This window comes from Somniosus microcephalus, chromosome 17, assembly GCF_052327205.1.
Source record: "Somniosus microcephalus isolate GS21.2 chromosome 17, FLI_Smic_1.0, whole genome shotgun sequence".
Classification (NCBI taxonomy): domain Eukaryota; kingdom Metazoa; phylum Chordata; class Chondrichthyes; order Squaliformes; family Somniosidae; genus Somniosus; species Somniosus microcephalus.
The window spans coordinates 23,094,094-23,236,996 of NC_141003.1; the positions used below are offsets into that span (position 1 = coordinate 23,094,094).

General features: G+C 48.2%; 5 protein-coding genes across 5 annotated transcripts in view; 3 read left to right on the forward strand and 2 right to left on the reverse strand.

The window, feature by feature from the left end:
• The window catches only part of LOC147105568 (zona pellucida sperm-binding protein 4-like), a 3,419-nt gene extending 1,768 nt beyond the window's left edge, over window positions 1–1,651 (forward strand). Inside the window, exons 5-9 of the mRNA XM_086010880.1 lie at window positions 1–49; window positions 286–433; window positions 585–657; window positions 1,281–1,391; window positions 1,464–1,651. The exon at window positions 1–49 is cut by the window's left edge and continues 141 nt beyond it. Of these exons, the coding sequence (XP_085867006.1) occupies window positions 1–49; window positions 286–433; window positions 585–657; window positions 1,281–1,391; window positions 1,464–1,615 (533 nt within the window). The 3' untranslated portion in view covers window positions 1,616–1,651. The remainder of the gene's footprint in view (window positions 50–285; window positions 434–584; window positions 658–1,280; window positions 1,392–1,463) is intronic.
• Window positions 1,652–31,036: 29,385 nt separating this feature from the next.
• LOC147105569 (uncharacterized) lies at window positions 31,037–54,236 on the forward strand. The gene is made up of 16 exons (XM_086010057.1): window positions 31,037–31,291; window positions 31,831–32,009; window positions 32,167–32,264; window positions 32,340–32,473; window positions 32,558–32,747; window positions 32,984–33,131; window positions 33,283–33,355; window positions 33,979–34,089; window positions 51,712–51,890; window positions 52,048–52,145; window positions 52,221–52,354; window positions 52,439–52,628; window positions 52,865–53,012; window positions 53,164–53,236; window positions 53,860–53,970; window positions 54,049–54,236. The coding sequence occupies exons 1-16, from the start codon at window positions 31,066–31,068 to the stop codon at window positions 54,198–54,200; spliced, it is 2,244 nt and encodes a 747-aa protein (XP_085866183.1). The 5' UTR covers window positions 31,037–31,065; the 3' UTR covers window positions 54,201–54,236.
• Window positions 54,237–80,481: 26,245 nt separating this feature from the next.
• On the forward strand, window positions 80,482–85,727 carry LOC147105570 (zona pellucida sperm-binding protein 4-like). The gene is made up of 7 exons (XM_086010922.1): window positions 80,482–80,508; window positions 83,708–83,876; window positions 84,416–84,594; window positions 84,752–84,849; window positions 84,925–85,058; window positions 85,147–85,336; window positions 85,580–85,727. The coding sequence occupies exons 1-7, from the start codon at window positions 80,482–80,484 to the stop codon at window positions 85,725–85,727; spliced, it is 945 nt and encodes a 314-aa protein (XP_085867048.1).
• A 22,848-nt stretch (window positions 85,728–108,575) lies between these two features.
• On the reverse strand, window positions 108,576–111,986 carry LOC147105571 (zona pellucida sperm-binding protein 4-like). Its single transcript, XM_086010882.1, has 9 exons — window positions 111,626–111,986; window positions 110,908–111,086; window positions 110,653–110,750; window positions 110,444–110,577; window positions 110,170–110,359; window positions 109,786–109,933; window positions 109,570–109,642; window positions 108,836–108,946; window positions 108,576–108,763 (listed from the first exon to the last, which is right to left on the reverse strand). The coding sequence occupies exons 1-9, from the start codon at window positions 111,969–111,971 to the stop codon at window positions 108,612–108,614; spliced, it is 1,431 nt and encodes a 476-aa protein (XP_085867008.1). The 5' UTR covers window positions 111,972–111,986; the 3' UTR covers window positions 108,576–108,611.
• A 25,858-nt stretch (window positions 111,987–137,844) lies between these two features.
• LOC147105572 (zona pellucida sperm-binding protein 4-like) lies at window positions 137,845–139,527 on the reverse strand. Its single transcript, XM_086010883.1, has 5 exons — window positions 139,276–139,527; window positions 138,558–138,736; window positions 138,303–138,400; window positions 138,094–138,227; window positions 137,845–138,009 (listed from the first exon to the last, which is right to left on the reverse strand). Exons 1-5 carry the CDS (start codon window positions 139,496–139,498, stop codon window positions 137,921–137,923), a joined length of 723 nt encoding a protein of 240 aa, XP_085867009.1. The 5' UTR covers window positions 139,499–139,527; the 3' UTR covers window positions 137,845–137,920.
• Window positions 139,528–142,903: the final 3,376 nt, after the last annotated feature.

Consider the following 142,903-nt stretch of genomic DNA (forward strand, 5'->3'; position numbering starts at 1 on the left):
CCACCCCCGAGCCGCATTCGGGGCTCCGATGGGACCTCCTGGTGGGCAGGTAAGGCAGCGAGTGAGGGACCTTGGGGCAGGCTGGTGATTGGGGAGGGGGGCGACATGGACTGGGTGAAGGAACGGCCAATAATCAAACCAATCTGAGCTCCAGGTTGATGACTTGAATGGACTGGTTTCTTTATCTCGTCTAATCTCGGGACTTTGCTTTGATGTGCCGCTGTAACTCTGTAGTTGGGAGTTCCAGGTGCCCTCTCCATATAACCCGCTCTTTCTCTGTTCCAGGTGCCCCTTTACTGGAGACAATTACAAAACCCGCCTCCTCCCGGTAGACGCCGCTTCCCATTCGCCGTTCCCAACTCACCAGAATCGGTTTGTAGTCAGCACTTTCGCTTTCTGGGACCGAGTTTCGGGCCGGGCTCTGAGCGGGGAGGTGAGTTTCCTTCAGTCTTGCTCTCTTGGTTGAACTTGTTCCCTGGGTCTTGCTCACAGTGAGGAGGCCCCTGTTGACCCTTTGACTGTAGAAGCATGAATCTCCTGACTGGGAGCTGTGGCACTGACCAGACCGCACTGTCTCTTTCCAGGTTCACTTCCACTGCAGTGCTGAGGTTTGCTTCCCTTCCACCCGAGAGAACTGCACGGCTCCCTGCAGCCCCAGTAAGTAGCTGGGATCGGACTAGAAACTGAAGCCTGATGGGGAAGGGTGGGTGTGGGGCATCTGGACACTGGGCTCACTCAGCAAGGGCCCAACAGTGGGCACAGGAGCAGTGTCCTCAATCTGCCCGCTCAACTCTATCCCAGTTAGTCTACAGCAGAATAGCAATCTGGCTCAGGGGCTCTGAGCACATCTTGCACTGGTTCTGAATGGAATCCACCTCTGGCCTTGAACATTGATCCAGCATCCTGCCGTCGCCAGGAGTTCCAGGGTGGAACTGAACCGATATCTGGGGGCGGGGAGACCTGGGCAATATGTGTATGTCCAGTGTAACCGCTCGTCAAACTAGTGCTTAAAACTGGTCTCTTTCCCCAGGAGACCAGCCTGGCCATCGGACCCGTCAACGACTGCAAACTTTGCTGGGTTGATGCGGGTCCTTCTGAGAATCAGGAGTGAATCTTAGCCTGACAGTGAGGGAACAGTGTTTAACTACAGTCCAATCTCTCCGGTACTCACTGCCCGAGGGTTTTTGCATTGGGCCATCGGATTGTACACCTGATTCAGCGCTTCAGACAGCTGCACATTGAATTGCCCACCTTGAACTCTTGCCTCTTGTCTCCCCCAGAGAGGCGAAGAAGCGCCGATGACCGGGCTGGGTCCTTGGTGACCGCTGATGGAGCCATCATTTTCCTGGAAGATGAGAGATTGGCTGCTGGGATCCACCAGGAAGAGAAAGGTAAAGGAGGCCCCTGCCACTGTTTAGTGATGGAGTAACTGGTGCCCATCTAACCCTCCCTTCTCCCCACAGATGCTGCTGCTGATTCCCCCTCCCGTGTTCTTCCTGGAGCAGCGGTTGGGGTAGCTCTGCTCTCCGTGGCCCTGTTGGTCGGGACTGTTGCCATGTGGAAAATGGACCATCGCCGCAGGGTGGGCTCCGAGTGCAGCTCCATGGAACTGTAGATGTCTGTTGGACAATAAAACCCTGTTATACATGAACCCTGATCTTGTGTTCATAGAATCAGAGAATGGCCTCCTTCTGTGCTGTCACCATTGAGCCCGTGCCTGCTGTTTGCAAGAGCACTTCAACTAGTCCCACTCCTCGGCCCTTTCCCTGTAGCCCTGCAATTTTTTTTTTATTTGTTGCTTATCCAATTCCCTTTTTGAAAGCCACGATTTAATCGGCCTCCACCAACCTTTCGGGCAGTGCATTCCAGTTATTAACCACTCCGAGTAAAAAAACAAAAAAAAGGATTTTCCTCATGTCTCCTTTGGATCTTTTACAACTAACGTTCAATCTGTGTCCTCTGGCCCGTTCTGCCAATGGCGACAGTTCCCCTCTATCTACTGTCTCGACGCCTCATGCTTTTGAAAACCTCTCCAATCTGCTCTCAACCTTCTCTGCTCTCTGAAACTTCTCTGCTCTAAGAACCCCAGCTTCTCTCGCCATCCATGTAACTGACATCCTCATCCCTGGAATCATTCTTCCATGCACCCTCCTCCTAGGGCCGTCACATCATTCCCAAAGAGCGGTACCCAGAATTGACACAATACTCCAGTTGAGGCCAACCGATGTTTTATAAAGGATCATCATAACTTCCTTGATTTTGTACTCCATGCCACTGCTTGTAAAGCCCAGTATCCCATATGCTTTTTAATTGCTTTGTCAACCTGCCCTGCCGCCTTCAATGATTTGTGCACACATACTCCCAGGTCTCTCTGTTCATGCAGCCACTTTAGGATTGTACCCTTTAGTTTATGTTGCCTGTCCTCGTTCTTCCCACCAAATGTTTCACTTTGCACGTTTGTGTTAAATTTCATCTGTCTGCCCATTGCACCAGCCTGGCTGTCTTGAAATCTATCACACACCTTTCCCTGCCCCTGTACTTGCTTAAACTTTGTTACATCACTAACTTTTACCCATTCCCATGAAGGGTCATCGACCTGAAACATTAGCTCTGTTTCTCTCCACAGAGGCTGCCTGACCTGCCTATTTCCTGCTTTTATTAAACCACTAGTTGGGTTGTTTTGGGCCTCGCTAGACCAGTAGTGGAAAGCTCACTCCTGGTCTTCAACAGCTGCTGTGAACAACCTTCCAGCATCGGTTTGGAATCCAGTTCCAGTATCGATCAAAACTCCAGTCAATTCAATAAAGCAGTAGGGGGAGTATCAGCACATCAATTGAGGGTGGAGACGTCATGGCCTTTCTTATCCTTACTGATCTGGAACTGTAGGAAGCGCTAATCCAGTCACCCCACTCAGTGTGGGGTGTGATGCCCACAGTGCGGAGTGGAACTCCTGCACAAGAGGCTTTCCCCAGAATCACTGGTGTCTGAAGGAGCCTTTATTGTGGGGACAACCTCTACAGGAAGTCTGGGATTGAGGGAATAAATAGGATAAGGTAGGTCACTATCAATTGTCTAGTTTCAGTTGCTGAGGAACTAGTTTAGACAATACAGGATACTTTGAGTTTGACTTTGGAGAATGTGGAGTTAACAATGATCAGTCAGCAGAGATTTCCCAAAGCCAGGTGGTGCTTGAGCTGCTGCACAGAACTCTGACAGGAGTATTGATGAAAGAAATGCTCTGCTTTTCATTGATCTCGTTTCAAATTGTGACCTGAATTATGGAAAGATGATGGTTACAGAACCAAAGCCACTGTGGCACATGGTTAGTGGTAATGGGGCAGAGGCCCCATGTTTCACCCACTGACAGGTGCCGGTAGATCCATAGTGGGGACTGTGGGGCTTCTGCGAGACCCACAGCAATGATGCAGATTGAAAAATTTCAATCCAAGCCCCCCAAACTGGGACTGTGGGTAGAGGATGTTCTGGGCCATGGATTGTCCAGGATCATGGGTCAGTGGCACATTGGGTTCAATGTAGGGAAAGGTGAAGTATTGCATCTTCAATACATGGAAGGAGTGCACTAAATGTGGTTGAGCAAGAATAATGTTGGTGTCAAATACAAAGTTAGAATGTAATTCAGCTGCCTTGGTCCTTGGTCCCTCTTCTTTGAACTCAACATGGCACTTGGAAAATAATAACAGGATTGGGCAGAGTCAACACAGATTTGAAGGAAATCATGTTTGACAAATCTGTTGGAGATTTTTGAGGTTGTAACTAGCAGAATAGTTAAGGGGGAACCAGTGGATGTGGTGTATTTGGCTTTTCAGCAGACATTTGATAAGGTGCCACAGTAGGTTATTAAACAAAATTAGAGCTCATGGGATTGGGGGTAATATACTAGCATGGATTGAGGCTTGGTTAATGGACAGAAAACAACAGCAATAAACAGGTCATTTTTGGGATGGCAGGTTGTAACTAGTGGGGTACCGCAAGGATCGGTGCTTGGGCCTCAGCTATTCACAATCTAATCAATGATTTGGATGAGGAACCAAATATAATATATCCAGGTTTGCTGATCTAAAGCTGGGTGAGAACTTGAGGAGTATGCAAGGAGGCTTCAAGGGGATTTAGACAGGCTTAGTGAGTGGGCGAGAGCATGGCAAATGGAATATAATGTAGAGAAATGTGAAGTTAACCAATGGAGCAATTGGGGATATGTTTGTTCAGAGGGACCTGGGTGTCCTATACACAAATCAGTTAACGTGCTGGAACTGCAAGCAATTAGGAAAGCAAATGGTATGTTGGCCTTTATTACAAGAGGATTTGAGTAGGAGTGAAGATGGCTTCCTGCAATTAAATAGGGCCCTGGTGAGACCACACCTGGAGTATTGTGTAGAGCTTTGGTCATCTTGCCTAAGGAAGGATGTACTTGCCATAGAGGGAGTGCAATGAACGTTCAGCAGATGGGTTCCTAGGATATGGGTTTGTCATGAGTAGACTGGGAATATATACCCTAGAGTTTAGTAGAATGAGGGGATTGACAGACTAGATGCAAGGAGGATGTTTCTTCTGGCTGGGGAGTCCAAAACCAGGGTCACAGTCTAAAGATAAGGGGTTGGCCATTTTAGGACGGAGGAGGAGAAATGTCTTCACTGAGGGTGGTGAATCTTTGGCATTCTCCACCCCAGTGGGCTGTGGAGGCTGTCGGTCAGTGTATTCAAGACTGAGATCGATGGATTTTTGACTATCAATGGAATCAAGGGATATGGGGATAGTGGAGATGAGGTAGAAGATCAGCCATGATCTTATTGAATGGCAAAGCAGGCTCAAAGGGCCAAATGGCTTGCTCCTGCTCCTATTATGTTCTGTTTTATGAAAGGGAAATAGTGTTTGACAAATGTATATGAATTCTTTGCGTATGTAACGAGCAGGGTGATTTGGATTTCCAGAAGTCATTTGCTAAGGTGCCACGTTAAAGGTTACTGCACAAAATAAGAGCTCAGTGTTGATGGTAATATTAGCATGGATAGAGGATTGGCTAACAGAAAAGAGTTGGGATAAATGGACTTTCAGGAGGCTTTTAATAAGGTCCTGCATAAGATTAGTGTATACAGTTAAGGCACATGGGATTGGGGGCAAGGTATTGACTTGGATAGCAAACTGGTTGGCAGACAGAAAGCAAAGAGTTGGAATAAACGGCTCTTTTTCTGAGTGGCAGGCAGTGACTAGTGGGGTACCGGAGGGATTGGTCCTTGGACCCCAGCTATTCACAATATATATTAATGATCTAGATATATATTAATCTAGACAAGGGAACTAGATGTAATATCTCCAAATTTGCAGATGCCACAAAGCTGGGTGTGTGCTGTGAGGAGGATGCTGAGAAATACCTGGTTGGGTGATTGGGCAAGTGCATGGCAGATGCAATATAATGTGGAAAAATGTGAGGTTATCCACTTTGGTGGCAAAAACAAAGGCAGATTATAATCTGAATGGCAATAGATGGGGAAGTGCAACAAGACCTGGGTGTCCTTGTGCACCAGTCGCTGAAGGTAAGCATGCAGGTGCAGCAGGCGGTTAAGAAGGCAAATGGTATGTTGGCCTTCGTAGCAAGAGGGTATGAGTACAGGAACAAGGACGTCTTACTGCAGTTGTACAGGGCCTTGGTGAGACCACACCTTGAGTATTGTGTGCAGCTTTGGTTGCCTTATCTGAGGAAGGATGTTCTTGCCATGCAAGGAGTTCAGCAAAGAGTCACCAGGCTGATACCTGGGATGGCAGGAATGACTTCTGAGGAGAGATTGGGCTTGTACTCGCTGGAGTTTAGAAGAATGAGAGGGGATCTCATTGAAACTTATAAAATTCTGACAGGACTGGACAGACTAGATGCAGGCAGGATGTTCCTGATGGTCCGGGAGACCAGAACCAGGGGTCACAGTCTAAGGATAAGGGGTAGGCCATTTAGGACGGAAATGAGGAGGAATTTCTTCACCCAGAGAGTGGTGAACCTGTGGAATTCTCTACCACAAGGCAGTAGACGCCAATACACTAAATATATTCAAGAAGGAGTTGAATATATTTCTTATGGATCAAGGGATATGGGGAGAAAGCAAGGACCAGGTACTGAATTTGGATGATCAGCCATGATCGCATTGAGTGGTGGAGCAGGCTCGAGGGGCCGAATGGCCTACTCCTGCTCCTATCTTCTGTGTTTCTATGGGTCATTTGGCAATTGGCAAACTGTAACTGGTGGGGTGCCACAGCATCAGTGCTGGGGTCTCAACTATTTACAATCTATATTAATGACTTGGATGAGGGACAGTACTGTAGTCAACTTTGTAATGCTATAAAGATAGGTGGGAAAGCAAGTTGAGGATGACAGTCTGCAAAGGGATATACATGTACATAGATCCCTGAAGGCAGCGGAGCAGGTAGATAAGGTGATTAAAAAGGCATATGGGATACTTGCCTTCATTAGCCGAGGCATAGAATATAAGAGCAGGGAGGTTATGATGGAGCTGTACAAAACGCTGGTGAGGCCACAGCTGGAGTACTGTGTGCAGTTCTGGTCGCCTCACTATAGGAAGGATGTGATTGCTTTGGAGAGGGTGCAGAGAAGATTCACCAGGATGTTACCTGGGATGGAGCGCCTCAGCTATGAAGAGAGGCTGGACAGGCTGGAGTTGTTTTCCTTGGAGCAGAGAAGGCTGAGGGGGGACCTGATTGAGGTGTACAAAATAATGAGGGGCATAGATAGGGTAGATAAAGAGGAACTTTTCCCCTTAGTGGGGGGGTCAATAACAAGGGGGCATAGATTCAGGGTAAGGGGCAGGAGATTTAGAGGGGATTTGAGGAGGAACTTTTTCACCCAGAGGGTGGTTGGAATGTGGAACTCAATGCCTGAAAGGGTGGTGGAGGCAGGAACCCTCACAACATTCAAGAAGCATTTGGATGAGCACTTGAAATGCCATTGCATACAAGGCTATGGACCAAATGCTGGAAAATGGGATTAGACTGGACAGGGGTGGATGGGCGGCGCAGACACGATGGGCCGAAGGGCCTCTTTCTGTGCTGTAAAACTCTATGACTAATAGGTAAGTGAGTGGGCAAAGATTTGGCAGCTGGAGTATAATGTGGGAAACTGAGGATATCCACTTTAGTAGGAAGAATAGAAAAGTAAAATATTATTTAAATGGAGATAGACTGCATCATGCTGCATTACAGAAGGATCTGGGAGTCCTCGTACATGAAAGTTAGCCAGCAGGTACAGCAAGTAAATAGGAAGGCAAATGGAATGTTGGCCTTTATTTGAAGGGGATGGAGTATACAAGTAGGGAAGTCTTGCCACAACTGTACAGGGCACTGGTGAGACCACACCTAGGGCACTGCATACAGTTTTGGTCAGCTTATTTAAGGAGGGACATGCTTGCATTGGAGGCTGTTCAGAGAAGGTTCACCAGGTTGATTCCTGAGATGAAAGGGTTGCCTTATGAGGAAAGGTTGAGTAGGTTGGGCCTGTATTCATTGGCGTTTAGAAGAATGAGATGTCATCTTATTGAAACATAAGATTCTGAGGGGGCTTGACAGGGTAGATGCTGAGAGGATGTTTCCCCTCGTGGGGCATTTAGAACTAGGGGGCATAGTTTTAGGATAAGGGGTTGCCCATTAAGTCTGATGAGGAGGAATTTCCTGAGTTGTGAATCTTTGTAATTCTGTATCCCAGAGTGCTGTGGAGGCTGAGTCAGTGAATATATTCAAGGTGGAGATAGATATTTGAGCTACAGGGAGTCGAGGGTTATGGGAACAGGCAGGAAAATGGAGTTGAGGCCAAGATCAGAGCAGCCATGATCTTGGCGAATGGCGGAGTGGGCTCGAGGGGCCACATGGACGACTCTTGCTCCTAATTCTTATGTAACTCTTGCCCTAAAGCACTGAGGCGCTCCCCTGGTGATTCCATTTCTCACCCAACTGATTTTGACCATGGTTTTGATCACTGCCTTAATCTCTGCTCATAGTTTCTGTGAGGAAAATGCCCAAGAATTGCAGGACGGGTCATCGCAATGAACTAAATCCGCCAACATTCGGGGAAGTTAAGATGATGATTTTAGTGCAGGCCCGTGGATGCAAAGTATTCCTTGCCAGTAGTGGCCGGCTCAAGCCACCAAGGCTGCACACATAACCTGAGCATTCTGGACTGTAATTCTTCATTAGCTTGAGGTCTTCTGTAGTACCAACATAACTGCTTCAGTGAGGGACACCTGAAGCAGGTGGCTCCGATTGGTTATTGGTGAAATGGAGCAGGACCTTTCCAAACGTGAGTTGGTGTTTTCACACTACAGTATGTTTACAGCAGGTGCATGGGTGTATTGTAGTGACATGAACCTGTTACCTGTAGGGGTCCTTTAGAGTAGGTAGAGGGTGGTGTTTATTTCCAGGCAAATCGCCCCTTGTGCTGAGAGCTTCCGTTAACTAAATCTTTATAATGACACCAGTTAGTCAGTGAGTTTCCTGAAGAGCAAGTGAAGTGAGATTGAAGACAGCTTATCCAGGTACAGGTAATGGTGTAGCTGGTGAATGGTCCCAGCAGCAGAGCATTGAAGAATAGACCGAGCCTTCAGCTGAATGTCCATCACTGACCTGTCGAGGCTACACCATCCTCACACTTCACCTGAGATCACAAGTGTGGCTTTATAATCTCGATTCTATCCAATAGACTAGCTCTCCAATGTCAAAGGATGTTAACGTGTCAGCTATCTGAGGAGTCTGATAGTAAACTAGTTGTCCCAAGTTATTAAGATGAAATTACTAATCCCAACTGGAAATTGATAATCCAACTGGATTCTGCTGAATTACTGTGCTGTAGTTGAATGGCTTTGCTCTCTGGATTTAATTAAGTGCTGCTTATGTAATTAATAAACAATTCCTCAGTTGTGTGGTTTCTTGTGCAAGAGTAAATCCAGTCAGTCAGTGTATCGTAATGAGGGGGTGGCAGTGGAAATACTCAATTAATCTAAGCCAGTTAATGTGGGACAGTTTGGCAAACCAAATAACCATCGTTCTTCCCCCCCCAGGCACTGCCTGTAGTGGGGGACGGGGGTGAAAGTTGATTAGGATCTGTCTATCCTTGATTAATATTCTGATCAAGCTACCAATCCCTTTGTTGTCTGCTTCCCCCTACATATTGCTGTTTCAAGTGCCTGGATAGCTTGTCAAGGTGCTGTGTTGTAAACAGTATGCCCCTTAAATGCAACGAATGATCACCTGGAGTAAGAAAGCACAGCAAACTATCTCTGTCCTTCAATAGTACCACTCTCAGCAGGACCCCAGCCAGCAGGAATTCTCCAGTATTGTTACTGGGCCAATCATAGTAACTCTGGATTGCAGGGCCCAGGCTGGCTACTCTGATGATTGGCTGACCTACTGACCGATCAAAGTCTCTCCAGGTATAACGCTCACAGCAGGAGTGTGATGGAACACTCGCCTGGGTTGATAAAGCTGCAGCTAAAAACCATTATCCAGTTCCACACCATCCAGCACAGGTCGGTTTGCTTCACAGCCATCTGGGTTTAATCTTCAGCCCTCCATTACCAATGCACTGTGGCTGCAGTATCCATGGCCCATACAATGCACTGCAGCAACTCGCCAATGTTACTTCAACAGCACCTCCCTCCACTGCTACCTCCATCATTGAAAAGGACAAGAGCAGCAATGGTGTGGGAACACCATCACCTCCGTGTTCCACGCCATGTCACACACCACCCCGCCTAAACTATATAGAACAGTTCCTTCATTGTCCCTGGGTCAAAGTCTTGGAATTATCTGCTGAGCTTCAATACGGCAGCACCATCACCACAAGGACTGCAGTGGATCAAGGAGAAGACCCATCACCACCACCGTCTCAGGGCAACGAGGGATGGACAATAAATGTAACTGCTTCATCAATCAATGCTGAGACCACAGCAATCTCCAGAGAAGGGCAGGATACGCTGGAGCAGGCACTATCTGGGCCGTACTACACTGAGCCACTCCACAGGTACCGATCGCTAAGAAGGACATATGGTTCCAGATAGATTTGTAAAAACTCAAATGATCTAACAGCAGCTGACATCCGCCCCATTCATATGAACATAAGAAATAAGAGCAGGAGTAGGCCACACAGCCCCTCGAGCCTGCTCCGCCATTCAATAAGATCACAGCTGATCATCGACCTCAACTCCACTTTCCCGCCCGATCTCCATATCCCTTGCTTCCCCATGGGTCCAAAATCTGAATACACTCAAAGACTCAGCATGTACAGCCCTCTGGGGCAGAGAATTCCAAAGATTCACAACCCTCTGAGTGAAGAAATTCCTCCTCATCTCAGTTTAAAATGGCCTACCTCTTATCCTGCGACTATGCCCCCTAGTTCTAGACACTCCAGCCAGGGGAACCAACCTCTCAGCATTTACCCTGTCCATCCCTGTCAGAATCTTGTATGTTTCAATGAGATCACCTCTCATTCTTCTAAACTCCAGAGAGTATCGGCCCATTCTACACAATCTCTCCTCATAGGACAGCCCTCTCATCCCAGGAATCAATCTAGTGAAACTTTGTTGCCTCCAAGGCAAGTATATCCTTCCTTAGATAAGGAGACCAAACCTGTGCACAGTACTCCAGGTGTGGTCTCACCCATGCCCTGTACAATTGCAGCAATACCTCCTTACTCCTATACTCCAATCCCCTTGAAATAAAGGCCAACATGCCATTTGCCTTCCTTATTGCTTGCTGTACCTGCATGCCAGCTTTCTGTGTTTCTTGCACGAGGATATTCAAATCTCTCTGAGCACCAACATTTGAAAGTTTCTCACCATTTAAAAACATATTCAGTTTCTCTATTCTTCCTACCAAAGTGAATAACCTCACATTTCCCTACATTATACTTCATCTGTCGCCTTACTACCCACTCACTCAGTCTACCTATATCCCTTTGCAGACTCTTTGTGTTCTCCTCACAGCTTACTGTCCCACATAGCTTGGTATCATCAGCAAACTTGGATATATTACACTCGGTCCCTTCATCTAGGTCGTTAATATAGATTGTAAATAGCTGAGGCCCCAACGCTGATCCTTGCGGCACCCCACTAGTTACAGCCTGCCAACCTGAAAAAGTTCAGTTTATTCCTCACACACAGGATATAATTGAGAAACTACGGGGCACCAAATGAATCTAAACCTTATAAAAGGTTACTGGGAGTTGCCACCATGCCCAAGGGCTCAGTCCTGCTCTGCGTTTATAACATTGTTGCTGTACAAGTTTAATATTATTACTAAATCCTCGTCCATCAGCTCAGTAGCGACAATGGGGCTGAATTTATTGACACCAATGTTGTGGGTTCTAAATTAGACTGACCACTCCACTCACCTGTATCCCTTTCTGTGATAAGTCACTCCTGACATTGTCTATCCAGCACCTCCTTGGTCTTCCTTGGTCTTCCTCGGCTTCTTGTTCCAGGTGCCTCTGTGTGCAACATTCTGATTTTTGCATCCCGGAAACTCCCGTTATTCCTCTCCAACTATTCATCTCTGCTCCTGGTGTCTTTTGCTCATCAACTTTTCTCATGTTCCAGCTCTCTGATCTGAACAATAATATGGGGATAATATTGCTTCATAAACTCTCGTCTTTGTTTCACCAAAATATCTTCAGCCTTCCGTATCCCACTACGTCTGCCAAAAGCTGCTGATCCAAGTCCAATCCTTCTTTGTTGTCTTCTTCACAACAACAAAGCCAACAACTTGTATTTATATAGCACCTTTAATTTAGTAAATCGTCCCAGAGCGCCTCACAGGAGTGTTAGCAAACAAGATTTGCCACCCAGCCACATATTGGGGCAGATGACCAAAGGCTTGGTGAAAGAGGTAGATTTAAGGAGCGTCTTAAAGGAGGGGCGAGGTAGAGAGGCGGAGAGGTTTAGGAAGGGAATTCCAGAGCTTAGGGCCCAGACAGCTGAAAGCACGGCCAGCAATGGTGGAAGGATTAAAATCGGGGATGTGCCATGGTCAGAATTAAAGGAACGCAGTTCTCTATCCAAGTCAGTAGCTTGCCCCCAATCCCCTGTGCCATAACTTTACACGGTAATCTCTTATGCGGGACTTTATCAAAAGCCTTCTGAAAGTCCAAATACACCACATCCACTGGTTCTCCCTTATCTATTTTACCAGTAATATCCTCAAAAAATTCCAGTAGATTAGGCAAGCACGATTTACCTTTTGTAAATCCATGTTGACTTTGTCCGATCCTGTCACTGTTTTCCACGTGCTCTGCTATTACATCTTTTATAATGGACTCTAGCATTTTCCCCACTTCCGATGTCAGGCTTACCGGTCTATAATTCCCTGTTTTCTCTCTACCAACCTTTTTGAACCGTGGGGTAATATTAGCTACCCTCCAATCCATGGGAACTGTGCCAGAGTCTATTGAATATTGGAAGATGACCAGCAATGCATCTACTATTTCTAGGGCCACTTCCTTAAGTACCCTAGGATGTAGATTATCAGGCCCTGGGGATTTATCGGCCTCCAATCCCATCAATTTCCCTATCACCATTTCCCTACAAATACTGATTTCTTTCAGTTCCTCACTCTCATTAGACCCTATGTTCCCCGACAACTCTGGGAGCTTATTTGTGTCCTCCTTTGTGAAGACAGACCAAAGTATGTATTTAATTGGTCTGCCATTTCTTTGTTCCCCATTATAAATTCCCCTGATTCTGCCTGCAAGGGACCTATGCTTGACTTCACCAATCTTTTTCTCTTCACATATCTATAGAAGCTGTTCCTGTCAGCTTTTATGTTCCAAGCAAGCTTACTCTCATACTCTATTTCCCCCCTCTTAATTAATCCCTTTGTCCTCTTTTGTTGAATCCTAAACTGCTCCCAATCCTCAGGTTTACTGCTTTTTCTGGCCAATTTATATGTCCTCTCCTTGGATCTTATGCTATCCCTAATTTCCCTTGTTAGCCACGGTTGAGTCACCTTTTTTGTTTTATTTTTATGCCAAACAGGGATGAACAAATTCTGTAGTTCATCCATGTGATCTTTAAATGTTTGCCATTGCCTATCCACTGTCAACCCTTTGAGTAACATTCCCCAATCGATCCTACCCAACTCACGCCTCATACCATCGTAGTTTCCTTTATTTAATTTCAGGACCCTAGTCTCTGAGTCAAATTCTTCACTCTCCATCTTAATAAAGAATTCAATCATATTATGATCGCTCCGCCCTAAGGGGCCTCGCACAAAAAGATTGCTAATAAATCCTTTCTCATTACTTAATACCCAGCCTAAGATGGCCTGATCTCTAATTGGTTCCTCGACATATTGGTCCAGGAAACCATCCCGTATACACTCCAGGAATTCCTCCTCCACAGTATTGTTACTAATTTGGTTAGCCCAATCTATATGTAGATTATAGTCACCCATGATAACTGCTGTGCCCTTATTGCACACGTCTCTATTTTCCCATTTGTTGCCATCCCCAACCTCCGCATTACTGTTTGGGGGTCTGTATACATCTCCTAGTAACGTTTTCTATCCCTTGGTATTCCTCAGCTCTACCCATACAGATTCTACATCATCAGAGCTAATATCCTTCCTTACAATTGTGTTAATCTCCTCTTTAACCAGAAATGCTACCCCACCTCCTTTTCCTTTTTGCCTATCTTTCCTGAATATTGAATACTCCTGGATGTTGTGTTCCCAGCCTTCGTCAGCCTGGAGCCATGTTTCTGTAATCCCAATCATAACATATCTGTTTACATCTATTTGCACAACTAATTCATCCACCTTATTATGAATGCTCCTCGCATTAAGACACAAAGCCTTCAGGCTTGTTTTTTTAACACTCTTAGACATTTTAGAATTATTATTTACTCTGGCCATGTTAGATTTAAACCCTTGATTATTTTGACTGCCACTTTTGCTTTTCTCCTTCCTGTCTTTTGCTTCTATCCTTGTATCCCTTTCTTCTGTCTCCCTGCACAGGTTCCCAACCCCCTGCCATTTTAGCGTAAACCCTCCCCCACAGCACTAGCAAACACTCCCCCTAGGACATCGGTCCCAGTCCTGCCCAGGTGCAAACCGTCCATTTTGTTCTGGTCCCACCTCCCGCAGAACCGGTTCCAATGTCCCAGGAATTGGAATGCCTCCCCCTTGCACCATTCCTCTAGCCACGTATTCATCTGAAATATCCTTCTATTTCTACTCTGACCAGCACGTGGCACTGGTAACAATCCTGAGATTACTACCTTTGAGGTCCTATTTTTTAATTTACCTCCTAACTCCCTTAGTTGACGATGGTTTGGAGTTTGACCTCCGAGGGTGCACCAGAATTAGAGGAGCACACTAACCCACCAAGGTGTACAACCTTTTCCACCTGTTCAACTGCTCCCCCTCCAATTGTAATCTCAGTATCTTCCCGATGCCTCCCAAATGACATCACCTTTGTCTTTTTGTGAATCGGTAATCCATATATTCTACTCTCCACAAACACCTTATCAGTCAATCTCTGCTAATCTGTCTTAGATGTTGCATCAAGTCAATGATTAGCGAATTTGAGATTGTTTAAAATCTTGCCCCATAATGAGCCTCCTCCAATATTATCTTTTAGTGAAAGTGTCATTACTGCTTCCAGTAATAGATAAAGGGGGAACAATTCAGTTGCTTAGCCCCTCCCGTTAGCACCCTAAGAGTGCACAAATGGGGCGCAACGCAACTAGTGCTCGGGCACGGCGATGTTTGCGCCGCTCGCGAAATTGACCTGAGTTTTTGCGGCAGCGCTAAACTCTACCGCCCCGATCTCCTGCGCCCGCAGATCCTGACGTCAGTCCAGCGTGCAACGCCCCGGTGGCGCCCCGGACCGGATATTGCGTGGCTCCCCCCTCCTTTCCGCCTGCTGCAAGCACCGACAGGGAGACTGGAACGTTTTCCAGTCGGTAAGGGACTGGGGGAGCAGTATTTAAAAGCACCCTCTTCCTGCCTTTTTTTGTGGGAGACATTTTTGCACCACTCCTTCTGACAGAGAGAGAGAGATTCTGAGAGAGAGAGAAACTTCTGCAGAGAGTCAACGCTGGGTGAAGTAGTTTCGGCTACTGAGCAGCACTTTACAGGTTCTTTTGAATTTGACCTTCATTACTTCAACTGTCAAGAGACTTTGGGGGCTGCACTGATTCGGGGCGTCATAGAGTCATAGAGTTTTACAGCACAGAAAGAGGCCCTTCGGCCCATCGTGTCTGCGCCACCCATCCATCCCTGTCCAGTCTAATCCCATTTTCCAGCATTTGGTCCATAGCCTTGTATGCAATGGCATTTCAAGTGCTCATCCAAATGCTTCTTGAATGTTGTGAGGGTTCCTGCCTCCACCACCCTTTCAGGCATTGAGTTCCACATTCCAACCACCCTCTGGGTGAAAAAGTTCCTCCTCAAATCCCCTCTAAATCTCCTGCCCCTTACCCTGAATCTATGCCCCCTTGTTATTGACCCCCCCACTAAGGGGAAAAGTTCCTCTTTATCTACCCTATCTATGCCCCTCATTATTTTGTAGACCTCAAGCAGGTCCCCCCTCAGCCTTCTCTGCTCCAAGGAAAACAACTCCAGCCTGTCCAGCCTCTCTTCATAGCTGAGGCGCTCCATCCCAGGTAACATCCTGGTGAATCTTCTCTGCACCCTCTCCAAAGCAATCACATCCTTCCTATAGTGAGGCGACCAGAACTGCACACAGTACTCCAGCTGTGGCCTCACCAGCGTTTTGTACAGCTCCATCATAACCTCCCTGCTCTTATATTCTATGCCTCGGCTAATGAAGGCAAGTATCCCATATGCCTTTTTAACCACCTTATCTACCTGCTCCGCTGCCTTCAGGGATCTATGTACATGTACACCAAGGTCCCTCTGACCCTCTGTACTTCCTAGGGTCCTACCACTCATTGTGTATTCCCTTGCCTTATTTGTCCATCCAAAATGCATCACCTTGCACTTTTCAGGGTTAAATTCCATTTGCCACTTTTCCGCCCATCTGACCAACCTGTTTATATCGTCCTGTAGCCGGAGGCTTTCCTCCTCGCAATTTACCACCCCACCAATTTTCGTGTCATCTGCGAACTTACTGATCATACCTTTTACATTCTCATCCAAATCATTTATGTAGATCACAAACAATAAGGGACCCAGCACCGATCCCTGAGGTACCCCACTGGACACAGGCTTCCAGTCACAAAAGCAACCTTCGACCATCACCCTCTGCCTCCTGCCACTCAGCCAGTTTAGGATCCAACGCGCCAAGGCACCCTGGATCCCATGGGCTCTTACCTTCTTGACCAGTCTCCTATGCGGGACTTTGTCAAACGCTTTACTGAAGTCCATGTAAACCACATCCACAGCATTTCCCTCATCCACCCCACTAGTCACCCCCTCGAAAAATTCGATCAGATTTGTTAGACATGATTTACCCTTGACAAAGCCATGCTGACTATCCCCGATTAATCCTTGCCTCTCCAAGTGGAGATTAATTTTGTCCCGCAGAATTTTTTCCAATAATTTCCCCACCACAGATGTTAGACTCACTGGCCTGTAATTCCCTGGTTTATCCCTGCTACCCTTCTTGAATAATGGTACTACGTTAGCTGTTCTCCAGTCCTCTGGTACATCCCCTGTGGCCAGAGAGGTTCTGAAAATTAGTGTCAGAGCCCCTGCAATCTCCTCCCTTGCCTCCCACAGCAGCCTGGGATACATCTCGTCCGGGCCTGGGGATTTATCCACTTTTTGGCCCGCTAAAACCGCTAGCACCTCCTCCCTCTCGATGCTAATATGTTCGAGTATGTCACAGTCCCCTTGCCCGATTTCTATGTCTGCATCGTCTTTCTCCATAGTGAACACAGATGCAAAAAATTCATTTAAAACCCCGCCTACATCCTCTGGCTCTACACACAGATTGCCACTTTGGTCCCTAATGGGCCCTACCCTTTCCCTGTTTATCCTCTTGCCCTTAATATACTTATAAAACATCTTAGGATTTTCCTTTATTTTGCTCGCCAGTGTTATTTCATGGCCCCTCCTCGCCCTCCTAATTTCTTTTTTAAGTATGCCCCTGCACTTTTTATACTCCTCTAGGGCTTCTTCTGTCTTTAGTCTTTTGTAACTGCCAAAAGCCCCCCTTTTATTTCTAATGCATTTTTGTATATCCCTTGTCATCCAAGGTTCCCTTTGCTTGTTGGTCCCACCCTTGACCTTTACAGGAACATGTTGGCGTTGTACTCTCTCTATTTCCCTTCTGAAAGTCTCCCACTGTTTTGATGTGGATTTTCCTATAAGCAGCTGCTCCCAGTCCACTTTGGCCAGATCCTGCCTTATCATATTAAAATCGGCCTTCCCCCAATTTAGAACCCTTATTTCTGGGCCGTCTTTGTCTTTTTCCATGACCACCTTAAAACTCACCGAATTATGGTCACTGTCGCCAAAATGCTCTCCTACTGACACTTCCACCACTTGCCCGGCTACATTCCCCAGAATTAGGTCCAGTATCGCCCCCTCTCTTGTAGGACTTTCTACATGTTGGCTCAAAAAGCTCTCCTGGATGCACTTTAAGAATTCTGCACCCTCTAAGCCTTTCACACTCTGACTGTCCCAATTTATATTGGGGAAGTTGAAATCCCCCACTATTATTACCCTATTATTTTCGCACTTCTCTGAGATTTGCCTACATATCTGTTCCTCTATCTCCCCCTGACTGTTTGGGGGCCTATAGTACACTCCCAGCAAAGTGCTTGCCCCCTTTTTGTTTTTAAGTTCTACCCATATGGCCTCATTAGAGGAACCCGCTAATATATCATCCCTCCTTACAGCAGTAATTGACTCCTTAATTAATATTGCAACACCCCCTCCCCTTTTACACCCCCCTCTGTCTCGCCTGAAGATTCTATACCCCGGAATATTGAGCTGCCAGTCCTGACCCTCCCTCAACCATGTCTCCGTGATAGCAACAATATCGTACTCCCATGTGTTCAACAACAACTTCAGTTCATCCACCTTATTTGCAAGACTCCTTGCATTAAAATAAATGCCTTCCAGCCCTGCCATATTCTCTTTTGCCTTCACATATTTGCTCTGCCTTGCCAGCTGACTTGTTTTTCCCTCTGTATTTGGCCATAAATCACCCCCTACTATAGCTCCACTCTGTACCCCAACCCCCTGCCAAGTTAGTTTAAACCCTCCCCAGCAGTGCTAGCAAACCTCCCCGCAAGGATATTGGTTCCCCCCTGGTTCAGGTGGAAACCGTCCGACTTGTACAAGTCCCACCTTTCCCAGAAGCAGACCCAGTGATCCAGGAAACTAAAGCCCTCCCCCCTGCACCATCCCTTTAGCCACGCATTCATCTGTTCTATCTTCCTATTCCTATACTTACTAGCACGTGGCACCGGGAGTAATCCAGAGATTACAACCTTTGAGGTCCTGCTCCTTAATCCTTCACCTAGCTCCCTAAATTCTTGCTGCAGGACCTCATCCCTCTTTTTACCTATGTCGTTGGTACCAATGTGGACCGCGACCACTGGCTGTTCTCCCTCCCCCTCCAGAATGCCCTGCAGCCGCTCAGTGACATCCTTGACCCTGGCACCAGGGAGGCAACAAACCATCCTGGATTCACGTCTACGGCCACAGAAACGCCTATCTGTTCCCCTTACTATAGAATCCCCTACCACTATTGCTCTCCCACTCTTTTTCCCCCCTTCCTGGGCAGCAGGAGCACCCCCAGTGCCAGGAAGTTGGCCGCTGCTGCCTTCCCCTGGTGAGTCATCCCCCTCAACAGTATCCAAAGCGGTATACTTGTTTGAAAGGGGGATGTCCGCAGGGGTTCCCGGCACTACCTGCCTGCCTTTGTTGCTCCGCCTGATGGTCACCCCCTGTGCTGCCCTACCCTGAGGCGTGCACAACTCGCTAAACGTGTTATCCACGAGCCTTTCAGCATCGCGCATGCTCCAAAATTCATCCACCCGCAGCTCGAGCGCCGCAATGCGGTCTACAAGTAGCTGCAGCTGGATGCATTTCCCGCACACATGGTCATCAGGGACACTGGCAGCATCCCTGACTTCCCACATAGAGCAGGAGGAGCAGAGCGTCGTCCTGCACCTGCAGATTCGGAGGCATCAGAGACACAGAGAGAGGGTGGCAATCATGGCCAGAGGGAGGAGGGCCAACAGGCCTGTGCACAGGAGACCTTACCCTCCCAGGATATTCCGGGAACAATTCTCCTACATTCATTTGTCTGAGGAGCAGTGCATGTGCAGGCTGCGCTTCAGCAAGGAGGTGGTCACTGAGCTCTGCCACCTGCTGCAGCCAGATCTGCAGCCACAACTGAGGACCAGGACGTCTCTGTCGGTGGCAGTGAAGGTCTCAGTGGCTCTGAATTTTTATGCCACCGGCTTCTTTGAAGCTGCTACTGGGGACATTGCCAATATCTCCCAGTTTGCGGTCCATTGCTGTATCCAGCAGGTCAGAAATACCATCTATAAAAGGAGACGCCAGTACATCTCTTTCCCGATGAACCAGGTGAAACAGCATGAACCCGCATTGTGCTTTGCGAGGATAGCGGGCTTCCCCATGGTGCAGGGCGCGATTGACTGCACGCATATGGCATTGGGGGCACCGCATGAAAATGCAGAGGTTTTCTGAAACCGCAAGGGGTTCAACTCCTTAAATGTCCAGTTGGTGTGTGACCACAGTAAGCTGATACTCGCTGTCAATGCCCGCTATCCTGGCAGCAGCCACGATGCTTCCATCCTGCGCCAGACTGGTGTGCCAGAGCTTTTCCAGGCAATGCAACAGCCAGCTGGTTGGCTCCTCGGGGACAAGGGTTATCCACTCTGCACCTGGCTGATGACACGGCTCCATTACCACAACACCCTTACTGAGCTGCAGTACAATGAGAGCCATCTCGCCACCAGGAACATCATTGAGCAGACGATCGGCATCCTTAAGCAACGGTTCCGCTGTCTGGACCACACAGGAGGAGCCCTGCAGTACTCGCCTGAGTGAGTCTCCCTCTTCATAGTTGTGTGCTGCATTCTTCATAACCTGGCAATCCTCAGGACCCAGCCAATGCCACCGGGCCTTGGTGCACCAGCAGATGAGGAGGAGGAAGAGGAGGAAGAAGAGGCAGCAATGATTCCAAAGGCCAAACATGTACATTTTGAATACAACATCTTTTTTATTTTACAAACTCTGTGTGTGTCATTTATTCATGACAAACTAATAGAAACAAACACAACAAATCATCAATTAACATAACTGGTTCTCACAACCTGGAGATAATGGCCAAAACACTAAACAAAAGGAATTACACAAACCTCGGCCTTTAATAAAAACATTCCCAACATTTTGTCAGACCTCCTACCTTTTGCCCTTCGAGGGTGACCTCCTTCCCTTGGCCACTTGCCCCCTTCCCACTCTACTGCTCCTCCATAATGGGGCCCCAGTGGCTGCAGCACGCTGGTGGAAGGCTGCTGAATGTCAGATCCTGAGACTGCAGACGCCCTTGAAGGACGCCCTTGACCAGCTCTGGGCCTGGAGGGCCCGGCTGCAGACTGCACCAACTCTGCATGGGCGGCAGCAGTCTGGGCTACAGGTGGTGGCAAGTGCAATGGGGAAGTGCCAGTGGTGAGAGCAGGAATGCTGTCATCTTGAGAGTGGAAAGCACCTCTCTGCTCGACCGACACACTGGCACTCCCACGGGGCAGTACCTCAGCTTCTGGAGCAATCTGCTGGAGCACAGATTGCTGGCCTGGGTACCGTGAGAGCCCCGGGGCAATGTGGCCAAAGCAGTGATGATGGCAGCAGTCAGTGCTTGCGTTGCCTCAATCTGGGACTGCACGAGAGCAGTCCGAGATTGGATCACGGCAGCCAGTGACTGAATTGCAGCACTAAGCATTTACGTGGTGTCCACCTGTGCTGCAGCTTTGTGCTCCACACTCCTTGCCAGTGCATCAATGCTTTCGGGCACCCTTCCCACAACACCCATGAGCTGAGTGTGCCTGTCCACCGCCTGGGTGTTCATTTCAGAGATGAGCCGCTCCTCCTCTGTGTCCAGTGCAGCAGGACTCACTGGCCTACTCTCCCTCTGGGGAGAGGGCCCGCGAGCTTCCCTACCTCCATCGTGTTGCTGCAACCCGCTGGGTCCCGGAGCTTCACCTTCATCAGGCCATTCCCCCCTGCTCCCCTCCAGGGAAGATGTGGCCCCAGTGTGGACATGGGCTTCCTCGGGAGAGGGTTCGCTGAAGCTCCAGCTTCCTCTTCCTCCTCGCCTGTGGCTTCACTCCCACTGGCAGATTGAGGGCTCGTCTCCTCAGCTGGTGAATCAGCAGCTGAAAGCAGGGAGGTACAAGAGCGGCTTTAGCGTGAGGACAGGGGGGCAGTAAGGGAGGAAGGAGTGCAGCGATTTAGTAAGTTGGATTGAAAGTGTAAAAGGCTGGTGTTGTGAGGGACAAGTGGAATGAGAGAGGAGAGAAAGCTGATGACCATACCATTGCTGTCCCGAACGTGGTCGACCTCTCCAGGGGTGACGGGACCGATCACCTGGATTGCCACAATCCTGTGGACGCGCGCCTCAAGATCGCTGAGGGGTTGCAGCTGAGGCGGCCCTCCACCCGTCTGTTGCTGCTGTCTCCTGTTATGAGATAGCTTGGCCTGCAAGAAAAAGGATGGTGTCTGAGTAAATGTGCAGCCATGGTCTTTCCTGATGTGCCTCCCATAGTTGAATAGCCCTTAATGTATGCAAGGTGTGAAATGTGCGTGTGTGTTTTATTAAATGGCCATAGGTGTTGGATGAGTGTTGGGCATTGGGGTTTTAAGACCCTCTGGCCATAAAGTGAGGTTGAGATGGAGGGATGGAGAGGTATTGAACAACAGCCACTCACCCTGACCACCCGAGTGAAGTCGTTGAACTTTTTGCGACATTGGTTGTGGGTCCTGGTCACCATGCTCCCGGAGGAGACGTGATGAGCCACCTCCCTCCAGACTCTTCTGTAGTCACGTGGCAATGGCCTCCTGCCACTCTCAGGCTGCAGTATAGCTCTTCTGCGCTCCACCGTGCCAACCAGAGCCTCCAAGGCCCGGTCACTGAAGTGCTGAGCTCGTTCTCTCACCCTTTCCACAGTCCTTGGCTGGAAAATTTAGGCACAGGTCTGTCCAGGCCGAGATTCAAGCCTGCAATGAGCAGGGTGTGGCTGGAGAGCAAGATCCACCCTCCCCTTTAAGAACTGGCCGGTGCCAGTGTGTCTGTGTTCCATTGCTACCTGACATCACCTGCGCTTCACCCGCACTCTGAGTTAGCGCCTCGCTCCTCGGCCTTTGCGCCTTAAGACAGGTGTGTAGCACCTGATTTAGCGCTCCAATCACCTCCAGGGATGATAAACGCCAAGTTTGCAGTCGGCGGTGATAATCAGCGCCAGGCGCTAAACTTTGGGCCCGGCCGCTAATTGAGCCCCAAACGGGGCGACACCAAATTTCTCCCCCTAAGTCTATCAGGTGACAATGTGCATCCTTATCTCACTCCAACTGTTGATCCAAACCATTCTGCTAGTTCCCTGTCCACTCCAGCGCACACAGGGACTTCTGGGAAATGTTCTCCAGCAGCCTGACAAGTTTCTCAGGAACACTGAACATCCACAAGACATGCCATAGACCTTCTCACCACACACGGTCAAAGGCCTGCTGTGTGATAACTTTGGGAAGGGCCTTGGGACGTGTTGCTGCGTTAAGGTGCTATATAAATGCAAGTTGTTGTTGTAAAGTGGATGTTGTGTTCTGTAAATTTCTCCAAACCAGGTCTCTTGTACAGAGGACATCACTCAAAATCTACGGACACAAATGACTGTAAACCGTATAATAGGTTATTGGGAGGTGGCAGTAAACCCAGGGTCCCCGCCGTGCTCTGTTACATTTTCCGGGGTCTACAAGTTTCAGTCCTACATTTCAGAATGAACATTGCATCGACCACATTCTGGCCACGGCTGGAATCCCATTCAGCCAATGGCCAGGGCTTGTGCCATGGCAGGTGTTGCTGACATTGTCATTTCCATTTGGACAAGTGATGCACACTCTGATTCTCAGAGCCTTTAACAGGAGGAGTTTGACCAGGGATCTGTCCACTACAGGGATCACTCCGAGACCATTCCAGGAGATGGGATCTCTGGGGGAGTTTGAAAAGATATCCTTCCACTACACTGGGGTTGTTTTGATTTCTTTTTGGGTTCAATAAAGACTCATTTCTGAAAGAGAATGTTGTTTAATCTAAAGTCTTGTTCAAGACTTTCTACAGCTTTTTACAGAACACACTATGCTGTGATGCATCTAGAATGAAACTGAAAGTAAAACTCCTCTGGACTGCTTGTCTCTCACATGACCTCTGCTGGTCAGGCACAAGTAATCAAAAACACAGACAAATATGCTGTAAGGCATAAGTAATCAAACACAGACAAATATCATCACTATTTGCTGATATCATTACATCTCCCTTTCTTAAAACAAAAGTATTTTACTTTTAACTAACAACATTTAATGAACTTACATTATCATTATCATGAGCAAGGTTTTTTACCCTTGCTTTGTGTGTTCACATGAAATATGTCAATACACTAGAACTTGAAGAAAGAATAAGATAACATTACTTCCTTCTTTAACAATAGTCCTTAAATTTGCTCAATGAGTCTCTCAGGAGGCTTCACGTGTCTTGAGGATTTTCTGATTGATTGTCCTTGAATCTGAGTGGTTCTCAGCTGTGTGATCAGGTTGTTCACCAGTATCAGTCTCTTGACCTGCTGTGGCTGGTCCCATGAGAAGATCTCGACGATTTCTTCTCAGAACAGCACCCTCATCTGTCTGAATGGTGTATGATCTTGGTTGAACTTCACTCAGGACAGTTCCCTTCTGAGTCCATGTGTTTGTTTTGTCTTTCAACCTTACTTGGTCACCAGTGTGGAGTTCAGGTAGGTTTTGTGTTCCTCTGTCATAGTAGTACTTTTGCTTTTCTTTCTGTTGCTCTTTGAACTTCCTCACTTTCTCCCCCTCTTTTGTTTTCAGGAGGTTCTCCGGGATGGGTAGGTTTGACCTTAGCCGACGTCCCATTAGGAGTTGGGCTGGTGACATACCACACTCGAGCGGCTTTGTGCGGTATACAAGCATGCTTTGGTAGAAGTCAGTGCCACTGTCTTTTGCCTTGTACATCAGTCTTTTCACTGTCTGGACCGATTTTTCCACTAGTCCATTGGACTGTGGATAGTGAGGACTTGACATTGTGTGGACAAAGTCCCACTCTTTGGCAAAGTGTCGGAAATTTGCATTGTTAAACTGGGGTCCGTTGTCTGTGAAGACCTCGCTTGCCACGCCATGTCTGGAGAATATGGCTTTCATACTTATCACAGCTTCTGCAGTGGTGGTGTACAGTCTACAAACCTCTGGATACAGGGAGTAATAGTCTGTGACGACAAGATAGTCCTTCCCTTGACACACGAATAGGTCAGCGCCTACCTTCTGGTAAGGTCTGTCTGGTGCTGGGTGTGGCTTTAGTGGTTCTACCGGATTGCTTGCTCGATATTTCAGGCATATTGTGCAGTTTGACACCTCATTTGTCACATCTTAGTTGATTCGTGGCCAGTACATCACCTCTCGTGCTCTTTTCTTACACTTTTCGATTCCCAGATGTCCTCCATGGATCTTTTTTAGCATCTCTCTTCTCAGACTCTTTGGGATAACTATTTTACTTCCCTTGTAGATGATGTCTTCGACCACTGATAGTTCCGCCCTGCAGTTCCAGTACTCTGCTATATCAGGTGAGCAGTCTTGCTTCATGTTGGGCCATCCATTCAAGATGCTTTTTCTCAGTCATCTCATTGTTTCATCTTTGTTTGTCTCAGTCTTTATGAGCTCCATTTTTGCATCTGCTATGGACAGTGCACTTGTGATCATGTCCATGTAGGCGTTCACTTTTTCATCCATTGTGGTGTTTGCGGGCTCACTTGGGTCAACAGCTCTGGACAACGTGTCTGCTGTATACATCAGCTTACCCGGTGTGTACGCAACATTCAGTTCATCATAGACTGTCTCTCTTTCACTTTCCACAACGAGGACTCTCTTTACCAGGTTCAGTCTCTCACAGGCTTTTAAACCTAATATGGCTTGCACATCCTTTGGCACCACGATTAATGCTAGCGTGTGCTCTTTCTCCTTGTGTGTTACTTTGACAATGCATTTTCCTTTCACTGGTATATCAGTACCTGAGTATCCGGTCATTTTCACTTGTATTCCATGTAACTTTGGTCTGGGTCTAATTCTCTTAAAATCGGTCTCTGATATCACATTAACTTGTGCTCCAGTTTCCAATTTAAATGGAATGTGTATGCCATTCACTTTTAGTGTCAACATCCAGTCTCTTTCTTTTTTGTTTTCAGACACAACATCTACATTGAATTCCTCTATCTCGCTTTCATCTACTGTATGGACCTTGCTTTGTTGCGCTTGGTTCTTACAGCAACGGGCATAATGGTTGTTTTTGTTGCATCTATTGCATGTTTTACCATATGCTGGACACTTTCTTGGTGGATGCTGTGTACCGCATCGACTACATGACTTCCGATTGTCTCTTTCATTTTCGTTTGCTGGCCACGTCTCCTTTTTCACATTGGCGCTCTCTTTGTTAAACGGTTTGTATCCGTTCTTTCTCACTGCATCCACGTTGCAGCTACTGTCACTGAACAGCTCCTTTGCCTGCAACTTCACAGTCTCTGTAACCCTACACAGTGCTATGGCTTTTCCCAGGTCTAGATCTTGCTCTCTTAGCAGTCTTTCCCTTAGACCATTATCTCGAATACCACACACCAGTCTGTCTTTTATCAGCGAGTCTGTGAGTCCCCCAAATTCACACGATTTGCTCCGGTTTCTCAGTTCAGTCACATACTGATCAATAGTCTCACCGATTTTCTGTACACATGTGAAAAACTTGTGCCTCTCAAAGGTCACGTTGCGTTTAGGTATGCAGTAGGCCTCAAACTGTTCCATTATTATATCTAGCTTCATTTTGTCTCCATCAACAGCAAATATGAAATTATTATATACCTCCAGCGCTGCATCACCCACGACATGTAAGAACACGGACGATTTTTGTTTATCACTTTTCTCGTCAGCTCCGATTGCCGCTAAATACAACTCTAAACGTTGTTTGAACCTTCTCCAATTTTCAGCCACATTACCTGACAATTGAAGCGTCGCCGGTGGGAGTAAACCTTCCATTTTTTACTTTGTTAGCTATTCTCTAATGGTAAGCAACGATGTTCTCTTCTGGCTTGCTAATATGTGGAGAGCTGATTTCGCTTACTTGCCACAACTGCTTTCACTGTCCCATCAAGTTGCTAACTTCAGATTTTTTCTCTTTCAGCCACTTCTGACATCATGTTTTGATTTCTTTTTGGGTTCAATAAAGACTCATTTCTGAAAGAGAATGTTGTTTAATCTAAAGTCTTGTTCAAGACTTGCTACAGCTTTTTACAGAACACACTATGCTGTGATGCATCTAGAATGAAACTGAAAGTAAAACTCCTCTGGACTGCTTGTCTCTCACATCACCTCTGCTGGTCAGGCTCAAGTAATCAAAAACACAGACAAATATGCTGTAAGGCATAAGTAATCAAACACAGACAAATATCATCACTATTTGCTGATATCATTACAGGGGTTATAAGGAGACAGCGGGATTAAAGGGGCAGTGACAGCTTGGAAACTAAATTGGCTATGAGACAGAAAGCAGAGAGTAGTGGTGAAGGGATATTTATCAGACTGGAGGGAGGTTTACAGTGGTGTCCCCCAGGGGTCGGTATTGGGACCATTGCTCTTCTTGAGATCTATTACTGACCTGGACTTGGGTAAAGGAGGCATCATTTCAGAGTTTGCAGATGACACCAAACTCAGAAATGTAGTAAACAGTGAGGAAATAGTGACAGACTTCAGGAGGACAGAGAGAGATTGGTGAAATGGGCAGACACATGGCAGATGACATTTAATGCAGAGAAGTGTGAAGTGTTTCATTTTAGGAGGAAAAATGAGCAGAGGCAATATGGACTAAATGGTATCGTTTTAAAGGAATGCAGGAACAGAGAGATCTGGGGGTGTACGTACACGAATCTTTGAAGTTCATATGGCTCTTAAAAATCCTTTGCTTTATAAATAAAAGGGACAAAGTAAAGGAAGTAATGGTAAAGCTTCAAAAATCACTGGTTAGGCCTTAGCTGTAGTATTGCATCCAGTAATGGAAGGATGTCCAGGCCTTCGAGAGGGTGCAGAGGAGATTTACTGGAATGGTTCCAGGGATGAAAGTCTTCCGTTATGTGGAGAGACTGCAGAAACTGAGGGTTTTTCTCCTTAGAGCAGAGAAGGTTAATGGAAGATTTAATAGAGATGTTCAAAATTATGAGGGGTTTTCATAGAGATTATATGAAGAGACTGTTCCCACTGGCAGTAGGGTCAGCAACAAGAGGATGCTGATTTCAAACAATTGCCAAAGACCAGGGGGGAGACGAGGAGAATTTGTTTACACAGCGAGTTGTTGTGATCTGGAATGCGCTGCCTGAAAGGATGACGGAAGCAGATTCAGAAATACCACTCCCAAGGTAATTGGATATGTGCTTGAACAGGAGCAATTAGCAGGGCCATGGGGAAAGAGCAGGGACTGGGATTTATTGGATAGCTCTTTCAAAGGCCGACACAAACACGATGGGCCGAACAGCCTCCTTCGGTGCTGTATCACTCTGATTCCAGGAGATGGGGTCTCTGAGAGGGGTTAGGTGTGCTGCTGAATCAATGTTCCCCAATATCCACGGGATGGAAGCTGCCTCTCTGCACCGCAAGGTACCGAGTCTCTCATTGACACAAACAACACGATTATCATTTAAAATTATAGGTTTCTCGAGTTAATGAGACTCGGTGTCTAAATTCTATTAGTGCTGCCTCCTTAAGAGGGACACTTGTGGAGCTGACTCTGTTTATTACCGGCAATTGCCAATTTCAAGTCAACTACAATTTCCACACTTTTGTACTCTATACCGCTATTTATGAAGCCCAGAATCCCGTAAGCCTTTTTAACTGCTTTCTCAACCTGTCCTTCCACCTTCAACGATTTGTGCACACATACCCCCAGGTCTCTCTGTTCCTGCACCCCCTTCAGGATTGGACCATTTAGTTTATATGTCCTCTCCTCATTCTTTCTACCAAAATCTATCACTTCACAATTTTCCGTGCTAAATTTCATCTGTCACGTGTCCGCCCATTTCACCTGCCTGTCTGTCTTCCTGACTTCTGCCACTCTCCTCCTCACTGTTCACTATACTTCCAAGTTTTGTCTCATCTGCAAATTTTGAAATTGTGCCCTGTACACCCATGTCCAAGTCATTAATATGTATCAAGAAAAGCAGTGGTCCAAGAACCGACCCCTTAGGAACACCACTGTATACCTTCCTCCAGTCCAAAAAACAACCGTTCACCACTACTCTCTGTTCCCTGTCACTCAGCCAATTCCGTATCCATGTCCACTGTCCCTTTAATTCCATGGGCTTCAACTTTGCTGGCAAACATTTTACATGGCACTTTTTCGAACGACTTTTTGAAATCCATGTTCACTACGTCAACTGCATTATCCTCATCAATCCTGCCTGTTACCTCATCAAAAAACTCAAACAAGTTAGTTAAACATGATTTGCCTTTAACAAATCCATGCTGGCTTTCCTTAATTAAACCACACTTTCCAAGCGACTGTTAATTTTGTCCCTGATTACTGTTTCTAAAAGCTTCCCCACTACCGAGGTCAAACTGAATGGGCTGTAGTTGCTGGGTTTATCTTTACACACTTTTTTGAACAAGGGAATAATATTTGCAGTTCTCCAGTCCTCTGGCACCGCCCCTGTATCTAAGGAGGATTGGAAGATTATGGCCAGTATCACCGCGATTTCTTCCCTAAATTCCCGCAGCATCCTAGTAGCATCCCATCCGCTCCTGGTGATTTATCTACTTTAAATACAGCCAGCCTTTCTAATGCCACTTTTTATCAATTTATATCCTATCAAGTATCTCCACTGCCTCCTCCTTTACAATGTCTATGGCAGCATCCTCTTCCTTGGTGAAGACTGATGCATAGTACTCATTTAGTACCTCAACCATACCCTCTGCCTCCATGAATAGGTCTCCTTTTTGGTCCCTAATCATCCCCATCCCTCCTCTTACTACCCTTTTACTATTTATATGCCTATAGAAGACTTTTGGATTACCTTTTATGTTGGCTGCAATTCTATTCTCATACCCTCTCTTTGCCCGTCTTATTTGATTTTTCACTTCTCCTCTGAACTTTCTACATAGAGCCTGATTCTCAGATGCATTTGCAACTTGACATCTGTCATATTCGCTCTTTTTCTGCTTCATCATATTCTCTATCTCTTTCATCATCCAGCGAGCCCTGACTTTAGTTGTCCTGCCTTTCCCCCTCGTTGGAAAGTACCTCAACTGCACCTGAACTATTTCCTCTTTAAAGGCAGCCTATTGTTTATTACAGTTTTGCCTGCCAATCTTTGATTCCAGTTTACCCGGGCCAGATCCGTTCTCATCCCACTGAAATTGCATTTCCCCCTGTTAAACATTTTTACTCTAGATTGCTCCCTGTCCTTTTTCATAGCTAACCAAAACCTTCTGATACTATGATTACTGTTCCCTAAATGTTCACCTATTGAAACTTGCTCCACCTGACCAACCTCATTCCCCAGTCTGGAGTACAGTTATGTTGAAAGACTGAAGAAGATGGCGTTGTTCTCCTTGGAGGAGAGAAAATTGAGAGGAGATTTGATAGAGGTGTTCAAATCCATGAGGGGTGTGGACAGAGTAGATAGAGAGAAACTGTTCCCATTGGCAGAAGGGTGGAGAACCGGAGGACAGAGATTTAAGGTGATTGGCAAAAGAACCAAAGGCCACGTAAGAAAGACTTTTTTACGCAGCGAGCGGTTAAGATTTGGAATGTTCTCCCTGAAAGGGCGGTGGAGGCAGATTCAATCACAGCTTTGAAAAGGGAGTTGGATAAGTATCTGAAGGGAAGAAATGTGCAGGGCTACGGGGAAAGGGCGGGGGAGTGGGACTGGCTGAAGTGCTCTTGCAGAGAGCCGGCACGGGCTCGATGGGCCGAATGGCCTCCTTTCCTGCTGTAACCATTCTATGATTCGATGATTCTATGACCATGCGCTGTAACTTTAAAAAAGGTTAAAAGGAAATTGAACAAATTAAATTAAAGTACTGTTCCTTATGGTGATGCAGCACTCCAGTGCCTGCGGTGCCCACCGGTCTCGGAAGGCCTCGAGCGTGCCGGCAGGCACCGCGTGCTCCATCTCCAGGGCCACCCAGGGGTGAACGTGGCCGCGGAAGAGAGGTGGGCCGAATGACCCCCTGGACCGCCTGCTGCCTGGACCAGTTAATGGCCACTTTGGCCAGGCCCAGGAGCAGTCCCACGAGGAGGTCCCTGACCCGCCCGCTCCCCTCCGCACTGGGTGGCCGTAGATCAGGAGAGTGGGACTGAAGTGCAGCCAAAAATCGAGGATCAGCCCCTTCAAATAATGGAAGAGGGACTGCAACCTCTCACACTCCGCATAAACATGGACAATCTGGGTCTATGGGAACGAGACAAGTTCAGCCTTTCTTTATTGATGAACTGAAACAGAATATAAGGAAAGAAACATGTACCGCCTCTTAAAGAACAGACATTGTATTCAAACGATGTAAATTTAATCATACTTTACAACTTCAAATAAAGACACATCTATATTTTGTTAAAAAACACAGTTCCCTCTACTCAAGGAGCAGAAAACACAAGGCCCCAATATCTCCGTGTGCCCCGTGGGAATGCGGGTTCACATGGGGAGCCCGTGGGCCAATGAGACCATTCATTTACTGCGGGTTAAACAGGGGATAAAAAGGGGGAGTCGGGTCTACAGCCTCACTTATCTGGGAGCCTTGCTTGTTAGAATGGAGGGGCTGCGGGTTCTGGGCTTGTTCTTTGTTACAATCTGTTCATCTCAGCCGCCCTCTCCTCTCCTCCTCCCCGCCGATCAATGTTGGCTGTCTCCCAAATTCCGCCAAGACTGCGGGTTTGGGGGAATTGAAGGCAGTGAGTGTGTGCGGAGAGGCTGCTGCTTTGATGCCGGGAGCCGGGATGTGCCGCCGTGTTTCTATTCACTCCACAATCTGCCAGGTGGGTGTATTCTCGGCTCGCCTATATTCTGGGCCAGGGCTTCCCAGGACCAGCCGCAATCCAACTGCACTGGGGATTCCCTGGACAGTATCCTCTCTCCTCCTGTCCTGAAACATCAGCTGGAGTCTCCAACCTCTCCAGTCCGGGAGCTGGCGGGTTTAGGAACCGTGTTCAGTTCTACAGTTTGAAAGTCTGATCATTGAGATCCTGACCCAGGATCTCTCCTTCCTTCTCTATGCGACTTGGGACTTCTGATGGTTGAATTGCGCCCCAGGATAGGAGGGCAGAGTGAAGATCAGTCCCTGGCTGGCACTGACCGGACAGGGTGTGGATTTGATGCCGGTCTTGTGTAACCAGTCCAGTAGGGATGGAGTTGGTGACCCGTCTCCATTAGATGGAGAATTGGGGTGTGGACGGGGAGAGAAGGAAACTAGAAGCTGGTGCTGCGCTGGGCGGAGTTTCTCCCCCTCCCGGTAACGGTTCCCTTGCCATTCCCCGTGCAGCAACTAACCGCCTTTCATTGACTCTCTCTCTTGCAGTGTGCACCAAGGATGGCCGGGTCCTGATCGCCATCTCCAAGGATTTGACGCTGCCTCCTGTAGACCTGACAACGGTCCATCTGAAGGATGGACACGGAGCGGAGTGCAGTCCGACCGTGGCCTCTGCAGACACTGTGCTCTTTCAGTTCGCAGTCACTGAGTGTGGCACTACTCAGCGGGTAGGTATTGTGGGCTGGGAGCCCCATCAATGGCTGTCAGTCGGGTGGGAAAGAGGGGGTCTAAAGGGCAATGGGGGCCCTTAAAGACACTACATGTGATAAGGCAATGGCAGACTTGCTCAATTTCTCTGTAATGATGGTCTTCTGTCTCTTGTAGCTGGACGGGGTGAACGCCGTCTATGAAACGGATGTGTTGGGTCAGTTTGAGATCTTGGATGGAGCTTTGGGATCGGTGACCCGGGACAGCCCCTTCAGGTGAGACTGGGAGCACATGGAGCGGGTAGAGAAGGTGAGGAGCTGAATTCTCCAGCCGTGTCCGTTCTCTTGCAGGCTCCATGTCCAGTGCAGTTACAAGGGGAGCCAGGAGTCTGAATTGCAGGTGAAGCCCAGAGTTTACAGCCTTTCTCCGCCACTGCCTGCCACTGAGGCCGGGATCCTGGTTCTGGAGCTGAGAATAGCGAGAGGTAGCGAGTGCTGCTGATGGTTAGTGTCCAACTTCAGGCTCTCTCTCCAAATAGTGGCCGTCCTTCATCGTCTTCTCTTTCCAGATGGTGGCTACCGGAGCTGGTACGTGGCCAGTGACTACCCGATCCTGAGTGTGCTCCGGGACCCCGTGTTTGTGGAGGTTCGAGTCCTGAACCGGAACGATCCGTCCCTTGTGCTGGTGCTCAATGACTGCTGGGCGACCCCCACCCCCGAGCCGCATTCGGGGCTCCGATGGGACCTCCTGGTGGGCAGGTAAGGCAGCGAGTGAGGGACCTTGGGGCAGGCTGGTGATTGGGGAGGGGGGCGACATGGACTGGGTGAAGGAACGGCCAATAATCAAACCAATCTGAGCTCCAGGTTGATGACTTGAATGGACTGGTTTCTTTATCTCGTCTAATCTCGGGACTTTGCTTTGATGTGCCGCTGTAACTCTGTAGTTGGGAGTTCCAGGTGCCCTCTCCATATAACCCGCTCTTTCTCTGTTCCAGGTGCCCCTTTACTGGAGACAATTACAAAACCCGCCTCCTCCCGGTAGACGCCGCTTCCCATTCGCCGTTCCCAACTCACCAGAATCGGTTTGTAGTCAGCACTTTCGCTTTCTGGGACCGAGTTTCGGGCCGGGCTCTGAGCGGGGAGGTGAGTTTCCTTCAGTCTTGCTCTCTTGGTTGAACTTGTTCCCTGGGTCTTGCTCACAGTGAGGAGGCCCCTGTTGACCCTTTGACTGTAGAAGCATGAATCTCCTGACTGGGAGCTGTGGCACTGACCAGACCGCACACTCTCTTTCCAGGTTCACTTCCACTGCAGTGCTGAGGTTTGCTTCCCTTCCACCCGAGAGAACTGCACGGCTCCCTTCAGCCCCAGTAAGTAGCTGGGATCTGACTAGAAACTGAAGCCTGATGGGGAAGGGTGGGTGTGGGGCATCTGGACACTGGGCTCACTCAGCAAGGGCCCAACAGTGGGCACAGGAGCAGTGTCCTCAATCTGCCCGCTCAACTCTATCCCAGTTAGTCTACAGCAGAATAGCAATCTGGCTCAGGGGCTCTGAGCACATCTTGCACTGGTTCTGAATGGAATCCACCTCTGGCCTTGAACATTGATCCAGCATTCTGCTGTCACCAGGAGTTCCAGGGTGGAACTGAACCGATATCTGGGAGCGGGGAGACCTGGGCAATGTGTGTGTGTCCAGTGTAACCGCTCGTCAAACTAGTGCTTAAAACGGGTCTCTTTCCCCAGGAGACCAGCCTGGCCATTGGACCCGTCAACGACTGCAAACTTTGCTGGGTTGATGCGGGTCCTTCTGAGAATCAGGAGTGAATCTTAGTCTGACAGTGAGGGAACAGTGTTTAACTACAGTCCAATCTCTCCGGTACTCACTGCCCGAGGGTTTTTGCATTGGGCCATCGGATTGTACACCTGATTCAGCGCTTCAGACAGCTGCACATTGAATTGCCCACCTTGAACTCTTGTCTCTTGTCTCCCCCAGAGAGGCGAAGAAGCGCCGATGACCGGGCTGGGTCCTTGGTGACTGCTGATGGAGCCATCATTTTCCTGGAAGATGAGAGATTGGCTGCTGGGATCCACCAGGAAGAGAAAGGTAAAGGAGGCCCCTGCCACTGTTTAGTGATGGAGTAACTGGTGCCCATCTAACCCTCCCTTCTCCCCACAGATGCTGCTGCTGATTCCCCCTCCCGTGTTCTTCCTGGAGCAGCGGTTGGGGTAGCTCTGCTCTCCGTGGCCCTGTTGGTCGGGACTGTTGCCATGTGGAAAATGGACCATCGCCGCAGGGTGGGCTCCGAGTGCAGCTCCATGGAACTGTAGATGTCTGTTGGACAATAAAACCCTGTTATACATGAACCCTGATCTTGTGTTCATAGAATCAGAGAATGGACTCCTTCTGTGCTGTCACCATTGAGCCCGTGCCTGCTGTTTGCAAGAGCACTTCAGCTAGTCCCACTCCTCGGCCCTTTCCCTGTAGCCCTGCAATTTTTTAAAATTTGTTGCTTATCCAATTCCCTTTTGAAAGCCACGATTTAATCGGCCTCCACCAACCTTTCAGACCGTGCATTCCAGTTATTAACCACTCCGAGTAAAAAAAACAAAAAAAGGATTTTCCTCATGTCTCTCCTTTGGATCTTTTACAACTAACGTTCAATCTGTGTCCTCTGGCTCTGGCCTGTTCTGCCAATGGCGACAGTTCCCCTCTATCTACTGTCTAGACACCTCATGCTTTTGAAAACCTCTCCAATCTGCTCTCAACCTTCTCTGCTCTCTGAAACTTCTCTGCTCTAAGAACCCCAGCTTCTCTAGTCATCCATGTAACTGACATCCTCATCCCTGGAATCATTCTTCCATGCACCCTCTCCTAGGGCCGTCACATCATTCCTGAAGAGCGGTGCCCAGAATTGACAATACTCCAGTTGAGGCCAACCGATGTTTTATAAAGGTTCATCATAACTTCCTTGATTTTGTACTCCATGCCACTGCTTGTAAAGCCCAGTATCCCATATGCTTTTTAATTGCTTTGTCAACCTGCCCTGCCGCCTTCAATGATTTGTGCACACATACTCCCAGGTCTCTCTGTTCATGCAGCCACTTTAGGATTGTACCCTTTAGTTTATGTTGCCTGTCCTCGTTCTTCCCACCAAATGTTTCACTTTGCACGTTTGTTAAATTTCATCTGTCTGCCCATTGCACCAGCCTGGCTGTCTTGAAATCTATCACACACCTTTCCCTGCCCCTGTACTTGTTTAAACTTTGTTACATCACTAACTTTTACCCATTCCCATGAAGGGTCATCGACCTGAAACATTAACTCTGTTTCTCTCCACAGAGGCTGCCTGACCTGAGTATTTCCTGCTTTTATTAAACCACTAGTTGGGTTGTTTTGGGCCTCGCTAGACCAGTAGTGGAAAGCTCACTCCTGGTCTTCAACAGCTGCTGTGAACAACCTTCCAGCATCGGTTTGGAATCCAGTTCCAGTATCGATCAAAACTCCAGTCAATTCAATAAAGCAGTAGGGGGAGTATCAGCACATCAATTGAAGGTGGAGATGTCGTGGCCTTTCTTATCCTTACTGATCTGGAACTGTAGGAAGTGCTAATCCAGTCACCCCACTCAGTGTGGGGTGTGATGCCCACAGTGCGGAGTGGAACTCCTGCACAAGAGGCTTTCCTCAATCACTGGTGTCTGCAGGAGCCTTTATTGTGGGGACAACCTCTACAGGAAGTCTGGGATTGAGGGAATAAATAGGATAAGGTAGGTCACTATCAATTGTCTAGTTTCAGTTGCTGAGAAACTAGTTTAGACAATACAGGATACTTTGAGTTTGACTTTGGAGAATGTGGAGTTAACAATGATCAGTCGGCAGAGATTTCCCAAAGCCAGGTGGTGCTTGAGCTGCTGCACAGAACTCTGACAGGAGTATTGATGAAAGAAATGCTCTGCTTTTCATTGATCTAGTTTCAAGATGTGACCTGAATTATGGGAAAGATGATGGTAATGGAACCAAAGCCACTGTGGCCCATGGTTAGTGGTAATGGGGCAGGGCCCATGTTTCACCCACTGACAGGTGCCGGTAGATCCATAGTGGGGACTGTGGGGCTTCTGCAAGACCCACAGCAATGATGCAGATTGAAAAATTTCAATCCAAGCCCCCCAAACTGGGACTGTGGGTAGTGTGTTCTGGGCCATGGATTGTCCAGGATCATGGGTCAGCGGCACATTGGGTTCAATGTAGGGAAAGGTGACGTCTTGCAGCTTCAATACATGGAAGGAGTGGAGAGCAGCTCCATGGGTCAGTAAATGTGGTCGAGCAAGAATCATGTTGGTGTCAAATACAAAGTTAGAATGTAATTCAGCTGCCTTGGTCCTTGGTCCCTCTTCATTGAACTCAACATGCCACTTAGAAAATAACAGGATTGTGCAGAGTCAATAGATTTGCAAAAGGGAAATCGTGTTTAACAAATCTGTTGGAGATTTTTGAGTTTGTCACTAGCAGCACAGTTAAGGGGGAATCTGTGGATGTGGTGCATTTGGTTTTTCAGCAGACATCCGATAAAGTGCCACAACGTTATTAAACATAAATAGGGTCCTTGGGATTGGGGGTAGTATACTAGCATGGATTGAGGATTGGTTAACACGAAACAGTAGGACTACATGTCATTCTTGGGCTGGCAGGCTATAACTAGTGGGGTACCGCAGGGATCAGTGCTTGGGCCTTGGCCATTCACAATCTACATCAATGATTTGGATGAGGCGACCAAATATAACATATCCAAGTTTGCTGATCCAAAGCTTGGTGGGAATTGAAGTTGAGGGGATATAGACAGGCTAAGTGAGTGGGTGAGAACATGGCAAATGGAATATAATGTAGAGAAATGTGAAGTTAACCACTTTGGTAGGGGAAGAATAGAAAAGCAGAGCATTTTTTAAATGGTGAGAGATTGGGGAAATGTTGGTGTTCAGAGGGACCTGGGTGTCCTTTTAAACAAATCACTGAAAGTTAACATGCAGGAACAGCAAGCAATTAGGAAAGCAAATGGTATGTTGGCCTTTATTACAAGAGGATTTGAATATAAGAGTAAAGATGGCTTACTGCAATTATATAGGTCCCTGGTGAGACCACAGCTAGAGTATTGTGTACATTTTTGGTCTCCTTTTCTAAAGAAGGATATACTTGCTATAGAGGGAGTGCAACGAAGGTTCACCGGACTGGTTCCTGGGCTGGGGGTTGGTCATATGAGGAGAGTGAGTAGACTGGGACTATATTCCCTAGAGTTTAGAAGAATGAGGTGATCTCATTGAAACATATGAAATTCTTAGATTGACAGGCTAGATGCAGGGAGGATGTTTCCCCTGGCTGGGGCGTCTCGAACCAGTGGTCACAGTCTCCGAATAAGGGGTTGGCTATTTAGGACTGAGGAGGAGAAATGTCTTCACTCGGAGGGCGGTGAATCTTTGGCATTCTCCACCGCAGTGGGCTGTGGAGGCTCAGTCGGTGAGTGTATTCAAGACCGAGATCGCTGGATTTTTGACTAAGGGATATGGGGATAGTGCCGGAAAGTGGAGATGAGGTAGAAGATCAGCCGTGATCTTATTGAATGGCAGAGCAGGCTTGATGGGCCAAATGGCCTGCTCCTGCTACTATTATGTTCTGTTTTAAGAAAGGAAAATCGTGTTTGACAAATGTATAAGAATTCTTGGAGTATGTAACGAGCAGGCTGGATCAAGGGGATCCAGTAGATGTAGTGTATTTGGATTTCCAAAAGTCATTCAGTAAGGTGCCACATAAAAGGTTACTGCACAAGATAAGAGCTCACGGTGTTGAGGGTAATACTTTAGCATGGATAGAGGATTGGCTAACAGAAAAGGGTCAGAATAAATGGGTCATTTGCCAATTGGCAAACTAGCTAGTGGGGTGCCACACCATGAACGTGCATTGTGCTTTGCAAGGATAGTGGGCGGTGCAGGGCGCCATTGACTGCACGCATGTGGCACTGCGGGCACCGCAGAAGAATGCAGAGGTTTTCTGAAACCGCAAGGGGTTCTACTGCTTAATGTCCAGTTGGTGTGTGACTATAGACAGCTGGTACTTGCTGTCAATGACTGTTATCCTGGCAGCAGCCACGATGCTTCTATCCTGCGGCAGAGTGGTGTGCCAGAGCTTTTCCAGGCAGTGCAACAGCCAGGTGGTTGGCTCTGCGGAGACCAGGATTATCCACTCTGCACCTGGCTGATGACATCGCTCCATTACCCCAAACACCCGTACTGAGCTGTGGTACAATGAGAGCCTTCTCGCCACCAGGAACATCATTGAGCAGACGATCGGTGTCCTCAAGCAACGGTTCTGCTGTCTGGACAACTCTGGAGGAGCCTTGCAGTACTCGCCTGAGCGAGTGTCTCCCTCTTCATAGTTGTTTGCTGCATTCTTCATAACCTGGCAATCCTCAGGACCCAGCCAATGCCATCAGGGATTGGTGCACCACCGGAAGAGGAGGATGATCAGCAACAATGTTGAAACTGCAAGGGCCGTCCATCAACGGCTGATAACAAGACGCCGCTAGGCCCCTACTCAGGAAATGGTTTCTGGCATGGAGAACAACATGATCAAAAGCAACCCGCAATCCCAAAAGCTGGCCAAGGCAGCAATGATTCCAAAGGCCAAACATGTACATTTTGAATACAACAACTTTTTGTTTTACAAACTGTGTGTCATTTATTCATGACAAACTAATAGAAACAAACACAACAAATCATTAATTAACATAACTGGTTCTCACAACCTGGCGGTAATGGCCAAAACACTAAACAAAAGTAATTACATGAACCTCGGCCTTTAATAAAAACATTACTAACATTTTGTCAGACCTCCTACTGTTTGCCCTTCGAGGGTGATCTCCTTCCCTTGGCCACTTGCCCCCTTCCCAACCTACTGCTCCTCCAGAATGGGGCCCCAGTGGCTGCAGCACGCTGGTGGAAGGCTGCTGCTTGTCAGATCCTGAGACTTCAGATGCCCTTGAAGGACGGCCTCGACCAGCTCTGGGCCTGGGGGGCTCGGCTGCAGACTGCACCAGCTCTGCATAGGCAGCAGCAGTCTGGGCTACAGCTGGTGGCAAGTGCAATGGGGAAGTGCCAGTGGTGGGAGCAGGAATGCTGTCATCCTGAGAGAGGACAGCACCTCCCTGCTTGACCAACACACTGGCACTCCCACGGGGCAGCACTTCAGCATCTGGAGCAATCTGCTAGAGCACAGAATGCTGGCCTGCTGCGGTACCGTGAGAGCCCCGGGTCAATGTGTCCGAACCAGCGATGATGGCAGCAGTCAGTGCTTGCGTGGCCTCAATCTGAGACTGCAGGAGAGCAGTCCGAGATTGGATCACGGCGGCCAGTGACTGAATTGCAGCACTAAGCAGAACTTGTGTTTGCCTGTGCTGTAGCGGAGTGCTCCACACTCCTTGCCAGTGCATCAATGCTTTGGGGCACCCTTCCCACTGCACCCATGAGCTGAGTGTGCCTGTCCACCGCCTGGGGGTTCATTTCAATGATGAGCTGCTCCTCCTCTGCGTCCAGTGCAGCAGGACTCGCTGGCCTACACTCCCTCTGGGGAGAAGGACACCGAGCTTCCCTACCCCCATTGCATTGCTGCAGCCTGCTGGGTCCCAGAGCTTCACCTTCATCAGACCCTTCACCCCTGCTCCCCTCCAGGGAAGATGTGGTCCCAGTGTGGACATGGGCTTCCTTGGGAGAGGGTGGCGCTGAGGCTCCGGCTTCCTCTTCCTCCTCGCCTATGGCTTCACTCCCACTAGCAGCTTGAGGGCCCGTCTCCTCAGCTGGTGAATCACCATCTGAAAACAGGGAGGTACAAGAGTGGCTTTAGCGTCAGGACAGGGGGGCAGTAAGGGAGGAAGGAGTGCAGCGATTTAGTAAGTTGGATTGAAAGTGTCAAAGGCTGGTGTTGTGAGGGACAAGTGGAATGAGAGAGGAGAGAAAGCTGTTTACCTTACCATTGCTGTCCCGAACGGGGTCAACCTCTCCATGGGTGATGGGACTGATCACCTGGATTGCCACAATCCTGTGGACGCACACCTCAAGATCGCTGAGTGGTTGCAGCTAAGGTGGCCCTCCACCTGTCTGTTGCTGCTGTGGCCTGTTAGGACATAGCTTGGCCTGCAAGAAAAATGACGGTGTCTGAGTAAATGTGCAGCCATGGTCTTGCCTGTTGTGCCTCCCATAGTTGAATAGCCCTCAATGTGTGCAAGGTGTGGAATGCGCGTGTGTGTTTTATGAAATGGCCATAGGTCTTGGTTGAGTGTTGGACATTGGGGTTTTAAGACCCTCTGGCCATAGAGTGAGGTTGAGATGGAGAGGTATTGAACAACAGCCACTCACCCTGAACACCCGAGTGAGGTCGTTGAACTTTTTGCGACATTGGATGTGGGTCCTGGTCACCATGCTCCTGGAGGAGACGTGATGAGCCACCTCCCTCCAGACTCTTCTGTAGTCACGCGGCAATAGCCTCCTCCCACTCTCGGGCTGCAGTATAGCTCTTCTGCACTCCACCGCACCAATCAGAGCCTCCAATCACTGAAGCGCTGAGCTCGTTCTCTTACCCTCTCCATAGTCCTTGGCTGAAAAGTTTAGGCACAGGTCTGTCCAGGCCGAGATTCAAGCCTGCAATGAGCAGCGTGTGGCTGGAGAGTGTGGTGTATGTGCCTTTAAGAGCAATTATGGTGTATGTGCCTTTAAGAGCGCCAGGTGTGGGTAATGCCGGTAATTGCCACTTGGGCTATATAAGCCTGTGTATTGTGTATATCCTTTAGACACCCCCCCCCCCAGACTTGCTTAGTAAATACCTATGAACCAACTCCTGTCTTCAGTGTCTTTATCTACACACGGACACTACAGTGGCGACGAAGTGGAAACGGACTTACCTGCAATTCGGCAGCACCTCAAGGACATCGATTCCTCCCGCGTCCAGAAGACTCAAGGAAGTAAAAGAAACTGTGGTTTCACCAGCTGGCCAAGCTGGTGACAGGTACTGCGCTAATCCTTCCTGGGTGTCAGGCTGGAGCTCCAGCGGTGGGCTCTACAGCTGAGACAGGCAGCGAAATCAGAGGCAAGCAATAACGGACTGGGAGGGTGCACTCGAGAGACGGCCGGCACGGCAAGCAGGTCAGCGTTTAGCCCTCCATCGGGAACGAGTCTCCAACAGTGAATAAACGGAAACCACAGTAAAACAGCGTTGTTATCGGTAGCAGCGGCGGGAAAGCGCGGGAAGCGCCATATCGTTGCTACAGAGAGAAGAAAAAAGCGCGGGAAGCACCGTATCTTTTCTGAAATGCCTAAATCTGGTAATATTGAGGCTCTTGATGGCGAAATAGAAGATTGGACCACATACGTGGAAAGAGTAGAGGTTTATTGCACTGCAAATGGAATAACAGATGAAAAAAAAGCTTCAGTACTTCTGAACTTAATGGGCGCGAAGACATACGGACTGTTACGAAATTTAATCACTCCAGCCAAACCAAAGGACAAGACTTTTAAAGAAATTGTTGATACCCTGCAGGAGCATTTAAACCCAACACCGCTGCTGATAGCGGAACGATTCAAGTTCTTCAAGAGAAATCAACACGAGAATGAAAGTAACGCTAATTACCTAAACGAATTAAGAAAGCTATCAAAGTACTGCCAATTCGGAGCAGGACTATCGGATTATCTTCGAGACAAATTTGTTTGCGGTCTCTTAAGTGAAGGAACACAAAAAAGACTGCTTTCTGAAAAAGATTTAACATTGGACAAAGCTTTCAGTATGGCTGTATCATACGAAGCAGCAGCAAAAGGAGCTGCAGAGATACAACAAGAGACACAGGACTTCGGCACCCATAAAATGACACAGGAGTTCGGAAGATGTTATCGCTGCGGCAGATCCACCCATAACCAGAGGGACTGCTGGTTCAAGGGCAAAGCATGCAGGCAATGTGGTAAGATTGGACACATTGCACGGGTATGCCAATCTGGACAAAATAAATCCACTGACAGAAAACAAAAAATCAATAAAGAAAAGTACAGGAAGGTACAAATGATGACGGACAATAGCTCCGAAGACCAGAATAGCGATAGCGACTCCGGAAACAAGAGACTAAGCTGTCTCAAATTACATAATGTACTTGCCAAAGAGGATTACCAAACCATTTGGGTTACCCTCACAATAGCAGGGTCCCCAGTTAAAATGGAGCTAGATACAGGATCAGCTCTAACCGTAATAAATCGACGAGATTACGAGAGGCTATTTTCGCATATACCTCTAAAAGACACATCCATTATCTTAAAAACATATACGGGGCAGAAAGTCTACCCCAAAGGAAAAATAAGGGTGCCTGTGGTATGCAACGGCAAAGAAATACAGAAGTTGTATTTATACATTCTACAAGATGGTGGTCCACCGTTGTTGGGACGTGAATGGATAAGGAAGATACGTTTAGACTGGCACTCCATTCAGGCACTGACGGTGACCAGTAAGGAAAAAAACAATGATGACATCATACCTGAACGATTAAAAGACATCTTGGCCAACGCCAAAGAAGTGTTTCAAGAGAAACTAGGAACCTTGAAAGGCATCACCGCCTCAATAAAAGTGGAAGATACAGCAATTCCAAACTTTTTTAAGGCAAGACCGGTGCCATACGCAATACGTCCGGCAGTCGAGGCAGAGCTGAAGAATTTGGAAAAGGCAGGCGTATTATCCAAAATAGATTGGAGCGAATGGGCAACACCCATTGTTCCAGTCATGAAAAAAACATTGAAAAATAACTCTGAGGAACAGAAAAAAATTCGCATCTGTGGGGACTTTAAGGTGACTGTAAACCCGGTCCTTCACACGGTACAGTATCCTCTTCCGAGGATAGAAGATATTTTCGCCTCACTATCCGGAGGGAAACGTTTCACAAAAATTGACTTGGCACAGGCATATCTACAGATGGAGGTTGAGGAGACCTCTAAAAAGTATCTCACAATAAACACACACAAAGGCCTGTACCAGTACAATCGACTGGTTTTTGGAATAGCATCAGCTCCAGCTATCTGGCAAAGAGCTATGGAGCAAGTCCTGCAAGGGATTCCGGGGACTCAATGCTACCTAGACGACATCCTTATAACAGGAGAAAATGACAACGAGCACCTTGCCAATTTGGAGCAGGTGCTCACTAGGCTGAAAGAACGGGGCCTACGAGCAAATCGCCCCAAGTGCGAATTTTTCCAAAATCAGATATCATATTGTGGCCACATAATTAATAAGGAAGGGTTGCATAAGTCACTTGAAAAAATTGAAGCAGTTATAAAAGCCCCAGCACCTGAAAATGTTTCACAATTAAGGTCATTCCTGGGATTAATAAATTACTATCATAAATTTTTACCGAACTTATCAACTATTCTACACCCTCTTAATGATCTTCTACAGACAGGAGTGATTTGGAAATGGAACGAAGACTGTAAACGTGCCTTCCATAAATGTAAAGACTTAATCACATCCGAGAAAATTTTGGCTCATTACAACCCATCACTACCAATCAGACTGGCGTGCGATGCATCCCCTTACGGCATAGGAGCGGTATTGTCCCATAGATTCCCTGATGGCTCGGAACGGCCGATAGCTTTTGCGTCACGCTCATTGAACTCGGCTGAGCGTAACTATGCCCAGATAGACAGGGAAGCACTCAGCCTGGTATGGGGAGTGAAGAAATTCAACCATTACCTACACGGACAAAAATTTACCTTGCTGACTGACCATCAACCCCTCATCTCCATATTCAACCCTAAAAAAGGTGTCCCCATTATGACGGCACAAAGACTACAGAGGTGGTCCCTTTTTCTAGGGGCACACCAATACAACATTGAATACAAAGGGTCAAAACAGCATGGGAATGCTGACGGTTTATCACGCCTACCGTTGCCAACGATAGAAGAGGCACCTACAGTAGACCCAGTAGAGATATTCCACTCTACCATAGTGGAATGTCTACCGGTGACAAATTCTGCCATTGAAAGGGAGACAAGAAATGACCCTACTCTCTCACGGGTCTACGATTTAACAGTGAAGGGATGGCCAGCACATGGCGAACCACTGTTGCCAGCATTCTCACAAAGAAGAGAACAGCTGTCAGTGTGCCGAGGAACCTTGATGTGTGGATCCAGAGTGGTGATTCCACCCAAACTCCAGGATAAAGTGCTAAAGGAGCTTCACGAGGGGCATCTGGGTGGAGTGAAAATGAAGAACCTAGCTAGGGCGTTTGTATGGTGGCCAGGTATCGATGGAGACATCGCAGACATGACCAAGAGCTGCCTAGGATGCCAGAAGGTCCAAAATGCTCCGCCACAGGCCCCTCTACATCCATGGGAGTGGCCCTCATCTCCCTGGCAAAGGGTGCACATCGACTTTGCTGGTCCATTTATGGACTCAATGTTCTTAATCGCAGTTGATGCACACTCCAAGTTGCCGGAGGTAATAAAGATGTCCTCCACCACCACGGAAAAAACCATCACAGTATTAAGGACCATATTTGCCAGGAATGGGCTGCCGGAGCAGATATGTTCTGATAATGGACCGCAATTTGTGTCCGAAGAATTCAGAAAGTTCTTAAAGAACAATGGGGTAAAGCACTACACGTCCGCCCCATACCATCCCGCCACCAATGGATTGGCTGAAAGGTTTGTCCAGACCTTCAAGAAGGCCATCAAGGCCATGGGTAATGAAGACATAAAACTTCAGCACAAGGTGGATAACTTCTTATTTGCATATAGGAATGCAACACATATGGTTACTAACCAAACTCCCGCCATGATGTTCTACAATAGAAACCTAAGATGCCGGCTGGATTTGGTCAAGCCCAACATCCGAAGGGACGTGGAGAACCGGCAGTTTCAGGGCATGAATGAAAGGCCAACTAGGGCCTTCCAGATAGGCCAACCGGTTTTGGCCCGGGACTACCGTACCGAGAAATGGCAGCCTGGAACTATCTGCACACGATTAGGACCACTGATGTATACCGTGGACATCGGAGACAGCATAATAAGGCGCCATGCTGACCAAATCATCAAGTCATCCGAAAAGGGACAACCTACACCACCACTCTATACATCTAACGATGAAGTAGAGATACCCATATCTACCTCCGATCCGGTGATACTGGAGCCCGATGAACCCGACACTGGCCTTCAAGCCGAATCAGCCTTGCCAGAAGAACCTACTACACCACCAGAAACTACTACACCCCCGAGGCGTTATCCGGACCGAGTCAGGAAGCCTCCTGAGAGACTAACTTATATGCAAAATAATATACATTGCTGTATTAATTAATTATAACATGTAATTAATAATTACTTAAAATATGATGTACTAGTTAGCTAGAAGGGGAGGAATTGTGGTGTATGTGCCTGTAAGAGCAATTATGGTGTATGTGCCTTTAAGAGCCCCAGGTGTGCGTAATGCCGGTAATTGCCACTTGGGCTATATAAGCCTGTGTATTGTGTATATCCTTTGGAACCCCCGCCCCCCCCAGACTTGCTTAGTAAACACCTATGAAACAACTCCTGTCTTCAGTGTCTTTATCTACACACGGACACTACAGAGAGCAAGATCCACCCTCCCCTTTAAGAACTGGCCGGTGCCAGTGTGTCTGTGTTCCATTGCTACCTGACATCACCTGCGCTTCACCCGCGCTCTGAGTTAGCGCCTCGCTCCTCGGCCTTTGCGCCTTAAGACAGGTGTGTAGCACCTGATTTAGCGCTCCAATCACCTCCAGGGGTGATAAACACCAAGTTTCCAGTCGGAGGCGATAATTAGCGCCAGGCGCTAAACTTTGGGCCCGGCCGATAATTGAGCCCCAAACGGGGCGACACCGAATTTCTCCCCCTAAATCTATCAGGTGACAATGAGCACCCTTATCTCACCCCAACTGTTGATCCAAACCATTCCGCTAGTTCCCTGTCCACTCCAGCGCACACAGGGACTTCTGGGAGAGGTTCTCTCGCAGTCTGACAAGTTTCTCAGGAACACTGAACATCCACAAGGCATGCCAGAGACCTTATCGCCACACACGGTCAAAGGCCTGCTGTGTGATAACTTTGGGAAGGGCCTTGGGACGTGTTGCTGCGTTAAGGCGCTATATAAATGCAAGTTGTTGTTGTAAAGTGGATATTGTGTTCTGTAAATTTCTCCGAACCAGGTCTCTTGTACAGAGGACATCACTCACAATCTACGGACACAAATGACTGTAAACCGTATAATAGGTTATTGGGAGGTGGCAGTAAACCCAGGGGCCCCGCCGTGCTCTGTTACATTTTCCGGGGTCTACAAGTTTCAGTCCTACATTTCAGAATGAACATTGCATCAACCAGATTCTGGCCACGGCTGGAATTCCATTCAGCCACGGGCCAGGGCTTGTACCATGGCAGGTGTTGCTGACATTGTCATTTCCATTTGGACTAGTGATGCACCCTCTGATTCTCAGAGCCTTTAACAGGAGGAGTTTGAACAGGGATCTGTCCACTACAGGGATCACACCGAGACCATTCCAGGAGATGGGATCTCTGGGGGAGTTTGAAAAGATATCCTTCCACTACACTGGGGTTATAAGGAGACAGCAGGATTAAAGGGGCAGTGACAGCTTGGAAACTAAATTGGCTATGAGACAGAAAGCAGAGAGTAGTGGTGAAGGGATATTTATCAGACTGGAGGGAGGTTTACAGTGGTGTCCCCCAGGGGGCGGTATTGGGACCACTGCTCTTCTTGAGATCTATTACTGACCTGGACTTGGGTAAAGGAGGCATCATTTCAGAGTTTGCAGATGACACCTAACTCAGAAATGTAGTAAACAGTGAGGAGGATAGTAACAGATTTCAGGAGGACAGAGAGAGATTGGTGAAATGGGCAGACACATGGCAGATGACATTTAATGCAGAGAAGTGTGAAGTGTTTCATTTTAGGAGGAAAAATGAGCAGAGGCAATATGGACTAAATGGTATCGTTTTAAAGGAATGCAGGAGCAGAGAGATCTGGGGGCGTACGTACACGAATCTTTGAAGTTCATATGGCTCTTAAAAATCCTTTGCTTTATAAATAAAGGGACAAAGTAAAGGAAGTAATGGTAAAGCTTCAAAAATCACTGGTTAGGCCTTAGCTGTAGTATTGCATCCAGTAATGGGCACCGCACTTTAGGAAGGATGTCCAGGCCTTCGAGAGGGTGCAGAGGAGATTTACTGGAATGGTTCCAGGGATGAAAGTCTTCCGTTATGTGGAGAGACTGCAGAAACTGAGGGTTTTTCTCCTTAGAGCAGAGAAGGTTAATGGAAGATTTAATAGAGATGTTCAAAATTATGAGGGGTTTTCATAGAGATTATATGAAGAGACTGTTCCCACTGGCAGTAGGGTCAGCAACAAGAGGACGCTGATTTCAAACAATTGCCAAAGACCAGGGGGGAGATGAGGAGAATTTGTTTACACAGCGAGTTGTTGTGATCTGGAATGCGCTGCCTGAAAGGATGACGGAAGCAGATTCAGAAATACCACTCCCAAGGTAATTGGATATGTGCTTGAACAGGAGCAATTAGCAGGGCCATGGGGAAAGAGCAGGGACTGGGATTTATTGGATAGCTCTTTCAAAGGCCGACACAAACACGATGGGCCGAACAGCCTCCTTCGGTGCTGTATCACTCTGATTCCAGGAGATGGGGTCTCTGAGAGGGGTTAGGTGTGGTGCTGAATCAATGTTCCCCAATGTCCACGGGATGGAAGCTGCCTCTCTGCACCGCAAGGTACCGAGTCTCTCATTGACACAAACAACACGATTATCATTTAAAATTATAGGTTTCTCGAGTTAATGAGACTCGGTGTCTAAATTCTATTAGTGCTGCCTCCTTAAGAGGGACACTTGTGGAGCTGACTCTGTTTATTACCGGCAATTGCCAATTTCAAGTCAACTACAATTTCCACACTTTTGTACTCTATACCGCTATTTATGAAGCCCAGAATCCCGTAAGCCTTTTTAACTGCTTTCTCAACCTGTCCTTCCACCTTCAACGATTTGTGCACACATACCCCCAGGTCTCTCTGTTCCTGCACCCCCTTCAGGATTGGACCATTTAGTTTATATGTCCTCTCCTCATTCTTTCTACCAAAATCTATCACTTCACAATTTTCCGTGCTAAATTTCATCTGTCACGTGTCCGCCCATTTCACCTGCCTGTCTGTCTTCCTGACTTCTGCCACTCTCCTCCTCACTGTTCACTATACTTCCAAGTTTTGTCTCATCTGCAAATTTTGAAATTGTGCCCTGTACACCCATGTCCAAGTCATTAATATGTATCAAGAAAAGCAGTGGTCCTAGAACCGACCCCTTAGGAACACCACTGTATACCTTCCTCCAGTCCAAAAAACAACCGTTCACCACTACTCTCTGTTCCCTGTCACTCAGCCAATTCCGTATCCATGTCCACTGTCCCTTTAATTCCATGGGCTTCAACTTTGCTGGCAAACATATTATGTGGCACTTTTTCGAACGACTTTTTGAAATCCATGTTCACTACGTCAACTGCATTATCCTCATCAATCCTGCCTGTTACCTCATCAAAAAACTCAAACAAGTTAGTTAAACATGATTTGCCTTTAACAAATCCATGCTGGCTTTCCTTAATTAAACCACACTTTCCAAGCGACTGTTAATTTTGTCCCTGATTACTGTTTCTAAAAGCTTCCCCACTACCGAGGTCAAACTGAATGGGCTGTAGTTGCTGGGTTTATCTTTACACACTTTTTTGAACAAGGGAATAATATTTGCAGTTCTCCAGTCCTCTGGCACCGCCCCCGTATCTAAGGAGGATTGGAAGATTATGGCCAGTATCACCGCGATTTCTTCCCTAAATTCCCGCAGCATCCTAGGATGCATCCCATCCGCTCCTGGTGATTTATCTACTTTAAATACAGCCAGCCTTTCTAATGCCACTTTTTATCAATTTATATCCTATCAAGTATCTCCACTGCCTCCTCCTTTACAATGTCTATGGCAGCATCCTCTTCCTTGGTGAAGACTGATGCATAGTACTCAGTTAGTACCTCAACCATACCCTCTGCCTCCATGAATAGGTCTCCTTTTTGGTCCCTAATCATCCCCATCCCTCCTCTTACTACCCTTTTACTATTTATATGCCTATAGAAGACTTTTGGATTACCTTTTATGTTGGCTGCAATTCTATTCTCATACCCTCTCTTTGCCCGTCTTATTTGATTTTTCACTTCTCCTCTGAACTTTCTATATAGAGCCTGATTCTCAGATGCATTTGCAACTTGACATCTGTCATATTCGCTCTTTTTCTGCTTCATCATATTCTCTATCTCTTTCATCATCCAGCGAGCCCTGACTTTAGTTGTCCTGCCTTTCCCCCTCGTTGGAAAGTACCTCAACTGCACCTGAACTATTTCCTCTTTAAAGGCAGCCTATTGTTTATTACAGTTTTGCCTGCCAATCTTTGATTCCAGTTTACCCGGGCCAGATCCGTTCTCATCCCACTGAAATTGCATTTCCCCCTGTTAAACATTTTTACTCTAGATTGCTCCCTGTCCTTTTTCATAGCTAACCAAAACCTTCTGATACTATGATTACTGTTCCCTAAATGTTCACCTATTGAAACTTGCTCCACCTGACCAACCTCATTCCCCAGTCTGGAGTACAGTTATGTTGAAAGACTGAAGAAGCTGGCGTTGTTCTCCTTGGAGCAGAGAAAATTGAGAGGAGATTTGATAGAGGTGTTCAAATCCATGAGGAGTGTGGACAGAGTAGGTAGAGAGAAACTGTTCCCATTGGCAGAAGGGTGGAGAACCGGAGGACAGAGATTTAAGGTGATTGGCAAAAGAACCAAAGGCGACGTAAGAAAGACTTTTTTACGCAGCGAGCGGTTAAGATTTGGAATGTTCTCCCTGAAAGGGCGGTGGAGGCAGATTCAATCACAGCTTTGAAAAGGGAGTTGGATAAGTATCTGAAGGGAAGAAATGTGCAGGGCTACGAGGAAAGGGCGGGGGAGTGGGACTGGCTGAAGTGCTCTTGCAGAGAGCCGGCACGGGCTCGACGGGCCGAATGGCCTCCTTTCCTGCTGTAACCATTCTATGATTCGATGATTCTATGACCATGCGCTGTAACTTTAAAAAAGGTTAAAAGGAAATTGAACAAATTAAATTAAAGTACTGTTCCTTATGGTGATGCAGCACTCCAGTGCCTGCGGTGCCCACCGGTCTCGGAAGGCCTCGAGCGTGCCGGCAGACACCGCGTGCTCCATCTCCAGGGCCACCCAGGGGTGAACGTGGCCGCGGAAGAGAGGTGGGCCGAATGACCCCCTGGACCGCCTGCTGCCTGGACCAGTTAATGGCCACTTTGGCCAGGCCCAGGAGCAGTCCCACGAGGAGGTCCCTGACCCGCCCGCTCCCCTCCGCACTGGGTGGCCGTAGATCAGGAGAGTGGGACTGAAGTGCAGCCAAAAATCGAGGATCAGCCCCTTCAAATAATGGAAGAGGGACTGCAACCTCTCACACTCCGTATAAACATGGACAATTTGGGTCTATGGGAACGAGACAAGTTCAGCCTTTCTTTATTGATGAACTGAAACAGAATATAAGGAAAGAAACATGTACCGCCTCTTAAAGAACAGACATTGTATTCAACCGATGTAAATTTAATCATACTTTACAACTTCAAATAAAGACACATCTATATTTTGTTAAAAAACACAGTTCCCTCTACTCAAGGAGCAGAAAACACAAGGCCCCAATATCTCCGTGTGCCCCGTGGGAATGCGGGTTCACATGGGGAGCCCGTGGGCCAATGAGACCATTCATTTACTGCGGGTTAAACAGGGGATAAAAAGGGGGAGTCGGGTCTACAGCCTCACTTATCTGGGAGCCTTGCTTGTTAGAATGGAGGGGCTGCGGGTTCTGGGCTTGTTCTTTGTTACAATCTGTTCATCTCAGCCGCCCTCTCTCCTCCTCCCCGCCGATCAATGTTGGCTGTCTCCCAAATTCCGCCAAGACTGCGGGTTTGGGGGAATTGAAGGCAGTGAGTGTGTGCGGAGAGGCTGCTGCTTTGATGCCGGGAGCCGGGATGTGCCGCCGTGTTTCTATTCACTCCACAATCTGCCAGGTGGGTGTATTCTCGGCTCGCCTATATTCTGGGCCAGGGCTTCCCAGGACCAGCCGCAATCCAACTGCACTGGGGATTCCCTGGACAGTATCCTCTCTCCTCCTGTCCTGAAACATCAGCTGGAGTCTCCAACCTCTCCAGTCCGGGAGCTGGCGGGGTTAGGAACCGTGTTCAGTTCTACAGTTTGAAAGTCTGATCATTGAGATCCTGACCCAGGATCTCTCCTTCCTTCTCTATGCGACTTGGGACTTCTGATGGTTGAATTGCGCCCCAGGATAGGAGGGCAGAGTGAAGATCAGTCCCTGGCTGGCACTGACCGGACAGGGTGTGGATTTGATGCCGGTCTTGTGTAACCAGTCCAGTAGGGATGGAGTTGGTGACCCGTCTCCATTAGATGGAGAATTGGGGTGTGGACGGGGAGAGAAGGAAACTAGAAGCTGGTGCTGCGCTGGGCGGAGTTTCTCCCCCTCCCGGTAACGGTTCCCTTGCCATTCCCCGTGCAGCAACTAACCGCCTTTCATTGACTCTCTCTCTTGCAGTGTGCACCAAGGATGGCCGGGTCCTGATCGCCATCTCCAAGGATTTGACGCTGCCTCCTGTAGACCTGACAACGGTCCATCTGAAGGATGGACACGGAGCGGAGTGCAGTCCGACCGTGGCCTCTGCAGACACTGTGCTCTTTCAGTTCGCAGTCACTGAGTGTGGCACTACTCAGCGGGTAGGTATTGTGGGCTGGGAGCCCCATCAATGGCTGTCAGTCGGGTGGGAAAGAGGGGGTCTAAAGGGCAATGGGGGCCCTTAAAGACACTACATGTGATAAGGCAATGGCAGACTTGCTCAATTTCTCTGTAATGATGGTCTTCTGTCTCTTGTAGCTGGACGGGGTGAACGCCGTCTATGAAACGGATGTGTTGGGTCAGTTTGAGATCTTGGATGGAGCTTTGGGATCGGTGACCCGGGACAGCCCCTTCAGGTGAGACTGGGAGCACATGGAGCGGGTAGAGAAGGTGAGGAGCTGAATTCTCCAGCCGTGTCCGTTCTCTTGCAGGCTCCATGTCCAGTGCAGTTACAAGGGGAGCCAGGAGTCTGAATTGCAGGTGAAGCCCAGAGTTTACAGCCTTTCTCCGCCACTGCCTGCCACTGAGGCCGGGATCCTGGTTCTGGAGCTGAGAATAGCGAGAGGTAGCGAGTGCTGCTGATGGTTAGTGTCCAACTTCAGGCTCTCTCTCCAAATAGTGGCCGTCCTTCATCGTCTTCTCTTTCCAGATGGTGGCTACCGGAGCTGGTACGTGGCCAGTGACTACCCGATCCTGAGTGTGCTCCGGGACCCCGTGTTTGTGGAGGTTCGAGTCCTGAACCGGAACGATCCGTCCCTTGTGCTGGTGCTCAATGACTGCTGGGCGACCCCCACCCCCGAGCCGCATTCGGGGCTCCGATGGGACCTCCTGGTGGGCAGGTAAGGCAGCGAGTGAGGGACCTTGGGGCAGGCTGGTGATTGGGGAGGGGGGCGACATGGACTGGGTGAAGGAACGGCCAATAATCAAACCAATCTGAGCTCCAGGTTGATGACTTGAATGGACTGGTTTCTTTATCTCGTCTAATCTCGGGACTTTGCTTTGATGTGCCGCTGTAACTCTGTAGTTGGGAGTTCCAGGTGCCCTCTCCATATAACCCGCTCTTTCTCTGTTCCAGGTGCCCCTTTACTGGAGACAATTACAAAACCCGCCTCCTCCCGGTAGACGCCGCTTCCCATTCGCCGTTCCCAACTCACCAGAATCGGTTTGTAGTCAGCACTTTCGCTTTCTGGGACCGAGTTTCGGGCCGGGCTCTGAGCGGGGAGGTGAGTTTCCTTCAGTCTTGCTCTCTTGGTTGAACTTGTTCCCTGGGTCTTGCTCACAGTGAGGAGGCCCCTGTTGACCCTTTGACTGTAGAAGCATGAATCTCCTGACTGGGAGCTGTGGCACTGACCAGACCGCACTGTCTCTTTCCAGGTTCACTTCCACTGCAGTGCTGAGGTTTGCTTCCCTTCCACCCGAGAGAACTGCACGGCTCCCTGCAGCCCCAGTAAGTAGCTGGGATCGGACTAGAAACTGAAGCCTGATGGGGAAGGGTGGGTGTGGGGCATCTGGACACTGGGCTCACTCAGCAAGGGCCCAACAGTGGGCACAGGAGCAGTGTCCTCAATCTGCCCGCTCAACTCTATCCCAGTTAGTCTACAGCAGAATAGCAATCTGGCTCAGGGGCTCTGAGCACATCTTGCACTGGTTCTGAATGGAATCCACCTCTGGCCTTGAACATTGATCCAGCATCCTGCCGTCGCCAGGAGTTCCAGGGTGGAACTGAACCGATATCTGGGGGCGGGGAGACCTGGGCAATATGTGTATGTCCAGTGTAACCGCTCGTCAAACTAGTGCTTAAAACTGGTCTCTTTCCCCAGGAGACCAGCCTGGCCATCGGACCCGTCAACGACTGCAAACTTTGCTGGGTTGATGCGGGTCCTTCTGAGAATCAGGAGTGAATCTTAGTCTGACAGTGAGGGAACAGTGTTTAACTACAGTCCAATCTCTCCGGTACTCACTGCCCGAGGGTTTTTGCATTGGGCCATCGGATTGTACACCTGATTCAGCGCTTCAGACAGCTGCACATTGAATTGCCCACCTTGAACTCTTGTCTCTTGTCTCCCCCAGAGAGGCGAAGAAGCGCCGATGACCGGGCTGGGTCCTTGGTGACCGCTGATGGAGCCATCATTTTCCTGGAAGATGAGAGATTGGCCGCTGGGATCCACCAGGAAGAGAAAGGTAAAGGTAAAGGAGGCCCCTGCCACTGTTTAGTGATGGAGTAACTGGTGCCCATCTAACCCTCCCTTCTCCCCACAGATGCTGCTGCTGATTCCCCCTCCCGTGTTCTTCCTGGAGCAGCGGTTGGGGTAGCTCTGCTCTCCGTGGCCCTGTTGGTCGGGACTGTTGCCATGTGGAAAATGGACCATCGCCGCAGGGTGGGCTCCGAGTGCAGCTCCATGGAACTGTAGATGTCTGTTGGACAATAAAACCCTGTTATACATGAACCCTGATCTTGTGTTCAGAGAATGGCCTCCTTCTGTGCTGTCACCATTGAGCCCGTGCCTGCTGTTTGCAGAGTACTTCAGCTAGTCCCACTCCTCGGCCCTTTCCCTGTAGCCCTGCAATTTTTTTTTTATTTGTTGCTTATCCAATTCCCTTTTGAAAGCCACGATTTAATCGGCCTCCACCAACCTTTCGGGCAGTGCATTCCAGTTATTAACCACTCCGAGTAAAAAAACAAAAAAAGGATTTTCCTCATGTCTCCTTTGGATCTATTACAACTAACGTTCAATCTGTGTCCTCTGGCTCTGGCCCGTTCTGCCAATGGCGACAGTTCCCCTCTATCTACTGTCTCGACACCTCATGCTTTTGAAAACCTCTCCAATCTGCTCTCTGAACCTTCTCTGCTCTAAGAACCCCAGCTTCTCTCGCCATCCATGTAACTGACATCCTCATCCCTGGAATCATTCTTCCATGCACCCTCTCTAGGGCCGTCACATCATTCCCAAAGAGCGCTGCCCAGAATTGGACACACTACTCCAGTTGAGGCCAAACCAGTGTTTTCTAAAAGTTCATTTCCTTGATTTTTGTACTCCATGCCTCTACTTGTAAAGCCCAGTATCCCATATGCTTTTTTAATTGCTTTGTCAACCTGCCCTGCCACCTTCAATGATTTGTGCACACATACTCCCAGGTCTCTCTGTTCATGCAGCCACTTTAGGATTGTACCCTTTAGTTTATATTGCCTGTCCTCGTTCTTCATAACAAATGTTTCACTTTGCACGTTTGTTAAATTTCATCTGTCGGCCCATTCCACCAGCCTGGCTGTCTTGAAGTCTATCACACTCCTTTCCCTGCCCCTGTACTTGCTTAAACTCTGTTACATCACTAACTTTTACCCATTCTGATGAAAGGTCATTGACCTGAAACATTAACTCTGTTTCTCTCCACAGAGGCTGCCTGACCTGCCTATTTCCTGCTTTTATTAAACCACTAGCTGGGTTGTTTTGGGCCTTGCTAGACCGGCAGTGGGAAGGTCCCTCCTGGTCTTCAGCAGCTGCTCTGAACAGCCTTCCAGCATCCGTCTGGAATCCAGTTCCAGTATCGATCAAATCTCCAGTCAATTCAATAAAGCAGTAGGGGGAGTATTAGCACATCAATTGAGGGTGGAGGTGTCGTGGCCTTTCTTATTCTTACTGATCTGGAACTGTAGGAAGCACTAATCCAGTCACCCCACTCAATGTGGGGTGTGATGCCCACAGTGCGGAGTGGAACTCCTGCACAAGAGGCTTTCCCCAGAATCACTGGTGTCTGAAGGAGCCTTTATTGTGGGGACAACCTCTACAGGAAGTCGGGGATTGAGGGTAGGTCATTATCAGTTGGCTAGTCTAGTTTCAGTTGCTGAGAAACTAGTTTTGACAATACAGGATACTTTGAGTTTGACTTTGGAGAATGTGGAGTTAACAATGATCAGTCGGCAGAGATTTCCCAAAGCCAGGTGGTGCTTGAGCTGCTGCACAGAACTCTGGCAGGAGTATTGATGAAATAAATGCTCTGCTTTTCATTGATCTAGTTTCAAGATGTGACCTGAATTATGGAAAGATGATGGTTACAGAACCAAAGCCACTGTGGCACATGGTTAGTGGTAATGGGGCAGAGGCCCCATGTTTCACCACTGACAGGTGCCGGTAGATCCATAGTGGGGACTGTGGGGATTCTGCAAGACCCACAGCAATGATGCAGATTGAAAAATTTCAATCCAAGCCCCCCAAACTGGGACTGTGGGTAGTGTGTTCTGGGCCATGGATTGTCCAGGATCATGGGTCAGTGGCACATTGGGTTCAATGTAGGGAAAGGTGAAGTATTGCATCTTCAATACATGGCAGGAGTGCACTAAATGTGGTTGAGCAAGAATAATGTTGGTGTCAAATACAAAGTTAGAATGTAATTCAGCTGCCTTGGTCCTTGGTCCCTCTTCATTGAACTCAACATGGCACTTGGAAAATAATAACAGGATTGGGCAGAGTCAACACAGATTTGAAGGAAATCATGTTTGACAAATCTGTTTGAGGTTGTAACTAGCAGAATAGTTAAGGGGGAACCAGTGGATGTGGTGTATTTGGCTTTTCAGCAGACATTTGATAAGGTGCCACAGTAGGTTATTAAACAAAATTAGAGCTCCTGGGATTGGGGGTAATATACTAGCATGGATTGAGGCTTGGTTAATGGACAGAAAACAACAGCAATAAACAGGTCATTTTTGGGATGGCAGGTTGTAACTAGTGGGATACCGCAAGGATCGGTGCTTGGGCCTCAGCTATTCACAATCTAATCAATGACTTGGATGAGGAACCAAATATAATATATCCAAGGTTTGCTGATCTAAAGCTGGGTGAGAGCTTGAGGAGGATGCAAGGAGGCTTCAAGGGGATTTAGACAGGCTTAGTGAGTGGGCGAGAGCATGGCAAATGGAATATAATGTAGAGAAATGTGAAGTTAACCAATGGAGCAATTGGGGATATGTTTGTTCAGAGGGACCTGGGTGTCCTTATACACAAATCAGTTAACGTGCTGGAACTGCAAGCAATTAGGAAAGCAAATGGTATGTTGGCCTTTATTACAAGAGGATTTGAGTATGAGTGAAGATGGCTTACTGCAATTAAATAGGGCCCTGGTGAGACCACACCTGGAGTATTGTGTACAGCTTTGGTCATCTTGCCTAAGGAAGGATGTACTTGCCATAGAGGGAGTGCAATGAACGTTCAGCAGATGGGTTCCTAGGATATGGGTTTGTCATGAGTAGACTGGGAATATATACCCTAGAGTTTAGTAGAATGAGGGGATTGACAGACTAGATGCAAGGAGGATGTTTCTTCTGGCTGGGGAGTCCAGAACCAGGGTCACAGTCTAAAGATAAGGGGTTGGCCATTTTAGGACTGAGGAGGAGAAATGTCTTCACTGAGGGTGGTGAATCTTTGGCATTCTCCACCCCAGTGGGCTGTGGATGCTGTCGGTCAGTGTATTCAAGACTGAGATCGATGGATTTTTGACAATCAAGGGATATGGGGATAGTGGAGATGAGGTAGAAGATCAGCCATGATCTTATTGAATGGCAAAGCAGGCTCAAAGGGCCAAATGGCTTGCTCCTGCTCCTATTATGTTCTGTTTTATGAAAGGGAAATAGTGTTTGACAAATGTATATGAATTCTTTGCGTATGTAACGAGCAGGGTGATTTGGATTTCCAAAAGTCATTTGCTAAGGTGCCACGTTAAAGGTTACTGCACAAAATAAGAGCTCAGTGTTGATGGTAATATTAGCATGGATAGAGGATTGGCTAACAGAAAAGAGTTGGGATAAATGGACTTTCAGGAGGCTTTTAATAAGGTCCTGCATAAGATTAGTGTATACAGTTAAGGCACATGGGATTGGGGGCAAGGTATTGACTTGGATAGCAAACTGGTTGGCAGACAGAAAGCAAAGAGTTGGAATAAACGGCTCTTTTTCTGAGTGGCAGGCAGTGACTAGTGGGGTACCGGAGGGATCGGTCCTTGGACCCCAGCTATTCACAATATATATTAATGATCTAGATATATATTAATCTAGACAAGGGAACTAGATGTAATATCTCCAAATTTGCAGATGCCACAAAGCTGGGTGTGTGCTGTGAGGAGGATGCTGAGAAATACCTGGTTGGGTGATTGGGCAAGTGCATGGCAGATGCAATATAATGAGGATAAATGTGAGGTTATCCACTTTGGTGGCAAAAACAAAGGCAGATTATAATCTGAATGGCAATAGATGGGGAAGTGCAACAAGACCTGGGTGTCCTTGTGCACCAGTCGCTGAAGGTAAGCATGCAGGTGCAGCAGGCGGTTAAGAAGGCAAATGGTATGTTGGCCTTCGTAGCAAGAGGGTATGAGTACAGGAACAAGGACGTGTTACTGCAGTTGTACAGGGCCTTGGTGAGACCACGCCTTGAGTATTGTGTGCAGCTTTGGTTGCCTTATCTGAGGAAGGATGTTCTTGCCATGCAAGGAGTTCAGCAAAGAGTCACCAGGCTGATACCTGGGATGGCAGGAATGACTTCTGAGGAGAGATTGGGCTTGTACTTGCTGGAGTTTAGAAGAATGAGAGGGGATCTCATTGAAACTTATAAAATTCTGACAGGACTGGACAGACTAGATGCAGGCAGGATGTTCCTGATGGTCAGGGAGACCAGAACCAGGGGTCACAGTCTAAGGATAAGGGGTAGGCCATTTAGGATGGAAATGAGGAGGAATTTCTTCACCCAGAGTGGTGAACCTGTGGAATTCTCTACCACAGAAGGCAGTAGATGCCAATACACTAAATATATTCAAGAAGGAGTTGAATATATTTCTTATGGATCAAGGGATATGGGGAGAAAGCAGGGACCAGGTACTGAATTTGGATGATCAGCCATGATCGCATTGAGTGGTGGAGCAGGCTCGAGGGGCCGAATGGCCTACTCCTGCTCCTATCTTCTGTGTTTCTATGGGTCATTTGGCAATTGGTAAACTGTAACTGGTGGGGTGCCACAGCATCAGTGCTGGGGTCTCAACTATTTACAATCTATATTAATGACTTGGATGAGGGACAGTAGTGTAGTCAACTTTGTAATGCTATAAAGATATGTGGGAAAGCAAGTTGAGGATGATGGTCTGCAAAGGGATATAGAGAGGTAAGTGAGTGGGCAAAGATTTGGCAGCTGGAGTATAATGTGGGAAACTGAGGTTATCCACTTTAGTAGGAAGAATAGAAAAGTAAAATATTATTTAAATGGAGATAGACTGCATCATGCTGCATTACAGAAGGATCTGGGAGTCCTCGTACATGAAAGTTAGCCAGCAGGTACAGCAAGTAAATAGGAAGGCAAATGGAATGTTGGCCTTTATTTGAAGGGGATGGAGTATACAAGTAGGGAAGTCTTGCTACAACTGTACAGGGCACTGGTGAGACCACACCTAGGGCACTGCATACAGTTTTGGTCAGCTTATTTAAGGAGGGACATGCTTGCATTGGAGGCTGTTCAGAGAAGGTTCACTAGGTTGATTCCTGAGATGAAAGGGTTGCCTTATGAGGAAAGGTTGAGTAGGTTGGGCCTGTATTCATTGGCGTTTAGAAGAATGAGACGTCATCTTATTGAAACATAAGATTCTGAGGGGGCTTGACAGGGTAGATGCTGAGAGGATGTTTCCCCTCGTGGGGAATTCAGAACTAGGGGGCATAGTTTTAGGATAAGGGGTCGCCCATTAAGTCTGATGAGGAGGAATTTCCTGAGTTGTGAATCTTTGTAATTCTGTATCCCAGAGTGCTGTGGAGGCTGAGTCAGTGAATATATTCAAGGTGGAGATAGATATTTGAGCTACAGGGGAGTCGAGGGTTATAGGAACAGGCAGGAAAATGGAGTTGAGGCCAAGATCAGAGCAGCCATGATCTTGGCGAATGGCGGAGTGGGCTCGAGGGGCCACATGGACGACTCTTGCTCCTAATTCTTATGTAACTCTTGCCCTAAAGCACTGAGGTGCTCCCCTGGTGATTCCATTTCTCACCCAACTGATTTTGACCATGGTTTTGATCACTGCCTTAATCTCTGCTCATAGTTTCTGTGAGGAAAATGCCCCAAGAATTGCAGGACGGGTCATCGCAATGAACTAAATCCGCCAGCATTCAGGGAAGTTAAGATGATAATTTTAGTGCAGGCCTGTGTATGCAAAGTATTCCTTGCCAGTAGTGGCCGGCTCAAGCCACCAAGGCTGCACACATAACCTGAGCATTCTGGACTGTAATTCTTCATTAGCTTGAGGTCTTCTGTAGTACCAACATAACTGCTTCAGTGAGGGACACCTGAAGCAGGTGGCTCCGATTGGTTATTGGTGAAATGGAGCAGGACATTTCCAAACGTGAGTTGGTGTTTTCACACTACAGTATGTTTACAGCAGGTGCATGGGTGTATTGTAGTGACATGAACCTATTACCTGTAGGGGTCCTTTAGAGTAGGTAGAGGGTGGTGTTTATTTCCAGGCAAATCGCCCCTTGTGCTGTGAGCTTCCGTTAGCTAAATCTTTATAATGACACCAGTTAGTCAGTGAGTTTCCTGAAGAGCAAGTGAAGTGAGATTGAAGACAGCTTATCCAGGTACAGGTAATGGTGTAGCTGGTGAATGGTCCCAGCAGCAGAGCATTGAAGAATAGACTGAGCCTTCAGCTGAATGTCCATCACTGACCTGTCGAGGCTACACCATCCTCACACTTCACCTGAGATCACAAGTGTGGCTTTATAATCTCGATTCTATCCAATAGACTAGCTCTCCAATATCAAAGGATGTTAACGTGTCAGCTATCTGAGGAGTCTGATAGTAAACTAGTTGTCCCAATTTATTAAGATGAAATTGATAATCCCAACTGGAAATTGATAATCAAACTGGATTCTGCTGAATTACTGTGCTGCAGTCGAATGGCTTTGCTCTCTGGATTTAATTAAGTGCTGCTTATGTAATTAATAAACAATTCCTCAGTTGTGTGGTTTCTTGTGCAAGAGTAAATCCAGTCAGTCAGTCAGTCAGTGTATCGTAATGAGGGGGTGGCAGTGGAAATACTCAATTAATCTAAGCCAGTTAATGTGGGACAGTTTGGCAAATCAAATAACCATCGTTCTTTCTCTTCCCCCCCCCCCCCGCCCAGGCACTGCCTGTAGTGGGGGACGGGGGTGAAAGTTGATTAGGATCTGTCTATCCTTGATTAATATTCTGATCAAGCTACCAATCCCTTTGTTGTCTGCTTCCCCCTACATATTGCTGTTTCAAGTGCCTGGATAGCTTGTCAAGGTGCTGTGTTGTAAACAGTATGCCCCTTAAATGCAACTAATGATCACCTGGAGTAAGAAAGCACAGCAAACTATCTCTGTCCTTCAATAGTACCACTCTCAGCAGGACCCCAGCCAGCAGGAATTCTCCAGTATTGTTACTGGGCTAATCATAGTAACTCTGGATTGCAGGGCCCAGGCTGGCTACTCTGACGATTGGCTGACCTACTGACCGATCAAAGTCTCTCCAGGTATAACGCTCACAGCAGGAGTGTGATGGAACACTCGCCTGGGTTGATAAAGCTGCAGCTAAAAACCATTATCCAGTTCCACACCATCCAGCACAGGTCGGTCTGCTTCACAGCCACTGGGTTTAATCTTCAGCCCTCCATTACCAATGCACTGTGGCTGCAGTATCCATGGCCCATACAATGCACTGCAGCAACTCGCCAATGTTACTTCAACAGCACCTCCCTTCACTGCTACCTCCATCATTGGAAAGGACAAGAGCAGCAATGGTGTGGGAACACCATCACCTCCGTGTTCCACGCCATGTCACACACCACCCCGCCTAAACTATATAGAACAGTTCCTTCATTGTCCCTGGGTCAAAGTCTTGGAATTATCTGCTGAGCTTCAATACGGCAGCACCATCACCACAAGGACTGCAGTGGGTCAAGGAGAAGACCCATCACCACCACCGTCTCAGGGCAACGAGGGATGGACAATAAATGTAACTGCTTCATCAATCAATGCTGAGACCACAGCAATCTCCAGAGAAGGGCAGGATACGCTGGAGCAGGCACTATCTGGGCCGTACTACACTGAGCCACTCCACAGGTACCGATCGCTAAGAAGGACATATGGTTCCAGATAGATTTGTAAAAACTCAAATGATCTAACAGCAGCTGACATCCGCCCCATTCATATGAACATAAGAAATAAGAGCAGGAGTAGGCCACACAGCCCCTCGAGCCTGCTCCGCCATTCAATAAGATCACAGCTGATCATCGACCTCAACTCCACTTTCCCGCCCGATCTCCATATCCCTTGCTTCCCCATGGGTCCAAAATCTGAATACACTCAAAGACTCAGCATGTACAGCCCTCTGGGGCAGAGAATTCCAAAGATTCACGACCCTCTGAGTGAAGAAATTCCTCCTCATCTCAGTTTAAAATGGCCTACCTCTTATCCTGCGACTATGCTCCCTAGTTCTAGACACTCCGGCCAGGGGAACCAACCTCTCAGCATTTACCCTGTCCATCCCTGTCAGAATCTTGTATGTTTCAATGAGATCACCTCTCATTCTTCTAAACTCCAGAGAGTATCGGCCCATTCTACACAATCTCTCCTCATAGGACAGCCCTCTCATCCCAGGAATCAATCTAGTGAAACTTTGTTGCCTCCAAGGCAAGTATATCCTTCCTTAGATAAGGAGACCAAACCTGTGCACAGTACTCCAGGTGTGGTCTCACCCATGCCCTGTACAATTGTAGCAATACCTCCTTACTCCTATACTCCAATCCCCTTGAAATAAAGGCCAACATGCCATTTGCCTTCCTTATTGCTTGCTGTACCTGCATGCCAGCTTTCTGTGTTTCTTGCACGAGGATATTCAAATCTCTCTGAGCACCAACATTTGAAAGTTTCTCACCATTTAAAAACATATTCAGTTTCTCTATTCTTCCTACCAAAGTGAATAACCTCACATTTCCCTACATTATACTTCATCTGCCGCCTTACTACCCACTCACTCAGTCTACCTATATCCCTTTGCAGACTCTTTGTGTTCTCCTCACAGCTTACTGTCCCACATAGCTTGGTATCATCAGCAAACTTGGATATATTACACTCGGTCCCTTCATCTAGGTCATTAATATAGATTGTAAATAGCTGAGGCCCCAACGCTGATCCTTGTGGCACCCCACTAGTTACAGCCTGCCAACCTGAAAAAGTTCAGTTTATTCCTCACACACAGGATATAATTGAGAAACTACGGGGCACCAAATGAATCTAAACCTTATAAAAGGTTACTGGGAGTTGCCACCATACCCAAGGGCTCAGTCCTGCTCTGCGTTTATAACATTGTTGCTGTACAAGTTTAATATTATTACTAAATCCTCGTCCATCAGCTCAGTAGCGACAATGGGGCTGAATTTATTGACACCAATGTTGTGGGTTCTAAATTAGACTGACCACTCCACTCACCTGTATCCCTTTCTGTGATAAGTCACTCCTGACATTGTCTATCCAGCACCTCCTTGGTCTTCCTTGGTCTTCCTCGGCTTCTTGTTCCAGGTGCCTCTGTGTGCAACATTCTGATTTTTGCATCCCGGAAACTCCCGTTATTCCTCTCCAACTATTCATCTCTGCTCCTGGTGTCTTTTGCTCATCAACTTTTCTCATGTTCCAGCTCTCTGATCTGAACAATAATATGGGGATAATATTGCTTCATAAACTCTCGTCTTTGTTTCACCAAAATATCTTCAGCCTTCCGTATCCCACTACGTCTGCCAAAAGCTGCTGATCCAAGTCCAATCCTTCTTTGTTGTCTTCTTCACAACAACAAAGCCAACAACTTGTATTTATATAGCACCTTTAATGTAGTAAATCGTCCCAGAGCGCCTCACAGGAGTGTTAGCAAACAAGATTTGCCACCCAGCCACATATTGGGGCAGATGACCAAAGGCTTGGTGAAAGAGGTAGATTTAAGGAGCGTCTTAAAGGAGGGGCGAGGTAGAGAGGCGGAGAGGTTTAGGAAGGGAATTCCAGAGCTTAGGGCCCAGACAGCTGAAAGCACGGCCAGCAATGGTGGAAGGATTAAAATCGGGGATGTGCCATGGTCAGAATTAAAGGAACGCAGTTCTCTATCCAAGTCAGTAGCTTGCCCCCAATCCCCTGTGCCATAACTTTACACGGTAATCTCTTATGCGGGACTTTATCAAAAGCCTTCTGAAAGTCCAAATACACCACATCCACTGGTTCTCCCTTATCTATTTTACCAGTAATATCCTCAAAAAATTCCAGTAGATTAGGCAAGTACGATTTACCTTTTGTAAATCCATGTTGACTTTGTCCGATCCTGTCACTGTTTTCCACGTGCTCTGCTATTACATCTTTTATAATGGACTCTAGCATTTTCCCCACTTCCGATGTCAGGCTTACCGGTCTATAATTCCCTGTTTTCTCTCTACCAACTTTTTTGAACCGTGGGGTAATATTAGCTACCCTCCAATCCATGGGAACTGTGCCAGAGTCTATTGAATATTGGAAGATGACCAGCAATGCATCTACTATTTCTAGGGCCACTTCCTTAAGTACCCTAGGATGTAGATTATCAGGCCCTGGGGATTTATCGGCCTCCAATCCCATCAATTTCCCTATCACCATTTCCCTACAAATACTGATTTCTTTCAGTTCCTCACTCTCATTAGACCCTATGTTCCCCGACAACTCTGGGAGGTTGTTTGTGTCCTCCTTTGTGAAGACAGACCAAAGTATGTATTTAATTGGTCTGCCATTTCTTTGTTCCCCATTATAAATTCCCCTGATTCTGCCTGCAAGGGACCTATGCTTGACTTCACCAATCTTTTTCTCTTCACATATCTATAGAAGCTGTTCCTGTCAGCTTTTATGTTCGAAGCAACTTACTCTCATACTTTATTTCCCCCCTCTTAATTAATCCCTTTGTCCTCTTTTGTTGAATCCTAAACTGCTCCCAATCTTCAGGTTTACTGCTTTTTCTGGCCAATTTATATGTCCTCTCCTTGGATCTTATGCTATCCCTAATTTCCCTTGTTAGCCACGGTTGAGTCACTTTTTTGTTTTATTTTTATGCCAAACAGGGATGAACAAATTCTGTAGTTCATCCATGTGATCTTTAAATGTTTGCCATTGCCTATCCACTGTCAACCCTTTGAGTAACATTCCCCAATCGATCCTACCCAACTCACGCCTCATACCATCGTAGTTTCCTTTATTTAATTTCAGGACCCTAGTCTCTGAGTCAAATTCTTCACTCTCCATCTTAATAAAGAATTCAATCATATTATGATCGCTCCGCCCTAAGGGGCCTCGCACAAAAAGATTGCTAATAAATCCTTTCTCATTACTTAATACCCAGCCTAAGATGGCCTGATCTCTAATTGGTTCCTCGACATATTGGTCCAGGAAACCATCCCGTATACACTCCAGGAATTCCTCCTCCACAGTATTGTTACTAATTTGGTTAGCCCAATCTATATGTAGATTATAGTCACCCATGATAACTGCTGTGCCCTTATTGCACACGTCTCTATTTTCCCATTTGTTGCCATCCCCAACCTCCGCATTACTGTTTGGGGGTCTGTATACATCTCCTAGTAACGTTTTCTATCCCTTGGTATTCCTCAGCTCTACCCATACAGATTCTACATCATCAGAGCTAATATCCTTCCTTACAATTGTGTTAATCTCCTCTTTAACCAGAAATGCTACCCCACCTCCTTTTCCTTTTTGCCTATCTTTCCTGAATATTGAATACTCCTGGATGTTGAGTTCCCAGCCTTGGTCAGCCTGGAGCCATGTTTCTGTAATCCCAATCATAACATATCTGTTTACATCTATTTGCACAACTAATTCATCCACCTTATTATGAATGCTCCTCGCATTAAGACACAAAGCCTTCAGGCTTGTTTTTTTAACACTCTTAGACATTTTAGAATTATTATTTACTCTGGCCATGTTAGATTTAAACCCTTGATTATTCTGACTGCCACTTTTGCTTTTCTCCTTCCTGTCTTTTGCTTCTATCCTTGTATCCCTTTCTTCTGTCTCCCTGCACAGGTTCCCAACCCCCTGCCATTTTAGCGTAAACCCTCCCACACAGCACTAGCAAACACTCCCCCTAGGACATCGGTCCCAGTCCTGCCCAGGTGCAAACCGTCCATTTTGTTCTGGTCCCACCTCCCCCAGAACCGGTTCCAATGTCCCAGGAATTGGAATGCCTCCCCCTTGCACCATTCCTCTAGCCACGTATTCATCTGAAATATCCTTCTATTTCTACTCTGACCAGCATGTGGCACTGGTAACAATCCTGAGATTACTACCTTTGAGGTCCTATTTTTTAATTTACCTCCTAACTCCCTTAGTTGACGATGGTTTGGAGTTTGACCTCCGAGGGTGCACCAGAATTAGAGGAGCACACTAACCCACCAAGGTGTACAACCTTTTCCACCTGTTCAACTGCTCCCCCTCCAATTGTAATCTCAGTATCTTCCCGATGCCTCCCAAATGACATCACCTTTGTCTTTTTGTGAATCGGTAATCCATATATTCTACTCTCCACAAACACCTTATCAGTCAATCTCTGCTAATCTGTCTTAGATGTTGCATCAAGTCAATGATTAGCGAATTTGAGATTGTTTAAAATCTTGCCCCATAATGAGCCTCCTCCAATATTATCTTTTAGTGAAAGTGTCATTACTGCTTCCAGTAATAGATAAAGGGGGAACAATTCAGTTGCTTAGCGCCTCCCGTTAGCACCCTAAGAGTGCACAAATGGGGCGCAACGCAACTAGTGCTCGGGCACGGCGATGTTTGCGCCGCTCGCGAAATTGACCTGAGTTTTTGCGGCAGCGCTAAACTCTACCGCCCCGATCTCCTGCGCCCGCAGATCCTGACGTCAGTCCAGCGTGCAACGCCCCGGTGGCGCCCCGGACCGGATATTGCGTGGCTCCCCCCTCCTTTCCGCCTGCTGCAAGCATCGACAGGGAGACTGGAACGTTTTCCAGTCGGTAAGGGACTGGGGGAGCAGTATTTAAAAGCACCCTCTTCCTGCCTTTTTTTGTGGGAGACATTTTTGCACCACTCCTTCTGACAGAGAGAGAGAGATTCTGAGAGAGAGAGAAACTTCTGCAGAGAGTCAACGCTGGGTGAAGTAGTTTCGGCTACTGAGCAGCACTTTACAGGTTCTTTTGAATTTGACCTTCATTACTTCAACTGTCAAGAGACTTTGGGGGCTGCACTGATTCGGGGCGTCGTCCTGCACCTGCAGATTCGGAGGCATCAGAGACACAGAGAGAGGGTGGCAATCATGGCCAGAGGGAGGAGGGCCAACAGGCCTGTGCACAGGAGGCCTTACCCTCCCAGGATATTCCGGGAACAATTCTCCTACATTCATTTGTCTGAGGAGCAGTGCATGTGCAGGCTGCGCTTCAGCAAGGAGGTGGTCACTGAGCTCTGCCACCTGCTGCAGCCAGATCTGCAGCCTCAACTGAGGACCAGGACGTCTCTGTCGGTGGCAGTGAAGGTCTCAGTGGCTCTGAATTTTTATGCCACCGGCTTCTTTGAAGCTGCTACTGGGGACATTGCCAATATCTCCCAGTTCGCGGTCCATTGCTGTATCCGGCATGTCAGAAAAACCATCTATAAAAGGAGACGCCAGTACATCTCTTTCCCGATGAACCAGGTGAAACAGCATGAACCCGCATTGTGCTTTGCGAGGATAGCGGGCTTCCCCATGGTGCAGGGCGCGATTGACTGCACGCATATGGCATTGGGGGCACCGCATGAAAATGCAGAGGTTTTCTGAAACCGCAAGGGGTTCAACTCCTTAAATGTCCAGTTGGTGTGTGACCACAGTAAGCTGATACTCGCTGTCAATGCCCGCTATCCTGGCAGCAGCCACGATGCTTCCATCCTGCGCCAGACTGGTGTGCCAGAGCTTTTCCAGGCAATGCAACAGCCAGCTGGTTGGCTCCTCGGGGACAAGGGTTATCCACTCTGCACCTGGCTGATGACACGGCTCCATTACCACAACACCCTTACTGAGCTGCAGTACAATGAGAGCCATCTCGCCACCAGGAACATCATTGAGCAGACGATCGGCATCCTTAAGCAACGGTTCCGCTGTCTGGACCACACAGGAGGAGCCCTGCAGTACTCGCCTGAGTGAGTCTCCCTCTTCATAGTTGTGTGCTGCATTCTTCATAACCTGGCAATCCTCAGGACCCAGCCAATGCCACCGGGCCTTGGTGCACCAGCAGATAAGGAGGAGGAAGAGGAGGAAGAAGAGGCAGCAATGATTCCAAAGGCCAAACATGTACATTTTGAATACAACATCTTTTTTATTTTACAAACTCTGTGTGTGTCATTTATTCATGACAAACTAATAGAAACAAACACAACAAATCATCAATTAACATAACTGGTTCTCACAACCTGGAGATAATGGCCAAAACACTAAACAAAAGGAATTACACAAACCTCGGCCTTTAATAAAAACATTCCCAACATTTTGTCAGACCTCCTACCTTTTGCCCTTCGAGGGTGATCTCCTTCCCTTGGCCACTTGCCCCCTTCCCACTCTACTGCTCCTCCATAATGGGGCCCCAGTGGCTGCAGCACGCTGGTGGAAGGCTGCTGAATGTCAGATCCTGTGACTACAGATGCCCTTGAAGGACGCCCTTGACCAGCTCTGGGCCTGGAGGGCCCGGCTGCAGACTGCACCAACTCTGCATGGGCAGCAGCAGTCTGGGCTACAGGTGGTGGCAAGTGCAATGGGGAAGTGCCAGTGGTGAGAGCAGGAATGCTGTCATCTTGAGAGTGGAAAGCACCTCTCTGCTCGACCGACACACTGGCACTCCCACGGGGCAGTACCTCAGCTTCTGGAGCAATCTGCTGGAGCACAGATTGCTGGCCTGGGTACCGTGAGAGCCCCGGGGCAATGTGGCCAAAGCAGTGATGATGGCAGCAGTCAGTGCTTGCGTTGCCTCAATCTGGGACTGCACGAGAGCAGTCCGAGATTGGATCACGGCAGCCAGTGACTGAATTGCAGCACTAAGCATTTACGTGGTGTCCACCTGTGCTGCAGCTTTGTGCTCCACACTCCTTGCCAGTGCATCAATGCTTTCGGGCACCCATCCCACAGCACCCATGAGCTGAGTGTGCCTGTCCACCGCCTGGGTGTTCATTTCAGAGATGAGCCGCTCCTCCTCTGTGTCCAGTGCAGCAGGACTCACTGGCCTACTCTCCCTCTGGGGAGAGGGCCCGCGAGCTTCCCTACCCCCGTCGCGTTGCTGCAACCCGCTGGGTCCCGGAGCTTCACCTTCATCAGGCCATTCCCCCCTGCTCCCCTCCAGGGAAGATGTGGCCCCAGTGTGGACATGGGCTTCCTCGGTAGAGGGTTCGCTGAAGCTCCGGCTTCCTCTTCCTCCTCGCCTGTGGCTTCACTCCCACTGGCAGATTGAGGGCTCGTCTCCTCAGCTGGTGAATCAGCAGCTGAAAGCAGGGAGGTACAAGAGTGGCTTTAGCGTGAGGACAGGGGGGCAGTAAGGGAGGAAGGAGTGCAGCGATTTAGTAAGTTGGATTGAAAGTGTAAAAGGCTGGTGTTGTGAGGGACAAGTGGAATGAGAGAGGAGAGAAAGCTGATGACCATACCATTGCTGTCCCGAACGTGGTCGACCTCTCCAGGGGCGACGGGACTGATCACCTGGATTGCCACAATCCTGTGGACGCGCGCCTCAAGATCGCTGAGGGGTTGCAGCTGAGGCGGCCCTCCACCCGTCTGTTGCTACTGTCTCCTGTTATGAGATAGCTTGGCCTGCAAGAAAAAGGATGGTGTCTGAGTAAATGTGCAGCCATGGTCTTTCCTGATGTGCCTCCCATAGTTGAATAGCCCTTAATGTATGCAAGGTGTGAAATGTGCGTGTGTGTTTTATTAAATGGCCATAGGTGTTGGATGAGTGTTGGGCATTGGGGTTTTAAGACCCTCTGGCCATAAAGTGAGGTTGAGATGGAGGGATGGAGAGGTATTGAACAACAGCCACTCACCCTGACCACCCGAGTGAAGTCGTTGAACTTTTTGCGACATTGGTTGTGGGTCCTGGGCACCATGCTCCCGGAGGAGACGTGATGAGCCACCTCCCTCCAGACTCTTCTGTAGTCACGTGGCAATGGCCTCCTGCCACTCTCAGGCTGCAGTATAGCTCTTCTGCGCTCCACCGTGCCAACCAGAGCCTCCAAGGCCCGGTCACTGAAGTGCTGAGCTCGTTCTCTCACCCTTTCCATAGTCCTTGGCTGGAAAATTTAGGCACAGGTCTGTCCAGGCCGAAATTCAAGCCTGCAATGAGCAGGGTGTGGCTGGAGAGCAAGATCCACCCTCCCCTTTAAGAACTGGCCGGTGCCAGTGTGTCTGTGTTCCATTGCTACCTGACATCACCTGCGCTTCACCCGCACTCTGAGTTAGCGCCTCGCTCCTCGGCCTTTGCGCCTTAAGACAGGTGTGTAGCACCTGATTTAGCGCTCCAATCACCTCCAGGGATGATAAACGCCAAGTTTGCAGTCGGCGGTGATAATCAGCGCCAGGCGCTAAACTTTGGGCCCGGCCGCTAATTGAGCCCCAAACGGGGCGACACCAAATTTCTCCCCCTAAATCTATCAGGTGACAATGTGCATCCTTATCTCACTCCAACTGTTGATCCAAACCATTCCGCTAGTTCCCTGTCCACTCCAGCGCACACAGGGACTTCTGGGAAATGCTCTCCAGCAGTCTGACAAGTTTCTCAGGAACACCGAACATCCACAAGACATGCCATAGACCTTCTCACCATACACGGTCAAAGGCCTGCTGTGTGATAACTTTGGGAAGGGCCTTGGGATGTGTTGCTGCGTTAAGGTGCTATATAAATGCAAGTTGTTGTTGTAAAGTGGATGTTGTGTTCTGTAAATTTCTCCAAACCAGGTCTCTTGTACAGAGGACATCACTCAAAATCTACGGACACAAATGACTGTAAACCGTATAATAGGTTATTGGGAGGTGGCAGTAAACCCAGGGTCCCCGCCGTGCTCTGTTACATTTTCCGGGGTCTACAAGTTTCAGTCCTACATTTCAGAATGAACATTGCATCGACCACATTCTGGCCACGGCTGGAATCCCATTCAGCCAAGGGCCAGGGCTTGTGCCATGGCAGGTGTTGCTGACATTGTCATTTCCATTTGGACAAGTGATGCACCCTCTGATTCTCAGAGCCTTTAACAGGATGAGTTTGACCCGGGATCTGTCCACTACAGGGATCACTCCGAGACCATTCCAGGAGATGGGATCTCTGGGGGAGTTTGAAAAGATATCCTTCCACTACACTGGGGTTGTTTTGATTTATTTTTGGGTTCAATAAAGACTCATTTCTGAAAGAGAATGTTGTTTAATCTAAAGTCTTGTTCAAGACTTTCTACAGCTTTTTACAGAACACACTATGCTGTGATGCATCTAGAATGAAACTGAAAGTAAAACTCCTCTGGACTGCTTGTCTCTCACATGACCTCTGCTGGTCAGGCACAAGTAATCAAAAACACAGACAAATATGCTGTAAGGCATAAGTAATCAAACACAGACAAATATCATCACTATTTGCTGATATCATTACATCTCCCTTTCTTAAAACAAAAGTATTTTACTTTTAACTAACAACATTTAATGAACTTACATTATCATTATCACGAGCAAGGTTTTTTACCCTTGCTTTGTGTGTTCACATGAAATATGTCAATACACTAGAACTTGAAGAAAGAATAAGATAACATTACTTCCTTCTTTAACAATAGTCCTTAAATTTGCTCAATGAGTCTCTCAGGAGGCTTCACGTGTCTTGAGGATTTTCTGATTGATTGTCCTTGAATCTGAGTGGTTCTCAGCTGTGTGATCAGGTTGTTCACCAGTATCAGTCTCTTGACCTGCTGTGGCTGGTCCCATGAGAAGGTCTCGACGATTTCTTCTCAGAACAGCACCCTCATTTGTCTGAATGGTGTATGATCTTGGTTGAACTTCACTCAGGACAGTTCCCTTCTGAGTCCATGTGTTTGTTTTGTCTTTCAACCTTACTTGGTCACCAGTGTGGAGTTCAGGTAGGTTTTGTGTTCCTCTGTCATAGTAGTACTTTTGCTTTTCTTTCTGTTGCCCTTTGAACTTCCTCACTTTCTCCCCCTCTTTTGTTTTCAGGAGGTTCTCCGGGATGGGTAGGTTTGACCTTAGCCGACGTCCCATCAGGAGTTGGGCTGGTGACATACCACACTCGAGCGGCGTTGTGCGGTATACAAGCATGCTTTGGTAGAAGTCAGTTCCACTGTCTTTTGCCTTGTACATCAGTCTTTTCACTGTCTGGACCGATTTTTCCACTAGTCCATTGGACTGTGGATAGTGAGGACTTGACATTGTGTGGACAAAGTCCCACTCTTTGGCAAAGTGTCGGAAATTTGCATTGTTAAACTGGGGTCCGTTGTCTGTGAAGACCTCGCTTGCCACGCCATGTCTGGAGAATATGGCTTTCATACTTATCACAGCTTCTGCAGTGGTGGTGTACAGTCTGCAAACCTCTGGATACAGGGAGTAACAGTCTGTGACGACAAGATAGTCCTTCCCTTGACACACGAATAGGTCAGCGCCTACCTTCTGGTAAGGTCTGTCTGGTGCTGGGTGTGGCTTTAGTGGTTCTACCGGATTGCTTGCTCGATATTTCAGGCATATTGTGCAGTTTGACACCTCATTTGTCACCTCTTAGTTGATTCGTGGCCAGTACATCACCTCTTGTGCTCTTTTCTTACACTTTTCGATTCCCAGATGTCCTCCATGGATCTTTTTTAGCATCTCTCTTCTCAGACTCTTTGGGATAACTATTTTACTTCCCTTGTAGATGATGTCTTCGACCGCTGATAGTTCCGCCCTGCAGTTCCAGTACTCTGCTATATCAGGTGAGCAGCCTTGCTTCATGTTGGGCCATCCATTCAAGATGCTTTTTCTCAGTCGTCTCATTGTTTCAGCTTTGTTTGTCTCAGTCTTTATGAGCTCCATTTTTGCATCTGCTATGGGCAGTGCACTTGTGATCATGTCCACGTAGGCGTTCACTTTTTCATCCATTGTGGTGTTTGCGGGCTCACTTGGGTCAACAGCTCTGGACAACGTGTCTGCTGTATACATCAGCTTACCCGGTGTGTACGCAACATTCAGTTCATCATAGACTGTCTCTCTTTCACTTTCCACAACGAGGACTCTCTTTACCAGGTTCAGTCTCTCACAGGCTTTAAAACCTAATATGGCTTGCACATCCTTTGGCACCACGATTAATGCTAGCGTGTGCTCTTTGTCCTTGTGTGTTACTTTGACAATGCATTTTCCTTTCACTGGTATATCAGTACCTGAGTATCCGGTCATTTTCACTTGTATTCCATGTAACTTTGGTCTGGGTCTAATTCTCTTAAAATCGGTCTCTGATATCACATTAACTTGTGCTCCAGTATCCAATTTAAATGGAATGTGTATGCCATTCACTTTTAGTGTCAACATCCAGTCTCTTTCTTTTTTGTTTTCAGACACAACATCTGCATTGAATTCCTCTATCTCGCTTTCATCTACTGTATGGACCTTGCTTTGTTGCGCTTGGTTCTTACAGCAACGGGCATAATGGTTGTTTTTGTTGCATCTATTGCATGTTTTACCATATGCTGGACACTTTCTTGGTGGATGCTGTGTACCGCATCGACTACATGACTTCCGATTGTCTCTTTCATTTTCGTTTGCTGGCCACGTCTCTTTTTTCACATTGGCGCTCTCTTTGTTAAACGGTTTGTATCCGTTCTTTCTCACTGCATCCACGTTGCAGCGACTGTCACTGAACAGCTCCTTTGCCTGCAGCTTCACAGTCTCTGTAACCCTACACAGTGCTATGGCTTTTCCCAGGTCTAGATCTTGCTCTCTTAGCAGTCTTTCCCTTAGACCATTATCTCGAATACCACACACCAGTCTGTCTTTTATCAGCGAGTCTGTGAGTCCCCCAAATTCACACGATTTGCTCCGGTTTCTCAGTTCAGTCACATACTGATCAATAGTCTCACCGATTTTCTGTACACATGTGAAAAACTTGTGCCTCTCAAAGGTCACGTTGCGTTTAGGTATGCAGTAGGCCTCAAACTGTTCCATTATTTTATCTAGCTTCATTTTGTCTCCATCAACAGCAAATATGAAATTATTATATACCTCCAGCGCTGCATCACCCACGACATGTAAGAACACGGACGATTTTTGTTTATCACTTTTCTCGTCAGCTCCGATTGCCGCTAAATACAACTCTAAACGTTGTTTGAACCTTCTCCAATTTTCAGCCACATTACCTGACAATTGAAGCGTCGCTGGTGGGAGTAAACCTTCCATTTTTTACTTCGTTAGCTATTCTCTAATGGTAAGCAACGATGTTCTCTTCTGGCTTGCTAATATGTGGAGAGCTGATTTCGCTTACTTGCCACAACTGCTTTCACTGTCCCATCAAGTTGCTAACTTCAGATTTTTTCTCTTTCAGCCACTTCTGACATCATGTTTTGATTTCTTTTTGGGTTCAATAAAGACTCATTTCTGAAAGAGAATGTTGTTTAATCTAAAGTCTTGTTCAAGACTTGCTACAGCTTTTTACAGAACACACTTGGACCTGTGGGAGAGCAGCAGCGCGACCGGCGGCACTTAAAACCGGCGGGTTCAGCAGAGGCGAGGTCAGAGAGCTTGGACCTGTGGGAGAGCAGCAGCGCGACCGGCGGCACTTAAAACCAGCGGGTTCAGCAGAGGCGAGGTCAGAGAGCTTGGACCTGTGGGAGAGCAGCAGCGCGACCGGCGGCACTTAAAACCGGCGGGTTCAGCAGAGGCGAGGTCAGAGAGCTTGGACCTGTGGGAAAGCAGCAGCACGACCGGCGGCACTTAAAACCGGCGGGTTCAGCAGAGGCGAGGTCAGAGAGCTTGGACCTGTGGGAGAGCAGCAGCGCGACCGGCGGCACTTAAAACCGGCGGGTTCAGCAGGGGCGAGGTCAGAGAGCTTGGACCTGTGGGAGAGCAGCAGCGCGACCGGCGGCACTTAAAACCGGCGGGTTCAGCAGAGGCGTACCAAATCAACAGCAGAGGAGAGAGGTAAAAAGTAATCAGAGTGTGACGTCACCAGGGAGCAGGTAAGTGATTGGTTGGTGAGTATTTCTCTTTTTTAAACTTAAACTCTGTAGTTTATAGTTACTAGGGTCTTTTCTGGTGTAGCAGGGACTGTTGGTAGACTATACAAGCGCCTTAGAGATATTTTTAATTGGTGATAGTAAATTAATTTAAATTAAGTAAAGGGAAGGTCATGCCAGGTGAGCCCAGCCCCGTGATATGCTCCTCTTGCTCTATGTGGGAATTCAGGGATACTGCCGGTGCCCCTGATGACCACGTGTGCCAGAGATGCATCCATCTGCAGCTACTAGCAAACCGCATTGAGGCGCTGGAGCTGCGGGTGGATGGGTTGTTGAGCATTCACGATGCTGAGAGGTTCGTGGACAACACGTTTAGTGAGTTGGTCACACCGCAGGGAAGGGCTGCACAGGAAGATAGGAAATGGGTGACCACCAGGAGGAGCAATAGAAGCAGGCAGGTAGTGCAGGAGACCCCTGTGACCATTCCCCTCTCAAACAGGTATGCCGCTTTGGATACTGTTGAGGGGGATGACTCGCCAGGGGAAGGCAGCAGCAGCCAACTTCCTGGCACTGGGGGTGCTCCTGCTGCCCAGGAAGGGGGGAAAAAGAGTGGGAGAGCAATAGTGGTAGGGGATTCTATAGTAAGGGGAACAGATAGGCGTTTCTGTGGCCGTAGACGTGAATCCAGGATGGTTTGTTGCCTCCCTGGTGCCAGGGTCAAGGATATCACTGAGCGGCTGCAGGGCATTCTGGAGGGGGAGGGTGAACAGCTAGAGGTCGTGGTCCACATTGGTACCAACGACATAGGTAAAAAGAGGGATGAGGTCCTGCAGCAAGAATTTAGGGAGCTAGGTGAAGGATTAAAGAGCAGGACCTCAAAGGTTGTAATCTCTGGATTACTCCCGGTGCCACGTGCTAGTGAGTATAGGAATGGGAAGATAGAACAGATGAATGCGTGGCTAAAGGGATGGTGCAGGAGGGAGGGCTTTAGTTTCCTGGATCACTGGGTCTGCTTCTGGGAAAGGTGGGACTTGTACAAGTCGGACGGTTTACACCTGAACCAGAGGGGAACCAATATCCTTGCGGGGAGGTTTGCTAGCACTGCTGGGGGGGGTTTAAACTGACTTGGCAGGGGGATGGGGTACAGAGTGGAGCTATAGCAGGGGGTGATTTACAGCCAAATACAGAGAAAAAAACAAGGCAGAGCAAATATGCGAAGGCAAAAGGGAATATGGCAGGGCTGGAAGGCATTTATTTTAATGCAAGGAGTCTTGCAAATAAGGTGGACGAACTGAAGTTGTTGTTGAACACATGGGAGTACGATATTGTTGCTATCACGGAGACATGGTTGAGGGAGGGTCAGGACTGGCAGCTCAATATTCCGGGGTATAGAATCTTCAGGCGAGACAGAGGGGGGTGTAAAAGGGGAGGGGGTGTTGCAATATTAATTAAGGAGTCAATTACTGCTGTAAGGAGGGATGATATATTAGCGGGTTCCTCTAATGAGGCCATATGGGTAGAACTTAAAAACAAAAAGGGGGCAAGCACTTTGCTGGGAGTGTACTATAGGCCCCCAAACAGTCAGGGGGAGATAGAGGAACAGATATGTAGGCAAATCTCAGAAAAGTGCGAAAATAATAGGGTAATAATAGTGGGGGATTTCAACTTCCCCAATATAAATTGGGATAGTCAGAGTGTGAAAGGCTTAGAGGGTGCAGAATTCTTAAAGTGCATCCAGGAGAGCTTTTTGAGCCAACATGTAGAAAGTCCTACAAGAGAGGGGGCGATACTGGACCTAATTCTGGGGAATGTAGCCGGGCAAGTGGTGGAAGTGTCAGTAGGAGAGCATTTTGGCGATAGTGACCATAATTCGGTGAGATTTAAGGTGGTCATGGAAAAAGACAAAGACGGCCCGGAAATAAGGGTTCTAAATTGGGGGAAGGCCGATTTTAATATGATAAGGCAGGATCTGGGCAAAGTGGACTGGGAGCAGCTACTTATAGGAAAATCCACATCAAGACAGTGGGAGACTTTCAGAAGGGAAATAGAGAGAGTACAACGCCAACATGTTCCTGTAAAGGTCAAGGGTGGGACCAACAAGCAAAGGGAACCTTGGATGACAAGGGATATACAAAAATGCATTAGAAATAAAAGGGGGGCTTTTGGCAGTTACAAAAGACTAAAGACGGAAGAAGCCCTAGAGGAGTATAAAAAGTGCAGGGGCATACTTAAAAAAGAAATTAGGAGGGCGAGGAGGGGCCATGAAATAACACTGGCGAGCAAAATAAAGGAAAATCCTAAGATGTTTTATAAGTATATTAAGGGCAAGAGGATAACCAGGGAAAGGGTAGGGCCCATTAGGGACCAAAGTGGCAATCTGTGTGTAGAGCCAGATGATGTAGGCGGGGTTTTAAATGAATTTTTTGCATCTGTGTTCACTATGGAGAGAGACGATGCAGACATAGAAATCGGGCAAGGGGACTGTGACATACTTGAACATATTAGCATCGAGAGGGAGGAGGTGCTAGCGGTTTTAGCAGGCCAAAAAGTGGATAAATCCCCAGGCCCGGACGAGATGTATCCCAGGCTGCTGTGGGAGGCAAAGGAGGAGATTGCAGGGGCTCTGACACAAATTTTCAGAACCTCTCTGGCCACAGGGGATGTACCAGAGGACTGGAGAACAGCTAATGTAGTACCACTATACAAGAAGGGTAGCAGGGGTAAACCAGGGAATTACAGGCCAGTCAGCCTAACATCTGTGGTAAGGAAATTATTGGAAAAAATTCTGAGAGACAAAATTAGTCTCCACTTGGAGAGGCAAGGATTTATCGGGGATAGTCAGCATGGCTTTGTCAAGGGTAAATCATGTCTGACAAATCTGATTGAATTTTTCGAGGGGGTGACTAGGGGGGTGGATGAGGGAAATGCTGTGGATGTGGTTTACATGGACTTCAGTAAAGCTTTTGACAAAGTCCCGCACAGGAGACTGGTCAAGAAGGTAAGAGCCCATGGGATCCAGGGTGCCTTGGCGCGTTGGATCCTAAACTGGCTGAGTGGCAGGAGGCAGAGGGTGATGGTCGAAGGATGCTTTTGCGACTGGAAGCCTGTGTCCAGTGGGGTACCTCAGGGATCGGTGCTGGGTCCCTTGTTGTTTGTGATCTACATAAATGATTTGGATGAGAATGTAAAAGGTATGATCAGTAAGTTCGCAGATGACACGAAAATTGGTGGGGTGGTAAATTGCGAGGAGGAAAGCCTCAGGCTACAGGACGATATAAACGGGTTGGTCAGATGGGCGGAAAAGTGGCAAATGGAATTTAACCCTGAAAAGTGCGAGGTGATGCATTTTGGACGGACAAATAAGGCAAGGGAATACACAATGAGTGGTAGGACCCTAGGAAGTACAGAGGGTCAGAGGGACCTTGGTGTACATGTACATAGATCTCTGAAGGCAGCGGAACAGGTAGATAAGGTGGTTAAAAAGGCATATGGGATACTTGCCTTCATTAGCCGAGGCATAGAATATAAGAGCAGGGAGGTTATGATGGAGCTGTACAAAACGCAGGTGAGGCCACAGCTGGAGTACTGTGTGCAGTTCTGGTCGCCTCACTACAGGAAGGATGTGATTGCTTTGGAGAGGGTGCAGAGAAGATTCACCATGATGTTACCTGGGATGGAGCGCCTCAGCTATGAAGAAAGACTAAACAGGCTGGGGTTGTTTTCCTTGGAGCAAAGAAGGCTGAGGGGGGACCTGATTGAGGTGTACAAAATGATGAGGGGCATAGATAGGGTGGATAAAGAGGAACTTTTCCCCTTAGTAGGGGGGTCAATAACAAGGGGGCATAGATTCAGGGTAAGGGGCAGGAGATTTAGAGGGGATTTGAGGAGGAACTTTTTCACCCAGAGGGTGGTTGGAATCTGGAACTCACTGCCTGAAAGGGTGGTAGAGGCAGGAACCCTCACAACATTCAAGAAGCATTTGGATGAGCACTTGAAATGCCATTGCATACAAGGCTATGGACCAAATGCTGGAAAATGGGATTAGACAGGACAGGGGTGGATGGGCGGCGCGGACACGATGGGCCGAAGGGCCTCTTTCTGTGCTGTAAAACTCTATGACTATGACTCTATGACACTATGCTGTGATGCATCTAGAATGAAACTGAAAGTAAAACTCCTCTGGACTGCTTGTCTCTCACATGACCTCTGCTGGTCAGGCTCAATTAATCAAAAACACAGACAAATATGCTGTAAGGCATAAGTAATCAAACACAGACAAATATCATCACTATTTGCTGATATCATTACAGGGGTTATAAGGAGACAGCGGGATTAAAGGGGCAGTGACAGCTTGGAAACTAAATTGGCTATGAGACAGAAAGCAGAGAGTAGTGGTGAAGGGATATTTATCAGACTGGAGGGAGGTTTACAGTGGTGTCCCCCAGGGGTCGGTATTGGGACCACTGCTCTTCTTGAGATCTATTACTGACCTGGACTTGGGTAAAGGAGGCATCATTTCAGAGTTTGCAGATGACACCAAACTCAGAAATGTAGCAAACTGTGAGGAGGATAGTGACAGACTTCAGGAGGACAGAGAGAGATTGGTGAAATGGGCAGACACATGGCAGATGACATTTAATGCAGAGGAGTGTGAAGTGTTTCATTTTAGGAGGAAAAATGAGCAGAGGCAATATGGACTAAATGGTATCGTTTTAAAGGAATGCAGGAACAGAGAGATCTGGGGGTATACGTACACGAATCTTTGAAGTTCATATGTCTCTTAAAAATCCTTTGCTTTATAAATAAAAGGGACAAAGTAAAGGAAGTAATGGTAATGCTTCAAAAATCACTGTTTAGGCCTTAGCTGTAGTATTGCATCCAGTAATGGGCACCGCACTTTAGGAAGGATGTCCAGGCCTTCGAGAGGGTGCAGAGGAGATTTACTGGAATGGTTCCAGGGATGAAAGTCTTCCGTTATGTGGAGAGACTGCAGAAACTGAGGGTTTTTCTCCTTAGAGCAGAGAAGGTTAATGGAAGATTTAATAGAGATGTTCAAAATTATGAGGGGTTTTCATAGAGATTATATGAAGAGACTGTTCCCACTGGCAGTAGGGTCAGCAACAAGAGGACGCTGATTTCAAACAATTGCCAAAGACCAGGAGGGAGATGAGGAGAATTTGTTTACACAGCGAGTTGTTGTGATCTGGAATGCGCTGCCTGAAAGGATGACGGAAGCAGATTCAGAAATACCACTCCCAAGGTAATTGGATATGTGCTTGAACAGGAGCAATTAGCAGGGCCATGGGGAAAGAGCAGGGACTGGGATTTATTGGATAGCTCTTTCAAAGGCCGACACAAACACGATGGGCCGAACAGCCTCCTTCGGTGCTGTATCACTCTGATTCCAGGAGATGGGGTCTCTGAGAGGGGTTAGGTGTGGTGCTGAATCAATGTTCCCCAATGTCCACGGGATGGAAGCTGCCTCTCTGCACCGCAAGGTACCGAGTCTCTCATTGACACAAACAACACGATTATCATTTAAAATTATAGGTTTCTCGAGTTAATGAGACTCGGTGTCTAAATTCTATTAGTGCTGCCTCCTTAAGAGGGACACTTGTGGAGCTGACTCTGTTTATTACCGGCAATTGCCAATTTCAAGTCAACTACAATTTCCACACTTTTGTACTCTATACCGCTATTTATGAAGCCCAGAATCCCGTAAGCCTTTTTAACTGCTTTCTCAACCTGTCCTTCCACCTTCAACGATTTGTGCACACATACCCCCAGGTCTCTCTGTTCCTGCACCCCCTTCAGGATTGGACCATTTAGTTTATATGTCCTCTCCTCATTCTTTCTACCAAAATCTATCACTTCACAATTTTCCGTGCTAAATTTCATCTGTCACGTGTCCGCCCATTTCACCTGCCTGTCTGTCTTCCTGACTTCTGTCACTCTCCTCCTCACTGTTCACTATACTTCCAAGTTTTGTCTCATCTGCAAATTTTGAAATTGTGCCCTGTACACCCATGTCCAAGTCATTAATATGTATCAAGAAAAGCAGTGGTCCTAGAACCGACCCCTTAGGAACACCACTGTATACCTTCCTCCAGTCCAAAAAACAACCGTTCACCACTACTCTCTGTTCCCTGTCACTCAGCCAATTCCGTATCCATGTCCACTGTCCCTTTAATTCCATGGGCTTCAACTTTGCTGGCAAACATATTATGTGGCACTTTTTCGAACGACTTTTTGAAATCCATGTTCACTACATCAACTGCATTATCCTCATCAATCCTCCCTGTTACCTCATCAAAAAACTCAAACAAGTTAGTTAAACATGATTTGCCTTTAACAAATCCATGCTGGCTTTCCTTAATTAAACCACACTTTCCAAGCGACTGTTAATTTTGTCCCTGATTACTGTTTCTAAAAGCTTCCCCACTACCGAGGTCAAACTGAAAGGGCTGTAGTTGCTGGGTTTATCTTTACACACTTTTTTGAACAAGGGAATAATATTTGCAGTTCTCCAGTCCTCTGGCACCGCCCCCGTATCTAAGGAGGATTGGAAGATTATGGCCAGTATCACCATGATTTCTTCCCTAAATTCCCGCAGCATCCTAGGATGCATCCCATCCGCTCCTGGTGATTTATCTACTTTAAATACAGCCAGCCTTTCTAATGCCACTTTTTATCAATTTATATCCTATCAAGTATCTCCACTGCCTCCTCCTTTACAATGTCTATGGCAGCATCCTCTTCCTTGGTGAAGACTGATGCATAGTACTCAGTTAGTACCTCAACCAAACCCTCTGCCTCCATGAATAGGTCTCCTTTTTGGTCCCTAATCATCCCCATCCCTCCTCTTACTACCCTTTTACTATTTATATGCCTATAGAAGACTTTTGGATTACCTTTTATGTTGGCTGCAATTCTATTCTCATACCCTCTCTTTGCCCGTCTTATTTGATTTTTCACTTCTCCTCTGAAATTTCTATATAGAGCCTGATTCTCAGATGCATTTGCAACTTGACATCTGTCATATTCGCTCTTTTTCTGCTTCATCATATTCTCTATCTCTTTCATCATCCAGCGAGCCCTGACTTTAGTTGTCCTGCCTTTCCCCCTCGTTGGAAAGTACCTCAACTGCACCTGAACTATTTCCTCTTTAAAGGCAGCCTATTGTTTATTACAGTTTTGCCTGCCAATCTTTGATTCCAGTTTACCCGGGCCAGATCCGTTCTCATCCCACTGAAATTGCATTTCCCCCTGTTAAACATTTTTACTCTAGATTGCTCCCTGTCCTTTTTCATAGCTAACCAAAACCTTCTGATACTATGATTACTGTTCCCTAAATGTTCACCTATTGAAACTTGCTCCACCTGACCAACCTCATTCCCCAGTCTGGAGTACAGTTATGTTGAAAGACTGAAGAAGCTGGCGTTGTTCTCCTTGGAGCAGAGAAAATTGAGAGGAGATTTGATAGAGGTGTTCAAATCCATGAGGGGTGTGGACAGAGTAGATAGAGAGAAACTGTTCCCATTGGCAGAAGGGTGGAGAACCGGAGGACAGAGATTTAAGGTGATTGGCAAAAGAACCAAAGGCCACGTAAGAAAGACTTTTTTACGCAGCGAGCGGTTAAGATTTGGAATGTTCTCCCTGAAAGGGCGGTGGAGGCAGATTCAATCACAGCTTTGAAAAGGGAGTTGGATAAGTATCTGAAGGGAAGAAATGTGCAGGGCTACGGGGAAAGGGCGGGGGAGTGGGACTGGCTGAAGTGCTCTTGCAGAGAGCCGGCACGGGCTCGACGGGCCGAATGGCCTCCTTTCCTGCTGTAACCATTCTATAATTCGATGATTCTATGACCATGTGCTGTAACTTTAAAAAAGGTTAAAAGGAAATTGAACAAATTAAATTAAAGTACTGTTCCTTATGGTGATGCAGCACTCCAGTGCCTGCGGTGCCCACCGGTCTCGGAAGGCCTCGAGCGTGCCGGCAGACACCGCGTGCTCCATCTCCAGGGCCACCCAGGGGTGAACGTGGCCGCGGAAGAGAGGTGGGCCGAATGACCCCCTAGACCGCCTGCTGCCTGGACCAGTTAATGGCCACTTTGGCCAGGCCCAGGAGCAGTCCCACGAGGAGGTCCCTGACTCGCCCGCTCCCCTCCGCACTGGGTGGCCGTAGATCAGGAGAGTGGGACTGAAGTGCTGCCAAAAATCGAGGATCAGCCCCTTCAAATAATGGAAGAGGGACTGCAACCTCTCACACTCCGTATAAACATGGACAATCTGGGTCTATGGGAACGAGACAAGTTCAGCCTTTCTTTATTGATGAACTGAAACAGAATATAAGGAAAGAAACATGTACCGCCTCTTAAAGAACAGACATTGTATTCAACCGATGTAAATCTAATCATACTTTACAACTTCAAATAAAGACACATCTATATTTTGTTAAAAAACACAGTTCCCTCTACTCAAGGAGCAAAAAACACAAGGCCCCAATATCTCCGTGTGCCCCGTGGGAATGCGGGTTCACATGGGGAGCCCGTGGGCCAATGAGACCATTCATTTACTGCGGGTTAAACAGGGGATAAAAAGGGGGAGTCGGGTCTACAGCCTCACTTATCTGGGAGCCTTGCTTGTTAGAATGGAGGGGCTGCGGGTTCTGGGCTTGTTCTTTTTTACAATCTGTTCATAGCCGCCCTCTCTCCTCCTCCCCGCCGATCAATGTTGGCTGTCTCCCAAATTCCGCCAAGACTGCGGGTTTGGGGGAATTGAAGGCAGTGAGTGTGTGCGGAGAGTCTGCTGCTTTGATGCCGGGAGCCGGGATGCGCCGCCGTGTTTCTATTCACTCCACAATCTGCCAGGTGGGTGTATTCTCGGCTCGCCTATATTCTGGGCCAGGGCTTCCCAGGACCAGCCGCAATCCAACTGCACTGGGGATTCCCTGGACAGTATCCTCTCTCCTCCTGTCCTGAAACATCAGCTGGAGTCTCCAACCTCTCCAGTCCGGGAGCTGGCGGGTTTAGGAGCCGTGTTCAGTTCTACAGTTTGAAAGTCTGATCATTGAGATCCTGACCCAGGATCTCTCCTTCCTTCTCTATGCGACTTGGGACTTCTGATGGTTGAATTGCGCCCCAGGATAGGAGGGCAGAGTGAAGATCAGTCCCTGGCTGGCACTGACCGGACAGGGTGTGGATTTGATGCCGGTCTTGTGTAACCAGTCCGGTAGGGATGGAGTTGGTGACCCGTCTCCATTAGATGGAGAATTGGGGTGTGGACGGGGAGAGAAGGAAACTAGAAGCTGGTGCTGCGCTGGGCGGAGTTTCTCCCCCTCCCGGTAACGGTTCCCTTGCCATTCCCCGTGCAGCAACTAGCCGCCTTTCATTGACTCTCTCTCTTGCAGTGTGCACCAAGGATGGCCGGGTCCTGATCGCCATCTCCAAGGATTTGACGCTGCCTCCTGTAGACCTGACAACGGTCCATCTGAAGGATGGACACGGAGCGGAGTGCAGTCCGACCGTGGCCTCTGCAGACACTGTGCTCTTTCAGTTCGCAGTCACTGAGTGTGGCACTACTCAGCGGGTAGGTATTGTGGGCTGGGAGCCCCATCAATGGCTGTCAGTCGGGTGGGAAAGAGGGGGTCTAAAGGGCAATGGGGGCCCTTAAAGACACTACATGTGATAAGGCAATGGCAGACTTGCTCAATTTCTCTGTAATGATGGTCTTCTGTCTCTTGTAGCTGGACGGGGTGAACGCCGTCTATGAAACGGATGTGTTGGGTCAGTTTGAGATCTTGGATGGAGCTTTGGGATCGGTGACCCGGGACAGCCCCTTCAGGTGAGACTGGGAGCACATGGAGCGGGTAGAGAAGGTGAGGAGCTGAATTCTCCAGCCGTGTCCGTTCTCTTGCAGGCTCCATGTCCAGTGCAGTTACAAGGGGAGCCAGGAGTCTGAATTGCAGGTGAAGCCCAGAGTTTACAGCCTTTCTCCGCCACTGCCTGCCACTGAGGCCGGGATCCTGGTTCTGGAGCTGAGAATAGCGAGAGGTAGCGAGTGCTGCTGATGGTTAGTGTCCAACTTCAGGCGCGCTCTCTCTCCAAATAGTGGCCGTCCTTCATCGTCTTCTCTTTCCAGATGGTGGCTACCGGAGCTGGTACGTGGCCAGTGACTACCCGATCCTGAGTGTGCTCCGGGACCCCGTGTTTGTGGAGGTTCGAGTCCTGAACCGGAACGATCCGTCCCTTGTGCTGGTGCTCAATGACTGCTGGGCGACCCCCACCCCCGAGCCGCATTCGGGGCTCCGATGGGACCTCCTGGTGGGCAGGTAAGGCAGCGAGTGAGGGACCTTGGGGCAGGCTGGTGATTGGGGAGGGGGGCGACATGGACTGGGTGAAGGAACGGCCAATAATCAAACCAATCTGAGCTCCAGGTTGACGATTGATGACTTGAATGGACTGGTTTCTTTATCTCTTCTAATCTCGGGACTTTGCTTTGATGTGCCGCTGTAACTCTGTAGTTGGGAGTTCCAGGTGCCCTCTCCATATAACCCGCTCTTTCTCTGTTCCAGGTGCCCCTTTACTGGAGACAATTACAAAACCCGCCTCCTCCCGGTAGACGCTGCTTCCCATTCGCCGTTCCCAACTCACCAGAATCGGTTTGTAGTTGATACGCTTATCAATTACTTCATAAAAGGTGATGAGTCGAAGAAGAGATGACGAGTCGAAAGAAGAGATGAATAAGGCTTTTATTAGCTAAGAAGAGACCATGCTTCTTCGTGAGTGACTGAACAAGTCTGAATGAAACCCACACAGTGGTGGGTGGAGTCAGCTGAGGCATGCCTCTATACACAGTGCCACCCAGAGGTGGCAATATACAATACAGTGGTTTACCACATTCACCCCTTGTTTAATGTGAAGTCCGGCGGGGTGAAGGGTACTACAAGTTAAGTCTATCAGGAGGCCTTGTCTGACGTCCTGATCGTCGTGGTGGTGGCAGCGGTGGTGTTGCAGCATCCGACGTCGGGTCTGGTGTCTGGGTGGTTGGCGAAGATTCCTGGGGCTTTGGCATGCCGTCTGCAGGGGTTGGGTTGGGAGGGGTGGTGGGGGATAACGGTGGTAAGGGGGATAACGGTGGTAAGGGGGATAACGGTGGTAATTCAGGGGTACCCGAGGGTGCGAGATCTCGTATGGAGACCGTGTCCTCCCGCCCGTCTGGGTATGTCACCCAGGCATACTGGGGGTTGGCGTGTAGGAGGTGCACCCGCTCGACCAGGGGGTCCGTTTTATGCGTCCTCACGTGCCTCCGCAGTAGGACGGGCCCAGGAGAAGTCAACCATGCCGGTAGCGAGGTTCCCGATGTAGACTTCCGGGGGAAAACGAACATTTTCTCATGAGGGGTCGCATTAGTGGCAGTACAAAGCAGTGACCGAATGGAGTGGAGCACTGCAGGGAGGACCTCCTGCCAGCGGGAGGTCGGAAGGCCCTTAGATTTTAGTGCTAAGAGGACTGCCTTCCAAACCGTCGCGTTCTCCCTTTCCACCTGGCCGTTCCCCCGGGGGTTGTAACTGGTGGTCCTGCTCATGGCGATACCTCTTGTTAGCAGGTACTGCCGAAGTTCGTCGCTCATGAACGATGAGCCCCTGTCGCTATGTATATAGCTGGGGAACCCGAACAGAGCGAAGATGTCATTCAGACACTTGATGACCGTGGTACTGGTCATGTCTGGGCAAGGGATGGCAAAGGGGAAACGGGAGTACTCATCAACTATGTTGAGGAAGTACACATTGCGGTCAGCGGAGGGGAGGGGCCCTTTAAAATCGACGCTCAGGCGTTCGAAGGGGCGGGTGGCCTTGATCAGGCTTGCTCTGTCCGGCCTATAGAAGTGCGGTTTGCACTCGGCGCAGATTTGGCAGCTCTTGGTCATGGTCCTGACCTCCTCGATGGAGTAGGGCAGGTTACGGGATTTGATAAAATGGAAAAACCTGGTGACCCCCGGGTGGCAGAGGTCATTGTGGAGGGACTGCAGCCTATCACTCTGCGCGTTGGCGCATGTACCACGTGATAGGGCATCTGGGGGCTCATTGAGTTTCCCTGGCCGATACAAGATATCATAATTGTAGGTGGAGAGTTCGATTCTCCACCTCAAGATCTTGTCGTTCTTGATTTTACCCCTCTGCTTATTATTAAACATAAAAGCTACTGAACGCTGGTCAGTGAGCAGGGTAAATCGTTTCCCGGCCAGGTAATGCCTCCAGTGACGCACCGCTTCTACAATAGCCTGGGCCTCCTTTTCGACGGAGGAGTGTCTCGTCTCGGGGCCCTGGAGGGTCCTTGAGAAAAAGGCCACGGGTCTGCCCACCTGGTTAAGGGTCGCGGCTAGGGCGAAGTCGGAGGCATCGCTCTCCACTTGGAAGGGGATGGACTCATCCACCGCGTGCATTGCGGCCTTCGCGATATCGTTCTTGATAAGAGTGAAGGCTGCACACGCCTCTGGTGTCAGGGGGAAGGAGGTGGCTTTGATGAGGGGCCTGGCTTTGTCTGCATAGAGGGGCACCCACTGGGCGTAGTAGGAGAAAAACCCCAGGCATCTCTTCAGTGCTTTTTGGCAGTGGGGAAGGGGTAGCTCCATTAGGGGGCGCATTCTGTCGGGGTCGGGCCCGATGACTCCGTTCTCCACCACGCAGCCGAGGATGGCCAGGCGCTTGGTGTGAAACATACATTTTTCCTTATTGTACGTTAGGTTCAGCCGTTGGGCCGTACGGAGGAAATTTGCTAGATTAACGTCGTGGTCCTGCTGGTCGTGGCCGCAGATGGTGACGTTATCCAAATAGGGGAAGGTTGCCCGCAGCGCGTTCTGGTCAACCATTCGGTCCATCTCCCTTTGGAAGACCGAAACCCCGTTGGTGACGCCGAAGGGGACCCTAAGGAAGTGGTAGAGGCGGCCGTTTGCCTCGAAGGCAGTATACTGGCGGTCCTCATGGCGGATGGGCAGCTGGTGGTACGCTGACTTAAGGTCGATGGTGGAGAATACTTTGTATTGCGCAATCTGATTGACCATATCAGATATGCGAGGGAGGGGGTACGCGTCCAGCTGGGTGTACCGGTTTATGGTTTGGCTGTAGTCGATTACCATGCGGCGTTTTGCAGTGGTTTTAACGACTACAACCTGGGCTCGCCAGGGGCTAGTGCTACCTTCGATAATGCCCTCCTTCAAGAGCCGCTCCACCTCAGAGCTGATAAAAGCTCTGTCCCCGGCACTGTACCGCCTGCTTTTGGTAGCGATGGGTTTACAGTCGCGGGTGAGGTTAGCGAACAGGGGAGGGGGGGGGACTTTTAATGTGGAAAGGCTGCAGGTGGTTTGCAGCGGGCGATTTAAAAGTTGTTGGTTGCAGACTGTGAGTGGGGGGAGGGGTCCACCGTATGCTAGTGTGACACTCTTAAGGTGGCACTGAAAATCCAACCCTAGCAGGACGGCAGCGCAAAGACGGGGCAGGACTAGCAGTTTAAATTTTTGATATTCAGTGCCCCCTACTGACAGGGTCACCACACAGTAGCCGCTGATGTCCATTGACTGGGACTTGCACGCCATAGAAATGCGATGGTGCGTTGGCAGAATCGTGAGGGAGTGGCTACGTACCGTGTCGGGGTGGACGAAACTCTCTGTGCTCCCGCTGTCGATCAGGCAACTGGTGGCGCGGCCGTTTACCGCGATATCCATCATGGAGCTGGATAGATGGTGAGGGTGGCCTTGATCCAGCGTCACGGAGGCCAGTATGTGGCTTAGTGAGTCACTATAGTCATCCGCCGAGACGGTGGTCGGTTCCGGTGACGAAATGGCGGTTGAGTGCGTTGGATACGATGGCGGCGGATGCCATGCGGCCGGGGGTACACAAAATGGCGGATAAGATGGCTGCTCCCACGGCCCGCACGCTGCGCTGCTGGCTGGCTTCCCCTTGCAGGCGTTAGCGTAATGGCCTTTCTTCCCGCAGCCCGAGCAGGTAGCTGTCTTAGCTGGGCAGTGCGCTCTGGGATGTTTTAACTGGCCACAGAAATAGCATTTTTGGGCCTGGTTACTGGGCATCGAAGCAGTTCTTACCGGAGGCTGCTGTCTCGGTTGGGTCGCTGCAGCGGTTGGTGCCGGGGGCGGCGGTCCCGTGTCCCATGGTTTCGATTGCCATGTCTCGGCGCCGTTACGGGGGTATGCCTCGAGGTTTCGGTGGGCCTCCTCTAACGAGAGTGCAAGGGCAATGGCCGTCTTCAGGTCGGGTTCCTTGCTTTCTAGCAGTCTCTGCCGGGTGTGGTCTGACTGGAGGCCCCTGACGAAGGCATCACAGGCGAGTCCCTGCGCGTGCTCCACAGCCGTTACCGCTTTACAATCGCAGTCTCTGCAGAGTGCCAGTAGCGCCCGTGCAAATGCCCCTACCGATTCTCCCGGTTGCTGCCTGCGGGATCCCAAGAGGTGTCGGGCGTAAATTGTGTTCACTGGGCGCGTATATTGCCCTTTTAGTAGCTCGAGGGCCGCCACGTACGTATTAGAGTCCCGGATTAGCATATATACTTGATGGCTCACCTGGGCGGTCAAAATTTTCAGTTTGTGATCCTCCTCTGTAACCTGTGAGATTGCGAGGAAGGATTCAAAGCAGCTCAGCCAGTGTTCAAACTTGGCTGATGCACCCACATCTTGAGGGTCGAGGTCCAGGCGTGGTGGTCTGAGGGCTCTCAGCAATGTCTGCTGTATCCGTTGCTGTTGTTGCTCCTCAGGTGTCGCCATTTAACTTTTAGCTAATAAAATTGATACGCTTATCAATTACTTCATAAAAGGTGATGAGTCGAAGAAGAGACGACGAGTCGAAAGAAGAGATGAATAAGGCTTTTATTAGCTAAGAAGAGACCATGCTTCTTCGTGAGTGACTGAACAAGTCTGAACGAAACCCACACAGTGGTGGGTGGAGTCAGCTGAGGCATGCCTCCATACACAGCGCCACCCAGAGGTGGCAATATACAATACAGTGGTTTACCACATAAAGTATGATTAAATTTACATCGGTTGAATACAATGTCTGTTCTTTAAGAGGCGGTACATGTTTCTTTCCTTATATTCTGTTTCAGTTCATCAATAAAGAAAGGCTGAACTTGTCTCGTTCCCATAGACCCAGATTGTCCATGTTTATACGGAGTGTGAGAGGTTGCAGTCCCTCTTCCATTATTTGAAGGGGCTGATCCTCGATTTTTGGCTGCACTTCAGTCCCACTCTCCTGATCTACGGCCACCCAGTGCGGAGGGGAGCGGGCGGGTCAGGGACCTCCTCGTGGGACTGCTCCTGGGCCTGGCCAAAGTGGCCATTAACTGGTCCAGGCAGCAGGCGGTCCAGGGGGTCATTCGGCCCACCTCTCTTCCGCGGCCACGTTTACCCCTGGGTGGCCCTGGAGATGGAGCACGCGGTGTCTGCCGGCACGCTCGAGGCCTTCCGAGACCGGTGGGCACCGCAGGCACTGGAGTGCTGCATCACCATAAGGAACAGTACTTTAATTTAATTTGTTCAATTTCCTTTTAACCTTTTTTAAAGTTACAGCGCATGGTCATAGAATCATCGAATCATAGAATGGTTACAGCAGGAAAGGAGGCCATTCGGCCCGTCGAGCCCGTGCCGGCTCTCTGCAAGAGCACTTCAGCCAGTCCCACTCCCCCGCCCTTTCCCCGTAGCCCTGCACATTTCTTCCCTTCAGATACTTATCCAACTCCCTTTTCAAAGCTGTGATTGAATCTGCCTCCACCGCCCTTTCAGGGAGAACATTCCAAATCTTAACCGCTCGCTGCGTAAAAAAGTCTTTCTTACGTGGCCTTTGGTTCTTTTGCCAATCACCTTAAATCTCTGCCCTCCGGTTCTCCACCCTTCTGCCAATGGGAACAGTTTCTCTCTATCTACTCTGTCCACACCCCTCATGGATTTGAACACCTCTATCAAATCTCCTCTCAATTTTCTCTGCTCCAAGGAGAACAACGCCAGCTTCTTCAGTCTTTCAACATAACTGTACTCCAGACTGGGGAATGAGGTTGGTCAGGTGGAGCAAGTTTCAATAGGTGAACATTTAGGGAACAGTAATCATAGTATCAGAAGGTTTTGGTTAGCTATGAAAAAGGACAGGGAGCAATCTAGAGTAAAAATGTTTAACAGGGGGAAATGCAATTTCAGTGGGATGAGAACGGATCTGGCCCGGGTAAACTGGAATCAAAGATTGGCAGGCAAAACTGTAATAAACAATAGGCTGCCTTTAAAGAGGAAATAGTTCAGGTGCAGTTGAGGTACTTTCCAACGAGGGGGAAAGGCAGGACAACTAAAGTCAGGGCTCGCTGGATGATGAAAGAGATAGAGAATATGATGAAGCAGAAAAAGAGCGAATATGACAGATGTCAAGTTGCAAATGCATCTGAGAATCAGGCTCTATATAGAAATTTCAGAGGAGAAGTGAAAAATCAAATAAGACGGGCAAAGAGAGGGTATGAGAATAGAATTGCAGCCAACATAAAAGGTAATCCAAAAGTCTTCTATAGGCATATAAATAGTAAAAGGGTAGTAAGAGGAGGGATGGGGATGATTAGGGACCAAAAAGGAGACCTATTCATGGAGGCAGAGGGTATGGTTGAGGTACTAAATGAGTACTATGCATCAGTCTTCACCAAGGAAGAGGATGCTGCCATAGACATTGTAAAGGAGGAGGCAGTGGAGATACTTGATAGGATATAAATTGATAAAAAGTGGCATTAGAAAGGCTGGCTGTATTTAAAGTAGATAAATCACCAGGAGCGGATGGGATGCATCCTAGGATGCTGCGGGAATTTAGGGAAGAAATCGCGGTGATACTGGCCATAATCTTCCAATCCTCCTTAGATACGGGGGCGGTGCCAGAGGACTGGAGAACTGCAAATATTATTCCCTTGTTCAAAAAAGTGTGTAAAGATAAACCCAGCAACTACAGCCCATTCAGTTTGACCTCGGTAGTGGGGAAGCTTTTAGAAACAGTAATCAGGGACAAAATTAACAGTCGCTTGGAAAGTGTGGTTTAATTAAGGAAAGCCAGCATGGATTTGTTAAAGGCAAATCATGTTTAACTAACTTTGAGTTTTTTGATGAGGTAACAGGCAGGATTGATGAGGATAATGCAGTTGACGTAGTGAACATGGATTTCAAAAAGTCGTTCGAAAAAGTGCCACATAATATGTTTGCTAGCAAAGTTGAAGCCCATGGAATTACAGGGACAGTGGACATGGATACGGAATTGGCTGAGTGACAGGGAACAGAGAGTAGTGGTGAACGGTTGTTTTTTGGACTGGAGGAAGGTATACAGTGGTGTTCCTAAGGGGTCGGTTCTAGGACCACTGCTTTTCTTGATACATATTAATGACTTGGACATGGGTGTACAGGGCACAATTTCAAAATTTGCAGATGAGACAAAACTTGGCAGTATAGTGAACAGTGAGGAGGAGAGTGACAGAAGTCAGGAAGACAGACAGGCAGGTGAAATGGGCGGACACGTGACAGATGAAATTTAGCACGGAAAATTGTGAAGTGATAGATTTTGGTAGAAAGAATGAGGAGAGGACATATAAACTAAATGGTCCAATCCTGAAGGGGGTGCAGGAACAGAGAGACCTGGGGGTATGTGTGCACAAATCGTTGAAGGTGGAAGGACAGGTTGAGAAAGCCGTTAAAAAGGCTTACGGGATTCTGGGCTTCATAAATAGCGGTATAGAGTACAAAAGTGTGGAAATTGTAGTTGACTTGAAATTGGCAATTGCCGGTAATAAACAGAGTCAGCTCCACAAGTGTCCCTCTTAAGGAGGCAGCACTAATAGAATTTAGACACCGAGTCTCATTAACTCGAGAAACCTATAATTTTAAATGATAATCGTGTTGTTTGTGTCAATGAGAGACTCGGTACCTTGCGGTGCAGAGAGGCAGCTTCCATCCCGTGGACATTGGGGAACATTGATTCAGCACCACACCTAACCCCTCTCAGAGACCCCATCTCCTGCAATCAGAGTGATACAGCACCGAAGGAGGCTGTTCGGCCCATCGTGTTTGTGTCGGCCTTTGAAAGAGCTATCCAATAAATCCCAGTCCCTGCTCTTTCCCCATGGCCCTGCTAATTGCTCCTGTTCAAGCACATATCCAATTACCTTGGGAGTGGTATTTCTGAATCTGCTTCCGTCATCCTTTCAGGCAGCGCATTCCAGATCACAACAACTCGCTGTGTAAACAAATTCTCCTCATCTCCCCCCTGGTCTTTGGCAATTGTTTGAAATCAGCGTCCTCTTGTTGCTGACCCTACTGCCAGTGGGAACAGTCTCTTCATATAATCTCTATGAAAACCCCTCATAATTTTGAACATCTCTATTAAATCTTCCATTAACCTTCTCTGCTCTAAGGAGAAAAACCCTCAGTTTCTGCAGTCTCTCCACATAACGGAAGACTTTCATCCCTGGAACCATTCCAGTAAATCTCCTCTGCACCCTCTCGAAGGCCTGGACATCCTTCCTAAAGTGCGGTGCCCATTACTGGATGCAATACTACAGCTAAGGCCTAACCAGTGATTTTTGAAGCTTTACCATTACTTCCTTTACTTTGTCCCTTTATTTATAAAGCAAAGGATTTTTAAGAGCCATATGAACTTCAAAGATTCGTGTACGTACACCCCCAGATCTCTCTGTTCCTGCATTCCTTTAAAACGATACCATTTAGTCCATATTGCCTCTGCTCATTTTTCCTCCTAAAATGAAACACTTCACACTTCTCTGCATTAAATGTCATCTGCCATGTGTCTGCCCATTTCACCAATCTCTCTCTGTCCTCCTGAAGTCTGTCACTATCCTCCTCACTGTTTACTACATTTCTGAGTTTGGTGTCATCTGCAAACTCTGAAATGATGCCTCCTTTACCCAAGTCCAGGTCAGTAATAGATCTCAAGAAGAGCAGTGGTCCCAATACCGCCCCCTGGGGGACACCACTGTAAACCTCCCTCCAGTCTGATAAATATCCCTTCACCACTACTCTCTGCTTTCTGTCTCATAGCCAATTTAGTTTCCAAGCTGTCACTGCCCCTTTAATCCTGCTGTCTCCTTATAACCCCAGTGTAGTGGAAGGATATCTTTTCAAACTCCCCCAGAGATCCCATCTCCTGGAATGGTCTCGGTGTGATCCCTGTAGTGGACAGATCCCTGTTCAAACTCCTCCTGTTAAAGGCTCTGAGAATCAGAGGGTGCATCACTAGTCCAAATGGAAATGACAATGTCAGCAACACCTGCCATGGTACAAGCCCTGGCCCGTGGCTGAATGGAATTCCAGCCGTGGCCAGAATCTGGTTGATGCAATGTTCATTCTGAAATGTAGGACTGAAACTTGTAGACCCCGGAAAATGTAACAGAGCACGGCGGGGCCCCTGGGTTTACTGCCACCTCCCAATAACCTATTATACGGTTTACAGTCATTTGTGTCCGTAGATTGTGAGTGATGTCCACTGTACAAGAGACATGGTTCGGAGAAATTTACAGAACACAATATCCACTTTACAACAACAACTTGCATTTATATAGCGCCTTAACGCAGCAACACGTCCCAAGGCCCTTCCCAAAGTTATCACACAGCAGGCCTTTGACCGTGTGTGGCGATAAGGTCTCTGGCATGCCTTGTGGATGTTCGGTGTTCCTGAGAAACTTGTCAGACTGCGAGAGAACATCTCCCAGAAGTCCCTGTGTGCGCTGGAGTGGACAGGGAACTAGCGGAATGGTTTGGATCAACAGTTGGGGTGAGATAAGGGTGCTCATTGTCACCTGATAGATTTAGGGGGAGAAATTCAGTGTCGCCCCGTTTGGGGCTCAATTATCGGCCGGGCCCAAAGTTTAGCGCCTGGCGCTAATTATCGCCTCCGACTGGAAACTTGGTGTTTATCACCCCTGGAGGTGATTGGAGCGCTAAATCAGGTGCTACACACCTGTCTTAAGGCGCAAAGGCCGAGGAGCGAGGCGCTAACTCAGAGCGCGGGTGAAGCGCAGGTGATGTCAGGTAGCAATGGAACACAGACACACTGGCACCGGCCAGTTCTTAAAGGGGAGGGTGGATCTTGCTCTCTGTAGTGTCCGTGTGTAGATAAAGACACTGAAGACAGGAGTTGTTTCATAGGTATTTACTAAGCAAGTCTGGGGGGGGGGGGGGGGGGGTTCTAAAGGATATACACAATACACAGGCTTATATAGCCCAAGTGGCAATTACCGGCATTACGCACACCTGGGGCTCTTAAAGGCACATACACCATAATTGCTCTTAAAGGCACATACACCACAATTCCTCCCCTTCTAGCTAACTAGTACATCATATTTTAAGTAATTATTAATTACATGTTATATGCAAAATAATATACATTGCTGTATTAATTAATTATAAGTTAGTCTCTCAGGAGGCTTCCTGACTCGGTCCGGATAACGCCTCGGGGGTGTAGTAGTTTCTGGTGGTGTAGTAGGTTCTTCTGGCAAGGCTGATTCGGCTTGAAGGCCAGTGTCGGGTTCATCGGGCTCCAGTATCACCGGATCGGAGGTAGATATGGGTATCTCTACTTCATCGTTAGATGTATAGAGTGGTGGTGTAGGTTGTCCCTTTTCGGATGACTTGATGATTTGGTCAGCATGGCGCCTTATTATGCTGTCTCCGATGTCCACGGTATACATCAGTGGTCCTAATCGTGTGCAGATAGTTCCAGGCTGCCATTTCTCGGTACGGTAGTCCCGGGCCAAAACCGGTTGGCCTATCTGGAAGGCCCTAGTTGGCCTTTCATTCATGCCCTGAAACTGCCGGTTCTCCACGTCCCTTCGGATGTTGGGCTTGACCAAATCCAGCCGGCATCTTAGGTTTCTATTGTAGAACATCATGGCGGGAGTTTGGTTAGTAACCATATGTGTTGCATTCCTATATGCAAATAAGAAGTTATCCACCTTGTGCTGAAGTTTTATGTCTTCATTACCCATGGCCTTGATGGCCTTCTTGAAGGTCTGGACAAACCTTTCAGCCAATCCATTGGTGGCGGGATGGTATGGGGCGGACGTGTAGTGCTTTACCCCATTGTTCTTTAAGAACTTTCTGAATTCTTCGGACACAAATTGCGGTCCATTATCAGAACGTATCTGCTCCGGCAGCCCATTCCTGGCAAATATGGTCCTTAATACTGTGATGGTTTTTTCCGTGGTGGTGGAGGACATCTTTATTACCTCCGGCCACTTGGAGTGTGCATCAACTGCGATTAAGAACATTGAGTCCATAAATGGACCAGCAAAGTCGATGTGCACCCTTTGCCAGGGAGATGAGGGCCACTCCCATGGATGTAGAGGGGCCTGTGGCGGAGCATTTTGGACCTTCTGGCATCCTAGGCAGCTCTTGGTCATGTCTTCGATGTCTCCATCGATACCTGGCCACCATACAAACGCCCTAGCTAGGTTCTTCATTTTCACTCCACCCAGATGCCCCTCGTGAAGCTCCTTTAGCACTTTATCCTGGAGGTTGGGTGGTATCACCACTCTGGATCCACACATCAAGGTTCCTCGGCACACTGACAGCTGTTCTCTTCTTTGCGAGAATGCTGGCAACAGTGGTTCGCCATGTGCTGGCCATCCCTTCACTGTTAAATCGTAGACCCGTGAGAGAGTAGGGTCATTTCTTGTCTCCCTTTCAATGGCAGAATTTGTCACCGGTAGACATTCCACTATGGTAGAGTGGAATATCTCTACTGGGTCTACTGTAGGTGCCTCTTCTATCGTTGGCAACGGTAGGCGTGATAAACCGTCAGCATTCCCATGCTGTTTTGACCCTTTGTATTCAATGTTGTATTGGTGTGCCCCTAGAAAAAGGGACCACCTCTGTAGTCTTTGTGCCGTCATAATGGGGACACCTTTTTTAGGGTTGAATATGGAGATGAGGGGTTGATGGTCAGTCAGCAAGGTAAATTTTTGTCCGTGTAGGTAATGGTTGAATTTCTTCACTCCCCATACCAGGCTGAGTGCTTCCCTGTCTATCTGGGCATAGTTACGCTCAGCTGAGTTCAATGAGCGTGACGCAAAAGCTATCGGCCGTTCCGAGCCATCAGGGAATCTATGGGACAATACCGCTCCTATGCCGTAAGGGGATGCATCGCACGCCAGTCTGATTGGTAGTGATGGGTTGTAATGAGCCAAAATTTTCTCGGATGTGATTAAGTCTTTACATTTATGGAAGGCACGTTTACAGTCTTCGTTCCATTTCCAAATCACTCCTGTCTGTAGAAGATCATTAAGAGGGTGTAGAATAGTTGATAAGTTCGGTAAAAATTTATGATAGTCATTTATTAATCCCAGGAATGACCTTAATTGTGAAACATTTTCAGGTGCTGGGGCTTTTATAACTGCTTCAATTTTTTCAGGTGACTTATGCAACCCTTCCTTATTAATTATGTGGCCACAATATGATATCTGATTTTGGAAAAATTCGCACTTGGGGCGATTTGCTCGTAGGCCCCGTTCTTTCAGCCTAGTGAGCACCTGCTCCAAATTGGCAAGGTGCTCGTTGTCATTTTCTCCTGTTATAAGGATGTCGTCTAGGTAGCATTGAGTCCCCGGAATCCCTTGCAGGACTTGCTCCATAGCTCTTTGCCAGATAGCTGGAGCTGATGCTATTCCAAAAACCAGTCGATTGTACTGGTACAGGCCTTTGTGTGTGTTTATTGTGAGATACTTTTTAGAGGTCTCCTCAACCTCCATCTGTAGATATGCCTGTGCCAAGTCAATTTTTGTGAAACGTTTCCCTCCGGATAGTGAGGCGAAAATATCTTCTATCCTCGGAAGAGGATACTGTACCGTGTGAAGGACCGGGTTTACAGTCGCCTTAAAGTCCCCACAGATGTGAATTTTTTTCTGTTCCTCAGAGTTATTTTTCAATGTTTTTTTCATGACTGGAACAATGGGTGTTGCCCATTCGCTCCAATCTATTTTGGATAATACGCCTGCCTTTTCCAAATTCTCCAGCTCTGCCTCGACTGCCGGACGTATTGCGTATGGCACCGGTCTTGCCTTAAAAAAGTTTGGAATTGCTGTATCTTCCACTTTTATTGAGGCGGTGATGCCTTTCAAGGTTCCTAGTTTCTCTTGAAACACTTCTTTGGCGTTGGCCAAGATGTCTTTTAATCGTTCAGGTATGATGTCATCATTGTTTTTTTCCTTACTGGTCACCGTCAGTGCCTGAATGGAGTGCCAGTCTAAACGTATCTTCCTTATCCATTCACGTCCCAACAACGGTGGACCACCATCTTGTAGAATGTATAAATACAACTTTTGTATTTCTTTGCCGTTGTATACCACAGGCACCCTTATTTTTCCTTTGGGGTAGACTTTCTGCCCCGTATATGTTTTTAAGATAATGGATGTGTCTTTTAGAGGTATATGCGAAAATAGCCTCTCGTAATCTCGTCGATTTATTACGGTTAGAGCTGATCCTGTATCTAGCTCCATTTTAACTGGGGACCCTGCTATTGTGAGGGTAACCCAAATGGTTTGGTAATCCTCTTTGGCAAGTACATTATGTAATTTGAGACAGCTTAGTCTCTTGTTTCCGGAGTCGCTATCGCTATTCTGGTCTTCGGAGCTATTGTCCGTCATCATTTGTACCTTCCTGTACTTTTCTTTATTGATTTTTTGTTTTCTGTCAGTGGATTTATTTTGTCCAGATTGGCATACCCGTGCAATGTGTCCAATCTTACCACATTGCCTGCATGCTTTGCCCTTGAACCAGCAGTCCCTCTGGTTATGGGTGGATCTGCCGCAGCGATAACATCTTCCGAACTCCTGTGTCATTTTATGGGTGCCGAAGTCCTGTGTCTCTTGTTGTATCTCTGCAGCTCCTTTTGCTGCTGCTTCGTATGATACAGTCATACTGAAAGCTTTGTCCAATGTTAAATCTTTTTCAGAAAGCAGTCTTTTTTGTGTTCCTTCACTTAAGAGACCGCAAACAAATTTGTCTCGAAGATAATCCGATAGTCCTGCTCCGAATTGGCAGTACTTTGATAGCTTTCTTAATTCGTTTAGGTAATTAGCGTTACTTTCATTCTCGTGTTGATTTGTCTTGAAGAACTTGAATCGTTCCGCTATCAGCAGCGGTGTTGGGTTTAAATGCTCCTGCAGGGTATCAACAATTTCTTTAAAAGTCTTGTCCTTTGGTTTGGCTGGAGTGATTAAATTTCGTAACAGTCTGTATGTCTTCGCGCCCATTAAGTTCAGAAGTACTGAAGCTTTTTTTTCATCTGTTATTCCATTTGCAGTGCAATAAACCTCTACTCTTTCCACGTATGTGGTCCAATCTTCTATTTCGCCATCAAAAGCCTCAATATTACCAGATTTAGGCATTTCAGAAAAGATATGGTGCTTCCCGCGCTTTTTTCTTCTCTCTGTAGCAACGATATGGCGCTTCCCGCGCTTTCTCGCCGCTGCCACCGATAACAACGCTGTTTTACTGTGGTTTCCGTTTATTCACTGTTGGAGACTCGTTCCCAATGGAGGGCTAAACGCTGACCTGCTTGCCGCGCCGGCCGTCTCTCGAGTGCACCCTCCCAGTCCGTTATTGCTTGCCTCTGATTTCGCTGCCTGTCTCAGCTGTAGAGCCCGCCGCTGGAGCTCCAGCCTGACGCCCAGGAAGGATTAGCGCAGTACCTGTCACCAGCTTGGCCAGCTGGTGAAACCACAGTTTCTTTTACTTCCTTGAGTCTTCTAGACGCTGGAGGAATCGATGTCCTTGAGGTGCTGCCGAATTGCAGGTAAGTCCGTTTCCACTTCGTCGCCACTGTAGTGTCCGTGTGTAGATAAAGACACTGAAGACAGGAGTTGGTTCATAGGTATTTACTAAGCAAGTCTGGGGGGGGGGGGGTTTCTAAAGGATATACACAATACACAGGCTTATATAGCCCAAGTGGCAATTACCGGCATTACCCACACCTGGCGCTCTTAAAGGCACATACACCATAATTGCTCTTAAAGGCACATACACCACACTCTCCAGCCACACGCTGCTCATTGCAGGCTTGAATCTCGGCCTGGACAGACCTGTGCCTAAACTTTTCAGCCAAGGACTATGGAGAGGGTAAGAGAACGAGCTCAGCGCTTCAGTGATTGGAGGCTCTGATTGGTGCGGTGGAGTGCAGAAGAGCTATACTGCAGCCTGAGAGTGGGAGGAGGCTATTGCCGCGTGACTACAGAAGAGTCTGGAGGGAGGTGGCTCATCACGTCTCCTCCAGGAGCATGGTGACCAGGACCCACATCCAATGTCGCAAAAAGTTCAACGACCTCACTCGGGTGTTCAGGGTGAGTGGCTGTTGTTCAATACCTCTCCATCCCTCCATCTCAACCTCACTCTATGGCCAGAGGGTCTTAAAACCCCAATGTCCAACACTCAACCAAGACCTATGGCCATTTCATAAAACACACACGCACATTCCACACCTTGCACACATTGAGGGCTATTCAACTATGGGAGGCACAACAGGCAAGACCATGGCTGCACATTTACTCAGACACCGTCATTTTTCTTGCAGGCCAAGCTATGTCCTAACAGGCCACAGCAGCAACAGACAGGTGGAGGGCCACCTCAGCTGCAACCACTCAGCGATCTTGAGGTGTGCGTCCACAGGATTGTGGCAATCCAGGTGATCAGTCCCATCACCCATGGAGAGGTTGACCCCGTTCGGGACAGCAATGGTAAGGTCATCAGCTTTCTCTCCTCTCTCATTCCACTTGTCCCTCACAACACCAGCCTTTGACACTTTCAATCCAACTTACTAAATCGCTGCACTCCTTCCTCCCTTACTGCCCCCCTGTCCTGACGCTAAAGCCACTCTTGTACCTCCCTGTTTTCAGATGGTGATTCACCAGCTGAGGAGACGGGCCCTCAAGCTGCTAGTGGGAGTGAAGCCATAGGCGAGGAGGAAGAGGAAGCCGGAGCCTCAGCGCCACCCTCTCCCAAGGAAGCCCATGTCCACACTGGGACCACATCTTCCCTGGAGGAGAGCAGGGGTGAAGGGTCTGATGAAGGTGAAGCTCTGGGACCCAGCAGGCTGCAGCAATGCAATGGGGGTAGGGAAGCTCGGTGTCCTTCTCCCCAGAGGGAGTGCAGGCCAACGAGTCCTGCTGCACTGGACGCAGAGGAGGAGCGGCTCATCATTGAAATGAACCCCCAGGCGGTGGACAGGCACACTCAGCTCATGGGTGCAGTGGGAAGGGTGCCCCAAAGCATTGATGCACTGGCAAGGAGTGTGGAGCACTCCGCTACAGCACAGGCAAACACAAGTTCTGCTTAGTGCTGCAATTCAGTCACTGGCCGCCGTGATCCAATCTCGGACTGCTCTCCTGCAGTCTCAGATTGAGGCCACGCAAGCACTGACTGCTGCCATCATCGCTGGTTCGGACACATTGACCCGGGGCTCTCACGGTACCGCAGCAGGCCAGCATTCTGTGCTCCAGCAGATTGCTCCAGATGCTGAAGTGCTGCCCCGTGGGAGTGCCAGTGTGTTGGTCAAGCAGGGAGGTGCTGTCCTCTCTCAGGATGACAGCATTCCTGCTCCCACCACTGGCACTTCCCCATTGCACTTGCCACCAGCTGTAGCCCAGACTGCTGCTGCCTATGCAGAGTTGGTGCAGTCTGCAGCCGAGCCCCCCAGGCCCAGAGCTGGTCGAGGCCGTCCTTCAAGGGCATCTGAAGTCTCAGGATCTGACAAGCAGCAGCCTTCCACCAGCGTGCTGCAGCCACTGGGGCCCCATTCTGGAGGAGCAGTAGGTTGGGAAGGGGGCAAGTGGCCAAGGGAAGGAGATCACCCTCGAAGGGCAAACAGTAGGAGGTCTGACAAAATGTTAGTAATGTTTTTATTAAAGGCCGAGGTTCATGTAATTACTTTTGTTTAGTGTTTTGACCATTACCTCCAGGTTGTGAGAACCAGTTATGTTAATTAATGATTTGTTGTGTTTGTTTCTATTAGTTTGTCATGAATAAATGACACAGTTTGTAAAACAAAAAGTTGTTGTATTCAAAATGTACATGTTTGGCCTTTGGAATCATTGCTGCCTTGGCCAGCTATAGGGATTGCGGGTTGCTTTTGATCATGTTGTTCTCCATGCCAGAAACCATTTCCTGAGTAGGGGCCTAGCGGCGTCTTGTTATCAGCCGTTGATGGACGGCCCTTGCAGTTTCAACATTGTTGCTGATCATCCTCCTCTTCCGGTGGTGTACCAATCCCTGATGGCATTGGCTGGGTCCTGAGGATTGCCAGGTTATGAAGAATGCAGCAAACAACTATGAAGAGGGAGACACTCGCTCAGGCGAGTACTGCAGGGCTCCTCCAGAGTTGTCCAGACAGCAGAACCGTTGCTTGAGGACGCCGATCGTCTGCTCAATGATGTTCCTGGTGGCGAGAAGGCTCTCATTGTACCACAGCTCAGTACGGGTGTTGGGGTAATGGAGCGATGTAATCAGCCAGGTGCAGTGGATAATCCTGGTCTCCGCAGAGCCAACCACCTGGCTGTTACACTGCCTGGAAAAGCTCTGGCACACCACTCTGCCGCAGGATAGAAGCATCGTGGCTGCTGCCAGGATAGCAGTCATTGACAGCAAGTACCAGCTGTCTATAGTCACACACCAACTGGACATTAAGCAGTAGAACCCCTTGCGGTTTCAGAAAACCTCTGCATTCTTCTGCGGTGCCCGCAGTGCCACATGCGTGCAGTCAATGGCGCCCTGCACCGCCCACTATCCTTGCAAAGCACGTTCATGGTGTGGCACCCCACTAGCTAGTTTGCCAATTGGCAAATGACCCATTTATCCTGACCCTTTTCTGTTAGCCAATCCTCTATCCATGCTAAAGTATTACCCTCAACACCGTGAGCTCTTATCTTGTGCAGTAACCTTTTATGTGGCACCTTACTGAATGACTTTTGGAAATCCAAATACACTACATCTACTGGATCCCCTTGATCCAGCCTGCTCGTTACATACTCAAAGAATTCTTATACATTTGTCAAACACGATTTTCCTTTCTTAAAACAGAACATAATAGTAGCAGGAGCAGGCCATTTGGCCCATCAAGCCTGCTCTGCCATTCAATAAGATCACGGCTGATCTTCTACCTCATCTCCACTTTCCGGCACTATCCCCATATCCCTTAGTCAAAAATCCAGCGATCTCGGTCTTGAATACACTCACCGACTGAGCCTCCACAGCCCACTGCGGTGGAGAATGCCAAAGATTCACCGCCCTCCGAGTGAAGACATTTCTCCTCCTCAGTCCTAAATAGCCAACCCCTTGTTCCGAGACTGTGACCACTGGTTCGAGACGCCCCAGCCAGGGGAAACATCCTCCCTGCATCTAGCCTGTCAATCTAAGAATTTCATATGTTTCAATGAGATCACCTCATTCTTCTAAACTCTAGGGAATATAGTCCCAGTCTACTCACTCTCCTCATATGACCAACCCCCAGCCCAGGAACCAGTCCGGTGAACCTTCCTTGCACTCCCTCTATAGCAAGTATATCCTTCTTTAGGAAAGGAGACCAAAACTGTACACAATACTCTAGCTGTGGTCTCACCAGGGACCTATATAATTGCAGTAAGCCATCTTTACTCTTATATTCAAATCCTCTTGTAATAAAGGCCAACATACCATTTGCTTTCCTAATTGCTTGCTGTTCCTGCATGTTAACTTTCAGTGATTTGTTTAAAAGGACACCCAGGTCCCTCTGAACACCAACATTTCCCCAATCTCTCACCATTTAAAAAATGCTCTGCTTTTCTATTCTTCCCCTACCAAAGTGGTTAACTTCACATTTCTCTACATTATATTCCATTTGCCATGTTCTCACCCACTCACTTAGCCTGTCTATATCCCCTCAACTTCAATTCCCACCAAGCTTTGGATCAGCAAACTTGGATATATTATATTTGGTCGCCTCATCCAAATCATTGATGTAGATTGTGAATGGCCGAGGCCCAAGCACTGATCCCTGCGGTACCCCACTAGTTATAGCCTGCCAGCCCAAGAATGACACATTTAGTCCTACTGTTTCGTGTTAACCAATCCTCAATCCATGCTAGTATACTACCCCCAATCCCAAGGACCCTATTTATGTTTAATAACCTTGTGTGGCACTCTATCAGATGTCTGCTGAAAAACCAAATGCACCACATCCACAGATTCCCCCTTAACTGTGCTGCTCGTTACAAACTCAAAAATCTCCAACAGATTTGTCAAACACGATTTCCCTTTCGCAGATCTATTGACTCTGCACAATCCTGTTATTTTCTAAGTGGCATGTTGAGTTCAATGAAGAGGGACCAAGGACCAAGGCAGCTGAATTACATTCTAACTTTGTATTTGACACCAACATGATTCTTGCTCGACCACATTTACTGACCCATGGAGCTGCTCTCCACTCCTTCCATGTATTGAAGATGCAAGACGTCACCTTTCCCTACATTGAACCCAATGTGCCGCTGACCCATGATCCTGGACAATCCATGGCCCAGAACATCCTCTACCCACAGTCCCAGTTTGGGGGGCTTGGATTGAAATTTTTCAATCTGCATCATTGCTGTGGGTCTTGCAGAAGCCCCACAGTCCCCACTATGGATCTACCAGCACCGGTCAGTGGGTGAAACATGGGCCCTGCCCCATTACCACTAACCATGGGCCACAGTGGCTTTGGTTCCGTTACCATCATCTTTCCCATAATTCAGGTCACATCTTGAAACTAGATCAATGAAAAGCAGAGCATTTCTTTCATCAATACTCCTGTCAGAGTTCTGTGCAGCAGCTCAAGCACCACCTGGCTTTGGGAAATCTCTGCTGACTGATCATTGTTAACTCCAGATTCTCCAAAGTCAAACTCAAAGTATCCTGTATTGTCTAAACTAGTTTCTCAGCAACTGAAACTAGACAATTGATAGTGACCTACCTTATCCAATTCCAATTCCAATTCCAATTCAAATGCTTTATTGGCATGAAAGTTTACAGAGAACCATATTGCCAAAGCTTACATAGCAAAAAGGTACAGTTTTCCAACATTCTGTGGGTGTCAATCGATTTGACATTTGTTGGTTACATACAATATTACTTTTAAACAATATTAATTTTAAACAGTCTTTGTACTTCATTTGGTACGTTCAATATTAATATTAAACAGTCTTAATTTTAAACAGTCCTCAGGTGGTGACATGTTGTTACATATTTGGCCCCAAGGTATGGTCTGTCTCCTTCTCCTAGGACTAATCTCAATTTTGACAGGTCATCCAATTCCTTGAAATTTGGGGTTGTTTGGCTTAGCTTGTTGAATAATATGTTTCTTGATGTGTTGAATTTTTCACATTTTAGGAGGAAATGCATCTCTGTTTCAACCTCGCCGGCCAGACATTGATCGCATATTCTATTCTCTCTAGGCTGCCAGGATTTCTTGTATCTGCCTTTTTCAATTTCCAGTTGGTGGTCGCTTAGTCTGTACCTGGTGAGGGTCTGTCTCTGTTTTGTGTCTCTGATGGTCGTGAGGTAGTCTGCCAGTTTATATTCTCTTTTTAGGGCCCGGTAACATTCTAATCTGCTTTGGCTTTCAGTTATTTTGTTCCAATGTTCCAGGTAGGTTTCTTTGCATTTTTTAATGATTTGGTTCACTCGGATTGGTGTTTGGACGGCTGTGTTGGTCTGGGGCTGGTCAGGGTCCGGCTGAGTACTTAGTTTCAGTAGCAGCTGACTCAGGGGACTCTTTTCTGGGTTTAGCTCTTGGGTCTGAAAGGCTTTGAAATGAAGGGTGTCTGGGGAGCTAGATTTGAGGTGATTTAGGAAGTTTAGTGCTCATTTTTGGATGTTTATTATCAGTGGGTATCTGCCTAGTTCGGCTCTGCATGCATTTGTTGGCGTTTTTCTTTGGGTGCGAAGGATGCTTCGGCAGAATTCTGCATGTAGGGCTTCTATTGTGTGTTTTTCCCATTTAGTGTAGCTTTGGTGATTTAGCGGGCCCCATACTTCACTACCGTACAGTGCAATGGGCAGGATTATGCTGTCAAATATTTTGAGCCAGATTTTGATTGGGATTTGGATGTTGTAGAATTTTCTTTTTCTTGCATATAGGGCTCTTCGGGCTTTTTCTTTTAGTGCATTCACTGCTATGCTGAAGCTCCCTGATGCTGTAATAGTTCGACCAAGGTAGGTGTAGCTCATAGTGTGTCCTATAGTGGTATCACTGAGGGTAAACTGGTATTTGTTTTCCTGACATCTGGGCCTTTTTTGAAAAATCATGATGTTGGTTTTCTTTAGATTTACTGTTAGAGCCCAATTTTGGCAGTATTTGTCGAGTAGGTCTAGTTGTTGCTGTAATCCCTGTTCTGTGGGAGACAGCAGAACCAGGTCATCCGCATAGAACAGGGATTTCACTTCCCCATCCAGGAGACGGAGACCTGGTGACTCGCTTTGCTCCAGCATGTCTGCTAATTCATTTATGTATATGTTGAACAGGGTCGGGCTCAAATTGCAGCCCTGCCGGACGCCTCTTCTCTGGGTGAAGAAATCGGTGCGTTTGTCTCCAATTTTGACCCCGCATTTGTTTTTCAGATACATTGATTTAATAAGGTCATAGACTTTGCCCCCTATTCCACACTGAAGAAGTTTATAATAGAGCCCTTCGTGCCATATAGAGTCAAAGGCTTTCTTGAAGTCGATGAAACAGGCGAATATTTTCCCATTTTTTGTTTGGTGTATATGTTTTTCAATGAGGGTGTGAAGGGTATAGATATGGTCGGCGGTGCGGTGTTTGGAAGAAAGCCTATTTGGTTTTTTCTGAGGATATTATGTTTGTTAAGAAAATCAAGTAATCTACTATTTAGAATACTGCAGAATAACTTCCCTAGACAACTGTTGACACAGATGCCACGGTAGTTATTTGGGTCTGATTTGTTTCCACTTTTATATATGGGGGAGATTAGTCCTTGGCACCAGATATCGGGAAAACAGCCTGAACGTAATATGATGTTGAATAATTTGAGTACCGCACCCTGCATCTCCATATTGCTGAACTTGAGCATTTCATTTTTGATGTTGTCTGGGCCACAGGCTTTCTTCAGGTGGAGAAATATCCTATTTATTCCCTCAATCCCAGACTTCCTGTAGAGGTTGTCCCCACAATAAAGGCTCCTGCAGACACCAGTGATTGAGGAAAGCCTCTTGTGCAGGAGTTCCACTCCGCACTGTGGGCATCACACCCCACATTGAGTGGGGTGACTGGATTAGCGCTTCCTACAGTTCCAGATCAGTAAGGATAAGAAAGGCCACGACGTCTCCACCCTCAATTGATGTGCTGATACTCCCCCTACTGCTTTATTGAATTGACTGGAGTTTTGATCGATACTGGAACTGGATTCCAAACCGATGCTGGAAGGTTGTTCACAGCAGCTGTTGAAGACCAGGAGTGAGCTTTCCACTACTGGTCTAGCGAGGCCCAAAACAACCCAACTAGTGGTTTAATAAAAGCAGGAAATACTCCGGTCAGGCAGCCTCTGTGGAGAGAAACAGAGTTAATGTTTCAGGTCGATGACCCTTCATGGGAATGGGTAAAAGTTAGTGATGTAACAAAGTTTAAGCAAGTACAGGGGCAGGGAAAGGTGTGTGATAGATTTCAAGACAGCCAGGCTGGTGCAATGGGCAGACAGATGAAATTTAACAAACGTGCAAAGTGAAACATTTGGTGGGAAGAACGAGGACAGGCAATATAAACTAAAGGGTACAATCATAAAGTGGCTGCATGAACAGAGAGACCTGGGAGTATGTGTGCACAAATCATTGAAGGCGGTAGGGCAGGTTGACAAAGCAATTAAAAAGCATATGGGATACTGGGCTTTACAAGCAGTGGCATGGAGTACAAAATCAAGGAAGTTATGATGAACCTTTATAAAACATCAGTTGGCCTCAACTGGAGTATTGTGTCAATTCTGGGCACCGCTCTTTGGGAATGATGTGATGGCCCTAGGAGAGGGTGCATGGAAGAATGATTCCAGGGATGAGGATGTCAGTTACATGGATGGCGAGAGAAGCTGGGGTTCTTAGAGCAGAGAAGTTTCAGAGAGCAGAGAAGGTTGAGAGCAGATTGGAGAGGTTTTCAAAAGCATGAGGCGTCGAGACAGTAGATAGAGGGGAACTGTCGCCATTGGCAGAACGGGCCAGAGACAGAGGACACAGATTGAACGTTAGTTGTAAAAGAACCAAATGGGACATGAAGAAAAACCATTTTGTTTTTTTTACTCGGAGTGGTTAATAACTGGAATGCACTGCCCGAAAGGTTGGAGGAGGCCGATTAAATCGTGGCTTTCAAAAGGGAATTGGATAAGCAACAAATAAAAAAAAAAAAATTGCAGGGCTACAGGGAAAGGGCCGAGGAGTGGGACTAGCTGAAGTGCTCTTGCAAACAGCAGGCACGGGCTCAATGGTGACAGCACAGAAGGAGGCCATTCTCTGATTCTATGAACACAAGATCAGGGTTCATGTATAACAGGGTTTTATTGTCCAACAGACATCTACAGTTCCATGGAGCTGCACTCGGAGCCCACCCTGAGGCGATGGTCCATTTTCCACATGGCAACAGTCCCGACCAACAGGGCCACGGAGAGCAGAGCTACCCCAACCGCTGCTCCAGGAAGAACACGGGAGGGGGAATCAGCAGCAGCATCTGTGGGGAGAAGGGAGGGTTAGATGGGCACCAGTTACTCCATCACTAAACAGTGGCAGGGGCCTCCTTAACCTTTCTCTTCCTGGTGGATCCCAGCAGCCAATCTCTCATCTTCCAGGAAAATGATGGCTCCATCAGCGGTCACCAAGGACCCAGCCCGGTCATCGGCGCTTCTTCGCCTCTCTGGGGGAGACAAGAGGCAAGAGTTCAAGGTGGGCAATTCAATGTGCAGCTGTCTGAAGCGCTGAATCAGGTGTACAATCCGATGGCCCAATGCAAAAACCCTCGGGCAGAGAGTACCGGAGAGATTGGACTGTAGTTAAACACTGTTCCTTCACTGTCAGACTAAGATTCACTGCTGATTCTCAGAAGGTCCCGCATCAACCCAGCAAAGTTTGCAGTCGTTGACGGGTCCAATGGCCAGGCTGGTCTCCTGGGGAAAGAGACCCGTTTTAAGCACTAGTTTGACGAGCGGTTACACTGGACATACACACATTGCCCAGGTCTCCCCGCCCCCAGATATCGGTTCAGTTCCACCCTGGAACTCCTGGCGACAGCAGGATGCTGGATCAATGTTCAAGGCCAGAGGTGGATTCCATTCAGAACCAGTGCAAGATGTGCTCAGAGCCCCTGAGCCAGATTGCTATTCTGCTGTAGACTAACTGGGATAGAGTTGAGCGGGCAGATTGAGGACACTGCTCCTGTGCCCACTGTTGGGCCCTTGCTGAGTGAGCCCAGTGTCCAGATGCCCCACACCCACCCTTCCCCATCAGGGTTCAGTTTCTAGTCAGATCCCAGCTACTTACTGGGGCTGCAGGGAGCCGTGCAGTTCTCTCGGGTGGAAGGGAAGCAAACCTCAGCACTGCAGTGGAAGTGAACCTGGAAAGAGACAGTGCGGTCTGGTCAGTGCCACAGCTCCCAGTCAGGAGATTCATGCTTCTACAGTCAAAGGGTCAACAGGGGCCTCCTCACTGTGAGCAAGACCCAGGGAACAAGTTCAACCAAGACTGAAGGAAACTCACCTCCCCGCTCAGAGCCCGGCCCGAAACTCGGTCCCAGAAAGCGAAAGTGCTGACTACAAACCGATTCTGGTGAGTTGGGAACGGCGAATGGGAAGCGGCGTCTACCGGGAGGAGGCGGGTTTTGTAATTGTCTCCAGTAAAGGGGCACCTGGAACAGAGAAAGAGCGGGTTATATGGAGAGGGCACCTGGAACTCCCAACTACAGAGTTACAGCGGCACATCAAAGCAAAGTCCCGAGATTAGACGAGATAAAGAAACCAGTCCATTCAAGTCATCAACCTGGAGCTCAGATTGGTTTGATTATTGGCCGTTCCTTCACCCAGTCCATGTCGCCCCCCTCCCCAATCACCAGCCTGCCCCAAGGTCCCTCACTCGCTGCCTTACCTGCCCACCAGGAGGTCCCATCGGAGCCCCGAATGCGGCTCGGGGGTGGGGGTCGCCCAGCAGTCATTGAGCACCAGCACAAGGGACGGATCGTTCCGGTTCAGGACTCGAACCTCCACAAACACGGGGTCCCGGAGCACACTCAGGATCGGGTAGTCACTGGCCACGTACCAGCTCCGGTAGCCACCATCTGGAAAGAGAAGACGATGAAGGACGGCCACTATTTGGAGAGAGAGCCTGAAGTTGGACACTAACCATCAGCAGCACTCGCTACCTCTCGCTATTCTCAGCTCCAGAACCAGGATCCCGGCCTCAGTGGCAGGCAGTGGCGGAGAAAGGCTGTAAACTCTGGGCTTCACCTGCAATTCAGACTCCTGGCTCCCCTTGTAACTGCACTGGACATGGAGCCTGCAAGAGAACGGACACGGCTGGAGAATTCAGCTCCTCACCTTCTCTACCCGCTCCATGTGCTCCCAGTCTCACCTGAAGGGGCTGTCCCGGGTCACCGATCCCAAAGCTCCATCCAAGATCTCAAACTGACCCAACACATCCGTTTCATAGACGGCGTTCACCCCGTCCAGCTACAAGAGACAGAAGACCATCATTACAGAGAAATTGAGCAAGTCTGCCATTGCCTTATCACATGTAGTGTCTTTAAGGGCCCCCATTGCCCTTTAGACCCCCTCTTTCCCACCCGACTGACAGCCATTGATGGGGCTCCCAGCCCACAATACCTACCCGCTGAGTAGTGCCACACTCAGTGACTGCGAACTGAAAGAGCACAGTGTCTGCAGAGGCCACGGTCGGACTGCACTCCGCTCCGTGTCCATCCTTCAGATGGACCGTTGTCAGGTCTACAGGAGGCAGCGTCAAATCCTTGGAGATGGCGATCAGGACCCGGCCATCCTTGGTGCACACTGCAAGAGAGAGAGTCAATGAAAGGCGGTTAGTTGCTGCACGGGGAATGGCAAGGGAACCGTTACCGGGAGGGGGAGAAACTCCGCCCAGCGCAGCACCAGCTTCTAGTTTCCTTCTCTCCCCGTCCACACCCCAATTCTCCATCTAATGGAGACGGGTCACCAACTCCATCCCTACTGGACTGGTTACACAAGACCGGCATCAAATCCACACCCTGTCCGGTCAGTGCCAGCCAGGGACTGATCTTCACTCTGCCCTCCTATCCTGGGGCGCAATTCAACCATCAGAAGTCCCAAGTCGCATAGAGAAGGAAGGAGAGATCCTGGGTCAGGATCTCAATGATCAGACTTTCAAACTGTAGAACTGAACACGGTTCCTAAACCCGCCAGCTCCCGGACTGGAGAGGTTGGAGACTCCAGCTGATGTTTCAGGACAGGAGGAGAGAGGATACTGTCCAGGGAATCCCCAGTGCAGTTGGATTGCGGCTGGTCCTGGGAAGCCCTGGCCCAGAATATAGGCGAGCCGAGAATACACCCACCTGGCAGATTGTGGAGTGAATAGAAACACGGCGGCACATCCCGGCTCCCGGCATCAAAGCAGCAGCCTCTCCGCACACACTCACTGCCTTCAATTCCCCCAAACCCGCAGTCTTGGCGGAATTTGGGAGACAGCCAACATTGATCGGCGGGGAGGAGGAGAGAGGGCGGCTGAGATGAACAGATTGTAACAAAGAACAAGCCCAGAACCCGCAGCCCCTCCATTCTAACAAGCAAGGCTCCCAGATAAGTGAGGCTGTAGACCCGACTCCCCCTTTTTATCCCCTGTTTAACCCGCAGTAAATGAATGGTCTCATTGGCCCACGGGCTCCCCATGTGAACCCGCATTCCCACGGGGCACACGGAGATATTGGGGCCTTGTGTTTTCTGCTCCTTGAGTAGAGGGAACTGTGTTTTTTAACAAAATATAGATGTGTCTTTATTTGAAGTTGTAAAGTATGATTAAATTTACATCGGTTGAATACAATGTCTGTTCTTTAAGAGGCGGTACATGTTTCTTTCCTTATATTCTGTTTCAGTTCATCAATAAAGAAAGGCTGAACTTGTCTCGTTCCCATAGACCCAGATTGTCCATGTTTATGCGGAGTGTGAGAGGTTGCAGCCCCTCTTCCATTATTTGAAGGGGCTGATCCTCGATTTTTGGCTGCACTTCAGTCCCACTCCCCCGCCCTTCCCTCGTAGCCCTGCACATTTCTTCCCTTCAGATACTTATCCAATTCCCTTTTCAAAGCTGTGATTGAATCTGCCTCCACCGCCCTTTCAGGGAGAACATTCCAAATCTTAACCACTCGCTGCGTAAAAAAGTCTTTCTTACGTGGCCTTTGGTTCTTTTGCCAATCACCTTAAATTTCTGTCCTCCGGTTCTCCACCCTTCTGCCAATGGGAACAGTTTCTCTCTACCTACTCTGTCCACACTCCTCATGGATTTGAACACCTCTATCAAATCTCCTCTCAATTTTCTCTGCTCCAAGGAGAACAACGCCAGCTTCTTCAGTCTTTCAACATAACTGTACTCCGGACTGGGGAATGAGGTTGGTCAGGTGGAGCAAGTTTCAATAGGTGAACATTTAGGGAACAGTAATCATAGTATCAGAAGGTTTTGGTTAGCTATGAAAAAGGACAGGGAGCAATCTAGAGTAAAAATGTTTAACAGGGGGAAATGCAATTTCAGTGGGATGAGAACGGATCTGGCCCGGGTAAACTGGAATCAAAGATTGGCAGGCAAAACTGTAATAAACAATAGGCTGCCTTTAAAGAGGAAATAGTTCAGGTGCAGTTGAGGTACTTTCCAACGAGGGGGAAAGGCAGGACAACTAAAGTCAGGGCTCGCTGGATGATGAAAGAGATAGAGAATATGATGAAGCAGAAAAAGAGCGAATATGACAGATGTCAAGTTGCAAATGCACCTGAGAATCAGGCTCTATATAGAAAGTTCAGAGGAGAAGTGAAAAATCAAATAAGACGGGCAAAGAGAGGGTATGAGAATAGAATTGCAGCCAACATAAAAGGTAATCCAAAAGTCTTCTATAGGCATATAAATAGTAAAAGGGTAGTAAGAGGAGGGATGGGGATGATTAGGGACCAAAAAGGAGACCTATTCATGGAGGCAGAGGGTATGGTTGAGGTACTAAATGAGTACTATGCATCAGTCTTCACCAAGGAAGAGGATGCTGCCATAGACATTGTAAAGGAGGAGGCAGTGGAGATACTTGATAGGATATAAATTGATAAAAAGTGGCATTAGAAAGGCTGGCTGTATTTAAAGTAGATAAATCACCAGGAGCGGATGGGATGCATCCTAGGATGCTGCGGGAATTTAGGGAAGAAATCGCGGTGATACTGGCCATAATCTTCCAATCCTCCTTAGATACGGGGGCGGTGCCAGAGGACTGGAGAACTGCAAATATTATTCCCTTGTTCAAAAAAGTGTGTAAAGATAAACCCAGCAACTACAGCCCATTCAGTTTGACCTCGGTAGTGGGGAAGCTTTTAGAAACAGTAATCAGGGACAAAATTAACAGTCGCTTGGAAAGTGTGGTTTAATTAAGGAAAGCCAGCATGGATTTGTTAAAGGCAAATCATGTTTAACTAACTTGTTTGAGTTTTTTGATGAGGTAACAGGCAGGATTGATGAGGATAATGCAGTTGACGTAGTGAACATGGATTTCAAAAAGTCGTTTGAAAAAGTGCCACATAATATGTTTGCCAGCAAAGTTGAAGCCCATGGAATTAAAGGGACAGTGGACATGGATACGGAATTGGCTGAGTGACAGGGAACAGAGAGTAGTGGTGAACGGTTGTTTTTTGGACTGGAGGAAGGTATACAGTGGTGTTCCTAAGGGGTCGGTTCTAGGACCACTGCTTTTCTTGATACATATTAATGACTTGGACATGGGTGTACAGGGCACAATTTCAAAATTTGCAGATGAGACAAAACTTGGAAGTATAGTGAACAGTGAGGAGGAGAGTGACAGAAGTCAGGAAGACAGACAGGCAGGTGAAATGGGCGGACACGTGACAGATGAAATTTAGCACGGAAAATTGTGAAGTGATAGATTTTGGTAGAAAGAATGAGGAGAGGACATATAAACTAAATGGTCCAATCCTGAAGGGGGTGCAGGAACAGAGAGACCTGGGGGTATGTGTGCACAAATCGTTGAAGGTGGAAGGACAGGTTGAGAAAGCAGTTAAAAAGGCTTACGGGATTCTGGGCTTCATAAATAGCGGTATAGAGTACAAAAGTGTGGAAATTGTAGTTGACTTGAAATTGGCAATTGCCGGTAATAAAAAGAGTCAGCTCCACAAGTGTCCCTCTTAAGGAGGCAGCACTAATAGAATTTAGACACCGAGTCTCATTAACTCGAGAAACCTATAATTTTAAATGATAATCGTGTTGTTTGTGTCAATGAGAGACTCGGTACCTTGCGGTGCAGAGAGGCAGCTTCCATCCCGTGGACATTGGGGAACATTGATTCAGCACCACACCTAACCCCTCTCAGAGACCCCATCTCCTGGAATCAGAGTGATACAGCACCGAAGGAGGCTGTTCAGCCCATCGTGTTTGTGTCGGCCTTTGAAAGAGCTATCCAATAAATCCCAGTCCCTGCTCTTTCCCCATGGCCCTGCTAATTGCTCCTGTTCAAGCACATATCCAATTACCTTGGGAGTGGTATTTCTGAATCTGCTTCCGTCATCCTTTCAGGCAGCGCATTCCAGATCACAACAACTCGTTGTGTAAACAAATTCTCCTCATCTCCCCCCTGGTCTTTGGCAATTGTTTGAAATCAGCGTCCTCTTGTTGCTGACCCTACTGCCAGTGGGAACAGTCTCTTCATATAATCTCTATGAAAACCCCTCATAATTTTGAACATCTCTATTAAATCTTCCATTAACCTTCTCTGCTCTAAGGAGAAAAACCCTCAGTTTCTGCAGTCTCTCCACATAACGGAAGACTTTCATCCCTGGAACCATTCCAGTAAATCTCCTCTGCACCCTCTCGAAGGCCTGGACATCCTTCCTAAAGTGCGGTGCCCATTACTGGATGCAATACTACAGCTAAGGCCTAACCAGTGATTTTTGAAGCTTTACCATTACTTCCTTTACTTTGTCCCTTTTATTTATAAAGCAAAGGATTTTTAAGAGCCATATGAACTTCAAAGATTCGTGTACGTACACCCCCAGATCTCTCTGTTCCTGCATTCCTTTAAAACGATACCATTTAGTCCATATTGCCTCTGCTCATTTTTCCTCCTAAAATGAAACACTTCACACTTCTCTGCATTAAATGTCATCTGCCATGTGTCTGCCCATTTCACCAATCTCTCTCTGTCCTCCTGAAGTCTGTCACTATCCTCCTCACAGTTTGCTACATTTCTGAGTTTGGTGTCATCTGCAAACTCTGAAATGATGCCTCCTTTACCCAAGTCCAGGTCAGTAATAGATCTCAAGAAGAGCAGTGGTCCCAATACCGACCCCTGGGGGACACCACTGTAAACCTCCCTCCAATCTGATAAATATCCCTTCACCACTACTCTCTGCTTTCTGTCTCATAGCCAATTTAGTTTCCAAGCTGTCACTGCCCCTTTAATCCCGCTGTCTCCTTATAACCCCTGTAATGATATCAGCAAATAGTGATGATATTTGTCTGTGTTTGATTACTTATGCCTTACAGCATATTTGTCTGTGTTTTTGATTACTTGAGCCTGACCAGCAGAGGTCACGTGAGAGACAAGCAGTCCAGAGGAGTTTTACTTTCAGTTTCATTCTAGATGCATCACAGCATAGTGTGTTCTGTAAAAAGCTGTAGCAAGTCTTGAACAAGACTTTAGATTAAACAACATTCTCTTTCAGAAATGAGTCTTTATTGAACCCAAAAAGAAATCAAAACATGATGTCAGAAGTGGCTGAAAGAGAAAAAATCTGAAGTTAGCAACTTGATGGGACAGTGAAAGCAGTTGTGGCAAGTAAGCGAAATCAGCTCTCCACATATTAGCAAGCCAGAAGAGAACATCGTTGCTTACCATTAGAGAATAGCTAACGAAGTAAAAAATGGAAGGTTTACTCCCACCGGCGACGCTTCAATTGTCAGGTAATGTGGCTGAAAATTGGAGAAGGTTCAAACAACGTTTAGAGTTGTATTTAGCGGCAATCGGAGCTGACGAGAAAAGTGATAAACAAAAATCGTCCGTGTTCTTACATGTCGTGGGTGATGCAGCGCTGGAGGTATATAATAATTTCATATTTGCTGTTGATGGAGACAAAATGAAGCTAGATAAAATAATGGAACAGTTTGAGGCCTACTGCATACCTAAACGCAACGTGACCTTTGAGAGGCACAAGTTTTTCACATGTGTACAGAAAATCGGTGAGACTATTGATCAGTATGTGACTGAACTGAGAAACCGGAGCAAATCGTGTGAATTTGGGGGACTCACAGACTCGCTGATAAAAGACAGACTGGTGTGTGGTATTCGAGATAATGGTCTAAGGGAAAGACTGCTAAGAGAGCAAGATCTAGACCTGGGAAAAAGCCATAGCACTGTGTAGGGTTACAGAGACTGTGAAGCTGCAGGCAAAGGAGCTGTTCAGTGACAGTAGCTGCAACGTGGATGCAGTGAGAAAGAACGGATACAAACCGTTTAACAAAGAGAGCGCCAATGTGAAAAAAGAGACGTGGCCAGCAAACGAAAATGAAAGAGACAATCGGAAGTCATGTAGTCGATGCGGTACACAGCATCCACCAAGAAAGTGTCCAGCATATGGTAAAACATGCAATAGATGCAACAAAAACAACCATTATGCCCGTTGCTGTAAGAACCAAGCGCAACAAAGCAAGGTCCATACAGTAGATGAAAGCGAGATAGAGGAATTCAATGTAGATGTTGTGTCTGAAAACAAAAAAGAAAGAGACTGGATGTTGACACTAAAAGTGAATGGCATACACATTCCATTTAAATTGGATACTGGAGCACAAGTTAATGTGATATCAGAGACCGATTTTAAGAGAATTAGACCCAGACCAAAGTTACATGGAATACAAGTGAAAATGACCGGATACTCAGGTACTGATATACCAGTGAAAGGAAAATGCATTGTCAAAGTAACACACAAGGACAAAGAGCACACGCTAGCATTAATCGTGGTGCCAAAGGATGTGCAAGCCATATTAGGTTTAAAAGCCTGTGAGAGACTGAACCTGGTAAAGAGAGTCCTCGTTGTGGAAAGTGAAAGAGAGACAGTCTATGATGAACTGAATGTTGCGTACACACCGGGTAAGCTGATGTATACAGCAGACACGTTGTCCAGAGCTGTTGACCCAAGTGAGCCCGCAAACACCACAATGGATGAAAAAGTGAACGCCTACGTGGACATGATCACAAGTGCACTGCCCATAGCAGATGCAAAAATGGAGCTCATAAAGACTGAGACAAACAAAGATGAAACAATGAGACGACTGAGAAAAAGCATCTTGAATGGATGGCCCAACATGAAGCAAGACTGCTCACCTGATATAGCAGAGTACTGGAACTGCAGGGCGGAACTATCAGTGGTCGAAGACATCATCTACAAGGGAAGTAAAATAGTTATCCCAAAGAGTCTGAGAAGAGAGATGCTAAAAAAGATCCATGGAGGACATCTGGGAATCAAAAAGTGTAAGAAAAGAGCACGAGAGGTGATGTACTGGCCACGAATCAACTAAGATGTGACAAATGAGGTGTCAAACTGCACAATATGCCTGAAATATCGAGCAAGCAATCCGGTAGAACCACTAAAGCCACACCCAGCACCAGACAGACCTTACCAGAAGGTAGGCGCTGACCTATTCGTGTGTCAAGGGAAGGACTATCTTGTCGTCACAGACTATTACTCCCTGTATCCAGAGGTTTGTAGACTGTACACCACCACTGCAGAAGCTGTGATAAGTATGAAAGCCATATTCTCCAGACATGGCGTGGCAAGCGAGGTCTTCACAGACAACGGACCCCAGTTTAACAATGCAAATTTCCGACACTTTGCCAAAGAGTGGGACTTTGTCCACACAATGTCAAGTCCTCACTATCCACAGTCCAATGGACTAGTGGAAAAATCGGTCCAGACAGTGAAAAGACTGATGTACAAGGCAAAAGACAGTGGAACTGACTTCTACCAAAGCATGCTTGTATACCGCACAACGCCGCTCGAGTGTGGTATGTCACCAGCCCAACTCCTGATGGGATGTCGGCTAAGGTCAAACCTACCCATCCCGGAGACCCTCCTGAAAAGAAAAGGGGGGGAGAAAGTGAGGAAGTTCAAAGAGCAACAGAAAGAAAAGCAAAAGTACTACTATGACAGAGGAACACAAAACCTACCTGAACTCCACACTGGTGACCAAGTAAGGTTGAAAGACAAAACAAAGACATGGACTCAGAAGGGAACTGTCCTGAGTGAAGTTCAACCAAGATCATACACCATTCAGACAGATGAGGGTGCTGTTCTGAGAAGAAATCGTCGAGATCTTCTCATGGGACCAGCCACAGCAGGTCAAGAGACTGATACTGGTGAACAACCTGATCACACAGCTGAGAACCAATCATCTGAGGCAACAACTCAGATTCAAGGACAATCAATCACAAAATCCTCAAGACACGTGAAGCCTCCTGAGAGACTCATTGAGCAAATTTAAGGACTATTGTTAAAGAAGGAAGTAATGTTATCTTATTCTTTCTTCAAGTTCTAGTGTATTGACATATTTCATGTGAACACACAAAGCAAGGGTAAAAAACCTTGCTCATGATAATGATAATGTAAGTTCATTAAATGTTGTTAGTTAAAAGTAAAATACTTTTGTTTTAAGAAAGGGAGATGTAATGATATCAGCAAATAGTGATGATATTTGTCTGTGTTTGATTACTTATGCCTTACAGCATATTTGTCTGTGTTTTTGATTACTTGTGCCTGACCAGCAGAGGTCATGTGAGAGACAAGCAGTCCAGAGGAGTTTTACTTTCAGTTTCATTCTAGATGCATCGCAGCATAGTGTGTTCTGTAAAAAGCTGTAGAAAGTCTTGAACAAGACTTTAGATTAAACAACATTCTCTTTCAGAAATGAGTCTTTATTGAACCCAAAAATAAATCAAAACAACCCCAGTGTAGTGGAAGGATATCTTTTCAAACTCCCCCAGAGATCCCATCTCCTGGAATGGTCTCGGAGTGATCCCTGTAGTGGACAGATCCCTGGTCAAACTCCTCCTGTTAAAGGCTCTGAGAATCAGAGGGTGCATCACTTGTCCAAATGGAAATGACAATGTCAGCAACACCTGCCATGGCACAAGCCCTGGCCCTTGGCTGAATGGGATTCCAGCCGTGGCCAGAATGTGGTCGATGCAATGTTCATTCTGAAATGTAGGACTGAAACTTGTAGACCCCGGAAAATGTAACAGAGCACGGCGGGGACCCTGGGTTTACTGCCACCTCCCAATAACCTATTGTACGGTTTACAGTCATTTGTGTCCGTAGATTTTGAGTGATGTCCTCTGTACAAGAGACCTGGTTTGGAGAAATTTACAGAACACAACATCCACTTTACAACAACAACTTGCATTTATATAGCACCTTAACGCAGCAACACGTCCCAAGGCCCTTCCCAAAGTTATCACACAGCAGGCCTTTGACCGTGTGTGGTGAGAAGGTCTATGGCATGTCTTGTGGATGTTCGGTGTTCCTGAGAAACTTGTCAGACTGCTGGAGAACATTTCCCAGAAGTCCCTGTGTGCACTGGAGTGGACAGGGAACTAGCGGAATGGTTTGGATCAACAGTTGGAGTGAGATAAGGATGCACATTGTCACCTGATAGATTTAGGGGGAGAAATTTGGTGTCGCCCCGTTTGGGGCTCAATTATCGGCCGGGCCCAAAGTTTAGCGCCTGGCGCTGATTATCACCGCCGACTGCAAACTTGGCGTTTATCATCCCTGGAGGTGATTGGAGCGCTAAATCAGGTGCTACACACCTGTCTTAAGGCGCAAAGGCCGAGGAGCGAGGCGCTAACTCAGAGTGCGGGTGAAGCGCAGGTGATGTCAGGTAGCAATGGAACACAGACACACTGGCACCGGCCAGTTCTTAAAGGGGAGGGTGGATCTTGCTCTCCAGCCACACCCTGCTCATTGCAGGCTTGAATCTCGGCCTGGACAGACCTGTGCCTAAATTTTCCAGCCAAGGACTATGGAAAGGGTGAGAGAATGAGCTCAGCACTTCAGTGACCGGGCCTTGGAGGCTCTGGTTGGCACGGTGGAGCGCAGAAGAGCTATACTGCAGCCTGAGAGTGGCAGGAGGCCATTGCCACGTGACTACAGAAGAGTCTGGAGGGAGGTGGCTCATCACGTCTCCTCCGGGAGCATGGTGCCCAGGACCCACAACCAATGTCGCAAAAAGTTCAACGACTTCACTCGGGTGGTCAGGGTGAGTGGCTGTTGTTCAATACCTCTCCATCCCTCCATCTCAACCTCACTTTATGGCCAGAGGGTCTTAAAACCCCAATGCCCAACACTCATCCAACACCTATGGCCATTTAATAAAACACACACGCACATTTCACACCTTGCATACATTAAGGGCTATTCAACTATGGGAGGCACATCAGGAAAGACCATGGCTGCACATTTACTCAGACACCATCCTTTTTCTTGCAGGCCAAGCTATCTCATAACAGGAGACAGCAGCAACAGACGGGTGGAGGGCCGCCTCAGCTGCAACCCCTCAGCGATCTTGAGGCGCACGTCCACAGGATTGTGGCAAGCCAGATGATTGGTCCCGTCACCCCTGGAGAGACCGACCCTGTTCGGGACAGCAATGGTAAGGCCATCAGCTTTCTCTCCTCTCTCATTCCACTTGTCCCTCACAACACCAGCCTTTTACACTTTCAATCCAACTTACTAAATCGCTGCACTCCTTCCTCCCTTACTGCCCCCCTGTCCTCATGCTAAAGCCACTCTTGTACCTCCCTGCTTTCAGCTGCTGATTCACCAGCTGAGGAGACGAGCCCTCAATCTGCCAGTGGGAGTGAAGCCACCGGCGAGGAGGAAGAGGAAGCCGGAGCTTCAGCGAACCCTCTCCCGAGGAAGCCCATGTCCACACTGGGGCCACATCTTCCCTGGAGGGGAGCAGGGGGGAATGGCCTGATGATGGTGAAGCTCCGGGACCCAGCGGGTTGCAGCAACGCGATGGGGGTAGGGAAGCTCGCGGGCCCTCTCCCCAGAGGCAGAGTAGGCCAATGAGTCCTGCTGCACTGGACACAGAGGAGGAGCGGCTCATCTCTGAAATGAACACCCAGGCGGTGGACAGGCACACTCAGCTCATGGGTGCTGTGGGAAGGGTGCCCGAAAGCATTGATGCACTGGCAAGGAGTGTGGAGCACAAAGCTGCAGCACAGGTGGACACCACGTAAATGCTTAGTGCTGCAATTCAGTCACTGGCTGCCGTGATCCAATCTCGGACTGCTCTCGTGCAGTCCCAGATTGAGGCAACGCAAGCACTGACTGCTGCCATCATCACTGCTTTGGCCACATTGCCCCGGGGCTCTCACGGTACCCAGGCCAGCAATCTGTGCTCCAGCAGATTGCTCCAGAAGCTGAGGTACTGCCCCGTGGGAGTGCCAGTGTGTCGGTCGAGCAGAGAGGTGCTTTCCACTCTCAAGATGACAGCATTCCTGCTCTCACCACTGGCACTTCCCCATTGCACTTGCCACCACCTGTAGCCCAGACTGCTGCTGCCCATGCAAAGTTGGTGCAGTCTGCAGCCGGGCCCTCCAGGCCCAGAGCTGGTCAAGGGCGTCCTTCAAGGGCATCTGTAGTCACAGGATCTGACATTCAGCAGCCTTCCACCAGCGTGCTGCAGCCACTGGGGCCCCATTATGGAGGAGCAGTAGAGTGGGAAGGGGGCAAGTGGCCAAGGGAAGGACATCACCCTCGAAGGGCAAAAGGTAGGAGGTCTGACAAAATGTTGGGAATGTTTTTATTAAAGGCCGAGGTTTGTGTAATTCCTTTTGTTTAGTGTTTTGGCCATTATCTCCAGGTTGTGAGAACCAGTTATGTTAATTGATGATTTGTTGTGTTTGTTTCTATTAGTTTGTCATGAATAAATGACACACACAGAGTTTGTAAAATAAAAAAGATGTTGTATTCAAAATGTACATGTTTGGCCTTTGGAATCATTGCTGCCTCTTCTTCCTCCTCTTCCTCCTCCTCATCTGCTGGTGCACTAAGGCCCGGTGGCATTGGCTGGGTGCTGAGGATTGCCAGGTTATGAAGAATGCAGCACACAACTATGAAGAGGGAGACTCACTCAGGCGAGTACTGCAGGGCTCCTCCTGTGTGGTCCAGACAGCGGAACCGTTGCTTAAGGATGCCGATCGTCTGCTCAATGATGTTCCTGGTGGCGAGATGGCTCTCATTGTACTGCAGCTCAGTAAGGGTGTTGTGGTAATGGAGCCGTGTCATCAGCCAGGTGCAGAGTGGATAACCCTTGTCCCCGAGGAGCCAACCAGCTGGCTGTTGCATTGCCTGGAAAAGCTCTGGCACACCAGTCTGGCGCAGGATGGAAGCATCGTGGCTGCTGCCAGGATAGCGGGCATTGACAGCGAGTATCAGCTTACTGTGGTCACACACCAACTGGACATTTAAGGAGTTGAACCCCTTGCGGTTTCAGAAAACCTCTGCATTTTCATGCGGTGCCCCCAATGCCATATGCGTGCAGTCAATCGCGCCCTGCACCATGGGGAAGCCCGCTATCCTCGCAAAGCACAATGCGGGTTCATGCTGTTTCACCTGGTTCATCGGGAAAGAGATGTACTGGCGTCTCCTTTTATAGATGGTATTTCTGACCTGCCGGATACAGCAATGGACCGCAAACTGGGAGATGTTGGCAATGTCCCCAGTAGCAGCTTCAAAGAAGCCGGTGGCATAAAAATTCAGAGCCACTGAGACCTTCACTGCCACCGACAGAGACGTCTTGGTCCTCAGTTGAGGCTGCAGATCTGGCTGCAGCAGGTGGCAGAGCTCAGTGACCACCTCCTTGCTGAAGCGCAGCCTGCACATGCACTGCTCCTCAGACAAATGAATGTAGGAGAATTGTTCCCGGAATATCCTGGGAGGGTAAGGCCTCCTGTGCACAGGCCTGTTGGCCCTCCTCCCTCTGGCCATGATTGCCACCCTCTCTCTGTGTCTCTGATGCCTCCGAATCTGCAGGTGCAGGACGACGCCCCGAATCAGTGCAGCCCCCAAAGTCTCTTGACAGTTGAAGTAATGAAGGTCAAATTCAAAAGAACCTGTAAAGTGCTGCTCAGTAGCCGAAACTACTTCACCCAGCGTTGACTCTCTGCAGAAGTTTCTCTCTCTCTCAGAATCTCTCTCTCTCTGTCAGAAGGAGTGGTGCAAAAATGCCTCCCACAAAAAAAGGCAGGAAGAGGGTGCTTTTAAATACTGCTCCCCCAGTCCCTTACCAACTGGAAAACGTTCCAGTCTCCCTGTCGATGCTTGCAGCAGGCGGAAAGGAGGGGGGAGCCACGCAATATCCGGTCCGGGGCGCCACCGGGGCGTTGCACGCTGGACTGACGTCAGGATCTGCGGGCGCAGGAGATCGGGGCGGTAGAGTTTAGCGCTGCCGCAAAAACTCAGGTCAATTTCGCGAGCGGCGCAAACATCGCCGTGCCCGAGCACTAGTTGCGTTGCGCCCCATTTGTGCACTCTTAGGGTGCTAACGGGAGGCGCTAAGCAACTGAATTGTTCCCCCTTTATCTATTACTGGAAGCAGTAATGACACTTTCACTAAAAGATAATATTGGAGGAGGCTCATTATGGGGCAAGATTTTAAACAATCTCAAATTCGCTAATCATTGACTTGATGCAACATCTAAGACAGATTAGCAGAGATTGACTGATAAGGTGTTTGTGGAGAGTAGAATATATGGATTACCGATTCACAAAAAGACAAAGGTGATGTCATTTGGGAGGCATCGGGAAGATACTGAGATTACAATTGGAGGGGGAGCAGTTGAACAGGTGGAAAAGGTTGTACACCTTGGTGGGTTAGTGTGCTCCTCTAATTCTGGTGCACCCTCGGAGGTCAAACTCCAAACCATCGTCAACTAAGGGAGTTAGGAGGTAAATTAAAAAATAGGACCTCAAAGGTAGTAATCTCAGGATTGTTACCAGTGCCACGTGCTGGTCAGAGTAGAAATAGAAGGATATTTCAGATGAATACGTGGCTAGAGGAATGGTGCAAGGGGGAGGCATTCCAATTCCTGGGACATTGGAACCGGTTCTGGGGGAGGTGGGACCAGAACAAAATGGACGGTTTGCACCTGGGCAGGACTGGGACCGATGTCCTAGGGGGAGTGTTTGCTAGTGCTGTGGGGGAGGGTTTACGCTAAAATGGCAGGGGGTTGGGAACCTGTGCAGGGAGACAGAAGAAAGGGATACAAGGATAGAAGCAAAAGACAGGAAGGAGAAAAGCAAAAGTGGCAGTCAGAATAATCAAGGGTTTAAATCTAACATGGCCAGAGTAAATAATAATTCTAAAATGTCTAAGAGTGTTAAAAAAACAAGCCTGAAGGCTTTGTGTCTTAATGCGAGGAGCATTCATAATAAGGTGGATGAATTAGTTGTGCAAATAGATGTAAACAGATATGTTATGATTGGGATTACAGAAACATGGCTCCAGGCTGACCAAGGCTGGGAACTCAACATCCAGGAGTATTCAATATTCAGGAAAGATAGGCAAAAAGGAAAAGGAGGTGGGGTAGCATTTCTGGTTAAAGAGGAGATTAACACAATTGTAAGGAAGGATATTAGCTCTGATGATGTAGAATCTGTAAGGGTAGAGCTGAGGAATACCAAGGGATAGAAAACGTTACTAGGAGATGTATACAGACCCCGAAACAGTAATGCGGAGGTTGGGGATGGCAACAAATGGGAAAATAGAGACGTGTGCAATAAGGGCACAGCAGTTATCATGGGTGACTATAATCTACATATAGATTGGGCTAACCAAATTAGTAACAATACTGTGGAGGAGGAATTCCTGGAGTGTATACGGGATGGTTTCCTGGACCAATATGTCGAGGAACCAATTAGAGATCAGGCCATCTTAGGCTGGGTATTAAGTAATGAGAAAGGATTTATTAGCAATCTTTTTGTGCGAGGCCCCTTAGGGCGGAGCGATCATAATATGATTGAATTCTTTATTAAGATGGAGAGTGAAGAATTTGACTCAGAGACTAGGGTCCTGAAATTAAATAAAGGAAACTACGATGGTATGAGGCGTGAGTTGGGTAGGATCGATTGGGGAATGTTACTCAAAGGGTTGACAGTGGATAGGCAATGGCAAACATTTAAAGATCACATGGATGAACTACAGAATTTGTTCATCCCTGTTTGGCATAAAAATAAAACAAAAAAGGTGACTCAACCGTGGCTAACAAGGGAAATTAGGGATAGCATAAGATCCAAGGAGAGGACATATAAATTGGCCAGAAAAAGCAGTAAACCTGAGGATTGGGAGCAGTTTAGGATTCAACAAAAGAGGACAAAGGGATTAATTAAGAGGGGGGAAATAGAGTATGAGAGTAAGCTTGCTTGGAACATAAAAGCTGACAGGAACAGCTTCTATAGATATGTGAAGAGAAAAAGATTGGTGAAGTCAAGCATAGGTCCCTTGCAGGCAGAATCAGGGGAATTTATAATGGGGAACAAAGAAATGGCTGACCAATTAAATACATACTTTGGTCTGTCTTCACAAAGGAGGACACAAATAACCTCCCAGAGTTGTCGGGGAACATAGGGTCTAATGAGAGTGAGGAACTGAAATAAATCAGTATTTGTAGGGAAATGGTGATAGGGAAATTGATGGGATTGGAGGCCGATAAATCCCCAGGGCCTGATAATCTACATCCTAGGGTACTTAAGGAAGTGGCCCTAGAAAAAGTAGATGCATTGCTGGTCATCTTCCAATATTCAATAGACTCTGGCACAGTTCCCATGGATTGGAGGGTAGCTAATATTACCCCACGGTTCAAAAAAGTTGGTAGAGAGAAAACAGGGAATTATAGACCGGTAAGCCTGACATCGGAAGTGGGGAAAATGCTAGAGTCCATTATAAAAGATGTAATAGCAGAGCACGTGGAAAACAGTGACAGGATCGGACAAAGTCAACATGGATTTACAAAAGGTAAATCGTGCTTGCCTAATCTACTGGAATTTTTTGAGGATATTACTGGTAAAATAGATAAGGGAGAACCAGTGGATGTGGTGTATTTGGACTTTCAGAAGGCTTTTGGTAAAGTCCCGCATAAGAGATTACCGTGTAAAGTTATGGCACAGGGGATTGGGGGCAAGCTACTGACTTGGATAGAGAACTGCGTTCCTTTAATTCTGACCATGGCACATCCCCGATTTTAATCCTTCCACCATTGCTGGCCGTGCTTTCAGCTGTCTGGGCCCTAAGCTCTGGAATTCCCTTCCTAAACCTCTCTGCCTCTCTACCTCGCCCCTCCTTTAAGACGCTCCTTAAATCTACCTCTTTCACCAAGCCTTTGGTCATCTGCCCCAATATGTGGCTGGGTGGCAAATCTTGTTTGCTAACACTCCTGTGAGGCGCTCTGGGACGATTTACTACATTAAAGGTGCTATATAAATACAAGTTGTTGGCTTTGTTGTTGTGAAGAAGACAACAAAGAAGGATTGGACTTGGATCAGCAGCTTTTGGCAGACGTAGTGGGATACGGAAGGCTGAAGATATTTTGGTGAAACAAAGACGAGAGTTTATGAAGCAATATTATCCCCATATTATTGTTCAGATCAGAGAGCTGGAACATGAGAAAAGTTGATGAGCAAAAGACACCAGGAGCAGAGATGAATAGTTGGAGAGGAATAACGGGAGTTTCCGGGATGCAAAAATCAGAATGTTGCACACAGAGGCATCTGGAACAAGAAGCCGAGGAAGACCAAGGAAGACCAAGGAGGTGCTGGATAGACAATGTCAGGAGTGACTTATCACAGAAAGGGATACAGGTGAGTGGAGTGGTCAGTCTAATTTAGAACCCACAACATTGGTGTCAATAAATTCAGCCCCATTGTCGCTACTGAGCTGATGGACGAGGATTTAGTAATAATATTAAAATTGTACAGCAACAATGTTATAAACGCAGAGCAGGACTGAGCCCTTGGGCATGGTGGCAACTCCCAGTAACCTTTTATAAGGTTTAGATTCATTTGGTGCCCCGTAGTTTCTCAATTATATCCTGTGTGTGAGGAATAAACTGAACTTTTTCAGGTTGGCAGGCTGTAACTAGTGGGGTGCCGCAAGGATCAGCGTTGGGGCCTCAGCTATTTACAATCTATATTAATGACCTAGATGAAGGGACCGAGTGTAATATATCCAAGTTTGCTGATGATACCAAGCTATGTGGGACAGTAAGCTGTGAGGAGAACACAAAGAGTCTGCAAAGGGATATAGGTAGACTGAGTGAGTGGGTAGTAAGGTGGCAGATGAAGTATAATGTAGGGAAATGTGAGGTTATTCACTTTGGTAGGAAGAATAGAGAAACTGAATATGTTTTTAAATGGTGAGAAACTTTCAAATGTTGGTGCTCAGAGAGATTTGAATATCCTCGTGCAAGAAACACAGAAAGCTGGCATGCAGGTACAGCAAGCAATAAGGAAGGCAAATGGCATGTTGGCCTTTATTTCAAGGGGATTGGAGTATAGGAGTAAGGAGGTATTGCTACAATTGTACAGGGCATGGGTGAGACCACACCTGGAGTACTGTGCACAGGTTTGGTCTCCTTATCTAAGGAAGGATATACTTGCCTTGGAGGCAACAAAGTTTCACTAGATTGATTCCTGGGATGAGAGGGCTGTCCTATGAGAGATTGTGTAGAATGGGCCGATACTCTCTGGAGTTTAGAAGAATGAGAGGTGATCTCATTGAAACATACAAGATTCTGACAGGGATGGACAGGGTAAATGCTGAGAGGTTGGTTCCCCTGGCCGGAGTGTCTAGAACTAGGGGGCATAGTCGCAGGATAAGAGGTAGGCCATTTTAAACTGAGATGAGGAGGAATTTCTTCACTCAGAGGGTTGTGAATCTTTGGAATTCTCTGCCCCAGAGGGCTGTACATGCTGAGTCTTTGAGTGTATTCAGATTTTGGACCGATGGGGAAGCAAGGGATATGGAGATCGGGCGGGAAAGTGGAGTTGAGGTCGATGATCAGCTGTGATCTTATTGAATGGCGGAGCAGGCTCGCGGGGCTGTGTGGCCTACTCCTGCTCTTATTTCTTATGTTCATATGAATGGGGCGGATGTCAGCTGCTGTTAGATCATTTGAGTTTTTACAAATCTATCTGGAACCATATGTCCTTCTTAGCGATCGGTACCTGTGGAGTGGCTCAGTGTAGTACGGCCCAGATAGTGCCTGCTCCAGCGTATCCTGCCCTTCTCTGGAGATTGCTGTGGTCTCAGCATTGATTGATGAAGCAGTTACATTTATTGTCCATCCCTCGTTGCCCTGAGACGGTGGTGGTGATGGGTCTTCTCCTTGACCCACTGCAGTCCTTGTGGTGATGGTGCTGCCGTATTGAAGCTCAGCAGATAATTCCAAGACTTTGACCCAGGGACAATGAAGGAACTGTTCTATATAGTTTAGGCGGGGTGGTGTGTGACATGGCGTGGAACACGGAGGTGATGGTGTTCCCACACCATTGCTGCTCTTGTCCTTTCCAATGATGGAGGTAGCAGTGGAGGGAGGTGCTGTTGAAGTGACATTGGCGAGTTGCTGCAGTGCATTGTATAGGCCATGGATACTGCAGCCACAGTGCATTGGTAATGGAGGGCTGAAGATTAAACCCAGTGGCTGTGAAGCAGACCGACCTGTGCTGGATGGTGTGGAACTGGATAATGGTTTTTAGCTGCAGCTTTATCAACCCAGGCAAGTGTTCCATCACACTCCTGCTGTGAGCGTTATACCTGGAGAGACTTTGATCGGTCAGTAGGTCAGCCAATCGTCAGAGTAGCCAGCCTGGGCCCTGCAATCCAGAGTTACTATGATTGGCCCAGTAACAATACTGGAGAATTCCTGCTGGCTGGGGTCCTGCTGAGAGTGGTACTATTGAAGGACAGAGATAGTTTGCTGTGCTTTCTTACTCCAGGTGATCATTAGCTGCATTTAAGGGGCATACTGTTTACAACACAGCACCTTGACAAGCTATCCAGGCACTTGAAACAGCAATATGTAGGGGGAAGCAGACAACAAAGGGATTGGTAGCTTGATCAGAATATTAATCAAGGATAGACAGATCCTAATCAACTTTCACCCCCGTCCCCCACTGCAGGCAGTGCCTGGGGGGGGGGGGGGCGGGGAAGAAGAACGATGGTTATTTGGTTTGGCAAACTGTCCCACATTAACTGGCTTAGATTAATTGAGTATTTCCACTGCCACCCCCTCATTACGATACACTGACTGACTGGATTTACTCTTGCACAAGAAACCACACAACTGAGGAATTGTTTATTAAATTACATAAGCAGCACTTAATTAAATCCAGAGAGCAAAGCCATTCGACTACAGCACAGTAATTCAGCAGAATCCAGTTTGATTATCAATTTCCAGTTGGGATTAGTAATTTCATCTTAATAAATTGGGACAACTAGTTTACTATCAGACTCCTCAGATAGCTGACACGTTAACATCCTTTGATATTGGAGAGCTAGTCTATTGGATAGAATCGAGATTATAAAGCCACACTTGTGATCTCAGGTGAAGTGTGAGGATGGTGTAGCCTCGACAGGTCAGTGATGGACATTCAGCTGAAGGCTCGGTCTATTCTTCAATGCTCTGCTGCTGGGACCATTCACCATCTACACTATTACCTGTACCTGGATAAGCTGTCTTCAATCTCACTTCACTTGCTCTTCAGGAAACTCACTGACTAACTGGTGTCATTATAAAGATTTAGCTAACGGAAGCTCTCACAGCACAAGGGGCGATTTGCCTGGAAATAAACACCACCCTCTACCTACTCTAAAGGACCCCTACAGGTAACAGGTTCATGTCACTACAATACACCCATGCACCTGCTGTAAACATACTGTAGTGTGAAAACACCAACTCACGTTTGGAAATGTCCTGCTCCATTTCACCAATAACCAATCGGAGCCACCTGCTTCAGGTGTCCCTCACTGAAGCAGTTATGTTGGTACTACAGAAGACCTCAAGCTAATGAAGAATTACATTCCAGAATGCTCAGGTTATGTGTGCAGCCTTGGTGGCTTGAGCCGGCCACTACTGGCAAGGAATACTTTGCATACACGGGCCTGCACTAAAATTATCATCTTAACTTCCCTGAATGCTGGCGGATTTAGTTCATTGCGATGACCCGTCCTGCAATTCTTGGGGCATTTTCCTCACAGAAACTATGAGCAGAGATTAAGGCAGTGATCAAAACCATGGTCAAAATCAGTTGGGTGAGAAATGGAATCACCAGGGGAGCGCCTCAGTGCTTTAGGGCAAGAGTTACATAAGAATTAGGAGCAAGAGTCATCCATATGGCCCCTCGAGCCCACTCCGCCAAGATCATGGCTGCTCTGATCTTGGCCTCAACTCCATTTTCCTGCCTGTTCCCATAACCCTCGACTCCCCTGTAGCTCAAATATCTGTATCTCCACCTTGAATATATTCACTGACTCAGCCTCCACAGCACTCTGGGATACAGAATTACAAAGATTCACAACTCAGGAAATTCCTCCTCATCAGACTTAATGGGCGACCCCTTATCCTAAAACTATGCCCCCTAGTTCTGAATGCCCCACGAGGGGAAACATCCTCTCAGCAGCTACCCTGTCAAGCCCCCTCAGAATCTTATGTTTCAATAAGATGACGTCTCATTCTTCTAAACGCCAAATACAGGCCCAACCTACTCAAGCTTTCCTCATAAGGCAACCCTTTCATCTCAGGAATCAACCTAGTGAACCTTCTCTGAACAGCCTCCAATGCAAGCATGTCCCTCCTTAAATAAGCTGACCAAAACTGTATGCAGTGCCCTAGGTGTGGTCTCACCAGTGCCCTGTACAGTTGTAGCAAGACTTCCCTACTTGTATACTCCATCCCCTTCAAATAAAGGCCAACATTCCATTTGCCTTCCTATTTACTTGCTGTACCTGCTGGCTAACTTTCATGTACGAGGACTCCCAGATCCTTCTGTAATGCAGCAGGATGCAGTCTATCTCCATTTAAATAATATTTTACTTTTCTATTCTTCCTACTAAAGTGGATAACCTCAGTTTCCCACATTATACTCCAGCTGCCAAATCTTTGCCCACTCACTTACCCATCTATATCCCTTTGCAGACTATCATCCTCAACTTGCTTTCCCACCTATCTTTATAGCATTACAAAGTTGACTACAGTACTGTCCCTCATCCAAGTCATTAATATAGATTGTAAATAGTTGAGACCCCAGCACTGATGCTGTGGCACCCCACCAGTTACAGTTTGCCAATTGCCAAATGACCCATAGAAACACAGAAGATAGGAGCAGGAGTAGGCCATTCGGCCCCTCGAGCCTGCTCCACCACTCAATGCGATCATGGCTGATCATCCAAATTCAGTACCTGGTCCCTGCTTTCTCCCCATATCCCTTGATCCATAAGAAATATATCCAACTCCTTCTTGAATATATTTAGTGTATTGGCGTCTACTGCCTTGTGGTAGAGAATTCCACAGGTTCACCATTCTCTGGGTGAAGAAATTCCTCCTCATTTCTGTCCTAAATGGCCTACCCCTTATCCTTACACTGTGACCCCTGGTTCTGGTCTCCCTGACCATCAGGAACATCCTGCCTGCATCTAGTCTGTCCAGTCCTGTCAGAATTTTATAAGTTTCAATGAGATCCCCTCTCATTCTTCTAAACTCCAGCGAGTACAAGCCCAATCTCTCCTCAGAAGTCATTCCTGCCATCCCAGGTATCAGCCTGGTGACTCTTTGCTGAACTCCTTGCATGGCAAGAACATCCTTCCTCAGATAAGGCAACCAAAGCTGCACACAATACTCAAGGTGTGGTCTCACCAAGGCCCTGTACAACTGCAGTAAGACGTCCTTGTTCCTGTACTCATACCCTCTTGCTACGAAGGCCAACATACCATTTGCCTTCTTAACCGCCTGCTGCACCTGCATGCTTACCTTCAGCGACTGGTGCACAAGGACACCCAGGTCTTGTTGCACTTCCCCATCTATTGCCATTCAGATTATAATGTGCCTTTGTTTTTGCCACCAAAGTGGATAACCTCACATTTATCCACGTTATATTGCATCTGTCATGCACTTGCCCAATCACCCAACCAGGTATTTCTCAGCATCCTCCTCACAGCACACACCCAGCTTTGTGGCATCTGCAAATTTGGAGATATTACATCTAGTTCCCTTGTCTAGATTAATATATATCTAGATCATTAATATATATTGTGAATAGCTGGGGTCCAAGGACCGATCCCTCCGGTACCCCACTAGTCACTGCCTGCCACTCAGAAAAAGAGCCGTTTATTCCAACTCTTTGCTTTCTGTCTGCCAACCAGTTTGCTATCCAAGTCAATACCTTGCCCCCAATCCCATGTGCCTTAACTGTATACACTAATCTTATGCAGGACCTTATTAAAAGCCTCCTGAAAGTCCATTTATCCCAACTCTTTTCTGTTAGCCAATCCTCTATCCATGCTAATATTACCATCAACACTGAGCTCTTATTTTGTGCAGTAACCTTTAACGTGGCACCTTAGTGATTGACTTTTGGAAATCCAAATCACCCTGCTCGTTACATACGCAAAGAATTCATATACATTTGTCAAACACTATTTCCCTTTCATAAAACAGAACATAATAGGAGCAGGAGCAAGCCATTTGGCCCTTTGAGCCTGCTTTGCCATTCAATAAGATCATGGCTGATCTTCTACCTCATCTCCACTATCCCCATATCCCTTGATTCCATTGATAGTCAAAAATCCATCGATCTCAGTCTTGAATACACTGACCGACAGCCTCCACAGCCCACTGGGGTGGAGAATGCCAAAGATTCACCACCCTCAGTGAAGACATTTCTCCTCCTCAGTCCTAAAATGGCCAACCCCTTATCTTTAGACTGTGACCCTGGTTTTGGACTCCCCAGCCAGAAGAAACATCCTCCTTGCATCTAGTCTGTCAATCCCCTCATTCTACTAAACTCTAGGGTATATATTCCCAGTCTACTCATGACAAACCCATATCCTAGGAACCCATCTGCTGAATGTTCATTGCACTCCCTCTGTGGCAAGTACATCCTTCCTTAGGCAAGATGACCAAAGCTGTACACAATACTCCAGGTGTGGTCTCACCAGGGCCCTATTTAATTGCAGTAAGCCATCTTCACTCATACTCAAATCCTCTTGTAATAAAGGCCAACATACCATTTGCTTTCCTAATTGCTTGCAGTTCCAGCACGTTAACTGATTTGTGTATAAGGACACCCAGGTCCCTCTGAACAAACATATCCCCAATTGCTCCATTGGTTAACTTCACATTTCTCTACATTATATTCCATTTGCCATGCTCTCGCCCACTCACTAAGCCTGTCTAAATCCCCTTGAAGCCTCCTTGCATCCTCCTCAAGTTCTCACCCAGCTTTAGATCAGCAAACCTGGATATATTATATTTGGTTCCTCAGCCAAATCATTGATTAGATTGCGAATAGCTGAGGCCCAAGCACCGATCCTTGCGGTACCCCACTAGTTACAACCTGCCATCCCAAAAATGACCTGTTTATTGCTGTTGTTTTCTGTCCATTAACCAAGCCTCAATCCATGCTAGTATATTACCCCCAATCCCATGAGCTCTAATTTTGTTTAATAACCTACTGTGGCACCTTATCAAATGTCTGCTGAAAAGCCAAATACACCACATCCACTGGTTCCCCCTTAACTATTCTGCTAGTTACAACCTCAAAAATCTCCAACAGATTTGTCAAACATGATTTCCTTCAAATCTGTGTTGACTCTGCCCAATCCTGTTATTATTTTCCAAGTGCCATGTTGAGTTCAATGAAGAGGGACCAAGGACCAAGGCAGCTGAATTACATTCTAACTTTGTATTTGACACCAACATTATTCTTGCTCAACCACATTTAGTGCACTCCTGCCATGTATTGAAGATGCAATACTTCACCTTTCCCTACATTGAACCCAATGTGCCACTGACCCATGATCCTGGACAATCCATGGCCCAGAGCACACTACCCACAGTCTCAGTTTGGGGGGGCTTGGATTGAAATTTTTCAATCTGCATCATTGCTGTGGGTCTTGCAGAAGCCCCACAGTCCCCACTATGGATCTACCGGCACCTGTCAGTGGGTGAAACATGGGGCCTCTGCCCCATTACCACTAACCATGTGCCACAGTGGCTTTGGTTCTGTAACCATCATCTTTCCATAATTCAGGTCACACCTTGAAACTAGATCAATGAAAAGCAGAGCATTTCTCTCATCAATACTCCTGTCAGAGTTCTGTGCAGCAGCTCAAGCACCTGGCTTTGGGAAATCTCTGCCGACTGATCATTGTTAGCTCCACATTCTCCAAAGTCAAACTCAAAGTATCCTGTATTGTCAAAACTAGTTTCTCAGCAACTGAAACTAGACTAGCCAACTGATAATGACCTACCCTCAATCCCCGACTTCCTGTAGAGGTTGTCCCCACAATAAAGGCTCCTTCAGACACCAGTGATTCTGGGGAAAGCCTCTTGTGCAGGAGTTCCACTCCGCACTGTGGGCATCACACCCCACATTGAGTGGGGTGACTGGATTAGTGCTTCCTACAGTTCCAGATCAGTAAGGATAAGAAAGGCCATGACACCTCCACCCTCAATTGATGTGCTAATACTCCCCCTACTGCTTTATTGAATTGACTGGAGTTTTGATCGATACTGGAACTGGATTCCAGACGGATGCTGGAAGGCTGTTCAGAGCAGCTGCTGAAGACCAGGAGGGTGCTTCCCACTGCCGGTCTAGCGAGGCCAAAGCAACCCAACTAGTGGTTTAATAAAAGCAGGAAATAGGCAGGTCAGGCAGCCTCCGTGGAGAGAAACAGAGTTAATGTTTCAGGTCAATGACCTTTCATCAGAATGGGTAAAAGTTAGTGATGTAACAGAGTTTAAGCAATACAGGGGCAGGGAAAGGAGTGTGATAGACTTCAAGACAGCCAGGCTGGTGGAATGGGCAGACAGATGAAATTTAACACAAACGTGCAAAGTGAAACATTTGGTAGGAAGAACGAGGACAGGCAATATAAACTAAAGGGTACAATCCTAAAGTGGCTGCATGAACAGAGAGACCTGGGAGTATGTGTGCACAAATCATTGAAGGTGGCAGGGCAGGTTGAGAAAGCAATTAAAAAAAGCATATGGGATACTGGGCTTTACAAGTAGAGGCATGGAGTACAAAAATCAAGGAAATGAACTTTTAGAAAACACTGGTTTGGCCTCAACTGGAGTATTGTGTCCAATTCTGGGCAGCGCTCTTTGGGAATGATGTGACGGCCCGAGAGGGTGCATGGAAGAATGATTCCAGGGATGAGGATGTCAGTTACATGGATGGCGAGAGAAGCTGGGGTTCTTAGAGCAGAGAAGGTTCAGAGAGCAGATTGGAGAGGTTTTCAAAAGCATGAGGCGTCGAGACAGTAGATAGAGGGGAACTGTCGCCATTGGCAGAACAGGCCAGAGCCAGAGGACACAGATTGAACGTTAGTTGTATAAGATCCAAAGGAGACATGAGGAAAATCCTTTTTTTGTTTTTTTACTCGGAGTGGTTAATAACTGGAATGCACGGTCCGAAAGGTTGGTGGAGGCCGATTAAATCGTGGCTTTCAAAAGGGAATTGGATAAGCAACAAATAAAAAAAAAAATCGCAGGGCTACAGGGAAAGGGCCGAGGAGTGGGACTAGCTGAAGTGCTCTTGCAAACAGCAGGCACGGGCTCAATGGTGACAGCACAGAAGGAGGCCATTCTCGGATTCTATGAACACAAGATCAGGGTTCATGTATAACAGGGTTTTATTGTCCAACAGACATCTACAGTTCCATGGAGCTGCACTCGGAGCCCACCCTGCGGCGATGGTCCATTTTCCACATGGCAACAGTCCCGACCAACAGGGCCACGGAGAGCAGAGCTACCCCAACCGCTGCTCCAGGAAGAACACGGGAGGGGGAATCAGCAGCAGCATCTGTGGGGAGAAGGGAGGGTTAGATGGGCACCAGTTACTCCATCACTAAACAGTGGCAGGGGCCTCCTTTACCTTTCTCTTCCTGGTGGATCCCAGCAGCCAATCTCTCATCTTCCAGGAAAATGATGGCTCCATCAGCGGTCACCAAGGACCCTGCCCGGTCATCGGCGCTTCTTCGCCTCTCTGGGGGAGACAAGAGGCAAGAGTTCAAGGTGGGCAATTCAATGTGCAGCTGTCTGAAGCGCTGAATCAGGTGTACAATCCGATGGCCCAATGCAAAAACCCTCGGGCAGTGAGTACCGGAGAGATTGGACTGTAGTTAAACACTGTTCCCTCACTGTCAGACTAAGATTCACTCCTGATTCTCAGAAGGACCCGCATCAACCCAGCAAAGTTTGCAGTCGTTGGCGGGTCCAATGGCCAGGCTGGTCTCCTGGGGAAAGAGACCCGTTTTAAGCACTAGTTTGACGAGCGGTTACACTGGACATATACACATTGCCCAGGTCTCCCCGCCCCCAGATATCGGTTCAGTTCCACCCTGGAACTCCTGGCGACAGCAGGATGCTGGATCAATGTTCAAGGCCAGAGGTGGATTCCATTCAGAACCAGTGCTAGATGTGCTCAGAGCCCCTGAGCCAGATTGCTATTCTGCTGTAGACTAACTGGGATAGAGTTGAGCAGGCAGATTGAGGACACTGCTCCTGTGCCCACTGTTGGGCCCTTGCTGAGTGAGCCCAGTGTCCAGATGCCCCACACCCACCCTTCCCCATCAGGGTTCAGTTTCTAGTCAGATCCCAGCTACTTACTGGGGCTGCAGGGAGCCGTGCAGTTCTCTCGGGTGGAAGGGAAGCAAACCTCAGCACTGCAGTGGAAGTGAACCTGGAAAGAGACAGTGCGGTCTGGTCAGTGCCACAGCTCCCAGTCAGGAGATTCATGCTTCTACAGTCAAAGGGTCAACAGGGGCCTCCTCACTGTGAGCAAGACCCAGGGAACAAGTTCAACCAAGAGAGCAAGACTGAAGGAAACTCACCTCCCCGCTCAGAGCCCGGCCCGAAACTCGGTCCCAGAAAGCGAAAGTGCTGACTACAAACCGATTCTGGTGAGTTGGGAACGGCGAATGGGAAGCGGCGTCTACCGGGAGGAGGCGGGTTTTGTAATTGTCTCCAGTAAAGGGGCACCTGGAACAGAGAAAGAGCGGGTTATATGGAGAGGGCACCTGGAACTCCCAACTACAGAGTTACAGCGGCACATCAAAGCAAAGTCCCGAGATTAGACGAGATAAAGAAACCAGTCCATTCAAGTCATCAACCTGGAGCTCAGATTGGTTTGATTATTGGCCGTTCCTGCACCCAGTCCATGTCGCCCCCCTCCCCAATCACCAGCCTGCCCCAAGGACCCTCACTCGCTGCCTTACCTGCCCACCAGGAGGTCCCATCGGAGCCCCGAATGCGGCTCGGGGGTGGGGGTCGCCCAGCAGTCATTGAGCACCAGCACAAGGGACGGATCGTTCCGGTTCAGGACTCGAACCTCCACAACACGGGGTCCTGGAGCACACTCAGGATCGGGTAGTCACTGGCCACGTACCAGCTCCGGTAGCCACCATCTGGAAAGAGAAGACGATGAAGGACGGCCACTATTTGGAGAGAGAGCCTGAAGTTGGACACTAACCATCAGCAGCACTCGCTACCTCTCGCTATTCTCAGCTCCAGAACCAGGATCCCGGCCTCAGTGGCAGGCAGTGGCGGAGAAAGGCTGTAAACTCTGGGCTTCACCTGCAATTCAGACTCCTGGCTCCCCTTGTAACTGCACTGGACATGGAGCCTGCAAGAGAACGGACACGGCTGGAGAATTCAGCTCCTCACCTTCTCTACCCGCTCCATGTGCTCCCAGTCTCACCTGAAGGGGCTGTCCCGGGTCACCGATCCCAAAGCTCCATCCAAGATCTCAAACTGACCCAACACATCCGTTTCATAGACGGCGTTCACCCCGTCCAGCTACAAGAGACAGAAGACCATCATTACAGAGAAATTGAGCAAGTCTGCCATTGCCTTATCACATGTAGTGTCTTTAAGGGCCCCCATTGCCCTTTAGACCCCCTCTTTCCCACCCGACTGACAGCCATTGATGGGGCTCCCAGCCCACAATACCTACCCGCTGAGTAGTGCCACACTCAGTGACTGCGAACTGAAAGAGCACAGTGTCTGCAGAGGCCACGGTCGGACTGCACTCCGCTCCGTGTCCATCCTTCAGATGGACCGTTGTCAGGTCTACAGGAGGCAGCGTCAAATCCTTGGAGATGGCGATCAGGACCCGGCCATCCTTGGTGCACACTGCAAGAGAGAGAGTCAATGAAAGGCGGCTAGTTGCTGCACGGGGAATGGCAAGGGAACCGTTACCGGGAGGGGGAGAAACTCCGCCCAGCGCAGCACCAGCTTCTAGTTTCCTTCTCTCCCCGTCCACACCCCAATTCTCCATCTAATGGAGACGGGTCACCAACTCCATCCCTACTGGACTGGTTACACAAGACCGGCATCAAATCCACACCCTGTCCGGTCAGTGCCAGCCAGGGACTGATCTTCACTCTGCCCTCCTATCCTGGGGCGCAATTCAACCATCAGAAGTCCCAAGTCGCATAGAGAAGGAAGGAGAGATCCTGGGTCAGGATCTCAATGATCAGACTTTCAAACTGTAGAACTGAACACGGTTCCTAAACCCGCCAGCTCCCGGACTGGAGAGGTTGGAGACTCCAGCTGATGTTTCAGGACAGGAGGAGAGAGGATACTGTCCAGGGAATCCCCAGTGCAGTTGGATTGCGGCTGGTCCTGGGAAGCCCTGGCCCAGAATATAGGCGAGCCGAGAATACACCCACCTGGCAGATTGTGGAGTGAATAGAAACACGGCGGCACATCCCGGCTCCCGGCATCAAAGCAGCAGCCTCTCCGCACACACTCACTGCCTTCAATTCCCCCAAACCCGCAGTCTTGGCGGAATTTGGGAGACAGCCAACATTGATCGGCGGGGAGGAGGAGAGAGGGCGGCTGAGATGAACAGATTGTAACAAAGAACAAGCCCAGAACCCGCAGCCCCTCCATTCTAATAAGTGAGGCTGTAGACCCGACTCCCCCTTTTTATCCCCTGTTTAACCCGCAGTAAATGAATGGTCTCATTGGCCCACGGGCTCCCCATGTGAACCCGCATTCCCACGGGGCACACGGAGATATTGGGGCCTTGTGTTTTCTGCTCCTTGCTTCTTTGTGTTAAACAAACAACAAATTAACAAAATAAACTAAAACCTTAACCCCTCAAATTTAAATTTGATTATTTAAACTAATTATGCACTCCAGTCCCCGCGGCGCCCACCGGTCACGCAAAAGCTCGAGCGCGCCGGCGGACACCGCGTGCTCCATCTCTAGGGCCACCCGGGCGTGAACATGGCCACGGAAGAGGGGGAGGCAATCCGGTCGGACGACCCCCTCGACCGCCCGCTGCCTGGACCAATTAATGGCTTTCTTGGCCAGGCCCAGGAGCAGGCCCACGAGGAGGTCCTCCGAACTGCCCGCTCCCCTCCGCACGGGGTGACCGTAGATCAGGAGCGTGGGACTGAAGTGCAACCTAAATTTGAGGAGCAGCCCCCTCAAAAAATGGAAGAGGGGCTGCAACCTCTCACACCCCGTGTACACGTGAAAGACGGACTCCTCCAGACCGCAAAACAAACAAGCGGTCTGGGAGTCCGTAAACCTGCTTAAAAATCTATTGCACGGAACTGCTCTGTGCAACACCCTCCAGGCCAAATCCCCGATAGAACAGGGGAGGACTCCCGCATAGAGAGCCCCCCATTGGGGACCTCCGCCTCCGTCCGGAGGTAAAACGGCACGCCACAGCGTGTCCGGACGGCAGGCGAAGATGGCAAAGTGGAAGGTGTGCAAGAGCAGCCCGTACAGGAAACCCCTCCGCGCAGAATGAAAAAGCACGGAGGGTATTTCCTCGAGACGGCTCAAGTTGTGAGGCGCCGATCCCCGAGGGGAGTTTCGGGGCAAGGCGCCGATAAGGAATTCCATCCGAACGGGAGTAAGCTCGGACGGGATCTCCCCACGTGCCCGAGCCGCCTCGACGCACCTCATGGCGCCGGGGGGCAACATCGCTTTCACCGCCCCGATGGCATTGACCGCGAGCCGGACGTTGTCCCATGACATGCATCGCGCCAGCTCCTCTGGCGCCATCCAGCCCGCTCCTCCGCCATCGAGTAGGTCCCCGACTCTAGTCACCCTGCCAGGCACAGCCCTGCGCTCCGCCTGCCACCCGAACTCGCGGACGTGGAGGTGCGGATTCCTGAACAGCGGCTCCCGGAGGACAGCCGCCGCTCCTGACGGGGGAGAGCTCCGCCTGGAGGCGACGGAGTTCCAAACCCATAGTAGTTCCTGGTAAAAGACAGGCAGCTCCCGCAGGCTGGCACGCCTGCCGCTCACCTCCAAAAACAGGAGCTGCGTGTCGTAATTGAGGCCGTGCAGCTGGCGGAAAAAATACGTCGCCAGCGCACACCATCTTGGAGGATTCTCGACGTACAGGTATCTCTGCAGCGTCCAAAGACGGAAAGTCGCAGCCTGGGTGCGGAGGCACACCAACGCCTGACCGCCCTCCTTAAGCGGGAGACTCAGAACCGCGGCAGCGACCCAGTGTTTCCTGTTGTTCCAGAAGAAGTCGCCGAGCTTCTTCTGTATCTTGGCGACAAACGCAGGGGGGGGGGATCAGAGTAACCAACCGGTACCACAACATGGCGGCCACCAGTTGGTTTATGACCAACGCCCGACCCCTGTAGGACAACACTCGGAGCAATCCTGTCCAGCGTCCTAAGCGAGCGGTGACTTTGGCCTCCAGCTCGTGCCAGTTCGCCGGCCAGGCGTCCTCGGCCGGGCTGAGGTAGACTCCCAAGTAGAGGAGGTGCGTGGTACTCCAGGCGAAGGGCCCGAACTCCTCCGGCAGAGAGTCCACCTGCCACTGACCCACCAGGAGTCCAGAACATTTCCCCCAGTTGATCCTGGCGGAGGATGCGTCCGAGTAAATCTGCTGGCATTCCCGCATCCTCCGCAAGTCAATGGGATCCGTGACCACGAGGAGCACGTCATCGGCGTAAGCCGAGAGGACCACCTCCACGCCCGGCCCTTGCAGAGCCAATCCCGCCAACCTCTTCCGCAAGAGGCGCAGGAAAGGCTCCACGCAAATGGCATATAACTGGCCGGACATGGGGCATCCCTGATGCACCCCCCTCCCGAAGCGAAGGGGCGCCGTCAAGGACCCGTTAACTTTAATCAGACACTCCGCGGCAGCGTACAGAAGTCGGATCCGGGCGACGAAATGCGTCCCGAACCCGAATGCGCGCAGAGTCCCGAAAAGATACTCGTGATCCACCCTGTCGAACGCCTTCTCCTGATCCAGGGAAAGGAAGGCGACCGACAGACCAGCCCTCTGGGAATGGTGGACCAGGTCTCGGACCAGATGGATGTTATCGTGAATGGTCCGGCCCGGGACCGTGTAAGACTGGTCATGGCGAACAGACATGGCCCTGGCAAAGATTTTGTAATCCGTGCTGAGGAGGGAGACCGGGCGCCAGTTCTTGAGGAGGCGGAGATCACCCCTCTTCGGCAGCAGGACGATCACCGCCCTGCGCCACGAGAGGGGCATCTCCCCGGTCGCCAGACATTCCCCCAGGACCCGCACGTAGTCGCCCCCCAGGACGCCCCAGAACGCCCTGTGGAACTCCACGGTCAGCCCGTCCAGCCCCGGGGACTTCCCCCTGGAGAGCAGGCGGAGGGCGCCGGACAGCTCCTCCAAACTCAGAGGAGCGTCCAGTTTTTCGGCGCCCTCCAGGCCGACCTTCGGCCTGCTCCTTGAGTAGAGGGAACTGTGTTTTTTAACAAAATATAGATGTGTCTTTATTTGAAGTTGTAAAGTATGATTAAATTTACATCGGTTGAATACAATGTCTGTTCTTTAAGAGGCGGTACATGTTTCTTTCCTTATATTCTGTTTCAGTTCATCAATAAAGAAAGGCTGAACTTGTCTCGTTCCCATAGACCCAGATTGTCCATGTTTATACGGAGTGTGAGAGGTTGCAGTCCCTCTTCCATTATTTGAAGGGGCTGATCCTCGATTTTTGGCTGCACTTCAGTCCCACTCTCCTGATCTACGGCCACCCAGTGCGGAGGGGAGCGGGCGGGTCAGGGACCTCCTCGTGGGACTGCTCCTGGGCCTGGCCAAAGTGGCCATTAACTGGTCCAGGCAGCAGGCGGTCCAGGGGGTCATTCGGCCCACCTCTCTTCCGCGGCCACGTTCACCCCTGGGTGGCCCTGGAGATGGAGCACGCGGTGTCTGCCGGCACGCTCGAGGCCTTCCGAGACCGGTGGGCACCGCAGGCACTGGAGTGCTGCATCACCATAAGGAACAGTACTTTAATTTAATTTGTTCAATTTCCTTTTAACCTTTTTTAAAGTTACAGCGCA

Excerpts from the sequence above, each read along its gene's own strand:
- LOC147105569 (XM_086010057.1), top strand. The coding sequence starts at position 31,066 with ATGGAGGGGCTGCGGGTTCTGGGCTTGTTCTTTGTTACAATCTGTTCA. Across the intron at positions 32,010-32,166 it reads AGTGTGGCACTACTCAGCGG|CTGGACGGGGTGAACGCCGT; the intron begins GTAGGTATTGTG and ends TGTCTCTTGTAG. Across the intron at positions 51,891-52,047 it reads AGTGTGGCACTACTCAGCGG|CTGGACGGGGTGAACGCCGT; the intron begins GTAGGTATTGTG and ends TGTCTCTTGTAG.
- LOC147105570 (XM_086010922.1), top strand. The coding sequence starts at position 80,482 with ATGGAAGCTGCCTCTCTGCACCGCAAG. Across the intron at positions 80,509-83,707 it reads CTGCCTCTCTGCACCGCAAG|CCGCCCTCTCTCCTCCTCCC; the intron begins GTACCGAGTCTC and ends ATCTGTTCATAG. Across the intron at positions 85,337-85,579 it reads TGGGACCTCCTGGTGGGCAG|GTGCCCCTTTACTGGAGACA; the intron begins GTAAGGCAGCGA and ends TCTCTGTTCCAG.
- LOC147105571 (XM_086010882.1), bottom strand. The coding sequence starts at position 111,971 with ATGCGGGTTCACATGGGGAGCCCGTGGGCCAATGAGACCATTCATTTA. Across the intron at positions 110,578-110,652 it reads ACCCGGGACAGCCCCTTCAG|GCTCCATGTCCAGTGCAGTT; the intron begins GTGAGACTGGGA and ends GTTCTCTTGCAG. Across the intron at positions 109,934-110,169 it reads TGGGACCTCCTGGTGGGCAG|GTGCCCCTTTACTGGAGACA; the intron begins GTAAGGCAGCGA and ends TCTCTGTTCCAG.
- LOC147105572 (XM_086010883.1), bottom strand. The coding sequence starts at position 139,498 with ATGGAGGGGCTGCGGGTTCTGGGCTTGTTCTTTGTTACAATCTGTTCA. Across the intron at positions 138,737-139,275 it reads TTCACTCCACAATCTGCCAG|TGTGCACCAAGGATGGCCGG; the intron begins GTGGGTGTATTC and ends TCTCTCTTGCAG. Across the intron at positions 138,010-138,093 it reads GGAGCTGAGAATAGCGAGAG|ATGGTGGCTACCGGAGCTGG; the intron begins GTAGCGAGTGCT and ends TTCTCTTTCCAG.